The sequence below is a fragment of the Pimephales promelas genome, chromosome 15 (genome assembly GCF_988280905.1).
Source record: "Pimephales promelas chromosome 15, fPimPro1.hap1.1, whole genome shotgun sequence".
Classification (NCBI taxonomy): domain Eukaryota; kingdom Metazoa; phylum Chordata; class Actinopteri; order Cypriniformes; family Leuciscidae; genus Pimephales; species Pimephales promelas.
Window position 1 is genome coordinate 23,226,359 of NC_142783.1, and position 117,949 is coordinate 23,344,307.

General features: G+C 36.1%; 5 protein-coding genes across 12 annotated transcripts; 2 read left to right on the forward strand and 3 right to left on the reverse strand.

Moving 5' to 3' along the window:
• Window positions 1–5,845: 5,845 nt before the first annotated feature.
• Window positions 5,846–24,166, reverse strand: rcan3 (regulator of calcineurin 3). Of its 2 annotated transcripts, XM_039683217.2 has the most exons (5): window positions 23,895–24,166; window positions 16,363–16,536; window positions 12,607–12,778; window positions 10,526–10,564; window positions 5,846–9,007 (listed from the first exon to the last, which is right to left on the reverse strand). In XM_039683217.2, exons 1-5 carry the CDS (start codon window positions 23,979–23,981, stop codon window positions 8,853–8,855), a joined length of 627 nt encoding a protein of 208 aa, XP_039539151.1. In that variant the 5' UTR covers window positions 23,982–24,166; the 3' UTR covers window positions 5,846–8,852. The 2 variants fall into 2 exon arrangements, with proteins under 2 accessions (XP_039539151.1, XP_039539229.1); XM_039683295.2 differs by lacking the exon at window positions 10,526–10,564 and having other exon boundaries at window positions 23,895–24,164.
• Window positions 24,167–32,678: 8,512 nt separating this feature from the next.
• On the reverse strand, window positions 32,679–40,813 carry nipal3 (NIPA like domain containing 3). The gene is made up of 11 exons (XM_039683116.2): window positions 40,582–40,813; window positions 38,606–38,674; window positions 38,219–38,390; window positions 37,650–37,709; window positions 37,295–37,440; window positions 36,962–37,058; window positions 36,661–36,796; window positions 36,493–36,581; window positions 36,339–36,402; window positions 35,231–35,325; window positions 32,679–33,991 (listed from the first exon to the last, which is right to left on the reverse strand). Exons 1-11 carry the CDS (start codon window positions 40,633–40,635, stop codon window positions 33,810–33,812), a joined length of 1,164 nt encoding a protein of 387 aa, XP_039539050.2. The 5' UTR covers window positions 40,636–40,813; the 3' UTR covers window positions 32,679–33,809.
• On the forward strand, window positions 39,181–69,088 carry grhl3 (grainyhead-like transcription factor 3). 2 transcript variants are annotated; one of them, XM_089120390.1, is made up of 15 exons: window positions 39,181–39,400; window positions 60,108–60,267; window positions 60,355–60,419; window positions 61,003–61,219; window positions 61,445–61,524; window positions 61,683–61,833; window positions 62,311–62,422; window positions 62,705–62,799; window positions 63,714–63,872; window positions 64,863–64,944; window positions 65,184–65,317; window positions 65,968–66,094; window positions 66,212–66,297; window positions 66,406–66,470; window positions 68,080–69,088. In XM_089120390.1, the coding sequence occupies exons 1-15, from the start codon at window positions 39,213–39,215 to the stop codon at window positions 68,195–68,197; spliced, it is 1,839 nt and encodes a 612-aa protein (XP_088976516.1). In that variant the 5' UTR covers window positions 39,181–39,212; the 3' UTR covers window positions 68,198–69,088. The 2 variants fall into 2 exon arrangements, with proteins under 2 accessions (XP_088976516.1, XP_039538972.1); XM_039683038.2 differs by lacking the exon at window positions 39,181–39,400 and adding an exon at window positions 58,509–58,643.
• Window positions 69,089–70,680: 1,592 nt separating this feature from the next.
• cldn23l (claudin 23-like) lies at window positions 70,681–75,566 on the forward strand. 4 transcript variants are annotated; one of them, XM_039682828.2, is made up of 2 exons: window positions 70,681–71,207; window positions 72,002–75,566. In XM_039682828.2, the coding sequence occupies exon 2, from the start codon at window positions 72,064–72,066 to the stop codon at window positions 72,736–72,738; it is 675 nt and encodes a 224-aa protein (XP_039538762.1). In that variant the 5' UTR covers window positions 70,681–71,207; window positions 72,002–72,063; the 3' UTR covers window positions 72,739–75,566. The 4 variants fall into 4 exon arrangements, with proteins under 4 accessions (XP_039538762.1, XP_088976518.1, XP_039538721.1 ...); XM_089120392.1 differs by having other exon boundaries at window positions 70,681–70,939; window positions 71,127–75,566; XM_039682787.2 differs by having other exon boundaries at window positions 70,681–70,939.
• Window positions 75,567–75,914: 348 nt separating this feature from the next.
• On the reverse strand, window positions 75,915–105,996 carry cnksr1 (connector enhancer of kinase suppressor of Ras 1). 3 transcript variants are annotated; one of them, XM_039682582.2, is made up of 21 exons: window positions 105,792–105,996; window positions 102,926–103,083; window positions 99,249–99,451; window positions 99,063–99,147; window positions 92,727–92,768; window positions 91,648–91,767; window positions 90,466–90,525; window positions 89,688–89,756; window positions 89,100–89,219; window positions 87,435–87,523; window positions 84,288–84,397; window positions 84,016–84,140; window positions 83,702–83,735; window positions 83,428–83,603; window positions 82,515–82,588; window positions 81,874–81,945; window positions 79,393–79,466; window positions 78,891–78,964; window positions 77,865–77,967; window positions 77,581–77,759; window positions 75,915–77,395 (listed from the first exon to the last, which is right to left on the reverse strand). In XM_039682582.2, the coding sequence occupies exons 1-21, from the start codon at window positions 105,841–105,843 to the stop codon at window positions 77,069–77,071; spliced, it is 2,346 nt and encodes a 781-aa protein (XP_039538516.2). In that variant the 5' UTR covers window positions 105,844–105,996; the 3' UTR covers window positions 75,915–77,068. The 3 variants fall into 3 exon arrangements, with proteins under 3 accessions (XP_039538516.2, XP_039538439.2, XP_088976517.1); XM_039682505.2 differs by having other exon boundaries at window positions 84,288–84,400; window positions 105,792–105,995; XM_089120391.1 differs by lacking the exon at window positions 90,466–90,525 and having other exon boundaries at window positions 84,288–84,400.
• Window positions 105,997–117,949: the final 11,953 nt, after the last annotated feature.

The following is a 117,949-nucleotide window of genomic DNA, read 5'->3' on the forward strand; positions in this document are numbered from 1 at the left end:
TAACAGAAAAGCGTCAATAAAAGAAAGGGGACGTTTGTTCTTTTTGAGGGATTCCTTCCTCTAAGCAGGGATCCCATGACAGAGTTTCACTCATGGGTTTTCCAGACGGCCAGCCCGGGCCATTTGCCACAGTGGGAATCAAGTTACCTGTAAAGAGAAAAAGTATTTTATTTTATTTTTCTTTCTTTCTTTCTTGAGACTTTCACTTTCTGTTATTCCTCTTTTAGATACAGTGTTTAATATGAAAACAGATTTAACATACAGTACATTCACCCATTCTATAAAGTTCTAACTCTTTTGTCTCCGTCCCTCTTCCTCGTCTCTTTTTTGTGAAGTGTAACTAAGCTTCATCGACCCCGATTCAGTTTGTCCCAGTGGGAAAATGTGGTTCTTGTGTTTGGCGGTCTGCACTCTTTTTCTTTTCTCTGTGGTAAACTTTTGTCAGATGGTATCATTATATAACAAGAACACTTTTAAAGGTCCTGCTCAACTTTCACTGAAGGAGAGTGGAGACACAAAAGAGACTCCATTGTCTTTGGCCTCAATCTAGTTAAAAAAACTGAAGGCCTTCGCTACAGGTTCTTACGTATATCATCTGATTTGATTGATTAATTGGTATTTTACAATGGTTTAGTCATGGGATGGGCTGTTCCTCATGCAAAATAAACAATGACTCTGATAGGACTGACTATTTTATAGATGTTGGCTTTTAAAGGAAATTTTAAAAAGCTAATTAAAAAAGTGTGGCAACAGGTAATTTCATCTTTCTCACCCTGTGGTTCTGGAATGCTTAGCCTATAATGCAAACGAATGCTTAGCCTATGAACAATAATTAAAAATTGAGTCTATTAACTTTACTTGTTCCTTAAAGTTACGTGCATACACCATCTTCCCCTTATGTAATGAAAATAAATGGGAATATACTGCAACATATAATGTGATATTACATAGTACATTTCCATAGGGGAAACAACTAGTGCTAATACTTTTCAATATACTGCAATATATGTATTGAGCATGTATGGCTATATTGAAAGCCTACATAAACAAAAATATTAGCATTACACAAAAATAGCATTACATGTAATATTCATCAAGTTTATTGTGCACATGTATTAAACAAACACGTTTCCATAAATGCAGAGTCAACAACATTTACTTTAGTAGCCTACTGTAAGTATACTTTTTGAGTATGTGTACTTTATTTATTTATTTATTTATTTATTTTTTACTATTTGAAAGACAAATTTCATACTTTTTACTCCACAATCTGTCAAGGTGATTGAGTAGAAAGTAATAACGTCAGTCAGGGGATGATTTTGCTCGGACAGATGTTGGATTTTGGTCGGAAATGAAAGTTGGGTTGACATCAGAACCTGACGTTGGATTGAAGTCATAACCTGACAATGGGTTGAAGGTTTTGGAGCACACTAGCTTATAGATATAACCGTATAAGGCTAACATATTCATAAAAGCCCAAAAACTTGAGGGCATTATTTGAGGGAACAGCCATTTGGGTGTCGAAACCATTGTGGACGTTATTGAGTGCAATTAAATCTCACATTCAATCCCACTACTGGAACTGTGTTCTAGAAATAAATTTAATATTCATATGAGGGTAGGTAGGCAGGCAGGGACAGATTCAGAGGCATGGTACTGTTAGTATTACATACAACAATGCAACAATAATGTTGCATTGCACACATTGACTTTTTACTTAGCCTACTTTTACTTAAGGAGAAATCTGTCTACAAAACTTTTACTTGTAACAGAGTAATATTTGACTAGTATCTCTTTCACTCAAGTAAGGAAGTTGTTTACTTTTTCCACCTCTGTATGAATGTCAATGCATGTACACATAGCACACACTGGAATGATTTGCAGCAGATTTCAAGTTCACAGCAAGCGTTGCTTCTATTGAAGGAGAATAAATGTTCAAATTAAATGTTATTTTTTTTGCTCGATATTAATATAAGGGGAGATCTGTAACTTAATGTTCTATTATAAAAGTGTTTATGTCTGAGTTTTTAGGGTTACCATTGTGCCAAGGTATAGCCGGTGGTTAGGTCGACGGTGATTGGCCAGAGGAGTGGTGATGAAGTGCTATTTTATGCATAGTGAGTAGGCTATTTTACACTGTTAAAAAGTTGGATTCCCATGCTAAACATGGACAAAATTTCAAAAATTAAGTTGTAGTTTTGATTGAGTATTTCTGTTCTCAAAACACGCGTATGCGTAGCCTATTTCCTTATACGGTCCTAAGGGCACTTCTCTCGGAAGGGCGCGCGCGCAGTTGCGCTACAAATGTCACCAAAGAAGTGTGTTCGGTTGCCCAAGGCAAGACAACACTGCACCGATTCCCAAAGAATCAAGCGCTAAGGGACCAGTGGATGGACTTTGTTTTTCCAGAACATCAACACAGTTGTGCAAGTGTTCTTGTTTGTTCCATGCATTTCGAGGATGATTTTTTTTTATAAACAAGGCCCAGTTCGAAGCCGGGTTTGCTAATCGTTTAGTTCTCAAGGATGGAGCAGTCCCAACACTAAAGGTTAACGGTCTTGCGTGCGTTGGAACCGCAGGCGGTGAGTAGAACTGCTTCAAATGTCTGTGTGTCTATCGGCGTGAAGCACAGCAAGTAGGCTAAACAACATGATCACGTATAGTTAATGTATCTATGGAGCATGCATGCGATGTATGGTGTGTGTTTGTTTAAATGCATTTGTTTAGGTGGCTACTGTAGGTGTCTGTTTGTTTATTGTCAAACCAAAACTCAAAACTGAGTTCTAAAAACACAGCGCTCAAGTTCCAATCATTTATAATTTTTAAAAACACTCGAGACCTCGCGCGCTCGTGATTATTTAGCTCCGCCCACACGCCACGCCTCCACCCGCTCGGCTTTTCCCGGAAAGACTCGGTACAGCCTATCTTTCTTTTATAAATATAATAAAACTAAAGACTTTTTGGAGATATGATGAATGCAATATTACTCTATAGGTACATCAGAGCTCGAGCTGAAGCTGCTTCATGGAGACCCTCTCCAGTGGACAGCAAGCCAAATAAGTTTAACCTAATATCCTAAAGATTTTATGGGCAAACAAGCTCATTAACTGAGGCGTTATGTTTCTACAGTTAAAGAGAAAATGATTGAGCACTCTTCAACCCATTGTTGATCTCCTATCTAACTAAATAGCAAGCAGACTTGAAGCTTATAAATAGTGTAAGCAGGTGCGCTTGTATGAAACTATGAAAGTATCAAACGCATATAATGTGTGAATACAAAATATGAGAAATGGGTAGCTTATTTTCTGTAATATATTTCTTTGTGAGTGTGTATACTTCATGAGTAAATATATGTTCAATATATTTATACACATGTCATATCTATCACATGTAAAACTAAATGTTATCAAAGTGTTACTGAATATGAAATTACATACATTATGATATATGTAAATATATTTTCACATATTTTCCAATATATGAAAGCGGCAATTCCTTATGTGTTTTATTCAATATATTAGAATATATTTACACAATATGTTATTATGTAATTTTTCTAATACACTGTTACATAATTTAATATATATTAGGAAATATACTTTCTTAGTGTTAGGGTCTTTACATGTACACAAGATAAGAGCTAAAGTCAGGCTGTTTCCATTGGTCATCAGCAAACACATGACGACTGCTGGTACACACTGCACTGTAATCAGTGATTACACATCCGGCCTGAAGATTAGACTGTTTACATTGTTTAAGCTGCCTTCGTTTGTCATATATACCATTGTGGCTACCTTTTTCTTCTCTAATAGACTGACTCTCACGCAAAGCCTTCTCACATATTTGTTTGGAAACTTCAGCCACACTTCAATGATTTACACTGTAGATAATAAAATATAGGCTTTTTATTTAATTTATCAGTATTAGACTAAATTGGATTTGCCCTACATTTACCATCTGATGCTCTCTTGAAAAAAACAAAACAAATCACCATAATTTTAAATATATTTACACATCTATCGGTCATTTTTCATTTATCTATGCAGCCCACCCCGCATGACTTCCAGGAAAATACTAGGCCAAGGCTAAATAGTGCGCACAATTTACTATTTCGTACCCACGATTTGCTATATCATGAGCGCGATTTAGTAAATCGAGGTAATGAATTAGTAAATTTTGCAAGTCAAGTGTGGGGTTACGGTTTCCATTACATGAGAGTAGATGTTAAAACTGCACGCTGATTTGTACTCGGCTTTCGCTAAGATAAGCACAAACTAAGACGTAGCTTTACAGTAGCCGATGCTTCTCCATCCATTTACGCTTCTTTCCATATGGTGATGTGAATCTCCTTCTGTCCAGTGTTAACGGCTGCAGTGTACTTGGCGTGTCAGCACACACATCAGCTGCAACTACAGTATGGATTTTTTTCTCCCCAGTGGATTTTTAATATGAAGCCCTCATTTTGTCCTTCCGATGTTCTGATGTAATCAGATTTAATCTTACTTGACACATTTGAGTCTGGTTCGTTTTAGAGAACTACACAGTACTCAATCTGCTTTGTTGAATGTTACCATTGATATTTTACCCACTCTTGACACTATGTGTTTTAATTCTGCTTGATTTAAGTTCAGAATTTGACACAGTAGATCGCAACATTATTTTACAAATACTTGATCAGTTAACTTGGTTTTAGGGACCTGTGCTGAAGTGGTTTGCCTCTTACCTTAAAGAGAGAATATTTTTTGTTACTGTAGGGAAATGTTTCTCATCTTGTGCTCAAATTTCTTAAGGTGTTCCACATGGTTCCTTTTTGCTTTATGATTCCTATAGGTCATAGTATTCACTTATTATATTGTTTCTATGATGATGACACAGCTTAATCTTCATGTTAAAAATAACAGCTGTTCTGTGTCTAATCTATTTGAATGTCTTTGTGACATCAAAAGCTGGCTGGACAATATTTTTTTTTACAGTTAAATAGGGATAAAACTAAAATAATCGTCTTTGGCCCACCAAGGTACTTGCAAGTTTTCGAAGGTACTTGACACATTTCAGTCTGGTTCGTTTTAGAGAACTATACAGTACTGAATCTACTTTGTTGAAGATTGCAAATGATATTTTACCCACTCTTGACTCTTCATGACATTATTGATCAAGTAGCTGGGTTTCAGGGACCTGTGCTGAAGTGGTTTGCCTCTTACCTTAAAGAGAGAAAGTTTTCTGTTAATGTAGGGAAATATTTCTCATCTTGTATATCAAATCTCTTTCCACATGTGTTCCACATGGTTCCATTTTGGATGGACAATAATATTTTACATTTAAATAACGATACAACTGAAATAATCGTCTTTGGCCCACAAAGTTCTCTAACACATATGTTCCCCACTGTTACATGTGGATGATCAGCTTTATGGATAAATATTTTGCTTAAAAACAAATGCGTGTGCTGCATTTATTTATTTGTCAGTGAGACAATAGGATATTTGACGTTTTAGTGTGGACAAGAAACTTTTGGAACACACTATTGTGGATGGAGAGTGTTTCAAATGTATATAGATTAATGTAGGCATAGTGTCCAAATTGGTATCTTCTTTATGTGATAAGATTTAAAACATGAAAAAGTCTTTAAAATAAATGTTCCAATCTTCAGGATACATGATCAGATCCTCTGTTGTACTTATCAGTGGTTATGAGACGTGATTCACAAGCTCCTTATTTCCCTCAACGAATAATTCCCAAAACGAGGAGTGAGAACATGTATAATTAGTATCTTTGTATCCGTATTTGTATCCCAGGAGATTGGGCTGGGATCTAATCATTGACAGGTAGAAACACAAATCAGGTGTGTCCCATTCGGTGAGATAGAGAGGAACCTCCTTTTATTGTCCGTTAATAATACTGGAAAGTAGGCTAGCTTTGGTTGAAAAAGACAATAAGGAAAACTAAGATTTTTAAAAAGCCTAAAACAATCTGAATTTGAATTTTTTTAAACAAGTAAAAATAGAGACTTTAATTGAGTTGAATTGTTTTACCATACTTGACCACTCCTTCAAGCACAGATTGTCACGATTCAAAAGGAGAGGGAGAACTCAAATGCAGTATAAGTGACACATGGCAGGCATGTGACACAGATGGAATGAGACATTTAAAAAAAAAAAAAAAAAACTGTTGTAAATATATCTTGGTGGGGACTTCCTATTCACTATTAATGTATGTCTATAAAACATTATTCACACACTTTAACGGTATTGAATATTTGATTTGAGATAGCTGACCTAAATATTAGATTTAGGTACCTGACTATTTGTGTGAAATAAACAATACAGCTCTTTTTTTAAAGAATCAGTTATTTATATATATATATATATATATATATATTTATATGCCAATGAGAAACAAATAATCATATTTACACAAACATAAGCAAGCTAAGAGTCAGAGAACACCTCTGCAAAAAAACAAACAAACAAAAACATACCATAGAACATGGACATATAACCATAAATTATTGCTTTGTTCACAGGTTATGAACTACAGTTACAGTACTTGACAATATCTAAATCCAAACAGCAACAGTGATAGAACTGACCATCTGTAGCCTTCCTTAAAAAAAGAAGAAAGAACAAGATCATTTTACTGATACGAAACAACAACAGCGTTAAAGTCAGTAAAAAAAAATCAATACATTATGCTGCCAATGACAGGCTTATCTGTAACAACTCAGTACAAATTTGCTTCATGTGTTCATATACTTTGCTTAACTTCTTCCTTTTGTTTTAAAGTTGAACACACACACACAATACTCAAAGAGTCAAAAACATTTCTATATGCTGGTTATCGATAACTCAAAGAGCTTTGCTCACCCATATTTCTCACCCCTGTAGTGACCGATCACCTGAAAAAAAAAAAAAAAACCAACAACAAAAAAACAGGTAGAAACAGGCAGGAGAAAAGGGCTGCATTCAGAGTGAAATACAAACGGGAAAGACTGTCTGCATCTATGGAAAAGTCACAGCATGCAGAGTTACAAAAAAAGTAAAATTCCATTAGATTTTTATCTTTCTTATTTCTTTGTTATTTGCTAAAGGAGTCCTTCGTCATTGAAGGATTTGTTTTTGGGAGCAAGGGAGCAAAGGCAATTTTAGAAAGTCACATGAATATCACAGTTATTTGTTTGCATGATTTCTTTTTTTATGTGATTTACACCACCATGATTCATTTTTTTAAAAAAAGATTGAATTTCATTCAACATTTAACTGGATTTTCTTCATTTTTTGACTGAAATATGACTTTTAATAAGGCTAATTTGACACCATTATAACATGCCTCTCTGCAATCCTCAATCTGAGTGGTCAATCGCTGGATTCTGCTTCACTGACTGTACATTATTACTACAACGCATATCTTAAAATTACATCATTCATTAATTTGTAACAGTTTTGGTATGAATTGAACAGTGAAGATTTATAAACAGGAAAAAATGATGATTTGCGAGACATAAAAGTCATTAGATAGTTCACCCAAAAATAGAAATGATCTCATGATGTTCCAAAGCTGTACTACTTCATGTCTTCAACATAATAGAATATATTTTGAGAAATGTTTTTTTGATCAAACAATAGAAGTCAATGGGCACCAGAAATGTTGGGTTATCAACGTTCTTCAAAATTAAAATTTCTCAGCATGAATGATGACAGAATTGTATTTTTTGGGTGAACTATACCTTTAAGACTTAATCTGTCAATGCAAAATACTCAACAGTTAACATTGATATGACAGTAGTAAAGCATTCATACAGTGGGTCTGGGGCCAAGTCAGTCGTCACATTGATTTTCACCTTGAAACTTGAGCAGTGTAGATTCAGTAAACATATGCAGAGACACCAAACATTATCAGTGCTAAACAATGCAAATGGTTCTAAAAAAGCTTAAGCATAAATGCGGCAAACAAAGATGGGGTGAAACTAAGACCCATAATAACATGTGCTTTTTCTTGCCCGTGAGTGATCGTTGCGCTATACAAGTACAAAATGCCGAACTTCACACCTGACAACTGTTTCTTCACTTTCCAAGGCCATCCCTCTGAAAGACAGCAGTCAGATATGTTCCAAGTCGTTTTAACAGAGTATAAAATACACCAGTTAGCATGCAAAAATGTGCGGTATCAAATACACAGTAAGAATAATAAACATCTAACTTGGTGAAAGAACATGTTTAACACCCTCTCGTCATCACCGCCATGACTGAAACATTCGACTCCTTCGCTCATATGGTTTCCATCGAACAACTTGTCATCCCATCCTAGCATGGTATGAACAGGCATAATTCTGCACATAGGTCACAATCTCAGCGAGCCGCGGCACCGCTGTAGGTGTCCCAACCTTGACCGATATGGAGATAAACGCGACAGCCATCAAGAGAGAAACAGAGAAAGCAGAATGTGTCCGCTTCCTTTTTTAAAGCATTTTTTTTCTTTGATGATCAATCATTGAGACGAACAGTAACAAAGCTTACATGTAACCTATTTCTACGACTGTTAATTACAATTACTGAGCTTGAATGGTACAGGACAAAGACTCTAAATGAGAGAATGGAAAGTGTTATGATTGTGAGAGGGGGTTCGCAAGCTCATCGCCCCCTGTCTGTCCCGTGAGGCAGCGGTGAGACAGTGTGTTCAGTCCACGAGTCCAGTTCAGAACACCACAAGTCACCTGTGCATTGAGCACCCCTCCCAATCCATCCATGTCTTAGTTTAGCTTTTTTTTTGTTATTGAAATAAAGCGTGCCTTTCCCTGGATGAGAGAAAGAGACACAGAGAGAGAGAGAAAAAACGTGTGCTGTGTGCTGAAGGTTTTAGTTGTAGACTTTTGGGGGACCGTCGGGACGTCTGGTCTGGACTATCTTGGCTTTTGGCCGGGCTTCTTCTTCTTCCTCAGCGTCACTCTCACACACGTGGACCACCACACTAGGAGTGGACTCTGTACCCGCATGCAGCTCGTACTTCTCACCTAGAGAGATAGATAAAAGACAATAAGATACAATTTTCCTTGACCTTTTAAAATAAAGTTTGATGTACTAAAATATGTGTACTGCTGAAGTTGTATGAAGTTTCAGTAGTGTCTAGACTCCCTTACCAGCCCAATCACCCCTCCGCCCCCTTTTCCCTGTCTGAGGGTTGGACAATACATCCGGCATGTTTGCATTGTCTTTTGATCTTAATGTTGACCTCAGGCCAACAAGAACAACTTAACCATGTTGAAATACTTTAGCATGGCTTTAATATGAATGAGCTAAATAAAGCCATAGGAACTTCTTAATCAATAAACTGGTCTTTGATATATAATAATAACAACAATAAATCATTTTAACCTCTAGTTCAACATGTCGATTAATAATAACAATAAATAATTTTCACCTCTAGTCAACATGTTGCGCTTCTATCACTACAATAAATTGTATTTTACCTTTAGTTCAACTCTTCTATGACTATATAATTATATTAATAATAATACCTTATCTATAATTATATCTAATAATTATACTAAATTATTTATCATCTAGTTCAACTCTTCCAAGAAAACTATATATTATTATATCTATTATCAGTGTTGTTGTAATTATCAGTAATACTAATTTGAGTAAAATTTGAGGACAAACTTTGAAGTTGGCTTGAGAAAGTTTTAAAAGCTTAAAGTTTGAAGGTTTTACGATTGAAGTAGATTGAAGTGTAGTGTTACACATTTATTAAAATGTTTAATTTAGGTTCCAGTACAATAATATGTAAACTGAGAAAGTCTAGTAAATTGAATTTAGCATTTGAGGTAGCCTATAAATGAGCAAAAGATTCTGCCAGTCCTGGTCTATCTGTTGTACGCTAAATGAATCAGATTACTGAGACTTGTCTTTATACTTGTCTTTAATGGCTCTGCTCAGGTTGAATAGTTTTGCTGCTTTGATTAGGATAGGTAACCCTCTCAGTCTAAGAGCAGGTTTCTAAACCTGTATACATCACTTACATGCTTTGTTTTAGAGTGTCTCCCCCTCGATGTAACTCCTCCCTATTTAAAATGTATAAACTACAGTCTGGATGGAAAGACTACAGCAACACAACAGCTTGTGTTCTCAATAAAAGAATACGACTTAAGATACAACCCGCCTCTCCTGGTCTTCGCTTCTAAGTTTTCAAACACTTTAGAAGAAAAAAGTTCCCAACAGAAATTAAAAGTTTAAAATGTTTTGAAGGCAATACGGTCTATCAGAAAAACATATATATATATATATATATATATATATATATATATATATATATATATACTGTATATATAGATAGATAGATGATTTAGCATGCTGCTACCATGTTTTAATACGTTGCTAACACAAATTAGCATGTTGTTACCATGTTTTAGCAATGTGCTGAAATGTTTGCTCCTGTTCATTTACTTGCACTATGCATTCCAGAAAAAATAAAATAAAATGTTTTTATAGATTTCTGTAGTCTGTAATGAATTCAGTGTAAGGCCAGCCACCTTCTTGCTCGTTTTCCATATCTCTTTGGCTCCACGCACCTGAAGAAAAATGATTTTTTGTAAATTTAGAGAGCAACAATGTAGTACCACCTTCAATTAACATGTTGCTAGCATGAATTAACACTTTCTAGTGTTTTAACAGGTTAATATGAATTAGCATGTTTACTAATATGAATTAGTCTGTTGATAGCATGTTTTAGCTTGTTGCTACCTTGAATTAACATGTTAACATGTAAGCATCAATTAGCATGCTGCTTGCATTATTTTGCATTTTGCAAACATGTTTTAGCGTGAATGTTGCTAGCACAACTTTACGTCTCTAACATGTTGTTAGCACCTAGCACAAATTAGCATGTTGCTAGCATGAGGTCCAACATGATGCTTATCTAATATTATAAATTATTATTATTAATTTTAATTATATTACATTTTTGCCTAAATGTACAATTACAATTCTACATCATAATTATTAACTATTATTCATAGAGCTGTTCTAAAAAGAGCCATTGGCACAGACTTTTACCTCCTTCGTGATTGGATCCTGTTTATGCTAAATAAACATATGCTACAGAGCATGTTTGATCTTGCACACTTGTTACTATAACTCTAATATGAGTTTTGAAGAGTGGAACAGTCCAAGATAGTCATATCATCTCCAATTAAATCCAGATAACTTGGTAACATTAATCCAGGCGTGTTATGTTAGATGGGTTTGCCTTCTTTTCTGCATCAGGCAGATGTTTTGAGGAGCACAAGCCAGAGAAATGTTTTCTCAATAACAAAAGATGTTAGATTTGACAGCCATTAAAAGATTAGAACCCTAAGTAAACAGATACATTTTACATCCCCAAGATTAAAGGATAGAAGCACCACCATTGAGGCCACACTACACACAAACACTGAGAAACAGAATAAGGGTTGCTATAGTAACAAACCAGACCAATAAGAGGTGATAAGAGGTTTGCAATAGCAGGGAGTCAGTGTTGTTATGATATTCACCAGCAGGGGGCGCACACAGCACACATGATGCTGATCATGGTCCATTTCTATTCACTGCTGCCACATTTAACCTCTTACAGTTCCGTTTTTATCTAAACACATTAGCTGTTCACCAACCATTAACACATTACTAATAACCAAAATACTTTATTGTAGTACAGCATACTTTTAATGTATTTTTAATCTTCTATCATTTAATTTTTTTTATTCAACTTCTTTAAACTTTTTGGTCAGGCTTTTTCAAGCCAACATTATCTAGCTGCTAGCCTATTGCCTTTGATCAGGGGTAATTGTCAAGCTTTTACAACTCAAGAGAACCCTAACAAAAAAGTGCTTAATTTTCTAAGTAACACTGCATATTAGGGTCCAATGCTCACTATTAACTACGACTTTTGCCTCAAACCCCTTTTTACTGCTTTTAAATAATAAGGTAATTGTTAAGTTTAGGTGTTGAGTAGGATTAAGGGATGCAGAATAAGGCATTAATATGCGCTTTATAAGTACTAATAAACAGCCAATATCCAGTAATATGCATACTAATAAGCAACTAGTTAATAGTGAGATTTATACCCTAAGCTAAAGTGTTACCAATTTTTCATGAACAAATTTAGAAACATTACAATGCTTACCTACAATATCACTCAAAGGTGTTTAATACTTTTATTCGGGGTGCATTAAATTGATCAAAAGTCACAGTAAAGGCTTTTACAGTATTAATTTTATTTATATATGCTAAGATAGCTGTAAATTGTAGTAATATGTCACTACTGTTTAACCATAAGAAACATCTTTCAAAAACATTTACAAATTCTTATCGACCCCAAATTTCACAAAACAAGCACAAGAGCACTTTTCAGGCACAAAAAGAAGTTTGGAACATATTAAATTACAGATATAATGTTCATACATTTGATTTATAACAAATATGTTTAGCTCCAAATGCTTTTTGGAATCAACTTATCTATCTGCAGAAGTTTGTAAGTGTGTTTATCCACTGTTGGAGTGAAAATTAGTGCTTAAACCCATGCATGTGTAGGAGCATATGGCATATACTTGTATGATGATTGTATGTGTGTGTATACCTGGTCCCAATTTGGCCACAGCACACAGCAGGTCGTAGTTGATCACAGGCGTGGCATCGCCACTCTGGCTCCATCCCACAGGTGGAGATGCAGGTGGAGAGATGAGGAACTGCTTGACAGGTTGAGGCGGGGCAAGGTATGCCTTGTCCACATCTTCCCCTGAATTCTGCACCTGTGGCCAGATAGAAAAAAAGATGGGGTGACCCAGCTAACAGGGAACTTTCTCAGAACTTTGGCTAACGTTCTGACAAGGCTCTTTCAAGTTATGAAGAAATGTTGGTAACACTTTACAATAAGGTTCATTAGTTAACACTAATGTATTAACTAACATGAACTAACATTGAGCAATACATTTGTTGCTGTATTTGTTCATCGTTTTTAATGTTAGTTAATAAAAATACAGCTGTTTGTTCATGTTAGCTCACAGTGCATTAACTAATGTTAACAAGATTTTAATAAAGTATTAGTAAATGTTGAAATTAACATTAACAAAGATTAATAAATACTGTACAAGTGCAGTTCATTAATAGCTCTAGTTAATAATGTTAACTAACGAACCTTATAGTAAAGTGTTGCCAAAATGTTAATAGAATGTAACTTTTGTTGTGTAAAATGAATCGTTCCATTAACGTTAATGGAATGTCCATTCAAAGTTATCTTGTCTTTCATATTATTCATACAACTTCAGCACGAAAACGTTATGTATACATTGTTCAAGGATTTTTTTAATGAAACGTTTAAGTTTGTCTAATGTTTTAAAAAAAATCATATATTATACTTGTTTCAGAACATTCAAAAGTAACATTCCCATGTTTGTAGATTTATAAAATTGAATCTTTCCCTAATATAACCAAAATATATCATTTTTTGTAATATATCAACATTTTTTAAAAAAAACAGGACGCTTTGAATGGTCCAAGAACATTCAGAAATAACTTTTTCATAACTTAATGTGAACGTTCTCAAAACGTTCTTAGAACATATTTTTGTGAGCTGGAAAAGCACAAAACAAGACTAATCAACAAGAATAAACTACTCGGCACTCATTTTAAATTAAATATATCCTCTAAGCTTAAATTATTATTAATAATTATTAATAAAGCAGAGTTCAGGCCCAGATTGTATTGATTTGAACTTTTGAAGGAATATTCTCACCATCTCTCAAAAGGGAAACAGGCTTTTCTATTACTGTTCAAAGACACACAATGTCCTGGATCATCTCCGCACTCCCACACAGCAGCACACAAATTCACAGCACCATTGTGAGGAGTGTGTCCATTCTTTATGTGTTCAGACTAAAACACAGAGCACATTTACTACATAATGATTCTAGGAATATAATTGTGTCTGTCTATTTCAGATAAATGGCAATAATGATTAGTATTACATGGATGTTGCCACAGTGTGCGTGTTACTGTGCTGAGAACTGAGTGTTCTTTAACTATCCCCTGCTGACAGACCTCTAAGAGAGGAGAAAAGAAAATCTAAACTCCTGTTCTTTCCTCTGGTTAATATTACACTGAGAGTTCAGAGATCTCAGCTCATGTTGCCTTCTATTATTCTTCTATAATTGTCAAAAATAATGTGTTAAATGAATTGAACGTCTTATGCAAATTGCTTGATTCATAATGTGTAGCTACAACCTGTGTGATTACAAATTAATCTTGTGTGATTAACTAATTCGAGGCGAAGGAACATGGTATGTTTATCTGCTAGTCTTTTTTCTTTTTGTTTGATTTGTTTTTATCTTCACTTTGTTTTGTAAAAGACGTTTTCGTTTGTTCACTTGTGTTTTTGGATGTGAAAGTTCGTATCTATGGCACGAATGTCATTTCTCGTGGCATTTATACGGCAAAAACAGTTTTTGCGTGTATATGGCACGCGATTTTCGCGTACATATGATACGCACTTTTTTGCGGATAATACGCACGAACTCCCCACCCCCCTCCCCCCTAAACCTAACCCAGGGTTTTTTAGTGCGTATCCTATACACGAAAAAAACACTTTGGGATAAATGCCACGAGAAATGACACTCGTGGTATAGATGCGCATCTTCATGAGACTGTGTTGGAAATTGAAAGGTGCTCGAAAAAAAAAAAGATACCAAAAAGTCCACTTTTGTTTTCAACAGAAAAACATGTGGGTTATTACAACATACAGCTCCAGGTTTCAGGTGTAAAATGAAAAATTAAAATATGAAAAATGAAGAAATTAATGTGAATGAATAAAGACTTGCACAATCGTTCAAAAGTTCTGGGTCAGTAAGTGTGTTTTATTTTTAAAGATTTTTTTAAGGATGCATTAAATTGCATTTAATAGCAGTAAAGGCATTTATACTGTTACAAAAATGTTTATTTCAAATAAGCATTTTCTTTAACTCTCTATTCATCAAAGAATCCTGAAAAAAAACTATCAAGGCTGCCACAAAAAAATATTAATAAAAAATTATAATAATAATAAATGTTCTGTCATGACAACTCTGAGAGTTTGGCATTGTAATGAGTATGATAACAATGCTAATGTGTCTATGCTACACTGCCGCTGCTGTTGGTTATCACTGCTATGCCAATACATGATATGCTACTATGAGCAAGGAAGACATGCTGCTGCTGTACAAGCATACATGAAACACCCCCGTAGCAGATCTACCATATAAAGGTGGAGCTGGGGTTTCTGAAACCACGCTGCAAACTGCTACAGCAAACAATAGGCAAGAATTTGAATGTTGAGCAGCAAGCTCATTGGCTACCAATACAGCGGGAAGTGGAACCAATCAGCTGTGTCTAATAAGCCCCTTTTACACAGAGATTCCGTAAAATACACGGATAATGTGACCCGGGATTGTGTGATTTCGGTTCGTTCACACTGCCAGTGATTTGCCGGGATCTGTGAGTGCGTTCACAGACAACCCGTAAAGATCCTGGAAAGACACATGACGTCAGGATGAGACGTGTAACATACGCGTCGAAAACATGTATACGTGCATACCGTTCCACAAAGCTGGTGAACGATCTCAGCTTCAGCGCGGATAGTAAGGAGCTCCTGGTCACTGCTTCGTTCCAGTTTGCAGACATTTGTTCGTCATTTCTTTGTTGATGACGAACACAAGCTTTCTTCTAAGAGCAACAGAGTCGCATGATGGCATAAGCATAATCACTGTGACTCACCCCTTACGGCATTGGTCCTGGCTTTTGTTCACACAGCGCGTGTTCCGGGACTGATTCCGGCAATGTTACTAGGTCCCCAACCCGGCATCGATGGCGCTATCAATCCCGGGTCGTGCTTGCGTTCACACAGAAGGCGTTCTGGCAATTTCCCGTGAACAACGCGCTGTGTGAAAGGGGCTTTAGACAATGATGTAATTTCAAGCAGACTGGGTAAGGACTTGTGAGCCTGCGCAATCTACAATTTCGTGACAGAACTTTGTATTTTTTAGAATGATTTCAGAAGGATCAATTGACACTGAAGACTGGAGTAATAATGCTGTTTTTTAATATATATATTACAATAAAAAATAAAATAGAAAACATTTAATTTAAATTGTAATAATACTTCACAATATTACTGTGTTGCAGTATTTTTGATCAAATAAAAAAATCTTACTGACCCCAAACTTTTTAATATTTTGGACAGTTTGAAATTGTAGCATACAGATTTGGAACAGCATGGTGGTGAATGATGGTAAAATAATATTCAATTCTGGATGAACAATCCCTTTACTGCAGAATGAAACATAATAAACATTAACGCACTGACCTGTGCCAAGTACAGTTTTAGTTTAACGCCGTTGAAGTCTGATTCGTGGAGTTCGATGCGTGCGCGTGCAGCAGCCTCCGGAGTGGTGAAGCTGATCCGAACTCTTCTGAAACTCTTGAACATCTGGAAGGACGTCTGATCATCATAGATCCTGAACAGAGCCTCAAACCGCTCCTGATGAGAATTAAGAAAAAAATAAATTCATAATTGCTTGAGGTTTGCATTAAATAACTTTGTCTATTGTAAACGTATTGCAGTGTGCAATATCAATTGTGTCAATAAAACTAGTGTCATGCTTTCCTGGTGGCCTAAAAGCATGGGACAGGACCCAGCATTGCTGATTGGAACAGTTTCAAATAGAAGGAGGTGTGTAAAATGTGTGACCTTCACTGTGCTGATGGAGCAAGTAAAGAGAGAATGGGGACAAGATGAAAATTAAGTTATAAAATAGGATAGACCATACCACATCCATATGCACTATACCAAAGCCCCATGATTAAGCCAATTACATATTGTTGAACAGTGCACGTAAATGTTATATGATATGAATTAATGTCTGGAGCCCCTGCAGCAAAGTGAAAAAAACAACATTAAATTTGATTCCACAAAACATTCATAATACAACTAAATAAACAGCCGCAAAACGGTTTGAGTTACATCATGTATATATTTTTTACCCTCTTCCGTTACGTTCTAAGAATAAAACGTATTAAACTTGTTCAAACTAATCTGAAACTCGCATAGCAATAACTTTAATTTCCTGAATGCAAAATGTTTGTTTGCATTGCATATCGGCGTTTCTGTTCCCACTTCCCACACAAAGCAAGAGTTTGTTTTGAACTCAGACACTGTGTAGCAAGAAGAGATGTGTCAATCACTAATTCATGCGCGGCGTCGAGCATTTCCTGCAAGTGGTGTAGACTTACACACTACCTGGGGGAAAGGAGTGGACATCCGCCTTCATGACACGGCAGTTCTTTGTGTGTGTAAGGGAGAGCGTGTGTGGCATGTAAAATAAACTGCATGTTTACTCTGCTGAAAACACCATGAATTTACAAGTTGGTTGGAGCTGGTATTGCCATACTGAGGATCACAGATGTTTTTATGGTTAAAAGTTGATGATGATATCTAAAGCACGAAGGCTTGTATATAACAAAATATAACAAATAAAGGAGGCATAACTACTTATTACAATAGTTCATGTTTTTCACAGTCAGTAATTCATACTGTAACATTTGTTTGTGCGTTATGTTAAGTTGCTGTTTGTTTGAAATAACAAACCAGTTCAGTCAAGGAACACTCGACAAAGTGCTATTAGAAGACATCCTGTCATAGCTTATCGAATGCAAAATACATTTTCACCGCTAGATGGGAGAAATTCCTACACATTGTCCCTTTAAATATATATATATATATATATATATATGAGTGTAACTGTTTGTGTCTGTATCTGATTGTATCTAGTATGACTATTTACATATTATCCTATTGAGGCCTAGCACCTAAAGGAGACAGCTGAGGTCTTCCCTCACAATTTGTTGTAGGTTGACACTACAGTGAAACTTCCAAGATCACATCCAGTAAACATAAGCTTGTTATTTACCCTGATGCCAACATTTCACGGGAAGGAAAAGGAGCATCACAAGTGTTCAGGACACTGTGTAATGTAAGGCCCATGTAACAATGTTATGTAACAGTGTTTGTGTTGGCTCACTTCTCACCTGTCAATCACATGTATTTTACACACCTTTTACCTAACTGGAAAGCATAAACAGGTGGTGACACATGAGATCACTGTGGTCAGTCTTGATGGAGGGCACAGAGAAACATTTACCACTATACTGATGAAACCTGTAGCTTAGCAGAAACTCACACCTAAACAGTATGATCAGAAAACGTAAGAGTTGTATACTAAAAAAGGTAAATCTTTAGAAATTTTCACTCATAATTGTTTTTTTACCAATAAATTTAAAATCCATCTCAAAAGAGACATTTATTTGTATGGCTTTTTTATGCAGCCAGTGAAAATAACATAAAACTTTCTATTAATTCACAGTAACCTGAAGTCAATTTTTATCAATTCACAGAAAGGGACATAAAGAACTTATAGACAAGTTTTATAGGGACATAAAGACATTTTTTAGATCTTTCTGTTCCAGTGTGGAAAACATGTCTGATAGTGAGGTTAAGCATTAAAATCCTTCAGTCGAGCATTAGTCCTGAATAGCCTGGAATTGACACTCTAAATAGATAAAATAAAATATGCCAGACAACCTCACACACACACACACACACACACACACACACACACACACACATATATATAACATATAACATATTTGTTTGCTCTGTGATTTTCATATCAGAAGAAGCATTATTTCAACCAAACAACCACTGAAGCAAAGTAGTGGATTCAAAAAGTATTGAAAGAAAACCCCTTTAAAATAAGGTTTTCCACACTGTTTTTCCTCAAATGAACAGGAATGAAATTTTATATTTTTTCAAATACGTTTGCCTATGCACCAATAGTACACAACGATAAACAAGAGCAATATTTACCATGTATTTTTAAAGAAACATTTCAATACAATACCACACAAGTTAAGAGACTATACATCCGCAATGCAGAATTATAGTGAATATATCATGAATATTCGATCACTAGCCTTACACTGCAGTCTGCACTGCTCAATCTTGTCCTCACACTACATCCTCTTCAGAAAGTGACTTAAGAACAAGCTCCACACATGGACTCGTTACCCGAAAAGCCATTAGAAAATGAATATGTCCCAAATCTGGGGCATATGGTGCACTGGGACACTGACATGATTTTGGGTTGAGAACAGAAGCATAAATAATTAAGACGATGAATCCGTTAAATGAGTGGGAGATGTTTTTAATTACCCCGCTGATGTTACACAACCCTGAAAAGCTGCCAATCCAATAGCCCTTGGGTAATACATGCGAGCAGGATTCGAAGAAACACTGTATTACAACTATATTTAAATATAGACGAAAACACAATAACTAATCTTGACAAACAAGACATTTTATTACATGCACGCATCTGGTTTCCCATAAGTAATTTTCTCATTGTTTGCCTATCAGTGAATAATAAGTGAACTTTCGCTGCCGTAAATCAAGACTTTGTTCAAAACAGAGCCTGGAAACAGTATGACCAACCCCGAAAACAAAATGTAAATGTTATCATAATGTCACACAGGGGTCATTAAGCCAAGCAGCCGTTCTGTCTGCAAAGTGCCAATTTACGAGGCACAAGCCACTTTTGCACAAAAGAAGCTGATCCCTGAACTTCTGAGAAAGGAAATCTCTGTAAGAGGCAGGAGCGATTCATCACATGTGCTGTAAATGCAGAGGGCACTGTGTTTTCCTTCACTCTTATCAGAACAGAGTTAAACAACAACAAAAGCTGTCACCCTGATTGGCTCTGGTGGAATTGGTGCCATCACTCAGGTCTGTTGTGGTTTTTATACTAGAATCAATGGTAGCGAACAAATCCAATTGACAGGCCTAGTGACAATGCCCCAGGGGATTTTCCAGAGCTCAGAGATGGGCAGTGATATTCATCCCAGAATTCCATGAAGTTATGGGAATTTCTGAGATCTGAAAAACACTGAACAGAGAGATAAACCTATACTTGTTTTTAACAGGCCTAATGAAATATATATATATATATATATATATATATATATATATATATATATATATATATATATTATAAAACCAACTTAGATTATTTTTTAACAAAATAATGTTTTATGACAATTTCATAATCAAAAAAAAAATCGGTTTTAGGATTATTTAGTAATATATAAATATGAAATATATGAAAATATAATATATAAATATTATATACAGTACATGATTGTTTATAAGTGTTGTTTAGTTCAGGACTACACACTAACACACACACACACATATATAATTGAGTGTGTGTGTGTATTTTTGATCAATTATAATATAATGTATATTTATTTATTTGGTTTAAAATACAGCTGTAATAAGACAAAATGATAATATCACTGGCTTTTCAACAAATAAAATCACTCATAAAATATAGTAATATTGTGAAATATTATTACAATTTAAAGTAACTGTTTTCTATTAGAATATATTTAAAAAATAAAATGTAAATTATTCTGGTGATGCAAAGCTATATTTATGACCCAAGTTTCAGCTACACTATGTGCCACCCAGAATGAAGCTTTAATTCTCTGACAACAAAGTTATATAATTCACCGCAGTTGTTCCCACAAAGGGACCGAGAATCTAGGAAGGTTGTTTGAAGTGCTGGGACTAGAATGTGCAGGCTGTGTCAACTGGTAACCTGACCCACAGGAAAAAGGACACAAGTGGGTGGCCAGCAGCCTTTTGTCTAACGTCATCATACCTACGAATGCCTTTAACCTTTCAGAGTGACATCTGAGCTCTACCTATGCTCTTGGGTTACAGATGTATCTAACCTCCCTCCTCCATCCATCCTGCTGTTTCATCCATCTATCAGTCCATTTAAGATGAGTGAAGAGAGAGAGAGAGAGAGAAAGAGTGAGAGAGACACACACACACTTCTAACTTGGCTGTTTGCAGGGCTATCTCAGGCTGCAGGCTTTAGCCTCCCCGCCTGCCAAAAAGCTCAGATCCTGTTACTCACCTGAGTATACCTGATCCAGGAATGCTTCTGTCCTATGCTACCTTCAGTTTTACCTGTCTCTCACTTAGCTATCATGCTGTTTGTTGCAGCATCTACTCTAGACTGAGATACTCGACGGGTCAATTAATCAGCATTTCTTAACTAATTGGAGAACACTATAGCATATGATTTTAGTTTGTGCATGTTTTAAAATGAATTTTGAGCAAATATTGTGAATAAATGGGTTTCATTTTTTCCTACCCCTTGAATAAATACATCTGGGTGTATGCACTGTGATTTACAGTATAAATAAAGGTCAAAACGGCACAGTATGTATGTATGAATAATGTAGTTTAATATATTTTAAAAAAATAAATGAATGAGGCTAAATAAAATGAGCTTCTCTTGTGACACACATTTATTAAACCTCGGCCTGCTCTCTAGATATCAGACAGATATCTCTAGATGTTTACTCATCTGTTGCTTGATTGGAGCAATTATTACAGCTAAAATAACTTTTACATTGAACTTTCGCAGAAAAAGGCTCATCTGCTGAAAGACTGACCTCTGTTAGCTATTACTTGGGTTTTAACAGCATGCTTACTGCAAGAAAAGTGTCATCTTCATTTCCATTGTTACTTCACTTCTGCTTGGGACCATACCCAACTCACTGACCGTCATACAAAACCATCCAATCACATACAGATCAGCTGAAATGTAGTAAAAAAAAAAAAGAAAAAAGAAGAGCATTGAATGGTGGATAGATCTGACAGCTGCTTTGCACACTGACCCTAATAATCATGCCTGATGGACATTCACTACTGTTTATGGAAATTAGTGTGAAGTCAAATACAAACACACATGCGTTAATCATCTCAGCAAACATGCCATCAATGTTTTAACTATTTAGGGGTATGTATGTGTGTGCTTATGCGTGAATGTCGAAAGTCCTGCCCATAACCTTCAGAATGAATGTGCTGATGTCTGAATATTTTCCATAGCACATCATTTTCCATTGAACACGCACGAACACTGTACGCCACACCTGTTCCAGTGAGCAAGCTCAGATCCCAGTTGCTCCACTAACTAGTCTGACAAATGTTGATGAAAGGAGTTAACAGACTCTAACAGATTCAGAATCAAACATTACATGTATCCAATTTTTCATTACTTTATGCTAATGAAACAAGCTAAATCTTTACTGGTTATGAGCTGTCGTGTGTGAGTGCCTATACTTAACTATATTTTGGGGATAAATTTGTACCCGGAAGTGCCCAAAACCTGACAAAATCTCCAAAAACCTCCCTTTAGGGACGTCCTTATTTGTAAATCTGGTATAAAAATAAAGTAATTAAAGTTTTTCTGTGTGTAAAAATGCAAAATGTTTTGTGTGATGGGTTAGGTGAGGGGACAGAATATAGTTTGCACAGTCTAAAAACCATTACATTTACGGAATGTCCCCATTTACTTGTCACCAAGTAAACGTGTGTACCTATTTGTGTGTGACTGGAATAATGGCTTTTTTTTATCCTGCCATCCAATGAGAAAATCAGAGCAGAGAGTAAATGAATAAACCTTAAGCGGAGGATAAAAAACAAAAAGGTTTAAAAAAAACTAAAACAAAAAAACAAGCTGTTGTGCAGAGATCAGTGTAATCAGTGACCGCAAAGAATGTGCAGCATAGATTAGACTGTGTCCTCAAACCGGGCCAATAACCCAGATTAGAACCAATATGCACACATACTGACACACACATTTTTAGACACTCATTTCATAAATCTTAAGTTGTCTTTCTTTATCTCCTGTCGTACCTCGCTTGGGGCAGGACACTGCAGGCAAAGCAGAGCAACTGCAGACTGACTCCCTGCCCCTCTATCTGCAGTTTATGGCACTGAAACACTGACCAAGCATGGAAAACACATAAACTACATTGACACTTTGTCACCACATTCTTACTGTGACTTTTACATGTTTTTCATGAGAGGCAACTGTTTAAGTGTGTAATATAAAAACATAGGCTATTTTCCATTTGGCATTTACAAGAAAATCTTAAATGTGAAATCATTGCACACTGCAGAAAACTGCACTGGCTCATGCTGGAATGCGTGAAAAGTGTGCCTGGGTGTCCTACTTCTGGATAAATTCCAAATGAGGAATTCTAACAAGTCCTCAATACCATCCTTATTTCATTTCAAATAAAGTGCCGTTATCAATTACTAGGTAAACTAAGCTTTAATAGTGATTATCGCAGTCTGATGGGTATGCGTGCACTGTGCAGTCCTATACCTGACATACAGCATTCTAAAAGACATTGGCTGAGTGAATATAGGCTGTGTGCATCTGCAGAACTCAGTACAACTATATGAATCAATTCAGCTTTCTTCAAGGTATTGTGCACACAGAGAAAAAAAATGAAAATGACATTTTGGGCATGCAATAAAAGTTAATGTTGACTGAGGCACTTACTCCACAGAAGAAAGAAATAGTCATACAGGATTTGAAACAACATTAAGAGGAGTAAAGGATTACATAATTGTCATTTATGGGTGAACTATTCCTTTAATCATGTAATTTAAGAGTGCACACCGGCTGCTTCATCCTACAAACGGGTGGCGCAGCCCGTCTGGAGCAGCTCTGCATCGAGGTCGTTCAGAGCATTGACGCCATCGGTGCGCATGCAGCAGAATGTTAATGTGAACTGCGGATTCATTGAGAAAAATTCCAGCGATGAAAAACAATGAACTGGCGGCGTGCAACGTCACACAGACCGCGAGAATGCAGTGAAAACGCTCCTCTCGTAATTACAGACACAGAATGATCATAAACACAGCGTGCATTTATTTTCTTCTTTTTAATTTCTTTATAGATAAACTTGCAGTACCTGCATTTTGTCGGATGTAAACACCTCCGTGTCTACATCACAGGCGATGAGCGTCAACATCTCCAATTTCATGTTTATCGATGGCATTCCCTCTTTTGCGGCTTGTAAACAGATAAATAAAAAATGAGTCTTTTATTCCCTTTTCTCTCTCTTGCTCTCTTTTCCTGTTGTATGTACGGCTCTCTGAGGCTTAAAGTAGCCTATTTTGTGTGTGTTGGTGAGGTACTGACTCAAACTCATCGGCTGTCTGACTGAGATGCTGCTCTGCGAGCGCATGAAGGCTGCTCAGGTTCATCCACACTGACCAATCAGAGCGCTCGGCCGCCACATTGACGTCATCGCCTTATTCATTTGATTCTCTATCTATTCTGATCGATTCTGATGTGCTCGCCGCACGCGCTCCTTAGAAGCGAACGCAGAACAGGACGCCGCACAACGGTTCGGTTTTGCCAACAAACAACGCCGTCATTGTTGTCCTGCTACTTTGATTTAGGCCTACTGACAGTACGGAAATTAGTTCCAGTTGACAACTCTAAGTTGTAGTAGGCTATAGCTACAGGGCAAGACACCTTATAAATTCCTTCTAATCACCTCAGACACTGCCATAGGACCACAAAGACCTATATAAATCAATAACAGGATGTAGGCAAAAGGCAAGTGACACGGTCTAATATATGGCCAGAAATCCCCTAATTAATGTCCAAAACAAAAGGATTTGTCTTGAAAAATTCTAATGAAATATCATTATAGGCCCGCCTAATAGTCTACCCAGCATAAATTAGTAGGCTATACCCCCTCTGAACACTCTGAAGAGATTTTTCTATTTCTTCCCTTACACTTAAAAAAAAAAATAAAAAATGAATGGCTATTGATAAAACAGAGAAAAATGATATCTGTATAATATCTGTAAAATCGGTAAATTAGCCAATTTTGCCTAAATGAAGGGTTGCAGAAATGACACATTTGATTTAACAAAACAAACAAACAAACATATAGTAGGCCTACATGTCCTCCATAACCCTGACCCTGAGTGGCATAGATTGATGAGTGTACAAATTTACAACAATTTTTTTTACATTATCTATTGTTTAACTCATGGATGAGGACCCTGAGTGCTCTTGATGTTTGATCAACTTTAACAAAAGTGTCCAAGAACACGGGAATAAGCAGAAGGGAGCATCCTCTGTTTCAAGATTTTGTATTACATCACTCTGTGGTGTGAATTGACTTCTTTTGCTATAGGAACGTTCCTCCCACCGATAACTAAAAATCTATTTAGTTAAAATTAACCTTGGAAAAGGCCACCTTTCTTTCGCTTCAAGGTGTTCCTGTGTGTACAACAACAATGTATTTCACTTCTGCACATTGTGTCTTACTATGTGAGATGAAACAGTGACTCTTCACACAACTTTTTCCAGATCTAAGACAGTTGCATGGCTTTACTGTTCTTTTCTTAGCAAAAAACAAAACAAAACAACTGTGCCATTGATCAACAAAAACCTGGTATAAAGTCAATGGCAACATATATATATATATATATATATATATATATATATATATATATATATATATATATATATATATATTTTTTTTTTTTTGTTATTTAAAGGGTACATTAGTAATATGCACATATAGGGTGCGCCCTCAGTGCACTGAGCATCATTAGTGATTTTTAGAAGCACTCTTAGTGATTTAATTCTAAACCATGCAGGCCTGATATGGACAAGACATACAACTGAAGTAAATGGGAACTGAAATAAATTGGTTATCAACTTTCTTCAAAACATCTTTGGTGTTCAGCAGAAGAAAGTCAGTCATACATATTTGGAATAACATGAGGGTGAGTAAATGACAAAATTTTCATTTTTTTAATAAATTATATTAGATTATAACTTTAACAGATAATGTCCTGGCAGAAAACTCTCTAATCCCAGCGAAGGAAGATTCTAGAAATAGACGGTGCTTAGAAGTGTCAGTCTCAGCACAAACATAGACACACATGCACACAGCATTGCAGAGACACTGCACCATCATGACTTACAAATGTGTATGTGTAAAGACTGCCAGTCTACCTCGCTCATGTGTTGCAGTACCAGCCCCTGGCACCACTGCATCTATAACAAACTAGGGCAAGCTATTTATATCACAGAGAGGAGAATGAGAGAGAGAGAGAGAGAGAGAGAGATTTAGAGTAAGAGGAGAGAGAGAGTTCAGGTGCAGGAGAGTGCAGGAGGAGTAGAAGGTGATGCAGCAGATATGAGATGCAGGAGAGTCAGAGATTAAAAAAAATAGAAAAACAACAGCAAGTCAGATAGGCTGAGATAGAATATAATATAAAAAAAGACATGTGAAAAATAAAAAAGGCATAAATAACATATTTCCAGTACACTGAGAGGAATAGTGTTGTGTTTCAATCAATCAGGTTAGATCTATTGCAGTTGTTTTTCAATGTTTTTCCCACAAAATGTCACCATGTAAATGAGCCATATCCTAACCTGAATAACAATAGCACAATATTCTCAAATCTTTTTAATCAACGGGTCAGCAGAAGGACCACGACTGCTCACTACAGCAGTAAAATGAGCAATGCTGTATCTATTTATGAACCTTATTATACAATAAATAATGTGCGGATGTGTCATCTATGAAATTGGCTTTGCTTCGGGACCCAGATTTTACATTGGATATCAAGTGGTGACCCAGCAAGACTGTTCACTGTAAATTTTCATAAAATGTTGTTAAAATCCAATGTGAAGTGCAAAGGCCCATCAATATTTAAAACTATGATATAAGAAGAACAAGAAAAACTGGAAACATGGCAAAAGCAGACACGTTGTCGACACAATTTCTGACACATGGCACCTGTCCTCATAATCATAATGGACAAAATACGATTAGCAATACTCTATTAAGAATGAGAAGATTACTTATTTTTCAATCCTAAATATGCTTGTAATTTGCATTAAGTGACCTTTTTGTCTCTGCAAATTTATCAACAAAAGATTTTTCTTATCATATCATCATATAGTAGTGGCCAAAAGTGATGTCCGGTAGGGAATATTAATTTGTTTTTAAATTACACTAAACATGGTTAAGGTATTCATCTGACAAAATTATTTTGGCAAAAAAGCAATCTACAGCTATAGGTTTTATTTTCCAATGCAAAATAAAAATGCATAGAAAAACAAAAAGCAAAGAACAAAGAATCTAAAAAAAAAAAAAATCTAGAAAAAGAATCCAAAAAAAGTATCATGGTTTCCAGCAGCACTGTTTTCAACATTAATAATAATAATTAGATTGGTTTCTTGAGCGACATATCAGAATGATTTCTGAAAGATCATGTGACACTAAAGACTAAACTAGCTGCTGAAAATTCAGCTTTTCCATTACAGGAATAAATACAAATTTAAATTAAATATTTAAATTATAATAATATTTCACAATGTTATGTTTGATCAAATAAATGCAGCCTTGGTGAGCGATGAGCATAGGCCTACTTCTTTCAAAAACCCTTAAAAAATCTTGCAATCCCCAAACTTTGAATAGACCCATTTCCACCTGCAGGGCCTATTAAAATGAGATCTATCCAGATAAGTTATCCGGATAATAAGTGTTCAGACCTGTGCGTTTACACCTTGTATTTTTAATGCGTTCTCGACGTTATCCACATTGAGATCGGATCTTGACCTGCGCATGAGCACTGAGGTGGCGGGAAATCAGCTGTAGTTTGTCAACATGGCAGGTGTAGGATTGTTAGAGATGCTACCGCCTGTTTGTACTTTTTCTCTGTCGCGGTAGGGGTTATTTTCAACGTTTTTCTATTAGGAGCAAACAGAAAAGACGACAGACCCTGTTTGCAGCTGTTGTTTTTGCGGCTACTGTGAATGCTACGACAGTGAACCGATGTCTGTGGATGAGAGAACGGAGTAATGAGTGGTGGGAACGTATTGTCTTGGGGTCTTGTGGCAAAGATGACTGGATGGCAAACTTCAGAATGAACCGACATTTGTTAGACAACATCTGCAAGAAGTTGCGGCCTCTGCTGTCACGGAGAAATACTCTGCTGCGGTCGTCGGTGTCTGTGGAAAAGAGAGTAGGCCATAGCAGCTACGAATGGAGGTAAGAATGCCATTTTTTTCTGGTTCTGATGCCAAAGGTGGTTCCTGTGGTACCTCATCCACTGGGATGTCAGGTGTCAAATTTAAAGACGGGGTTCATGTTCAGTATATATTTATGGTGGTCCTCAATTTCTCTCTCTGCCTCCAATTTGCCCTCATCTATTAAACGCCTTTTTTCCTTGATCCTTTTGGCCAAGTTCATCAATTGACAGGTGTTCTTTTTTGCCACTAAGTTTTCTTCTTTGGCAACTAAAAACAAAAAGAAAAATATACCACTACTACTACTACTACTACTAATTATAATAATAATACTAATAATATAATATTGGCAGATGTTCCTATTAATCACTCAGTTTTCATTTATCAATTAATTATCAATTAAACAATATAAATTATAAAAACAAATGATACTTTTCTCTTCTTTTGACAAGAATCTCTTTTTTTAACAGCATTAGCTTTTATCCTTTCCCAGTAGCATGCTCCTTTTTCCTTATTTGAGAAAGGCATGTCACATCAAAATTATGTAATAATATACTCTGCACATTTCCTATTAATAAAATGTTGTATTTATTTATTTATTCCGGATATGTACAAATATCTACATACATTGTTGTCATTCGGTACAACCAAATTATCGATATTATCGAATGACACTTTTGGCTATACCAAATGACAATATTTTCAAACAATGCTAACAGGATATTAGCTAGCTAGCAAATTAGATGGATAGCTAGCTAGTAAAAAGACAATCAGACATTTTATATTTAGTTTTTAAAATAGTACAACATTTTCCATGTTTTATAGCGGTTGTACCGAATGACCTGATATTTCAGGACATGTATATAAGCAATTGAAAACATGAATTATTCAAATAGTTAAGAATGAGTTACTTTGCTTCACGACCGTGTGGTCCTTTGCAGGTGTCTGAACAATGTCACATCCTGTCACATGATATTGACCGCATGACTTTTTCCAAAATGGTGCCTTTATAGTGGTTACTCCATCAGTGAAATTCATTTTTACGGACATTCTTTCTCATAACAAAGCAGTGACTTCTACACATAATTTTGCACTAAGTTGAAATATAATGTTATAACATCATGCCAGGATAAAAAAATATATACATTTATTACATTTTAAGACATTTTAATCACAAATTAAATGGCTGTATGATGAATGATCTTTTGACACTTCAAAATCTTTAAAATATCTTTATATGTTGTAAAATATAATTAAAACTTTTTGGATTCAATGAAAGAGATCAAGTTGTACTACCTTACATACTTTGGATGTCATATCTTTGTTTTTTATTATTATTAAGGCCTTTGGACAAAAACATCACACATCACGTCACTGACCCTATATAATTTATATAATTTTTCTATATATATATATATATATATATATATATATATATAGCATTGGTATATACCCCAGGATGATGTTGTATAACTACTGTATATTATCCTTTACATATTACACATTTTACTTTATAAAGGGACTATTTATAGACTCTAATTTAAGTATAGCCTACATGGCTCAGATCCACTGTTATGACTCCCATCTGAAGAGGCTGCTGGGGCAGGCAGAGAGGACTTTTTGACCCTGAAACAGCCCAGTGAACAGTGAGGGGAGGGGGGGTCGCGAGTCCATTCGAGGCACGTGCCACCAAAGCAGGTCAACAGTCTTAATGAAACAACAGGCCAGGCTGCCAGACACAACCAAAGACTTATGAAGTGTGTGCTTGTGTGTGCGTGTGTGTGTGGGAAGAGGGGGTGGGTGTCAGTGAGAGCTCTAGTTTCTAAAACAAAAATAAAGGCCAGCTGTTTACCCATAAAGATGCTCCCATCTCTACTGAAGGACACAAATCACACACAAGAGCAGAAAATAAAGAGCATTTCTGGGTTTTTCAGATAAAGTGAGAGTCCTCAATAAATTTCCCCCCTGGGGATTAATAAAGTAAATCAAATCAAAATCAAGAGTGTAAGGTTTTGACAGGAGAAAATTGTGATTTAGAATAGGCGTCTCATGATTAATGTTACAAAGTGATTGTCCATGGTAAAATGGTAAATGAACTGCATTTATATAGCGCTTTCACAGACCCAATGGTCACCAAAGTGCCTCACATTCATCCATTCACTCACTCATTCATACACTGAAAACCATCCAAATACCATTTTGCTGTCACTTGCAGTCACAGCAGTACATTCACGGCTGCTCAATAACGGCGTTCTTTAGTACAAGATCATACAATCACACAATCTACAGGGCAGTACACAAAGTCACAGAGTGAGATGCATTATGGGTGAAATCTAGTTCTCACTGTTTTATCCATCTTTTTTACCCCCAGGATAATGACCCAAATATAGTATTCAAACACACAAATACACAAAACGCACCAATGTTCACAGTCATATAGCACATATACAAAATAACAGAGATGTTAGCCATGCTCTTATGTATGATAGCAAACACACTGTCCAAGCCTCAGCTGTACTCATTACCTGGTTATGAATCCAAAGTGTATAGCAATATTACTTGCCAGCTGAACTTACAAAGCGAAATGAGAAATTGCATTTGAAATCAAAAAACAAAATTAGTTTTGGCGTGCTTTTGTTCGAACTGTCCTTTGATTTTGCTTGAAGTATATGGGGACTTTTACCTTGTGACGTCCCTGAGTCTCCTGATTCTATTGGTCTAGCTCATGGGAGTTCCTGATTGGTTTTTCTCATAATTAGTTTGAGTATATAAGAGTGGTGTGCCTTAGGGGAGGGCACCCTTTCGGGAAACTCTCCTCATGAGTGGTTCTGGTTTTTCTTACACATGTAGCGTCAAGATATTATTGTTTGTTATCTCTTTGTTTTTCCCTTATCCTTAGACTTCTGTTTATTTTTATTATTTTACAATAACAAAGGCGTAGGTTGATGACGCATAATATAAGCTGTCGGCATCTCAAAAACACCACGCCATTATGCTAACATTTAAAGAACGTTTTGTCCTAACATTTACATGACTTTGATGTAAATTAGACAAATGTTCTATTAACGTTACTGGAAGAAAGTTTGTTCGAAGCCTAACCTTGCCAGAACGTTCCCTGAGCTGTGAATCTGCTAAATGGGACTAAAGATTTTAAGATAGTATAAACATTATCATGATTTTCTGTAAAGCTGCTTTGAAACAATGAGTATTGCGAAAAGCATACAAATAACACTCTAAAGGCGTTTCATTAAAATTGTTCTCTCATTTTATGCAAACATTCCAAAACATGTAAAATTATTACTTTAAGATTTTTTTTCTCACACTGTTATGAGAATGTTCAAGTAAAAATAACATTGTGATGACATTCCATGAAACAATGTCAGATGTTGTCCTTGGGGTCTTAAAGTGCTGGCTTCTGAATGTAGGTTAAAATGTACTGCTCACAAGACCTCCATTAGTTTTGAATATGCCTGATTTGGAAAACTAGAGTTTGTTGGAAAAGATAGAGACATTGCAAGCATGCACTCAAAGCCCAAGGACCTGAGTGTGTTGTATGGAACAGAAAGCCTTTTATCCCATAATGCCTCATCCCAAGCACACATAGACCCTTAAAGGAATAGTTCACACAAAAATACAGGTTCCAAACCTGTATATATTCCTTTCTTCTGTGCAGCACAAAACAAGATATTTCGAGATACGTTTTAACAGTTTAACCCTCATCTTTCCCTCGTGGGTCAAAATGACCTAAAGCCCTAAAATTATACTTAAAAATAACAATTTCATGCCTAAACCTTTTAATTCAACCCCAAAACTGCCCGAATCCATTCCCAAAAGGCATGGGGTCTTGGAAACCTCTGATGAACTCTCCAAAAAAAAAAAAAAAGAAAGGGAAAAAAGAATTTCAGGTCAAAATTAATTTCAAAGTTCATTTTTTTAACTTAAAAAAACAGGTATGTCGACTCTCGCTGTGTGCTATAGCGCCATCTTGTGCCCGTTATATGACTAGGCCTACATTGTTGATGAGTGTAATCTTATTATGCGTCTGTCTGTCTCTATAATAGGCTACCGATAAACTAAAATATGTGTTCGCTAACCTGGAAAGGATACAAACAAGCGTGTTGCTGAATACACATAATTCACAGACTTTTTCAGAGAAAAACTGGCACTACATTTAGAAAAAAATTAGATTCATAACTATTTCACACACAATAGATGTAGGATTAGTCCTGTTGTGGCATTACTTAAATTTACAACTGATATATTTGAATTTATTTAACAGATATGTATTTGTTTCAATCATTACATTTAATTAAGAATTAAGTGTACTGTTTAATTTATATTGAAGTCAATTTTAATTGCTTGTCAGTAGAATGAACAGTGCACTTTAACTATATTATAAAAACGCATTATGAAAGTAAATATAAAGTTGTATTAAAGTCCCACTTAAGTTGTTCCAAAAAATCACACTTGTTACATTTTATTGTTACAATTTTATTTCAACTTAATATACGATATACACTTATTGTGCATTCAGTGTGCCAAAAACATTGCATATAATTCACAAATAAGTGTATCCCTTTAAAGTATATTATTTGTGTAATAAGTACACTTTATAAAAGTACACTAACGTGCACTTTTATCGCAATGGCATACGCTAGTGGTAAATAACATATCAGAGAACAAGCGGTCACAGAAAGATGTGTTTTATTGGTTCAACAGGTTTTTTTTTTTTTTTACCACAGTGCTAACTACACAGAATGCTGACTGAAGCTTGGTCTAATTTCATTGTTTAGTTTGGTTAAAGACATGATTGTCATTGTGGAATGGTTGTAATAGTATAAACAATATTAGTTTAAATTCAAATAAAAATTCTCAAATAATGAACTCCATTAAATTTACATGATCTCAACACAGTAATTGCACTTAAACAAAATTCGGTGTATTGATGTGGCTTAGACAGTCAGGTTTCCCATTATCGTTCAATAAAAAGTTTAAGGCAATGGTTCAATAAATACAGTATTAATGACTTGCATCAAAATTAAAAAAAATAAGAGAGAAAAAAAAGTGCCACACACCAAAAACAACAATAAAATATTTGACCACATTAGTCTAAGCAATGGTATTTATGAAAAAATATACACAAGTGTTTCTTAGTTTTACAGAAGGTAAATTCAACCACCAGCAGTGTTCTGATATTCAATCTATTACCCATAAACATGCAGATTTGTACAGAAAGTCTATTTGGTATGCTTAAGACAGACACAGGGAATAAATAATAGGCACAGCACACATAGGCCTGAAAATGGAAAATGAAACTCGTACTCGACTTTTAATTTTAAGCCAGTATCAAACATGTATTTATATATAACCAGTTGGGAATTGTGAAATCCACATTAGTCTTTGGCTAACAAAGCTGGACCAGCAGCAGTATCTCTGGTACAAAGCAGTAGCAGAATCCAAAACATCTTTGGAGGTATATTTAGGCTTTTAGGTTAGTGACATGAGCTTTGTCACTTTGATAAAAGGCCAGGAGTGATTATGTCAGTCAGCATATTTAAAGCATTAGATATGAGTATAAGATAACATGCCAATCTTTCTTAGATAAAAACACCACCAATGAAAGTCATTATTTGCATCCTAACATGTGTTATAGCTTACTTTCCTGGCTCAAGATGAGACTAGAGAAGTATAGAAGATCTAGAAAAATCCAATATTCCAGAACTGGTGTTCTACAAGTGCTGTCAAAATCAATGCTTAAACACAGAGTAGCATTTCTCATCTTATATAAATCTTAATTTCATTTCAGGCACATCTGTGCTCAGTCTTTCTTCAGCTCTGATGGTTGGTACGGGCCAACAGGCCTGGGAGAGACGGACAGCTCTTGGTCCACTGGGAGTGTCACAGGGGCCACACTTTCGTTGTTCTCCAGCGCTCCGTAGGAAAACGAGCCGTTATAATCAGGCTGCACAGCCCAGCCTTTGTTGTGAATGGTTGGAATACCTGTGATGACACATGATTGGTTGTTAGGGTTGACGATAACAATAACAAATTAGCGGTGTTCAAGCAGTTAAGGCCTTTAAGATTTTTAAGCACACAAGCATCAAAAGACATTAAGTTTTATGTAGCAAGCATTTAACCACTGACATCATAGATGGAATAGACCATGTTTTAGCATGATTTACCATGATATACCACATTTTAGTGTTTTTTTTGCTTGATTTACCATGTTCCAGTATGATTCACCATGATTTACCCTTTTCGTGTATGATTTACCACAATTGAACATTCTAATATGATTCTAGCAAAGTTTACCTTGATTTACCATGGTAGATAAGCCAGTATCTTCGTATACGTACATGACACGGACCAAGACGCTGCATACCAATTTTCAAGTGAATCGGTCAGTTGGTCATAGCCCTTTTTTTTTTCATTTAATAGCGCCACCTAAAGTTCAATAGTCACATTTTTTTTACTGGGATCTCAGATTAAACGCATACACATATACACTGAGTTAGGCGAAGCTATCTCATTCTCGAGTTATAGCGACTTAAGTAAAATAGGCTCCTCCCACAATGTTTATTTTACACCCCCTAGCGATCGTGAATCGAAATTTCAACCTTTTTTCGACAATTATTGATTGTCAGACTCCAGAACCAAACCAATGAAAAAATGTTCTCTGATTGGGGAAAAACCTAGGACTAGTTCGCAAAAGTAGTTTTTTGACGAATTTCAAAATGGCCGGAAAATCCAACATGGCAGATATGAAATCGGAGATATACGTTTTTTTTCTTTTTTACCTTTTTAGCTCTCCAATGATATAAGACACTTGAGTCTATGACATACGGTTTAAGAGTTATGAGCAGTTTCGCGCAATTAGTCGTCATAGCGCCGCCAATAGGCCAATCAGGGTCATACTTTGATAACCTCTCCTCCTCCTTTGTACTACCATCTGTCAAAGTTTCAAGGCTCCAGCGCTTACGCGGTTTGGGCTGCACAATGTGTTTTACGGGAGAATAATAATAATAAAAATCAGCACAATTACAATAGGTTTTCAGCACTTTGTGCTTGAACACCTAATAAATCAGACATCTCTAAATAAGATATGACATCAGGTGGCCTTTTTATCTTAAGCCAAATTCCAAGCAAAGCACATGACTGTCTTCCCACCAGCTTCCTTTCCAAATCTTAATGAAGAAAGGTGAAAAAAAATATATATATACAGTATATATACATACATACCTTTCACCATGTCCATAGTAACATATGGCTCAAAGGATTTGACTTTCCTCTTGCTTTTAGTAATCAGGAACACTCCAAGAAAGCATATAGCACATCTGCGTAAATTTCAAAGAACAAAGACACATTTGAGCAAATCCCAGAGAATTTGTAAGTCACTGCTACTGCTGAGAAAACAAATATGTGTGGAATTTCAGATTTCCTCCTGACACAGATGTGTTACAGTGCATCACATAGTAATATAGTGAGTATTTTCCACCTTGTTGAATGAGATACTGAATGTAAAATTTAGGGCTGTCAATGGATATAAATATTTAATATAAATATTAAATTTTTCATAATTAATTCATTAACACATTCAATTCAACTTAAAGGAAATAAAACTAATTAGTAAACTTTTTCTGCGATTATTAAATAGAGTAATTTTGTGAATGGCATGCACTACAGTTAAAAAGACTGGGATCAGTAAAACAAAATTGAAGAAATTAATACTTTTATTCAGCAAGGATGCATTAACCTGATCAAAAGTGAACTTAAGACATTTATAATCGTTACAAAAAAAAAAACATTTAAAATAAATGCTGTTCTTTTGAACTTTCTATTCATCATGAGAATCCTTTAAAATTTAAATTTTCAGTCTCCACAAAAATATTAAAGGGTTAGTTCATCCAAAAATGAAAATTCTGTCAGTATTTACTCACCCTCATGTTGTTCCAAACCTCTATGTGCTTATTTGTTCTGCTGAACACAAAGGAAGATATTTGGAGGAATGTTTTAATCAAACAGATCTCATTCCCCATTGACTACCACAGTAGGAAAAAATACATACTATGGTAGTCAATGGGGAATGAGATCTGTTTGATTAAAACATTCTTCCAAATATCTTCCTTTGTGTTCAGCATAACAAATAAACACAGAGGTTTGGAACAACATGAGGGTGAGTAAATACTGACAGAATTTTCATTTTTGGGTGAACTAACCCTTTAAGCTGTCCAACGGTTTTCAACATTAATAATGAAAAATTACATTTTAATACATATTGAAATAAAAAAAGTAATTTCACAATATTACTGTATGACTAGTAGTACTTAGAATGCATCATAAATCCTACCCCAACAGAAACATGCATATGTGCAGGACGTCTTCATGGTAAAACTCCTGATAAAATATGGCTCCTGTTTCAAAACAAATTGGGATGGGAATGAGAATGAGACCACTAACATGGTGCTGAAATGAAGACAGAGAAAGAAATGTGCAAATCCTACCTGCCACAATTGCAAATGTTGTGGAGAAAATGTAATTCACACAGGCAATTAGGCAGGAATCATACAGATAAGATGCCTGTGCTAAAAATCTAATAAAAGAAAGTCAAGTCATATTACAGAAAAACAGAACATCAACATCAACACAACACAACAAACACCAGAACTTACGATGCTTGAAAGACGACAGTAGCCACCATGCAGACAAACATGACGTAGAATATGGGATATGCCAGCTGTAGAGGACCCGAGATGCTAAGCACAATCATCCCTGAAACCGCCTTCACTGTGATTACAGTCACTGAACCTAAGACGCAAACCTCCATTATTTTGGTCATGGGTCTATTTATGAATTCGTTATCTGTGCATTCCTTCAACTTTGCAAAACACGTACTGCTTGTGGATCAGTTTGAGTAATGTTTCATGGACACAATGGGCTCTAAAGACAGCATATGTTGTGTAATTGTCCTACCAAGAAGTGCCACCAGTAGCAAAATCAGAACAAGGTAGTTTGCATTCCGCTGTTTGTAGAAATACAGCAGCAGACAGAATGTGATGATCCCCAGAAGCTGAAAAAACACAAACCACATTCAATGCTAATCATCAACACTTAAAAAAGATGTGGTGTTTTCACTCATCAACAAAAAATGGTTTAATATTTGCAATAAAATTTAAAAAATAATAATAATTTGGACTGTAACGATTTTAAGCATGAAATTATTCTCAGGCAAAAAAAAACACTTGCATGTTATACTTATTAAAATAGTCACATAATGACTTTCTAAATGATGAGGGTGTGTATTACCAAGTACAAGAGGAAGGGCCAGCCAATAACATGTTTTACTATGTTCTCGGCATTCAGCTTTTCATGGGAGTTAGGCCCAAACGTCACAAATAGGTAAGTGCCGCCCGCTGTCAAGGCACATCCCAGGAAAGTCAAGATGTAGCGCTCTACAGACACAAGAAAATGTGTGAAATCATTTCTGAAATGTCTGAACAATTACACTGCATAGGGACTGCATTTAATTGTTTGAATTTGCATTAATAATACAAATAAGTAGTTACTTGTTGCTTAGTAATGCAAAACCTCAATATTTTGAAAACACAGCATATATATATATACACACACACACACACTGAGAAAGATGAGCAGAACTCACTCAAGAATTCCTGTGCCTTCCACTTTTCCCGCAAAAACAGGAAACCTAAGATGGAGCTTGCTGTTCAGAACAAAACAGAAAACACTGGTCATCTTCAGAGCATGGTTATTTGAGTTAACTAAAACTAAAACCATTAAAAAAACATATTTGTTACTTGAAATAAAATAAAAGTTAACTGAAATCAAATCAATCATCTTTCAGCTAGTAAACAAAATAAACATTTCAAGTTTTCATATAGCTTGATGTAGCCTACTAAAATAACTAAAACTGAAATAAAAATGAATAAAACCTATATATAGACATACAGCCCCCACTCCCCACCAAAAAAAGACAAAACAAAATTGCTACACTAAAATAAATCCAAAATATTAATAAAAACTATAATTGTATCTCAATGAGACTTACATAACACTGCTTTAGAGCAACTGTATATTACACATAAAAATAAATGTTTATGGCAAATAACATCAGTCAAGAAGCACTGTAATATAAACATTTTAATTACAACAAATATAAGAAAACAGTATAAAATATGTAAGTGAATGCAACGTAACAGTAATAATACCTACTTATGACAGACACGGCATTAAGTGGAGCTATGAGAGAGAGTGGAGCAAAAGCATAAGACACAAACAGTGCGCCCTCCCCCACAACCATCAGCATCAGGCCAGACCACCAGGTCTTAGTGTAGAAGTATTGCCTTGGGTCTTTATTTCCTGCCAACGTCACATGACCTTGTTTCTGCGAGAGAAAACATCAGTCATTATGCATGTTTGTCTATTACACCTTTTTAAACAAACTCTCCTAGATACTGCACCAAACAGCAGCAGGGTTATACAACAAGATGTTGGGAAAAAGCAAATAAAACCAGATGACTTTCACAGGGCGTAACCTGAACACACCCTGACCCTGAATTACAATGCAATTATAAATGTAGGCAGCAAATACACACTTACCTGAATGCTGACTGAGATGCTGACCAACAGGTTTCCAAAGATAGCTAACAATGTACCAATGAGGTTTTCCTGTGAATAAATCACAAAGATAAGACATGTTAAAGACCTGTTAAAATGTAATGATATATATATATATATATATATATGCATCTATCTACCTATCTATGCATCTATCTATCTATCTATCTATCTATCTATCTATCTATCTATCTATCTATCTATCTATCTATCTATCTATCTATCTATCTATCTATCTATCTATCTATCTATCTATCTAGAGTTATGTGAAAAAATAAAGTACTCCCTTTTGAATTTTATGGTTTTACATATCAGGACACAACAACAATAACAACATGCCATATTACACCGTGTCATGGTTTATAAACAAAAACTAGGCCATGTGTGAAACACTAAGTACACCCTTACTGCGTCCATAGGAATTAAGAGGGCAAGTAGCAGTCAGGTGCTACTAATCAAGTGTCGTAGATTAACTGATCATCAGCAAGTTATGACAATGATCATGACCAACTCTATAAAAGCAGAAGTTTTGGCAGTTTGCTGGTCTGGTGCATTCAGGTGTGTGATAACACAATGCCGAGGAGGAAAGATGTCAGCAATGATCTTAGAGAAGCAATTGTTTCTGCCCATCAATCTAGGAAGGGTTACAAGTCCATTTCACAACAAATTAAACATTCTCCATCATTCTACAGTGAGGAAGATTATTTACAAGTGGAAAACATTCAAGAAAGTTGTCAGTCTTGCCAGAAGTGGACATCCCAGCAAATTCACCCAAAGGTGAGACCTTGACACCCAAAAATACACCTCAGACTACAGGCCTCAGTTAAGTTAATGCCTTGCACCTCAGTTAATGAACTGAGGTGCAAGGCACCAAACCCCCAATCGCTCCCTGGTTGCCACAGCAAAAATGGCTGCCCACTGCTTTGGCTGTGTTAATGTGTGTGCAGTGCACTAACTTGGATGGGTTAAATGCAGAGGACAAATTCCAAGTATGGGTTACCTTACCATACTTGGCCTTCACATCTCCCTTTTTCATTTTCAATGATACTTATAAAACACTGCTTCAGAAGTTCAGAGCTGTAAAAGTTCATGACAGTACAATTAGAAAAGATGACAAGTATGGCATGTTTGGTAGAGTTGCCAGCAGAAAGCCTCTTCTCTCTAAAAAGAACACAGCATGACTTAGTTTTGCATAGTTGCATCTGAACAAACCTCAAGACTTCTGGAAACTTTGGACAGAGAAGACTTTGTTTTGATTTTGATTCATTTGGCAGCCACATGACCTGAAAACCTTGCAGTGATTGAATCAACCATGAACTCATCCAACCTATTCTAGAGTCAAATGTGAGGCCATCTGTCTGACAGCTAAAGCTTGGCCGATGTCGGGACATGCATTAGGACAATGATCCCAGGCACAACAGCATATCTACAACAGAGTGTCTGAAAAAGAAAAGAATCAAGGTGTTGCACTGGCCCAGTCAAAGTCCCAACCCCTGACAAAAAATGTTGTAAAGAAGAGTGTGCCAAAATTCCCCCAGGAAGATGTGAGAGACTGATAAAGACATATAGAAAATTATTTCAAGTTATTGCTGCTAAAGTTGGTTCTACAAGCCATTAGGCTAAATCAAAGTGTGTGCTTGCTTAGTTTGTCACATTTGGTTTCTCCTCCATTTTTGGCTATATTTTTGTTAATTAATAATGAATGACACGGTGTGATATGCCATGTGTTGTTGTTCATCTGATGTTGTATTTATCTAATTATAAGACCTACTAAAAACCAGGAGGTGTCTTTAGACCACGACTGTATGTTTATGCATTAGTGTGGCATTAAGGTAAATCAGTATTAGGCTAACAGTCAGTTTTAGTATAACATAAAAGCTATTTCAAGATCAGCTGTTGTAAAAACGCTTATTTTCGTTTTGCATACTATTATTGCAAACATTGTAGCACAGACTCACGGTGTAAGAGTCTTCCGTCACATTGTCGTCTCGTGCCATCCTCACGCCGTTCATCCTTACTTCATATGACTTCCTTCCGCTACACACGCATCACCGAGCCCGTCTCACAGCTCAGTCCAGTCGCCACTCGGATGAAATAGGGTTCTACTTTCCTCTGTTTGGGCTGCAGTTTACGTGGATCGCCATTTTCGAAACGCCGTTTCTTCCGGGTACACCTGTCAAGTGACTTGACGTTGTACGCAGGTTCCGTGTGACGTTGGATTCATGAGATGTGACGAAGCACGCATTCTACCAATACATGAATAAATACTACTACTAATAATAAATATTTGTGTCGTTTTAATGGACGGTGTGAATGGTGGAGATATATTTTCACAATACAAATGTTTTTGCTTTGACAACTTTTAGTTTGACGTTGACAGTCGGAGGCTGTAAAGTTGTTTTGACCCTAAATTCAATCTTTTTGTCTAATATAAAACTATCGAGTCTCTTCAGAATAATTGGATTAAACCGCTCAATTCATATAGCTAGATTACGGTCTTTATCAACTTTTTTGAAGCCTCAAAGTGCAGTAGACCTAGTATGCTTACACTGAGGGACAGAATTTTCTCAGATTTCATTAATATCTTCATTTGTCTTCTGAAGATAAACGAATGTCTTAAACGTTTGGAACAACATGAGGGTGAGTATTCATGAGAATTTTGGGGTGAACTATGCCTTTAATTGTCTGCCATCTGTACATTGTTAATGTCTACTAGACAGTTCCAACAAGGATCTGTAAAGCTTATTTGGATTAAAAAAAAGCGATTTTTTTAATAAATAAAAAAATATATGTAAGATGCATCATGTAAAATGGACTTTCTTTCTTTCTTTCTTTCTTTCTTTCTTTCTTTCTTTCTTTCTTTCTTTCTTTCTTTCTTTCTTTCTTTCTTTCTTTCTTTCTTTCTTTCTTTCTTTCTTTCTTTCTTTCTTGCTTTCTTGAAAACACTTAAACATTGACACTTGGAATCTGATTTGGACAGTAGATGGCACCAGTGGACCTTCTTAAAGTAAATACACTTAAATGTCAATATCTGACTGGTCATGGTTTGACTCTGCTGTTGAACCACACAATGATGAAATATATTGTTGGGTACACTGCTATATGTGAGAGTAGTTTTCTCGGAAGTACAGTTGGCGGTATAGATCAGACTTTCCCAAGACCTACACCCAGACCAAAATAATACCACCTCTGGGTCATAACACCACTGATAATATTAGCAATATCAAATGCCATGATCCAGGATTTATATTCTAATGAATTTAAATGCTTACTTTCTAGTACTGTAGCCAAGGAGCAGTTCAAAGCCATTGAGGTCCAGTGAATTCCCTGCAGTGCTGAGGATATTTATTGTGTCAACCTGTGGTTGAGGTAATTATGAATCTATAGTTTGTTAGAAATAGAGTAATGACCCATATACCCCCAACACACAGGATATATGAGCCCAAGACCACAAGATTCTGCCTGAAAGCAGCATCATGAGATGTTCCAAAACTGATATTTAGCAATTTTCCAATATCATATCCCAGAGCTATGAGGCTACATGCTGGTAACAACTGTTATGACACTCATCAATGGCACAACTGAAATGACGCACATTTTAATTTTGTTTTAGGGTTCACTCATTCCTTTAGGCAAAATATGTGTATTCTAACTCCCCCACCTGCTAGTGATAGATAAAACACTGAAGACAACGAATAGATGGGTTGTGGTGTGGCTTACATGAAACGAATCTGTGACCTTTCACCATTTTGCGAAAGGATAAAAGAATCTATAGCTAATAGATTTTTTTGTAGAGAAGAGGTACACCCATGTCATAATAGTTACTGATGTTATGAGAAATGTGTCATCACTCTACGCATGTTCAGATGTCATTGGGTGTGGAAGGCCTGTGGAAAGCAAACCTTTAGATCATCAAGTGTATGCAGGATTATTATTATCTCTTGATCAGTAGCACACCTATGGAAAGTGTCCAACATCATTTTAATCACAAAAACATTTAATTGATTATACAGGTGATTTTTATTGATTATATAATTTGAAACAAACAGGACGACAATAATTTTAATAGAATAAAAGAATACTAAAAAATCTCAATTTTAATCTAAAAATACAAAAAAAACTGTTGTAAAAAAAATAAATAAAAATAAATAGCTGCAAAAATGACCTGTAAAAAAAGCAGTAAGGTATCATATTTCTTCTTGTTCCATGGAATGCAGATATCTAGAATGAATATTTGACTTGAGGCAAGATCTGAAATCACTTTGTTAGTGAGCAAGTTTTATAATAAGCAGAATTATTTTTACAAAACGCTGGAGTAGATTTTTGCTGGAATACAAAATGACACAGTATTGATGCATCAGATGGTTCAGAGCATCAGGCTTCCCTTCCGTGATGTTTTTACACTAATTATGAATAAATAATAATGCTTCTATCTGTGTGGAGAAATACTCCCTTTCACTGACATCACCCTCGGAAGAAAAGGAACATTCTTTCCCTTAAGGTTTGTCCAAGAAGGAAATAAACAGCACCTCTAATAGTGTAACGTAAAGTTTCAGATTAAGATCAAAGATTCATAAATCATTTTTTTAAAAGATTAAATTCACTGAAGCGTTTGCTTGCGGCCCTAATGGGTTTAACAGTTGTAGTTTGACTTTGGTGACAGTTTTTTTTTTTTTTTTTTTGGAGATTTTTTTTTTTGGTCCCATTTTTAAAAGCTTATTTAGTAGTATACTAGGAAATTGCTTATGCCTATCAATATAAAAAAAAATCTATGCTGCAGGAAATAGCCCTTCAAAAAAAAGACTTTAATATATAAAATGTTGAAGTCAGAACTCAGGCTAAAAATGAGAAAGCCTCCCAGGACAATTGTTTGAGGTTTAATCCTTTAATTTTTTTTTGATGGATTTGGGAAATACCAGAAAAATATATTTCTTTTTACTTCCTGAAACTCTGTTATTCTACCTGTAGGCATGTTAATGTAATTTATGACTTAAGCCTTCTATAGTTATTGTTGACTCATGAATTAAAACACTGTGAGACGCACTGCCTGATTAGTGACTGATCACAACTTTTCCACTATCTTCATCTTAATTTGAAATGTATTCATTTGAAAAAGTTTATTCATCTCTTTATTGCATTTACATTTAGTCATATCATACGCTTTTATCCAAAGTGATTGGAGGAGCATCCCAAAAGTATTTTTTTGTACATTGGAAAAGTAAAACACAAACTAAAAATGTCTAGCCATTCAAAACTTTTCTGAAAAAAAGTTTTTCTATCATTTATGAAGAATACATACATATAAATAAACAAGTCAAATAGATGCTGTAACAAAGCTACCTCTTCTGTTGTGGTTGTAACCACTGCTGCCAGTTTTTTCCTGTAAATTTAACAGATTTTTTACAGTGTTATGTTGCAAATGTAGATTCTAAGAAACATGAATTGTTTGAAACATTCCTAAAACTGCTGCATTTTTCTGTTGTTTATTTTTTTATTTTATGAAGCACATTCAGATCACATTTCACAATGAAAACACTACATAAATACGAATAAGACTAATGCTTTCCAAGTAATACAAAGTTAAATTGTATTGTGTGACAGCAGCCACCTGTTTTAAAATGTCTTAGTAGAATACTGAACCTGGAAAAATAACTCTAATAATAATTTGGTGGCTTTATATTTCACAATAATTAACAACTATTAATACAATTTCTGAATGCACTTAAGTGATTACTTGAGTTGGACATTCCAAAAAAAGCCTAAAAATCCAACAGTTAATTTTGTCTAAAATGTACATCAGTTGATCAGAAATTAGTATTTGACTAACTATATTTATATACTATAAACTATTATATTTTTTACTCAACATTTCAATGAAACATTTTGAGAATGGAGAAATTATACTGATCCCCCTTTTCAGAACAACAGCTTATTTCAAATCAATTTAATTCATAAACAACAACATAAGAAATCGAGTAAGTTGAACACAATTAACAATCATGTGCAAAAAGTGGGTAATTAATTTTCCCAGCACGGTTTGATATGGACTGTATAAGGAGAGCAAGTGTTGAAATTAATTGTAATTTTGTTCGCTTTTGCACAATATAGGAGAAGATCTGTTAGTGTTTGAAATTGAAAGTGCTTCTGCTATGTTGGGATTTTGTGACGGTTACCATTGTGGTGCAGGTGAACAGGGTGTTTAGATTGAGTACAGGCCAAGAGACAAAAGACTATTGCAAGTTTTGCTTTATAAAAGCGCAAGAACTATGTGTGCCAGTGCAGTGATAACTTCTTACTTATTCATACTTAAGTTTTGTTGTTGTTTACTCAATTCATAAGGTATATTTCTTTGATTTTGACAACTTTAAAATATACTCAACTTTTTAATTTTCATGCAAAAATTGTTTCACCAAAAATTGAGTCAGTTTGCATCATAATTTTAAAATAACAGGTTTATTTGACAGAGAAAGAACAAACAGTTATGGGTGATTTTCTTCCGACTTAAACTGAACTCAAAACAAGATATAATCTATGAGTGTACAGGTCATTCCTTTCCATGCATTATGCAGTGAAAAAATTTAGTGTAGTTTTAAAGCTTCAAAAAAATATGCAAAAGCACTAAATATGATTAAAGTGGTCTATATGACTTCTGTAGTCCAAGTCTTCTGAAGCTATATGATAGTAATGGCTTAAAGGTCTTCAAAAACAAAACAAAAATCAAACAGTGCAATTCATAATTTCCGTTTTGTGTTTCACAGAAGAAAGAATGTCTTGGGTTTGGAACATAATAAGGGCGAGTATATAATATTCAGTGCAGTTTGTTTTTGACAATGCATCTGATAAAGAAGAAAAAAAAATGTTTCTCTCAAGATTAAATAGATCTCCTGATTTTATTCTTCAAAAAAGATTGCAAATTTCTCTGTGCTCAGATTATTGAAGTCTGAGCTTTCATTATAAACTATTTTCTCACTCAACATTTCCAGGACAGTTTTTATTGTTTATAATGATTATACATTTAGGCTATTTTATTTTTCTGATTTTTTTTTTTCTCCCTAAAAAAAACAATCTGAGAAATTCAGCGTAGAGGCAGTTCTGACAGATCATAAGCTGATCCACGTCTACCTATAGGAATGCGATGCCTTACTGTATACATAAGCTCCTTCTCAGCAGCTAATTACCCTCCTCCATCCCCAGCTCCTCCTGGCGCACTCAGGATTTGTCCTTCTGAGTGCCCTTTGAATTAAAATAAATTCTCGAATTATGTTGTACTTTAAAATCTTGAATCAATGATATCTGCAATACATTCATGTTGGTTCTGTTTAAAGGAGTTATCGCTGCTCTCGCTGCTCTTGTCCATGCTGTAGGCTGGATGCACAGGGAGTTCTTGCCTAGAACAGAACCATACGGCCAATCCTAAATGAATGCTAATTGTCAATCGTATTTCACGATAGTGGTCCTGACAGAAACATCTGTGTTTTATCAGTCACTTGTTTCTTTATCGAAATGTAACTAAAGTTGCTACTACTTGCAATTGCTAATCTTAATAATACTATAGTGTTTTTACCCAATTTAACAATATGGAAACGATTATATTTATTATAAAGACATCTGTTTTTTTCCCCCCTGATTGTTGCTATTGAATTTCTCAAAGACTCAAAAGAGAATTTCCACAGCAAAGATACAGCATCAAGCAGCAAAAACATTGAGCTTGAATTTCACATATGACATTTTTTGAGGGTACAAATTATGATTCTTTTCTTTCTTATGATCCTTCCTAAGCTTTCATGATTCTCTCTCTCACTCACTCTTTGTGTGTGTGTGTGTGTGTGTGTGTGTGTGTGTGTGTGCTCAGGGGGTTATTCTGACTAGCTGACAGACCAGTTGTCTGCATTTCCTCCCTCTAAGTCAGGCGTTTCTACAACTCTACCTTTATTCATGCTACCTGCAGGCTCATACTTTGAAGCCACTAGTCAGCCTTTCGCATTTGAAAGGTTCTTCATGATGCGCTTGCTGATTTGACTCCAATTTCTCCCTCAAGTTTACAAATGAAAAGCTAAAAGGACCTTAAAATTTATGCGATAATTAATCATTTTTTGGGGGGATAATTTTAATTGTTTTTCCTAGAGTAGGAGCTGGAATGCAAGCCATGTGGACTAAATCAGCACACCTTGATTTAGACACCCACACTAAACACAACTTTATACTAAATGATACTTAATCATAGACATTATGGGGCCATGTAAATGACTATCACAGTTGAGTGGATCTATACACACACTCACTTCACACTCTCACCTCTAGACTTAAAATCTGTCTTCTCTTTTAATGTCACTTCTTTGTATTGTGATATGTGGGTGGCTGTTTTTTAAACCCCCTCCAGCACGAAAGCGTTAGCAAATAACTCTGTCCTGTTTCAGTAAGAAAGAATGCATGAACGTTAACGATTGCAGCAGCAATGGCAAAAAAGAAGAAGAAGAAAAAAAAAGTGGGTAGCTACTCCATTTCGCTCTATTTTTGGCCTTCCCATTTTACTCCGGAAGTAGGTTTTTCTGGCGATACCTGATCCCCCCCCCCCACACTTTTGCGATGGAATGAAGGTTCGTTAGAGGGTTGTGGTAAGGCAGGCTTTTCCTAAACTTCCACAGGCTTAGACTTGCCTTGGTACGCACTCAGGTATTTAAACATTGATCCAAAAGACAACAATGACAATGACACCCCAGTCTTCAATGTGAGCGCAGCCATGAGGGAGAAATGAAGCATAACACGGCTGTGACTCGTTTAATCAGAATGACAGCCATTAGAGGATCACAGGGTGTAACCATACCTTCATCATGTGTCATAACATTTGCCTTTGAAAGACTTAATTAAAATGTTCTCAATGCAAGAATGTAAAAAAACAAAAAAACTTATGTCTACAAATAATTACGTGATGGATACACAAATGCAATGTTGAAACTGAGAACAACTGGACTGTGATCCATTCACTCATACAATGCAGCACTTTACAATCAGTTTACAGTTTATTTTGGTACATGTACAGTATGCTGCATGCCAAAGCAAATATCAAATAAAGCGTTTGCTAAAACAAAATGTGCATAGTGATTGATTCCCTTATTGTGTCAATATGGGCCTAAAATGGCAATGGGGCATGTTATTTTGATATATAAAAAATCTCAGCTCTCAGATTCTGTCAATTTTATTACGCAATTCAAACAATAAATACCGTTTTGGCGCTTGTAAATGTTACACGACAGATCCCTAGTGCACGTGAACCGATCATCTATACCAGCTAATGGTAAAAGAACACGAACATTGTTGAAAAATACAGTATGCTACAACTTACCAAAATGTATTCCCCATGTATAATATCGACCAATCATTTTTTGAACTCTTCCCTGAACTGAAATGTAATAGTGGGCTGTACTTTCCATACGATTGACATCAGGTGCAAGTTACTCGTGTATTGCCGAAACTGGTATTATGACACCTGCCGGGCCGGGGCTAGTAATTTAGCATGCAAGTTCAGGTTAATATCTCTGCAGCACTATAACTTGTCATTTGATGACATTGATGATATCATCAACCTTATTTCTTCTCAATCTTTTGATGCGTGTAGCTCATTTTTTGGATATTTTAACTTTAAGCACCTTTAATGTTTAACATTCAATACACATGCATGAAGTTCAAAACAAGAAGGCTATAGCCTTATTAAAAAACGTGAATATTGTGTTTGCTGCGGTTACTTGCAATCCTCTGCAGTTGACTTGTCAGTAGCGTGGTAGGCTACTACAATATTGCAGTTATCGCGACAGACTATGACACGGATAGCAGGGAAGTGGAACAGGTAAGGATTGAGGTAGAGTCTGTGTGTCCATGGAAAGACGAGATCAGACGATGTGAGGTGCAAGTGAATGTTATTTAGGGGCTGTTTACACACTTCATGCCTTTTATCAGATCGGATAGCTATCTGATTTATCAAAACGATTCCATTTACACCTGGTCAGTAAAATGTGTTTTGCAAAACAGATATAAATCCGATCTTCAATTCTTTATGTAATTCATTTATTGGAGAAGGATAACCCCTTGAGATGGAACATCTCATTTTCGAGGGGGTCCTCAAGATAACACCAAACACTTACAGACATACTAAAGCTCTTCCACACAACCAACACCCCAAACTGTCCCAACTCTGTCCAAAGCATATCACATAAACAATATACTATGACATTAGGATAGCCTATATTACAGGAGAAAACCATAATTGACGAAACCACAAAAACAAACAAATATAACCTACATATACATACAAATACAAAAATACATACCTATGTACACATATGCACACAAACATGCATGCATGCATGCACTGCCTACATACATACCACATACATACATACACATGTACACATCCCCGCACACATGCTCTTTTCTTCACATTAGTGAAGGAAAAAACAAAAAACAAACAAAATAAATAAATAAATAAATAAAGCAAATTAAAACACAACTCATATACTAGGAAAACATATACATTGGTCACAAGATTGCAAGTAAGTTAAAAGGGCTGACTTAAAGAGTGGAAAGGAAGAGATGGACCTTAAGGAACAAGGTAAGCTGTTCCAATCAGAAGGGGCTTTGAATTTGAAAGAACGTCTTCCAATTTCTTTAGATATATTTGGGACAGAAAAAAAGAGATGATCAAGGTGTCTCAGACCATAAGTTGACCTATATAGAACTAAATGTTGCTTCAAATAAAAAGGATAATTAAAAAATATACATTTATAAACAAATTGAAACCAGTGTAGCTGACGTCTAGCCTTTGGTGATAAAAGATTCAATTGTTGGTACATATGACAATGATGGGTTTGAAACGGACATCTCAACACAAATCGACAGAGACTGTTATAAACAATATTTATGGGTTTAAGGTGTGATTCTGTTGTACTCATATAGACAAAGTCAGCATAATCAATAATAGGAAATAAAAGCTGAGTTACAATTCTTAATCTAATCAATTGTGTAAAGCAATTAATTGAACGATATAATAATCTTAAATTATAATTTACTCTTTTCACTATAGAATCGATATGAGGCCTAAAGGAGAGGCTGGAGTCAAGCCAGAGGCCCAAGTATTTCAATTCCTCAACATTCTCCATTAATGTACCATCTGAGAATTTAATTGTTAAGTTATTGCCATGGTTATGTCGAGCAGATCTAGTTGAGAATAACATACTATAAGACTTACTTTTATTGCCCGTGCTATATACAGATTTAATGGAGTGCACGTCACCGAAAGCAACAGATATGAGCTGCAAATCAAAGACCTCAATAAGAGAGAGCGGTAACAGCAGTCCTGGTATGACCATTTCATTTCTTTACTTTTAATGAAGATGATTGTGTGCACGTTGGCTCATTTTATATAAGAAAAATAGATATGTCCTATAGATCTCTATAGATAATTGGCAAAATAAAAATTATAAAGGACTATTCTGCATTTAATTTTTTCAGCATCTCATAAAGGACTGAATAAACAAACCAGTTTTAACTTTAACTTGATTTAATCTTTACATAATGATTACATGTCATATATGTAGGCCTTTATGTAAAAGTGTGTTTGTGCGCATGATTTCATGTTCGATTTCACAAATAAATGCTTAAAACAAAGAAATGCAGTATTTAAATATAAACTATAACATGAGATATACTTTATTACATCGATTAAATATTATAACTTTTTAAACGATATAACTTTTTCAAGTTTTCTTTTTGGGGTATAAATTCAGGTCAGAATAGTCTGTAATAGACATCTATGGGATGTCCTAATGTGAGTAGCTAAGCAAACGTGTCTTTGACACGTTGTGAACTGTCACTTGTCTAGGTCAGTGTTAATGCAATAATGGTTTGTTTGTGCAGACTTGTGCTAACCGTCATCTCTGTGTGGTGAAGAGATGGACATATAGACAGGCACACAGGCGCAGGGGAATAGGAGCTTTCCACGATGAGCCCTGACTTTTCAAAAGCCATCAGGTTGCAACAAAAGGCCCCGTTTCATTCTTTCTGTTTGTTTGTCTGTTCCTTCATTTTTTCAGCACCTTGTAATCATAGCCTTTGTTAGCATTCAGTTCAGGTTGAACCTGTTGTGTTACTGTGGGCACTTTTTGCTTCTCTACCTCCTCCGCTTTATGCACGTTTGCCCCTTTCCCTCCTTTGCCCCATTCTTTTAGTTGCCATAATGACATGTAGCATTTGTCTTAGCCGAGTCCCTTCTCTGCTCTTCTGCAGGTGTCTGCTGTTAAAGCGAAGCAGGTGCATTCTGCATTCTTTCACTCCATGACTCAACTTTACTGGTTAATCCACTGATCTTCTCTAGATTCAAATCTTCTTCCTAATCCATTATTCCTTGGGATTAAATACAATAATATACAGAGGAAGTCATTATGATGCATTAACAGGTAAAAAATGCCTAAAGCTTTAAGCGTTCCTAATCTAATTTAGAAATTAGAATGAATATAACGTTTGTGGATTTTGAGAAATGAGAAATATTTAAGATTTTGCGCTATATATATATAGGTCACTGATCAAATAAGTAAATCTGTTACCTTGATCATGTTAAGTCAAAGGAAAAAGAAGAAATACCAAATAATCAAACAATTCAGGTTAAAAAAAATCACATTATGAATCACATGATGATAATTTGAAATAAATTACATATTATAATGATATTTATTTATGTATTTATAAATAAATGAAATGACTCCACTGTGTATAAAAAACTAGGAAATATAAAGGATACAGGGCTTAAATGATCTATTGAACAATATTTAACATAAAATTTGTCCTCATGGGTTATAATTTGAGTTGTTGCCAGCATACATAAGTCATCCAAATCAGCAAATTCTCTTGTTTGATCTATTTTAAATGTGAAAAAAATGTCCTTGTTGACTTGAAATTGCACAAAATGGGACTGACATATGACAGAATTGTAAAAATGTTAACATGCAAACACAAACTATTCTGTTTTGAAAAACAGCATTTGCTTTATGTATTTGTTCAGTATAACTTTAACTTTAACTAACCATTTTAGAATAATATTTCTCCATTATTATTTTTTTAATTTAATTTTTTACATTTTTGAATTGAAATGGGGTGGAGTTGAGGGAATTGTTTATTGTTTATTTATTAACAAAATGAAAACTTGTAAAAAATGTGAACTCACTCTTTGTAGTGTTAGTTTAGTACCAATGAGATGTTTCTTTTAAATTTTTTAAATAACAATTAATCAAAAATAATAATTAAATTTTAAAGTTTTAGTACTTTTGTTGTGTTTTTGTCATTTGTATTAATAGTGTATTGTGTATTTTTTTATCTCTTTGTTTTTTTAATTTTTTTTTTTGTTTTAGTTGTCAAGTTAAACCGAAAAATGAGAGATATTGCTTGGGCAACTATAGCTGAAATAAAATGTTGACCAAAAATAAATAAAATAAATTAAAATGGTTATTTTAATTGTATTAACAAAAAGATTATTAATAGTTAAAATTATTTTATTAATGATTATTTTATTTCATTAACATTTATTTTAGTGACAGACATTGTTTGAAGTTTTATTTCATTTTAATAATAACCCTGCTTTGTACTTGATATTGTAAATTGGTTTAATTTGTAGTAGATAGTAGTGGTAAAATTATATCTTATTTATTTCACTTTATTTTTTTATTTGTCATCTTTACAAGGACATTTAATGTAGCATCTAATGTAAGTTCTGTAGTAATGCGAGCTATTAATTCTGTGTGAATGAGCACACACTCCTCATCTCACTTTCTCTCCGGTGTCTCTCATTCTCTTCAACAAGACAGGACTTGTAGAGTGAAACTGGGTGAGATTTTTTTATTGCACATCTGAGAGGTGTGTGTGCTCTCTAAAGTTAGAACAAAAGTTCTTGCAAATTCTATCTGAGCAGTAGGAAGCGGTGAGGGGGATTATTTTTCAGTGTGGGTAGATTTTAAGAATGCCGTCTGTTTGTGTTTGGAAGAGGGGCACATGTGCGTGTTACAGAGGTGTCTAAGGGTAACGGGGTGATGGTTTGGACATGTTTCCAAGGTTATTTGCAATAAGCATGTGTGCTAGCGTTTGCATGCGGGGTCTTGACATGTTTCGTGTAACGAATCCTGGAAAGCACAGAAACCTCACAATCCCACGGGAACATCTTAACTCATCCAGGGAAAAGTAAAAGAAAGAGAGGCATACGCCTATCATGTAGGGGAACAGTGAACTGCTCTATGCCTCCCTCTTTTAATGGTGTAATGATGGATTGTTTCGCATTCAGTTTTGCTGCCAGTTCCCAGTGAGAATCCTACAGACCATCACAAGAGCTTAGTGACTGTCAGGATTTCTATTACTCCTCACCAGATCTGCTAACAGAAAATCAAACACTGACATAGCACAAACTTTACATGAGGCAAGAATCTGACAGAAGAGCAGCTTGCGTTTGTGGCTGTGTATATCAGTCATGGGAATAAAATGCCCCCACAAAGATGGCCATATCTCAAATCCTTTTTTGTCCCCTTGAGGAAAACAGCTTACTCTACAGTTTGTACAGTATGAAAATCTGTAAGTCTATGGAATATCTCCATAAAACATGACAACCCAACTTAGAATTTAGAAAATGTTTTGTGGAGCAGTTTGGCGTAATAAAGCTGCTTTCTGATTCTGTTAAAAAAAAAATTAATGCCATTTCTGATGTTCTTTTCTATATTTTTTTGGAAAACTGTTTTGTGAATTGTTTTGTAAAATGTCTAGCAGTATTGCGAACAATGATTCTTTGTTTTTTTTAACTTCAGATAGTACACTTAGCCTACATGCAGTTAACTGAATAATAGTTGTAAACTTTTAACCTCCCCTGATGTTAGACGAATAACATCTAAATGAATGGGGAATATTTGGGTAGCCCAAATTAAAAAAAATTCTGGCAGAGTTTAGCATTTCAATATTTAAAAACTTGAAAAACAACAACAACAACAAAAAAACACAATAAAGAGTTAAAGGCTATGATAATATATTATCTAAGAATAATTTAAGAATATATAAGCCAATTTTTTTTCTTTGTTTAAAATCACCGTTAACATTCCCCTAATTGAATAATCACATTATTACTGATTTATTAACACTATTTTCATAATCGTAACCAAACTGATAAACTCATTATTTTACATTAAGGTACGAAGCCGGTTTCCTGATGTGTATTTCATCTTTGTCGGTTCAAGAAACTGCTATTGACACTACGTGTTACATTTCTGGTCTTCTGTTACAATCCCTGCAAGGAGATATGAGACAAATGTATCTGTGCAGGTATGTTTTAAAACTCAGCATCCTTCAAGCACAACAGTCACAGTATAGCCTGAGGAGAAACGTGATAAAGATTGTAGTGTGACTGTAAGAAACTTCCGATTGTGTGATTGTCTATGTGGTCCTGGTAAACCCCATACTTTAGGAGAACAAAATTTCCCAACAAAGATGACAATATCCGTAATCCGTATCCTTGTGTGTGTGTGTGTGTGTGTGTGTGTGTGTGTGTGTGTGTGTGTGTGTGTGTGTGTGTGTGAGAATGAAACTAGATCTGACTGACAGATATTAAAGGCCACACCTCTTTTTTACCATTACAATATGTGTGTGTGTGTCCCCTGATCCCTCATGAATGATGCAGAGTGATCTGAGGTTTTGACCCTGTAAGGGATACATTTTCAGCACCTTTCAGCATCTTGGGCAACGTCTGGCAGTTTCATTGGGTCATAATTGATTTTGTACTAAGAGGAAGTTTAAATGTGCAATCACAATTGAGCTGAATCTTTCAGGTCATAAAGTCATTTCTCCCCTCAAACAAATATAAACTGGCATTTCGTAGTGGTTTTGTTGTACATTTGAGATTAAATAGACAACCTTTTTCACCAAACAAGGAACTTGAGAGCATTTGTAAACAAAATCAGATCAAAGATTTCAGATCACATTTACATTATATGCGTTTACTACGTAATTTACACATGAGAATAGTGCTACGGTACCAAATTTACAAAGAGTAAATGCATTTATAAATATAAACATGAAAAATGTTGGGGGTTTTTTAGGACTGCAATGTTTGTGTGTGCTCTGTGTAATTATTTTGTATATATAAATACACACATGCATGTATATATTTGTATAAGAAAATGTGTTATTCGTATATAAAATATTTATATGTAATATAGATTGTGTTATATATTTTCAGTATTTAGGTGCAAATTATTCTTAAATAAATACATGCATGCATATGTATTTATATATAAAAAATAAACACCGCACACACACATATATTATGTAAACACAAACTTTTATTTTGGATGCGATTAATCGCCATTATTCTTTGCACAGCCCTAGTTTTTCTTTTTCTTTTTTTTCCCTTTTTTTTCTGTTTGGACTACATTCTTCTTCTCATTTAATAGGTAAAACAAGCCATATTAGTTTATATAATGCTAATGCAGATCAGCATGTGAGAGAGACGTAATGCATGAACAGCTGCACATCAGATTTAAACTGATTTCACCCTGTGAATACTCTGCAATACCGTTTGCAAACCACAAACACTGACATTTTGATTTTCACTCTGATTTTTATTATGATTTTTTTGCTTGAACAACAGTTACAAAACTTGAACAAATAAAATTAAATAAATAATAATAATAATAATAATAAAAGGGCCAGGGTTAGGTCTACAAAAATATATAAGATACAAAAAAACGGTATAAACCAAACAGACATTAAAAGGCTTTGACAATTCACAAAATCATAAATGTATTCAATAAATGAATGGTTTTAACAGCTTTTGTGTTTGTACTGTCCTTAATAGAAACCATATAGTGTTCTAATTCTTTCAAAACCACAGCAAAAAGAGGTTTCTGATTGCTAAATTTACACCGATGAATATGGAACTTAAATATAATCACCAAATTAATATGCTTAATTTTCCATACTTTTTTCATATTTGACTAAACCAATTATTACATGTTCATATAACAAAAGGAAGTTGCAATCTATTCTGTCATTACTAAATTTAGAAACTTCCCACCATAACCTCTTTGTTTACTGACAGTGCCAAAAAATATGAGGTACACTTTCTGGTTGCAAAAAAAAAAACAAAAAAAAAAAAAACAATTTACATCTATATCTTTGTTAAATTTGGATATAAAATGTTTAGCGGGGTAAAATTTGTGCAATATCTTAAATGAAATTTCCTTGACTTTATTTGTAATGATATATTTATTAGGCAACAGCCATATCATACTCCAATTCATAGTTCCAATAAACCTTGACCAATAGGAAATGGCATGTGGTTTAAAGTGAATGTATAAACTTATTGTTTTTGCTTATCGAAAAACAAACTTACAAAACGTATCAGCTATATGCAGTACAGGGCAGGCACATTTATATCATCATATAAATTGTACTGGAGAATGTGTATATAATTACAAGTTGCAAAGTAGAAGCATTTTCACTGGTCTCAGACCTTTGAGCCCCACTTTATATTTTATTTCATCAATAGTAAGCTACTCCAGAAATCAGAATACTCAGAGCTATTTTGTGAATAGTGATGGTTCATGTTCATTTATTGATTTGAAAATGGTTTTAAAGCTGTTTCACTTTAGGATTAAGGACAAATGGAGGGATTTCTGTTTTTGTTACACATTGAGTGCACAATAGAAACCATAAAAAGACAAGAGAGTGTGATATTGACTCTCTCGTGGCGTCTTAGGCCCTGTTTACACCTGGTATTAAGATGCAATTTGGTGGATCGGATCACAAGCAGACGAGGGAAACGCATTCCCATTTACGCCTAGTGTTTTAATCCGTCTCTTTTGTCAACTTTCGGCCATCTGTCGATTTCTTCAAGGGTCGAACATGTTTTTTTTTTCTTAGATCTTTCCATTTAATGGACAAAAAAAGCTTGTGCAATTTACGTGAACAACGGAGATTACAGAAAATACTTCTAAGACTACCTTTAAAAGTTCTTAAAAAGCTCAAAACGTTTTAGACCCCATATATACCCTTGTTAAGTGTTGTCCACTTGTGATCCGATCGACCAAAAGACATCTTAATACCAGGTGAAAACAGCTAGGGCCTTAGAATTGAGGATACTTCTTATATTCATTTTTCTTTCACTATCTCCTGCTTTCTTTTACAAATGCCTCAGTGATGGAGCATTTACTCAGGTTTCTGTTTTTTTTTTTGTGTGTGTGTGTGTGTGTGTGTGTTGTTGTTTTTTTTTGGTTGTTGCATGGTTTCTAGGTGTGAAATGATCCCTTTAGAAAAGCTTCTCAGTCTAAGAGCTCTTTCCCTTTACATTGACACTTCCAGCAGAACACAGCGGATCTTATAACGTGGCTGTTCACACCTGTTGCTTTAACTATATAGGAATTATGGCAAAGTTTTTGCTTGAACCTTTAAAAACACAATTCTCAAAACTCAATATTTTATAATGAGATGTATTTTAGTTTAACAGTACAGAATTGAGATAAATACTGTATGTTTCTGACATATGATTCTTGCTATTAGTGAATAAAATGTGCAGTATTTTAATAATAATCTGGTATATGTGATATGCACTGTATTTGCATAGTTCGTTTTCAAATGCAAATGGAAAGTTACTACACCATATAATCACATTTTTTTTACGTATATGAAAATTGCAAATGTGTCCAGGAACTCGCAGTCATTTACTGTAAACTACTAAAGAGTTATCAGCATCCCTGACTTCCTTCTTTACATCTTATAATCTATGTCCTCTGTACATTTTGTTTAACTTCGAGATGCCTGAGGGGTCTGATGTGTGTGCGTGTGTGAAACTGTGTGGGTGTGTGTGAAGGCAGACCGCAGAGCACGCACCTTGTGTGACACAATGCCAGATACCTTCAGGTCTTAACAAAACTAAGATTAACATAAATACAAACATGGCTGCAGTTTATTTATGCATAAAGATAACATGCAAAGATATTGTCCACATCTTATCCTGCTCATTAACCTAAATAAAATTAGTCTAGTGTATAAAATACACCAAAACTATCATTATTCCAATTAAAACAAATGTCAAAAATGATGTCAAAATAAGACAAAACTTCCAAACGCAAAATAAAAATGTTAAAGATTTTAAAAGTTGGGTATGCAGTCCTTTATCGGTTTGCATCAGTTACCGTCTGAGATGCAGATGCATATTTGACATCATTCTGACACGACAGAATTTGTATCTGCAAGTGATGCATTACGACTTGAAGTAAGTAAGTGTTTTGAAGGGAAAAAAAATATTTCCTTTGCAACTAGAAATAAATGATCAAGAATTAAGCATAATACACATAATCATAATATTTTTGGGAAAGTATGGTGTGTAATGGGAGAGCAATTAGGCTCACGTAAATAATTATGACTTCATCATGACTACATTATGGCTATGTGAAAAGAATACAGTAAAATATAAAATAAAGCAAAATAAAACATATTTTCATTTAATTGGAAAAGGTCATAAAAACCATGCAGCCAAAACCTCCCTCTTTCATTCTATTGGATATTGAGAGAATGACACAACCTTTAATTTGCATGTTAAAACCACGTTCTTTCACCTGAGCCTTTGGTTTCACACCTGTGGCTGCAGACTCTCAGTCTTTTATATGAGGTGTTAATGAGTTAGACCCCCACCCCACTCAAAGCACACTTACACACATGCTGAAGTTTCTCTCCAGCGCTGAGAGAATTAAGGGAGGATACACCTGTCCTATCACACACCTGTCTCAGGCTGCCAGCCAATCAGAGCAAAGAAGGCAACCTGTTAGGTGGATAAATGGAGAGATGATGTGGTTACAAATCAAACCACTTCATTTATCAGGACATAAACACATAGACACACGTTCAACTAGACGTGCAAACACATCTGGGAGAAGAGACAATATAACAAACTAAGGATTGTATCACCACTGCCTGTCAGAGGAGTCATGACCAAGGAGATTGAGTAAGTCATTATTTGTTAAATTTATTTCCATTAGATTTTGCAATGTTATTTTTTATTTATTTATTTTTTTTGCTTGGCTGTGTTGAACACATAGCTTTTTTGAAATATAGATTAATAGCTTAATATTGCTTTGCAAAAATCCTATTTGTTTTATTTAGGGTATATATGAAGAGTTCAGATGCAAAAGCCTCTAAGTGCCATTTGAAATTTTCTTCTAGAATGATCATTTTTATCAAGCTTGTATATTTAAGTTCAGTGATTTCACTTAAATGGCAATGATAATTACCTATTAATTGTTATTTAAGTGGAATTACTGAACTTAAATATACAAGTTTGATAAAAATCATCATTAAAGAAGAAAATTTCAAATGGCATTTAGAGGCTTTTGCATCTGAACTCTTCATATATTTTTAACATTTTAAAAAATATATTATATTCGATTTATTATCAGCAACGGTCTAGACATTCTCAAATGAGCTGTTAATGCAGGATTAACAAATGCATGTTGTTCCTTATATGATTCATCTGATTTCTTTGTGGGTTGCGTTATACAGTAGTTTGCAGTTTCACCGCTCTGAGCTGTCTCTTCCTCTTGAGTAATGTCTTTCTCCTCTTCTCCCACTCTCCCTCTGCTCGCATGTAAGCGGGCCCCCACATGAATGAGTACATGAAGATAATTTCTGCTGAAAATTGACACCAGGACCCAAACACACATTCTCTGTCTCTTACATTCACAGACAGCCTGGTGTAACTGTCCAAAAACAGAAACACATCAGTCTTTGTGTTAGAGGTTGGGGTCTATGTCAACATGCAGGTGCCTAGAATTAGTCAATAGGGGTTCTTAACAGGGATTTAAAAATCTATGCAGTTTTTTGTTTTTTCCCGTTTTTTTTTTTTTAAGAAATGAGAAAATGCTCTTTCATTAAGTGTGAGCACAGGTGCCTAAACAGCTCTGTTTGCATTTTAGCTTATCAAAGCAGACCACCTCATTGCTAAGATCAGGGAAGTTCCCAAAACAAATCTAACTGTGTGAGGACTTCTTCAAATCCTTGTCTTTTGTTTGTGGTGCTTGTGTTGAGTTAAAATTAAGTTCCTTCACTTAGGCTTTGCTTGACCGTTGATCCGTTTCAAGAGTTTTTGCCCTTCAGAAGTTAGATGAGAAGAGAAAGTCGGATGTTTGCCACCATTCTTCTTCACATTTAGCCATTTCTTTATTTAGTTTTTGCCTGAAATGATGTGATTAGGGAGGTTTTCCATTTTGGCTTGAAGTCTGAAGGGTTCACTTCATTTATTTTTGTCACTGAGCATCGTATGTGCACCAGAGGCACATTTTTGTGGCCTTTGAAACTGTTATTAAATCATTTTGCCATACATCACACTACTGACATTTGCAAAATCACGTTGCAGTTCTTGGAAAGGCTTGATGTTGTATCTGTGCTAATATCTCATTCGTCTTTCTCATAGGGCTCTCATGGTACAACAGAACGAGAGTTTCAACTACTTGAGGTATTCAGACAATTACGCTATGGACTCTTGGCCTTACGAGGATGAAATCAGCAAGAGTAAACCCAGACTTCAGTCAGATGAAGACCTGGCTATTGATATCTTCTATGACCACTGCAAGGTAATTATTATCTTTTAAAATATACATGTTTTAATCATTATTCAATTTATATATACAAAAGTTAAATTGCGAAAAAAAAAATTTCAGACCCCAAAAGAGCCGATGATGACGTGTACCCGTGGTAGCAGCATGTACAAATCCAGAGAGGAGAGGTAAGTTTGACCATAAAGTTTTATGATTTATGAATCGAAATGCTTACAATACTAAGCATACAGTAAAGAAGTACTGTCCGAAAGTATCAGACAGAAGGCAAGATGAACATAAATTATCCAGATTTAAATGCCACATTTTCTCCATCCTGTACTGTTTTGCTAGGTTGAGTAATTTAGCCAAAGATTATCTGAGGTCAGAGCTGGTTCAGCTGTTAATCCTTTTCTTCAACCCATCCCAAAAACGACTGAGTCACTACACAGCACCCTTTTGTGCAAGTGAAAAATAGCTGCTATAGAGCTTGTTGTTGGTCTCCCCGATGTCAAACCCAGCCGAGAAACTCAAACAGTGAAAAAAAAAAATCAGCGTTAGGTAGCAAACAGCTCCCGCCCAGAGTGTTTGGCTTTGCTTTTCATGAAAAGAAAGCTCCATAAACAATGCAGAGATTTAGCAAAGCTTTTATTGACTTTAACACTTTTTTGTCATCATTGTTTAGATAGATAACAGATGACTTTGTGTAAATAGCATTAAGGATTGAGTACCAACTAGAAGGTTCATAATATGTATTGGCCTTTATCCCCACAGGACACCGAACAGCTCTTCCCCTGAGCTGGCCACACTGGAGAACGCTCAGATCATGAAAATTCTCTCTGACAATATTTCCTTCAGCCACATAAAGCAACCATTAGCGAGCACTGAAAGCTTCCCAGTCAACATCAACAACATCTTGGAGTCCCTCCTCCCCCCACAGTCACAGAAATCATGGCAATCTCACCCAAACTTTCTCGAGGTCACCCCTGAGGTTTGTATAGCACATTTAAAATATAGAGTATATTAATATAATAATATTTTATTTTATTTTAAAATAGTATATATATCATTTTTATTTAAACTATTATCATTTTTGTGGTTGTTTCTGAGCCATTCCAACAACATAAAATGTGCCATGAATGCCTAAAACAGGTGCTTTGTCGTTTATAATTACCATCGATTTATGACGCATGTTTTTGCTTTCTTAAAAAAACAGCCTCTTAGCAACCGCAGTGCTTTTGTGGGACAGGCAAGCCCTGTATACTCCTACCCCAACTCTTCTCCAGAGAGATACAGGTGAGACAGGCTGTCTGAGCCTTTAGAAATCAGTCAAGAGTTTTTCTTTCTCAATCTTTTGCCTCTATAAAAAATAACTGCCATTACAAGCTGTAAAAGACTGAGCAATGCTGTTCCATAGAAATGTTTTAATTTGACAGTTTTTGTTGTTGTTGTAGGAATGACTTCCAATTCGTTCTTGGCTCCCCACAAGCTTCCCAGCACAAAACTACAGAAATACCCATGGTGTACCTCAACAAGGGCCAGTTTTACCCCATCACGCTGCAGGGAGTGGACAGCACTGCTGGGGTGTCATGCAGTAAAGTAAAAGTAAGTTACACGTTCATAAACACACAGTGGGAATTTCTAAAATTGCGTAAGGGTCAGAATTCATGCTCGCCATAAAACATTTTTTTTCCTTAAGTAATCTTCCCCAAAGACAAAGAGTTACTAGATAATTTAGCATCTTTTAAAGTGCCGTATTTTGACATTTTGTGGCTTAGTAACCTTGGCGTGCAACTGCAAAGAAGATTCGGGGCAAGAAATCTTAGGCCAAACTCATATTCTTTTGCATATTGTAAGACTCTGAACTGAGTTGATGGAGAAGAAGGTGTGACAGATTGGCTCTTTTGTTTAAAGCACACACTGCGTGACAAAGGAGAGAGAAAGGAGTACCGTATTAGTGTGGTGACATCGCTTGGTAAACAGCAAAACGCCAAGTATTTGTCCTACAGGGAGTCACCACTCTCTAAAAGCCACAAAAGTAGCAGGTTGTTATAATACTTTCTTTTCCTTTATCTCTTTCAGACGGTGATCATGGCTGTGTTTGAGAATGACAAGAGTCCCGAGATGCAGCTAAAGTACTGGAACCACTGGCACGCTCGACAGCCTACCGTCAAACAAAGAGTCATTGATATCGGTGCGTAATTATCACTCTACCTAAAAAACAATTATTTTGTCAATATCCAGTTAAAATATCTTATACATCCAAAAGGATATATTTATTTAAAGATATGTTGAATTACAATATTTTCATTTATCACATTGGCTACATGGCTCATCATTTTTTATTAATTTTATTGGGGAAAAAAAAGACAATACTGACTTACTAAGTCAGATGTCATTTCAGGTGGAAGGTTTTGATTGATGTGTTTAATTGAAAACAACTTATATGCATACATTCTTCTATATTGACTCTCAGCTGACTACAAGGAAGTTTTCAGTGGAGTGAGCAACTTGGAAGAGGTTGCTTTCAACGCTCTGTCCTTTATCTGGAACACCAATGAAGAAGCAAAGGTAAAAACCACAAACACGCACAGATCCACCTGTCACTTGTTTTTGTGAAATGATGGGTTGAAAGGAGGATCATTTAGAGGAGTGTCAGAGAGCAGTGGTATCTTCGGTATGCAGCCTCCTTAGGCACCTGTCATTATAGGGAATAAAATAGAAAGAGGGAGGGAAGCGAGCAGGAAAGAAGAGAAAAAGAAAGAGAAATAGGGCACATTTCAGCATGCCCCTAGGGTAGTAATGGGTGGGACAACGAAACTCACAGCAGGTGGAGCAGAGACGTAAAGAAAGAATACAATCACTGCAACGCACTTTTATTGACTTAATAAAATCGCAACTCCAGCACTATGACGAAAGCCATTTTAAGATTTATAGCTTGGAACTAAATAAATAATTCTTCTGTCAAATATCATAATCCATTAGTCTAATGTTAGAATGTTTATAGTTGCCAAGCAATATGGCAACAGCCCTTTTTTTCTAATCAGAATTTGAATTCAAATATATTAGATTTTTCTGGGACATCGGCACCTGTTCATTCATTTTTTTATTCCTTCAGTTTATGCATCATCATAATATTTAGATGATTATTTTTTATTGTTTTGTCTCCAGTTCTAACATGTTGGATCTCGCCATGTTGTTCTCCATATGGACACTCCTTTTCTTTTGAAATGAATTGGAATTATTGAACAACCAATCACGCCATATTTGCATATGACGCATCTAATGTGTCTTATCCCTGACCCTTCCTTTTGTCAAAGCATAGGTTTGTTTTTAACAGGCCTGCGCATGAACTAAACAATGCATGTTCTTTTACTCTGCATTTTTATTTTTCTATTTAAACTGTCATGTTGTTCAATAACAAATCCAGCTTCCTATTTAAACAATACTTCCTTGAGATTTCATGTATCTGATGTGTTTCACAGGTGCACATTGGCATCAACTCTCTGAGCACTGACTTCTCCTCACAGAAGGGGGTCAAAGGTCTTCCTCTGAATCTTCAGATCGACACGTATGATTTCAGCTCAGGGAACAACCGTCTTATTCACAGAGCTGTTTGTCAGGTCAAGATCTTCTGCGATAAGGTGAGCCAGTGCCCAATTATGTGTAACCTTTATTTTTAGAAAAAAACGTAAAACAAAATATTTAACTTTTATGAAATATATTTAGATTTTTAATAATATATTTATAAAAAATACAATCATATTATTCAATTAAAAATATAATCTTGAATCTTGTAACAGTGTGAATAGATGCACGCATACAATTCAAGTCTTGATCAGAAACATTAAGTTTCATTATCAGGGTGTGCGTTGGATTTCTGTAGCTTGTTTGGCTCATCTTAGACTGCGTCATAAACTCTAAAACAAAACAACGTCCTGACTCATGACCTACTAAGTCATAAAGCGGCGTGACCTCTGATTTGGTTACGCGATAACTGTTTTCACTGAAGCAGAAAAAAAAGACACTGAATAACTGAGCATTTTTCTTTTGACTCTTTCGATGTCTCTCACCCTTACTCTGTCTGGTACCTCTAACTGATTCCTATTGATCTCTTTTGTTGAGCTGATCAGATAAACGTCAGCACACTGCGCTATCTCCCTCATCTCTTTAAAGGTCGTTTGAGTGTTTCAAGTCGGCCTTAGTTATTAGCTGATTGACTGTGTGGGGGTTAATTCATGATGGGAAGGTCAGATTTAACACACGTCTGACTGGTTTAGCAGCAGAAGGTGAACAGAGTGCATTGCATTTGCTGCATAGCTGTGGTTTCTCTAGCTGGATCAAATGCATATTTTCTACACAGCTGACATTTAAACTAGACATGAACTCGGAGTTTTTGAAGGGTTGTATATATACTTCACAATAAATATTATTAAGAAGTATGGAAGAAGAGTTAAAAAAATGAAGGTTATTTCTTACTGGTAATACCCTTTGCTATGTCATTAAAAAGCATCTGGGCAGTTCGTGTTTTAAGAGTTGAAATTATTCATTAATTGTTATGAATTATTGGATATGCCAGAGAAATTTTGATTTGCTCAGATTCTAAATGTTTTATTGCTCTTAAATGCTTGCAGGGTGCTGAGAGGAAGATGAGAGACGAGGAGAGGAAGAGAAGCAAGAGGAGGACCAAAAATGTTGCAGACTCCAGCAACAATGGTGAGTGCCGTCAGTCACATAATTACAGCCTGAGACTCTCAGGGAACACCCATTAGCAAAATCATAAAAGAGAATACAGAGCAAATGTTCCCCGTTTGGTGTCCATGTTGTGACTAATGATGTGTAAAAGAGGGCTCACAAGCTTAAATTACCTGCGGGCTACTAGCCAAGCGGTGTTTTCCACAAGGATCTAATTGTCGTTAATTTTGCCTTTATGAAACGTTTTTTCTTCTCCTCAGGTTGCAAACAGTCCCTAGTCTCAAGCTCTGTTGGAAAGGACTCTACCTACTTTAAAACTCTTGATGATCACGTCACACAACCTGTTTTATTCATCCCAGAGATGCACTTCAGCACCATGCAGCGCTGTGGCCTGGTACGTCTGTCTTTCACACATATACACACGCACACACACACGTGCTCTTCCCTACATCCTTATGCGGCTTACCGCAGCATTGTTGAGTCATGTTCACCACCCCCCCGAGCTGTGAGAGTATGGGAGCGAGAGAGGGAAAAGTGTGGGAAAAAATGTGGTGGGAAAGAAGTGGGCTTGGAAAAGAGAGAAAGTGATCTCGAGATCAGACATGCTAACTGGTGCGCTCCAGAGTTTACATGACAGCGAGCGAAACTCACCTGAGATGGGGACGGCCATGCTGACTGACACAGGGATTAACCCGTGGGAGCTCAAACACACGCACGCACACACACTTCTTCTGAGGGTGTTGAAGAGATGCTTTTCAGCTGTGTTTACACGGGCTGAGAGAGGAGGGATGGAGACTGTTCCGACAGGCCTTTATCCCACAGTCCAGATTTCAACATCATTTCATAGCACCAGTTGGCCTTTTTACACGAAGCCAAAGCCCATGTTAACGTATTTAGCATATTAGCAAAAGATTAGGAAATCATGAGACCACCCTACATTTTGTTCGGCATTGTTGCAGCATTCAAGATGTCACTGTGATAATATTGCTGTCATTATCATCAGCATGTGACATTTTAACAACTAATCTCTTTGTTATTGTCCAGGTGCCCCCTGTTAGCCTGGAAGAAATGGACAAGACATCACGGAAACGTGTCAGCAGCTACGCAGACGTTGGTGACCAGAGCAGCTCACCTCCAAGCAAACAAGCCCGCCAAGACGAGCAACAGAGAGGTACAGAAGACTCAGGATCATTTTAACATAACAAAACAATCTCAGTCTCACTTTGTTTCACGATAAAAATCGCAGTCCCACAGTGTTTTGATAGTGGATTCTTTATTTTATCTTCAGTTTTACTCTATGTCAGACGAGAGACCGAGGAAGTATTTGATGCCCTCATGCTGAACACGCCAACCCTCAAGGGCCTGAGAGAAGCGGTGAGTTTTTTTTTTAACCTCTCTTTCCTTTACGCATTTTAGCAAAGATCTCACTTCAAACCTTGAGAGGAATTGGACCTAAGACATGACTCATTTATTCCTTCTCAGATTTCAGAAAAGTACGGTATGCAAGAAGACACCATTGGGAAAATCTTCAAGAAGTGCAAAAGAGGGTGAGTGAGATTAAGCTAAACTTCACTGGGCGACAACGTTTGGGGACTGTTGCAAGCTGTGACTAAGTCACAGATACAGATAGAGGGATGTCGAAACGCTCTTACATAGAGACGAACGACTGTTAAACCCATTTCTTATAATCTGAGCTCCATCTCGACAAGCTGCCAGGAAGCAAAGTCGACAGACCGGGTTGACAGGAGATCTATAGTGTTTGGAATGTGATGATTGCTGCTCCCCTTTAAAGACAGTGAATTAAAAGCAAAAGAAAAGGAGGAAGACAAGATGATTTCAACATAGGTAGTCATATGACTGCGCTGTATGTTTTTTTTGTTTGGGGTTTATGAAGCTCCGAGAGAAACAGTAGAGATGAGGGCTCTGATAGGAAGGTGGCGCTGGTGTCTGGTTGTGTAAGAGACCTCTGAGAACAGCATTTATCTCTTTGGTTGGTGATCACCCATGACACCATGTAGATATTTGCGTTTACCTGTTCACTCATCCATTGAAGAACATGTGTGGGAATAACTCACTTCAGTGCATCATAAAGTAGAAGGCATTAAAATAAAGCATATAATTATATGGCTGTATTCCACGTCCCTGCTGAAGCGTTCAAGGAGTGTTCGACCTAGATAGGTCAAAGAAACATGTCCAGGACTTTTAAAAAAAAGCTTTTGTCTTAATCAACCTAGCCTAGAGCTGTGTAACTTGGAGCTCAACTTTCCTCAGGCCGTTAGCTGATGATATGGCTGAGGGATAGGGACAGGTCGAGCCACATTCTTGCTCGTTCTTTCGCCCCAATCTTCAATCAGACTCCTTCCACCCTCAGGGCTGGAAGAGCTGGCACAGCCTCACTTTGTCTGTCATACATCCGAACATCGTATACACGCTGGCCGGTGGAGACGACTGTTTTGCCAAAAAATGGATTGCGTAAGTCGTGAGATAAGGATTTGTGTTTCTAAGGATCTAAATCAGGGTTTGCCCTTAGAGAAGGAATGATGAATGCTTTAGAGGGTTGAACATGAATGCTTAAGGTTTCGTTCAGCAGTCGGTAGGGCACAGTTCATCTGAACGTCGGTCAGTGTCTCTCAACAGCTCAACACACACAATCATAATGTTTAAAATAAGTAATGTGGAGTGATGTGCAAATGTCAATGACCGGGTGTCAGAATTAAAGCGTTGTGGCTTTTGTGCCGACGAGAAACTACTATTTATCTAAAATATCATCTTAAAAATGTATCAGTTGACTTAACTCAAAAAAAGTGAGCTAACCTGTTGCCTTAATCTTTCAATACGCATGAAGCTTTATTTAATTTTAAGTTGTGTGGAAAAAGTTTTAAGGCAGCGTGTGTCCTTGCTTTAAGTCAACTGATCACTTTTTACAGTGATGTAGTTTGTGTGTGTTTGGTTCTAAAAATACACAATGGTACCAACATATATCACCTTTCACTCTTATTATAGTTTTTTAATGTTTTTACATTGAAATTACTTTGTTGTCATATTACACTCTCTTATGTGTATTCATTAAAAACTGTGTATTCAAAAAAAATGTTTGAACCTACAGCAGAATTTCTACAACTTATTTTCTCTCTCTTTCTTACTATCTATCCACAGGATCTTTGTGAACATGGACGACAACATTATTGAGCATTACAGCAACCACTCTGCCTTCCTCATCGAGATCACTGAAATTATGATCAGCCACTTCCAGATCACACTAATGGAGTTATAAATGACATCATCCCCTTGCCACACCACACCTGGTTCTGCTGGCAGCTTCTCTCGATCGAAAAGCACGACTGTGAGCCAGATTCTGCGGTGCCAGAACTGTCGCTATGGAAACAGACAAGCTCACCTGCCGGTTAAATCATAATCAGTTTCTACAGACATGTCAATATTGACCCTTGTAAATACCAGTTACCTCTTTTGTACCTTTTGTATTTTATCTACAACTATTTTATAACATGAGCAATTATGATCAACAAGGTACATTGTAAATATTAATTGTAAATAGACATAATTATCATAATATTGTGTGTTGACATGATTTTTAAAAAGTTATATGTTATTATTTCAACGACAAACTTGCCTTTTTAATGCTGCCTCTTTGCTGCTTATGATAGGCCTATCATTTCTTGGACAGGACGTGAGGTGTTTGTATCACTTTATGGTTCGCATGTTTATGAATCTTTCCGTGTGTTACTTAAGCATACTTCCAGTCAGGGTGCTGTAACTATCAGTCTTAGTTTCACATCTGAAACGCGCTACAAACACACACAAGCGTCTTAGACTTTTAAGTCGAACATTTCTCCCCCTAAAGAGCTGTGTATCTGTCAGTGTTTCGATCATCACATTTTGAAAACTGGCTGTAAGGGTTGTCAGGACAACCGGCCATTTGTCCTCCGACATTTAAACAAGTTCGGACGAACCACTGCAATATCGAACTTGCCCAAACATCAGATAACGCTGACTTCATTTTGTGGCGTTTGCTTCACAAAACTTTTAATTTCAAATTACATTTCAAATGCATTGTGTTTCTGTCAAACAATATTGATATACTAAAGCTGTGTTTCCTTTTTTTACTGCCTTTGCTTTTGTAAGGAAAATAAAATCAAAATCAAAAATCCATAACATGTTTTGTCATTGAATTTCCTTGCATTTAGGCTAAATCGTCAATTCATTAAGTCGCGCAAACTGTGATTGATGGTGAAGTCAGAAATGTGAGTAAAACATAGCGTAAGAACTCAAACTAAAGTTCACAGGTTTCCACAATTTGGATTTATTTCACAGCTGTCAGATCACTGCAATGTTTCCCGCCTTGCTTTTCAGCAGCGCTACTTGCGCAATGCACGGTGAGCAGTGGGCTGCAACATTCGTGCATCTCGCAACCGAACCGCTAGACGACATTAAAATCTACACACTGCACCTTTAACTCAGAGTCAGTCAACTCAGAGTTGATTGAACTAACTCAATTCAGCTGTTCTGTAACCGAAAACTCAGAGTTTCCCATCTCAGGGTAAGTCAACTCAGAAGTTTAGTTGGTTGAACCTCCTTATTGAAACGTGCCCCAGCTATTGCTTTCACTTTATTTTTCAACACGGAAGATGTTTTCCGTGAATGTGCGAGACTTCCGATTTGTTCGCCGGTAAAATATATCAAAGAAATAGGCCTACCAGTTTGCAATATTAAGCAGCATAACACACTGTTGTAGAGCTAAAAATAACGCAAATGACACCTGAAATATTACTTCAAACTTTTGAAGTTGCTTATTGTCGTAACAGAAATCATGGAGGAAACCATTATTATTGCATAGGCTATAGCCTACTTGGAAATCTTATTAAAGCCAAAATTATATTTAGCGTCCCATGATTAACATTAAAATTCACTGTGCTATCGAGTTAACTTATTCAAGGATTTCAGTCTAATACTGGCTATGTTCACTGTGTATGAAACAACTCTACGCTTCAAATGATAAGGCTACTCATATGCAACAAGGCGATGAGCACCACAGCAGCCTCTCCCCGGCCCGTCCAACTCGCGAACTTGTACCAAAATGATCTTTGAGCTTACCAGTGGCAAATACGACTTGCATTTGAGAGGGTGTTCATGTCCAAACTTTTACTAGGAAAATCGTATTTATGATAATTACGATAGCAAGGTAGAATGATTCAGAAATAGATACGCATGACTCACCGATCTGCAAGTTCTATGCAATGCGTCTTAAACAGACCTAAGAAAGCAAATATGGGCCAAGTCAATATTCTATGTTTTTATGCAGGGTAAGATGGGAAAATATGTCCACCTCAAATTGTATTTATTTTTTGTACAAGACTGCACAAAATCCCAATATTTTAATGATATGGCTAGCTTATTTTGTGTCTCTGGAAAACAGTGATCTGTGTCACATATGTATATTGTATATCTGTGATGTATATTGTAGACATATTATGCTGTATATCAAAAATTTTTTGTGTCTATTTTTTAATGAGGGAATTTTGGACACAAATATTTTTAGATTTGACGGGTAAAGTGCAAAGGTAAAATTAGACCCTTGTGGTAAGATGTATTATTAACAGATATGATAAGAGACTGGATTTTAAATTAATATTTGTTTTCCATATTTCCATGTCTCTTATTCTTTCATCAGATCATCTGGTTTAACAGGCAGTCTGCATTTTGCAGTCAGCACACGTCAGACTTGCTGTTTTTTTTCTGTTCTTGTGTGTGTGTGTGTGTGTGTGTGTTTGAAAAAAGGATGGGGGTGTATGGAAAGCCTCATACAAAACTAGAGAGAATCTGAGAGTGAGGGAGAAAAAATGACAGAAAGCAGAAGGATTCATCTCAGAATGAACAAAAAGAGCAGCTGAATGATCATTCATTCTTCTCCAGAGAGGTAAGTGGATAACATCTCTGCTACTTGTGACTCCAACAGAGAAGCAGATGACCGTAACATCTCCGGCAAACGCAAATTCAGGTAAGGATATAAGGTCAATGCACTTATCTTGCATCTTTGCTTTCTATTTATAGTGTCTGCTGTGAGTCGTTTGCAAAAGCCTGATCATCCTTGTCATGATGATGGACTGAGTTAACAATTTTTTTCTCCATAAAAAACAAAGCTCGACTACTGTGTCTCTGGTCACACTGTCATGTTGTTTTTCCAGATATTTAATAACTAGTGCGGTTTGAAGACAGACGCCAAAGGTGGCAGGTGCTTTCACAATGCGAGTTGCCTCATTTTGTTGGTAGGGCAGATTCTGTTGTTATTTCATTACGTATGGATGCCAGTGCACCATTTGAAATGTTTGTTTTTGGGTTGCCATGCAACAAAGGCGACTGAAACAAATTAATCAAATTAATGTGATGATAGATAGTACTGTACTCTAAGAGCATGAAGTGATTGACCAAACTGTTAAAACGTACATCCACACCCCTTCCACAGACACCTTTGAAGGTGATATTGTCAAGACGTCGGTTAACAGCCGATTAGATGATGAAAATACACCGCTGTTGTCAAACTATATTGGGTGTCTGTCTACAGGTTCATGTATTAAAAATAACATCAAGTCAATTGCAGGTTCCCTTTTGTCCTTGTCTTTTATGAATGTGTGTGTGGAACAGACATCAGCATGCTCTCTCAGCTCCCAGATGTCTGGCTTCCTGTCTTGTGTGTCTGTAACACACTCTGTCCAGTTCACAATATCAACACTGATGACAACACAACCACTTACGTCAGAAGACACTAGCACCTGTGGCTGTGTACAGAACTGTTTCAGACATACCGTAGGATCGCCCGGGTTACTGTCTCTTAGCAACAGCAGGCCATTCACCTCCACTGTGCTGGTTGCCAGGAGTGACGATGTTTCTTAGAGCTCAAAGGAGAGTCAAGGCGTGCATATACGCACTCTTTCTCTTTTAGATCTAACAGACGGCAAAACCAGGAGTGTATTTCTGGCGATGGGCATCAGATTTAAATGAAAGCGTCTTCTAGAATCTGCGAGTAGAATGACTGTAATTGAAATGTGATTCTTTTCATCAGGTCTTTGCCGGTGGTTTCACGCTTAGCATCGTCCTGAAGAGCTGAACATCAACAAAGACACGATGCAAACTCCAGCGTCCATGCTGATGGGAGTGGTGTTCGCACCCTTGGGCCTTGTGCTGATGTTCACCGCAGCGATCACCCCGCAGTGGAGGGAGGGTCATGCGCGGCTTGGTGCGGCAGGGCGGGGCGGAGCAACGGAGCTCCTCCTACTCCGCTCAGACGGCCTATGGGAGAGCTGCCTGCAGGTAGTGCACTCGGAGGTCAAAGAGTGCTGGCCTGTGTCGGGGTCCTACCAGCGGGATGCTCGGGTTCGAATGGTCCAGGGGATGGTGCTGTCGTCTCTCTTCCTGTGCGGTGCGGGGATCGTGCTCGCCAGCGTGGGGGTCCGCTGCTGGACCGATATCCCGCTCAGGAGTGTGGCGGCAGCCGGTGGCCTGCTGGTTGTGCTGGCAGGCGTGCTCAGTTTGGCTGCGTTAGGGGTGTATACTCGGCATCTTTCGAAGCTGGGGATCGAGGTAGATTCAACTGTATCGGAGACGCAAGGACTCAACGTACACAAGCCACCCCGGCTAACGCTACACCCGGCCGGGTCGCTCTACTTCGGCTGGGTGGGAGCTTGGGTACAGGTGCTGGGAGGGGCCGCACTACTTTTTGGGTTCAAAAGCATGAGGTGTTCATTCCGCCATAATCAGAGACTCAAAGACAGTACTGAGATGTATGAGGTGAACTGTTAGATGGGCCGATCATTTATGAGAGATGAAGAGACTCTTATGGTGTTCAAACACATTGAGATTGGCTATGTTCAGACTGCAAGCGAATGTGGCCCAAATCCATTTTTTTTTTTTTTTTTGCTTTGCTTATTTGTGACTCACATCTCTTTTTTTCATGGTAGTGTGAACAGCACAAACCACATTCAATCTGAGTCCGATTTGTGCCACTTCCACGTGTGGTACTAAATCCGTTACAGGCAGATGTTTTGCAATGCGACCTCACTGAACAGTCAAATTGGAATTCATGGAACTTTTGCATCGCTGAGGTGACCAAACTCGGTCCTGGAGGGCCACTGCTGCAGAGTTTAGCTCCAACTCCGTTTAGCCTTAAAATACCTTCCTAGAAGCCTTTAGTTTTGCTCAGACCTTTATTAGCTGGTTCAGTTGTGGTTCTTTGGGGAAAGAGCTAAACTCTGCTGGACAGTAGGCCTCCAGGAGCAGGATTGGACAGCTTTGTTGCATAAAATAATGTCATGAAATTGATTTAAATCAATTCGTCTCTAGAGCAACATTCGTCTCAATTCTGCACTCACACAGAGGTGTAGTGGTAAAAAAGAGGTGGGTAAACTATAAATTCTGGTGGACCACGACGTGGTCACCAGGTAAGGTGGGCCACTGCCCACCGGTGTCCGGATGACATTGCTATAGGGAGGGCTTGACATTAAGCCTTTTCATACTTAAATTCTCTTGTCCGAGTAAAAAAGTCGCTCGTCCGGAATTTTTATTTTTATTTTGTGTGTGTTCATTTATTTTGAAATAATATTCTCATCTTTATTCAATCAGCTTTGATATTTAAATCACCATATTGTAATATCTGCAGCTTTAAAGGGCATCCCCTCCCCCAATATCATTTAATGTATGCTTCATCTTTCATTTTAAATTCCTAAATTTGATCAATAAATTCAATTATTTCGAATAATAAGACACTATGGGGATAAAATTAAATCATTTACACTGAAAAATTACAATTGCATAAAATAATGTTGTGAAATTGATTTAAATTTACATTTAAACGTTGGAAAGAAAGATACTAAACATTTAACACTAAACCGCCAATAGGTGGCGGCAGGCGACCGTCTTAATGAGTGAGTCATTGATTAATTCATTCAAACGATTCGTTCAAACGGCTGATTCATTCAAGAATGAGACAGATGTTTATGAATGGGTCATTGAATCTTTGACTCAACCGATTCGTTCGAAATGCTGAATCATTCAGTAATGAAAACAGGTTGAGTGTTCCGGTGACATGTGCCGTGGTTCTGCTTTTGTTTGGAACTTTTTTCGCTGCTGAAACAGAACAAAAACATCCAATATTGCATCTAAAGTGTAAGTGATTTAATTTTAACTGTTTATTGAACTGTTGAAGGAAATCAATGTCACATTTTCAATCGTGATGGTGTTCAGGAAAAATAAATGAAGTTGCTTAACATATGTTAAAAATATGAAAACTCCATATTTAGATTTTTATAGGCAGTATGTTGTTAACTGTGTGTGTGTTGCGCTCATTTGTGTAGATTTCTGCCGTCAGTCAACAACACTGAGAGAAATGCTGCGTAATATGAAAGCGTTCGTCTTAGGTTTACAATCTATGAAACTATGAACAATATGAAACTAAAACGACATAAGCTTAATTTAAAATGTCTTAGGAACTACAAGATATTTAGAGGTGGATAAACGCACTTTGGAGGTGCGTAAACGGCGTTTAGCCTACTTGCGAGCCTCCACATCCCTTCCGTGGTCACGACCCAAAGTTACAAGACAGTTGCGAAAGGTAAGCAGTAATGGACAATGATGTGTCCAAAATCTTAAGTAGGCTATTACACAGTGACAGCTATTTGTGATACAACTACAAATACAGATGATACCGATTTGTGATACAAACAAAACACAACACATGTTTGCAGCGTGCTGCGTGACGTCTTTTATTGTTCTTTTGCGCATGGTCAATTCAGGACCATGCGCACCAAGGCAAACAAAGCACCAAGGCTTTCATTGTGAATTTAGTTTAAGAAATGTGAAATGCGTTTTTGCATTACTACACTATTTAATTGTTAATTGTTTAAAATTGTTAATTTAATTGTTTAAGCATTTTGCTGCTTTTTTCCGCTTTTTGCACATGGGCTCCGTCCTTTTAAAATGTTTTGTTAACTTCTTGTCAGTATCTCAAGACTTTTTTCCAATCTGCTGCGAATGCGATATGTCTTGCATTTGTTCCTTAGCTGCTGAATGCGTGTCTCTCTGTATGTGTCTTATTCCGAAGGCTGCGCCCTCTGGAGGTCGCATTTGTCAGCCACATATGCCAGTGAGGCTGCCTCAGAAAATTACATTCAGAAGTAAAACAGAAATTACAATCATTTACGCCTTTTTATGTCATTTTTTAATTGGTTACTTTTCTGAAATGAAACATCCCCTATGACAGTTGGCAAATGTGACAGAGGGCACAGTCTTCAAAATTATAACTTTTATTTTGTGGCAGATTTTAGTGTTCATCATGACAGTATTGTATTGTTCTTTCCAAAGCTGTCCTGAAATGTAAGAATTAGGCTTTTAGTGCCACAAGGCTGTAGGCAATTTGGACCTTTCCCACTTATGCGTGAGACATGTGTTGTGTCAATTCGTAAGCCTTATGACTGATACACATTTTTAATATTTGGACAAACAGTATTCATCTGTGATATATAGATCTGTGTTACTAATTATTAACTGTACTTGTAAATAGTTTTGTTTCAAATTATGTGTGATTGACAGTAATGCCTATGTGTAAGGGTACTTATTAAATGTATCAAAGCATTTTTTCCTGCTTCTCATGTTGTGTGAAAAGTCAGACTGCTTGAAATATTTCAATCACATCTGCCCCTGTTGGTTTGTCTTAACTTATCTTAACTTATGATTTTACACTAAACAGCTTGTTTTGGTATGTTCATAGTCTGACCAGTACATTCCCACATAACAAGAGTTCACAAGAGTCAGAGGTCACGTTTAAATGAGAAAAAACAAATACTTAAAAAAAAAAAACTTGAGTTTTTTTTTTTAAACATGTGGATATGTTTTAGATTGAAACAATTAAACATTTTACTGATTTATAATATTTGATCAAATGTTACAATAAAACAAAAATTAAGGCACATTGCAAGGCATAATTTATGCATTAAACATAAATTTATAATGCATTATATATAAAGGCTTTAAGTAATGTGTTACAGAATTAGTTATTTTTTGCCCAAAAAAATATTTAATGAGCATTTAAACCAATTTAAGAGGAACAGATGCAGTGAGGTTTGCTCAAAATAAACACAGTAATAGTACATTTTAACATAAGGCAAATGACAAAGCTCAAATTTCTATTTCTTTTTACATTTTTGATCTGTCTATACATACGTCTATGAACAAAAAAATTAAACAGCAACGTGAAATAAATTATTATAACATTTTGCGTTTCCCGTTTGTCAACAAGAGTTTGACACACAAGTCATTTAACACTCTGTCCTTTGATCAACTGAAAAAAAAAAAAATCAAGCTATTTGGCCGGTGATATTTTAGAGTAAAATAAAAAGACTAAGAGAGAAGCTTCAGATAAAACGACATATATACACATGCATATACAGTGTTGGAATAAAAACACTGAAAGACTGAACAGGTGGCATATGCTACACCTCGTGAACAAAACAGAGTGCGCCACTGTGTGGCGATTCTGGGGAAATGACCAACGCTGGGCATTTAATACAAACGCATTGCGAGGTTGAGGTAATCATTTTTTTTTTCCTCAGGAAATATATTTTTCTGAGCCTGATAAACTTGTTTTCAGGATCTGTAATGTCAGAAATTATCTACAAAATAAAAAGGATAAATTCATATAAAAGAAATACTTTCTTTTCTATCGTGTCTGAACATACCGAAAACATTCATAAAACATTTTTTTTACATATTTACGCAAACCTTACACACACACCTAGAGTAAAAACAAATATGCATAATAATATAATGAATCTAAAATATACTTTTAAAATTACATATATCAATATAATCAAAGTTCTTTAGCAAGTGCCTAAAAGTTAAATTTGTTCTTTTGCCAGCATGTTGTAGTTCATCATACATTCAGTGACAGTTTATAGTGAATGTACAGTAGTACTGAAGAAGCTGAAAAGCTCCAGATAACAGATCTTTCTTCCTGTGAAACGGCCATCGCTCTGTGCCATCTGGCTGCAATTCGGCTCCACACATTTGTCCCAGTGTTGCACTTTTATTTCTCGATTTGTCTTAATCCAGCACAGATGGATAAGTGGCTGTACACGTGTCATATGTAAAAGAAGCTCTCTGTAGGTGTTTCACCCATAACTGTGGTCTGCGTTTGCATCAGCACCTGTGCATCTGTAGGAGTGAAGCATCCGTCGTCAGGTGTCTCTGCATCTACCAACTGTTCTCCATCGCTCAGGGACAGTCCGCTTGCCTCGTCGTTGGTCCTGGACTTGGTGTCTATGCTTGGCGACTCTGCCTGTTTGTGCTGTTTCTCAATGTCCAGCAGCAGCTCTTCATTGCACTGCTTCCACTGACGGAACTTCTGCGACGAGAACTCAGAATCATCTAGGATCTTGTTAATCAGGTGAAGCTCCGCCTCCTTCGCCTAAGAAACACAGGCAGCCAATGACAAATGTTCAGACCTTTGTGTGCCTGACCACCTCAACCTGGCTAATTATGTAGTACTGCATACTATCCATCTATTATTGGTGATGCGAGTAGAAAATAATCCAAACAACAGTTCATGTTTGGTTGTGGTAGTGTGTGTGTGTATGTCAGTGCATGTCTGACCTTGAGTGTGCTCTGGAGGGCACGGAGTGTGTGTATCTTCTCATTGATAACAGGGTTTTTGTTGCGTTTAATGAAGGATTTACGAAGCTGGTCGTGAGTCGTTGGCTGACTCTGACCAATCAGAGACACTCCTCCTTTCTTCAGGCTATGGAACATTTCATCCATCTCATCTAATTTTCCTTGAGACATAAGAGAGAATTTGTTTGTTTATCTTGACAAAGTTTCCAAAGGATTTAAATATATAAGATATTAAGAAGGTGATAGAGTTTATGCTAATCTTTTACCTGGAATTTTACTGCCCCCTGCTTGTGAAATAGTTAATGGCTCTGACATCCTGTTCTGCTTACCCTTCGTTCGAGGAAGAGTGTTTGATTGAGTTTGGGTTTTCTGTTACAAAATAAAGAGGAAAATCAGTAAACCATTTTAATTTAATTACAGCACAACGTATTTTTCTAGTCTGGATAATGGAAAATTTTCCACATTGATAATAACAAGAAATGTTTCCATCTCCGATCCAGCATATGATTGTAATAAGAAATGTTTCTGATCCCAAAATGATTTCTGAAGGATCACAATGACACTGAAAGAGTAATGGCTGCCGAAAATTCAGCTTTCCCCTAAATTACATTTTGAAATATATTTAAACCAGACTGATCTCATGAAATAGTGTATGTATGACACGCCAATTCTTATTTCCATTTTTGGCGTGCTATCAAGACGCATAATCGCTTTTCAGCGTGTTTATGAACGCCGTTGACTTAACGTTATTACTGTATATATAAATATATGACTTACCTCAACCCCATCCCTAAACCTAAGCGTCACTGGGGTTAATGGCATTTATGACTGTTCCCTTACCATCCTAGGAAAAAAAAGATCGCTCCCCAGATGTAGATCTATATTTTGCTTCGTTTTGCGCGGACATTTGACGGCGTGTACAGACACGCGGAATCACTCGGGCGTTAATGGTGTAGACATACACGCGGATGCACGCGAATAGCTCAAAATGCGTAGAGATAACACGCCACTTGACTCGAAAGTGGCGTGTATGTTTACACAAAAGTCATGATGTCATGTTGATTTAAACAGAAAAGTTGTAATAATATTTCACAATATTATAATTTTTTCTGTATTTTTTCCACACAAAAAATGAAATCATGCCTGTTTTGGACCACATGAGGTTGAGTAAATGGAAAATTCCTTTAATTTTAGCTTTTATTTTATTCTTATTTGCTTTGTGCATGTATGTGAGGGCTGCATTTACATGTCGATCTGTATTTGTGAGTGGGTGTGTCTGCGTTTATTCTCACCGTATTGAGTTTCTTCCGATGAGAAAGTGGTGAACGTGATGATTCCTCCTCAGATTCGGTTTCACTGTAACAGTCTGACAACAGAAACATCATTCATGAATCCAGCACTGACAGATTTTTTTACAATAGAATACAACACAACAGAGAAAGGTTACAAAAACAGTTGCCAGTACACTTGAGGAATAAGGAAACAAAGATAATATTCAGAAGAAGAAATAAATAAATATATATAGAAATAATAAGTTACATAAGGTGACTGATATTATCGCTGGTATTACATGGTATATATTAGTTTACTGAAATGCAATGGGGAATCAGGCAACTATGTATTGGATGAAAGGAGACCAAAGGCCTCCTCAAGTTTTGCATCAAGTTTGGTCTTTACTAATTCTATGCAAGAATTAAATCAAAATCCTCAATGACTTTATATTGAAAATGTTGCATAGAAACATAAGTATTGGCATATATAAAATGAAAAATGCGTTAACACATAATTTCCTACCTTCTTCGCTGTCTGGCTGACTTTGGACATATTTCTTGTGTTTCTGAATGGCTGCAATTAGGCAATTAATCCATCTTTTTAGAGAGAGAGAGAGAACAAAAGCAGTCAAAAATACTGATTTATCAGTGATAAATTATCACCAATCCACGTGTCTCACCATCACCAGTTTCCAATTTGCACTAGAAGTGATTGTATTGTGTTGTATTGAACAGTAGGGGGCATGGGTGACGTGTGAGAGATCCTGTATGCGTAAAAACGAATGATTATGTGTGTGTGCTGTAGAAAAGAGCAATAATAGGCCGTTAAACATGAGGTGGGAGTGTTTAATAGGTTAAAGGAGTTGACATTCACATTGTCTCCAGAGCCGCAGAGCGAGACTGTTGCTCTCTGTATCTGACTCACTGCTTTACTGCAGCTCCTTAAGTGCTGCTCGAGAGGTCAAAGTCATAAGATCAACCACTGCAACTTGGCAACAGAATATCTGAACAATCGTGCCCCGTGAATAATGGACATAAATGGCATAAATCTATTCAGATGAGACCAAGTCACCTGATTGGTCTAATATTATCCTCTGGCAAATGAGTGGGGGAGTGATACATGATAGTTAATATAACATCATATCATTGGCTCTATTATTAGAGGTATGAAGCACCTGAGCTTGACTGGTCATTGGACAAATCATGCAGTGTGAAAGAGAGCACCAATCTGTAGTGCTATTACATAAGATTCTCAGGCCTGAATCACTGCAGAGGTGCAATGCAGTGGCTGTTGAATTATTTGATCAACGCTATAAAAGTAAACTAAAAGGTTCTTTACACAAACTATGTTTTTAAAGAACAAATAGAAGCTTTTTCCGCTTAATCACTGTATTATATTCAATTATATTAATGGTGAAATGTGGAATTTCAGGTTTTCAAATATGTTTCCCAAAAAATCGTACTGTCCCCTTCGCCCTGTTTAAAACGTATAATTCTATCATTTTTTATTTATTTATTATCTAGTAGACTAAGTTGTTTGCTTGTAAGCCATATTTTTTTTTTTGAATTCCCCACTCAGTGGTTACACTTTTGTTAAGTCAATCTCTGAATTACTTATTACACTTGGCTATGAGTGTTAAACCTTAAATGATTTTCACATGACAGAAGTAACAATCCCACATTTAAAAATATAGTGTCATTGCATCTAACGCCTCTAAACTGAACAAAATATAAACGCTTTTATTTTTGCCCCCATTTTTCATGAGCTGAACTCAAAGATCGAAGACTTTTTCTATGCACACAAAAGGCCTATTTCTCTCAAATATTGTTCACAAATCTGTCTAAATCTGTGTTAAGGCGGGCATACACTGTGCAATGTCTGTGCAATTTCAGCACGGTACCCACTGAACGAGTAAATCGCATGCGATGCAAAGCCAAAGTTTGGGATTTTTGTGCTCACACAATACGGTCCAATCATCGAGCTGCGACCTCACTGCTCACACTATACGTGTGAAATATCTGCGATAACCCCCTGGATTGCACCTATAGATGATATGTATCCAGAGATATTGTCAAAACAAACATCAGCTATCAATATCAAGATGATTTAGCATTTCCAATTTATGCATTAAATTATTATTAGCGTTACTGTATTATCATTAATAAGGGAGGCCTAGGCTAATTTTATTATTAAATTGATCCGCTATTATAATTAATTTACCACGCAATAATTTCACAGCACATAACCAACGTGCTGTGAGGAAAATAAAATATTACATAAAAGCTTACTCCTCATTGAAAATTGTCTAAAACATTTTGGTCGATTACAATGAATTATAGGCATATAGATAACTATTAACAGTTTATAATATGTCCGAAAATTATTGCAATGATTAATCATCAATGAAAATTTTTTAAGTTTAAGAAATTAATAAAAGAGGCGTTACATTGCAGTTGGCTTGGAAGACTTGGGTAATATATGGTTAATTCATTTTGCAACACAAACTGGAGGGAAGCAAAAGTAATTTGTTGCTAGTTTGAACTACAGAACTTAAAGATCTCCCTCTTTTCGTTTTTATTTTATTAAAATTTTACATTTTATTGTGGCCAGCCTAAGCCCTGCACAATAAACATACTGTCTAATTAGCATGTTGATATGTCACACCTATGAGTTGGATGGATTATCTCGGCAAAGCACTCACAGATTTAGACAGATTTGTGAACAATATTTGAGAGAAATTGGCCTTTTGTGTACATAGAAAAAGTCTTAGATCTTTGCGTTCAGCTCATGAAAAATGGGGGCAAAAACAAAAGTGTTGCGTTTATAATTTTGTTCAGTGTATTTCAATTCAAAGATGCACAGTCATTTGCACATGAATATAAACTGCTGGTGCACAGCAAGATCTAATCATTGTGACATTTCGCTACTCGACTTGTACAAAATGCTCTTCAAGGCAAAACTGTTGTTTAGACAAAATGCTTGTTTATATGCAGCCAGACTCACTTGCTCATGTCGTTTACATTATCAGCAGCGAAGAAAAAATTCTGGAAGCGCTGGTGGCGCATTTGAAATACGCTAGGAGAAAAAGAGAAAGAGATCAGATGACAATAACCATTCATCTAAGGGCAGAAGCTTTAGCAGCTTAATGAAAACTCATTTGTCATCATGGTAGCAGGCTGTGCTGTACAGTCTATGTGGACTGCGGGGGAAGATCTGAGGAATGTAAAGTGTAATTTTGTTATTCACACATCTCCAGCTAACTGCCCTCCTGTGCCAGATACTCTCACTCTCACAGCCAACCACAAACACAGAGTCCGAGGAGCCGGACGACTTCTGTTTCTTTATGGTAGTGAGAACACAAACAATAATGCTGAACAGGGTTTAATTTTGTTAAAGGAGAACTCTGGTGCAAAATGAACCTTTGGTCTAATAACACATTGGTACCTAGCGTTAAAACGTTTTTAGAGATAAAACTCTTTACATTCGATTATCATGAAAACAAATCTCAGAGAACGGTTGATTAGGTACAGATGTGTTATTAGACCAAATGTTCATTTTGTCAATAGATATGCTTTGATTGAGCAGCAAATAATGAATGAGTAAACCAATGCCAGCATGTTTTGTATAGTGCAGAAGATACTCACTACTTCCTCTTGTGTTCTCCTGCGCTCTCTATATTGTAGCTGCCGATCTTGATTAAGCCCTCCGCCTTCTCCTCCTGCACAAAGAAAAGGGTTTAATAATTATTTGGTTAGGTACATCTAAATTAACTGATTTTGTACAAAATAGAGGTACAAAGATATTAAAATTCTGAAACTGATAACTAGTGTAATTTAGTTAGCGATATTAAAGTTCTACAGCCTTTTGTCACAGCAAATTAAAAGTGATAAATAGTTCCACAAAAATGAAAATTCTGTCTTAATTTACTCACTCCCATCAAACTCCTTACAAACCTGTATGCTTTTTTTTCTTCTACATAACATATAAGTAGATATTTTGAAGAATGCTGGTAAACAGTTGTGGTTCCAAGTGACTTCCATTGTGTGTGTGTGTGTGTGTGTGTTTGGGGGGGGGGGGGGGGGGGAGTGATACAATGGAAGTCAATAGGAACCTAAACAGTTTTTTATGCCAATATTCTTCAAATGATCTTCTTTCATGTTCCATAGAAGAACGAACGTCAAAGTTTTAGAATGACATGAGAGTTAGTAAACGACAGCCTTTTCATTTTTCCCTTCAAAAACAAAACTGTTGAAAATAAAGAAAAAAATGTAAATGCAACAAGTTAATGTTGGCATCACAACATTATAATGTACAGTAGGAAGAATGAATATTCAGATTATATTTAACACTGTTATTAAAGAGTGTTACAATATCCAATATTGGCTAAATAAAAAAAAAAATCTAATATCACCCAATATTCTAAAGATAAAGGAGAGTTTAGTTTTAGAAAAACTTTTTTAATATAATACGTTACTTGTGTTTATAACGTGCCAATTTGTGTTTCCACTTATAAGTTTAATTGTAATTCAACCACTTTACAAGTAAACTCATACTAACCTGTTGGCTGGTATACCAATACAGCGTAGGACCTTTCAGGACAAACCAAAATCTCTGCCATTTTTGAGTCATGAAGACATTTGCTTCTTTTCTCTTTTTCCAGAGCCAACCGTCACAGTCTGGCCGGCCAAGTTCACGACAGGACACCCTCCTGCGGCTCATCGCTGTCCGTGTTCCTTATGTATGCACACGAATCAGGTTAGATTTATTATTTTGTAATAGATGAAATTAAAAAAATATATATAAATAGTGAATGTACAAGTCCTTGCCTGACCTTTAGTAGAGACCTTCTTGTTCTCCTTTTCCTCCTGTGGTTAGAAGAAATGTAGCATTACTCTGAGATCACATGGTTAAAAGAACATCAACTTCTGCTGATGTCATCCCAGTTGCCGCATTAAAACACTTTATTGTGAGATGCCACAGCAGATGCTTCTCAATGACTCACGATGCACTCGAGTGTACCATGCTCAAGGGCGACAAATCATTATAGTATCTCTCCAAAATACATCTTGCTCTTTAACAAGGAGAAAGAACAAAGTGCACTGAATTGGATGTCACACCAACTGAATGTATCTTTAGTGTTCTTACTCTTAGTCCTGCCATGTCAGGACAGGAGCTGGTGCTGGCTCGTTTGAGCTCCTGGTCTTGTGGGGACGGACTTCTTTCTGCAGATGAACTGACTTCCAAACTGTTTCGACTCACACGCTGAGAGTCTATAGGTGTGAAGACAGAATTACATTTATCTTATAGAGCTTATAAGCTGCAGATGCAGCTTCAAATGTATAGTCTTTAATAAGGAACAATTATGTTTAAAAAATGTAATGGGGGCTGATGTCTTCAGTGTTTTTGTTCAATTTTACCTGGCCCTGGCCGGTGGTGTTTTAAGGTGATTGACTGATGTTCATCAGAGCTTTGATTACTAGAGAGCGCTGATTTTTCCCGTTTGAAATGTGTGCTGTCTGATGCTGATCTACTGTATGGTACATAAACACACACACACACACATTATATATGATTGCATATGACACTAAAAAAAAAAAATCGAAAAACATTAATCTAAGTGGCCCTTTGCAATGCTATTATACAGATGCAGCTTTAATTCTATGAAAGCTGACCCAAACGCACACATACTAGTTTAGCCATGCTGTACACAGACACACACACACACACACACACACACACACACACACACACACACACACACACACACACACACACACACACACACACACACACACAGAGAGAGAGAGAGACCTGAGATAGCGGAGTGCTCGTATGTCCTCACAGTAGCTTACAGAAAAGAGTTATGAAACAAGAATTTAGTTTATGAAACACACAGGCAGAGGAATGGAGACTTTCACTTCTTATACAATTAACTGAATACATGACATGAACTAACCACACCTGTATTATCTTATAGCTGTATATTACTGCTGTATGGAAATTACAGAATGAATTATCAGAAACTGATAACAGAAAACCTCTTAAAATTGTAACACTGAAACAAGCATTTTCTGTAAAGCTGTTTTAGAAACAATACCCCAATTTCACAGACGAGGCTTAAGTCTAGTCCCAAACTAAAAGGCATTTTTGAGCTGTTTTAACTGAAAGAAACTCGCAATAACATATCTTAAAATATGTCAATGTCATTGTTTTGTCTCAAGATGCACACCAGTTATGTTGTGAACTAAGGCCTAATCCTGGCTTAATCTAAACCCTGTCTGTGAAACCAGGCCAATATATATATATATATATATATATATATATATATATATATATATATAGTGAAAAGTGCTTTACAAATAAACTTGAATTGAATTGAATTAAATTGATTACACAGTAAGTTTGCTAAAAAATAGAAAAATTATGGAAAACACAGAATCCATAGAAAGCATCATGGATTATCTGAGAGAAGCAGACAAAACTATGTCCTACCACATTGTAAAACCTATAGCTACTATAATTTATTTTCCTCAATATTTGAACAACAAGTTATGGGAGACTTGAAATGGTTCTATAGACCCTGTAATCATGCAAATTTAGTATCAGAAACGGCAGCATATAGTGATTATAGAAGCGTCAGAGGAAATTCAGCATCAGAAACGGCAGTATGTAGTGATTATAGAAGCGTCAGAGGAAATTCAGCATCAGAAACGGCAGTATGTAGTGATTATAGAAGCGTTAGAGGAAATTCAGCATCAGAAACGGCAGTATGTAGTGAGTGATTATAGAAGCGTCAGAGGAAATTTAGCATCAGAAACAGCAGCACATAGTGATTATACTGTAGGTGCGTCAGAGGAAATTCAGCATCAGAAACAGCAGCATATACTGATTATAGAAGCGTCAGAGGAAATTCAGCATTAGAAACAGCAGCATACAGTGATTATAGGAGTGTCAGAGGAAATTCAGCATCAGAAACAGCAGCATATAGTGATTATAGAAGCGTCAGAGGAAATTCAGCATCAGAAACAGAAGCATACAGTGATTATAGAAGCGTCAGAGGAAATTCAGCATCAGAAACAGCAGCATATAGTGATTAGAAGCGTCAGAGGAAATTCAGCATCAGAAACAGAAGCATATAGTGATTGTAGAAGTGTCAGAGGAAATTCAGCATCAGAAACAGCAGCATATAGTGATTATAGAAGCGTTAGAGGAAATTCAGCATCAGAAACAGCAGCATATAGTGATTATAGAAGCGTCAGAGGAAATTCAGCATCAGAAACAGAAGCATATAGTGATTATAGAAGCGTCAGAGGAAATTCAGCAGCAGAAACAGAAGCATACAGTGATTATAGAAGCGTCAGAGGAAATTCAGCATCAGAAACAGCAGCATATAGTGATTATAGAAGCGTTAGAGGAAATTCAGCATCAGAAACAGCAGCATATAGTGATTATAGAAGCGTCAGAGGAAATTCAGCAGCAGAAACAGAAGCATACAGTGATTATAGAAGCGTCAGAGGAAATTCAGCAGCAGAAACAGCAGCATATAGTGATTATAGAAGCGTCAGAGGAAATTCAGCAGCAGAAACAGAAGCATATACTGATTATAGAAGCGTCAGAGGAAATTCAGCATTAGAAACAGCAGCATACAGTGATTATAGGAGTGTCAGAGGAAATTCAGCATCAGAAACAGCAGCATATAGTGATTATAGAAGCGTCAGAGGAAATTCAGCATCAGAAACAGAAGCATACAGTGATTATAGAAGCGTCAGAGGAAATTCAGCATCAGAAACAGAAGCATATAGTGATTGTAGAAGCGTCAGAGGAAATTCAGCATCAGAAACAGCAGCATATAGTGATTATAGAAGCGTTAGAGGAAATTCAGCATCAGAAACAGCAGCATATAGTGATTATAGAAGCGTCAGAGGAAATTCAGCATCAGAAACAGAAGCATACAGTGATTATAGAAGCGTCAAAGGAAATTCAGCAGCAGAAACAGCAGCATATAGTGATTATAGAAGCGTCAGAGGAAATTCAGCATCAGAAACAGCAGCATATAGTGATTATAGAAGCGTTAGAGGAAATTCAGCATCAGAAACAGCAGCATATAGTGATTATAGAAGCGTCAGAGGAAATTCAGCAGCAGAAACAGAAGCATACAGTGATTATAGAAGCGTCAGAGGAAATTCAGCAGCAGAAACAGCAGCATATAGTGATTATAGAAGCGTCAGAGGAAATTCAGCAGCAGAAACAGAAGCATATAGTGATTATAGAAGCGTTAGAGGAAATTCAGCATCAGAAACAGCAGCATATAGTGATTATAGAAGCGTCAGAGGAAATTCAGCATCAGAAACAGCAGCATATAGTGATTATAGAAGCGTTAGAGGAAATTCAGCATCAGAAACAGCAGCATATAGTGATTATAGAAGCGTCAGAGGAAATTCAGCATCAGAAACAGAAGCATATAGTGATTATAGAAGTGTCAGAGGAAATTCAGCATCAGAAACAGAAGCATATAGTGATTATAGAAGCGTCAGAGGAAATTCAGCTAAGACAGTCAAACTCACCTGAAGGACAGAGTTCGGACTGAAGCTGCCACCCTCCCAAAAAGAGAATGTCTGTTTTTCTCTTCCTCTTCTTCCTCTTCCTCCTCTCTCTGAAAGTAAAGAATCGATGAGATTTACATTTGGAAAAACCCAATGTCACCTCAGATAGTGACTCCTCTCATGTGGCAAGTTTTTTTTTTTTATTGTGGCGAGACATGTAGATGTGTGACAATGAGTTCATGTGTACGTTCATGTCTTGTGAATGATCATGATCATGGTTAGTTTGTGGCAGGCATTAGTACATTTATGTGTCCATTTCCAGTTAGACTGTGCAAGTGCCTTTGTTTGTGTGTGGGTTTATAAAGAAATACACTGAGGACAAAATTGTTTATAGAAATCATTATTATTATTTTAAGCTTATTATTTAGCTTTAGACTTCATAACAACAATAGATGGATGTCTATGTGTCCTTATTTAAAAGTCTAAGTGTTGGGGTTATTATTGTTAACTAGAACAAAAAGTAAAACCATAAAAAAGTATTACTTGAAATAAAATAAATATTAACCGAAATAAAATCAATTATATAGAAAAATGTTGTCAAGGCAACATTTCTATTTTCTTAAGTTGAAATTCTAAAATAACGTTTAGTACATTTAGTACGCATATTTTTAAGTTGAAATACTAAAGTAAAAATTGTTTTACTCAAAACATTCTTAAAATGAAAACAGAAATAAAAATAAAATGTAATAAAATTAAAACTATTATAGTATACAAATAATAATAAATTAACACTGGAATGTGTTTGATAGCTCATAAAGTGATTGTGTCCGAATTTATCAGTAAGAAATGGGTCTTGATGCAATTTACATTTTTCATTTGCATCAAACTTTGAGCATTCTTTGAAATCAAAATCTTCCAAATCTGTGTGTGTGTGTGTAATATCAGGAGGGTAGGGAGAGGGAAGGAACTAGGAAGTCACTGCTGTCATGACGATGCACTCAATAAACAAGTTCAAATGAAAATCTGATGGTTTATTTCATTTGAAAACATTTATTGTAAGTGTGTATGTGTGAGAGAATGTGCATTCATGTCACAAAGAGGAAATGTGCTCATCGAACAAACACAACCACGTGTGAACATGTGATGTCAATAAATATGTTGCAAAGCAACCACTAAAAGAGTCAACAGTGTAAAACGCTGGCAGCTCCTCATATGAGACTCATGTGTTTATTTCAAGCTTATTATTAACAAACATATTCAGTTTTTGTTTAGACAAACAGCCATACCTAATAAATGCAATACAAAAAACCCACAAAAAATGTTTATAAACCCGATCCAAATCGCAATTGGTCTGAAATCTGTTCGTTTTTTAAAAATGTTTGTCATTAAAACTACCTGAATGCCAGGTAGTTTATCTCATCATTTCACTTTTTATGTCATAACAATGTTTTTTTTTTTTTTGTCAAAAATTCAACTTTTTATGTCATAATTATGATTTGGGTTCAGTCCTAAAGATCGGATTTGGTAACCAAATAAAATATGAGTCCCAGTGTAAACAAAGCTGAAACAACCCTAAAGCATTTTTAAAAAAACGTATTCGAGAGTCATTGAGCAAAATTGCCCGTTTAAAATTTTTATTTTAATGTATGCATTTATAGTAAAAGGATGGATGAGTCTCTGTAGTACCTCAGACTTTGCTTGGCTCTCTTTGCGTTTCAGGAAACCCGGAAGCCTCCTCAAAACCAGAGTTACTCCATTTGGATTCTCCTCCAGTTTTTTAACAAGGTTTGCCCTGCTCCAGCCAACCTGGAATTAAATTGATCATTTAAATTGCGTTAAATAAACGTACATCCAAAATGGAGGTTCTTTTGCACCTAATGCTTGATGCGGCACCTTTCTATGGGTTATTTTCAGAAAACTGCTAGATTTATTTATTCATTTCATTTGAAAAAGTTAAACCTTTTTCAAAACATTTTGCCAACCCTGTTACATTCAGAATGTTTCAGTGTTTAATATCAAGAAGCATCAATGTTTGTCTTTCTTCTAGTGTGCCTATCAGTGATAATAGGGCATTGGGCCACAAAATAAAGATAATCCAATTTATTGGCAAATCCAGCGGGGAGGTCATCAAATGGACGGATGAGTCTCACTTTGCTAACCCAGAGTTCAGCCCCTCACATAAAACTCTGTCAAATTTCCTTCCTTACTTCATGTAAATAACATTTTACTATTATTTAGTACAGTTATCATTAGCATTGAACAGTTCCTACTTACTACTATCTGTCCGTTGACCTGAATGACCTCATCTCCCGCTAAAATCTTCTCGCAGATCTCTGTAGGAGACTGTAACACAGAATTTATGATTATGTACAACAACAGACGATGTACAACAGAATATATCGGTGCCAAAAACTGAAATGCGTTGAAGGAACCACCCACAAACAGAAGCTTTTGAAACAAAGTGCATTTAGTATGTAAAAAAACATCTTTAAGGTCGGATGACTAATTATTTTAAATAATAGTCTAGGTTAAAAAACTGTTTAACTGTTTAAAGTTGAGTGAGTGAGTGATTAAATGTGCCTCTTTTCTGAATCCAATAAATTTAAAATGAAACTAAAGGAAATTACATAACCTCCCTCTTTCCCCATTTCTGTCCATAAGGCAGTTTAATTTGAAGCATAGATTTCTCTTATTATATATGAAAGAAGAAATATATATATATATATATATATATATATATATATATATATATATATATCACTCAAGATACTTATTTTAAGACAACTGTTAAACTAGCCCACTATTTTACAGGAAGAAAGTTTCAGTCACACTGTTCTGAGAATCAAGTTTGACTGACATACTGTATATGTCGATTAATTTACGGGATCATTGACAGCAAACTTCAAAAACACCCTCACGTATCTCCCAGCAGACAATTTAAGCGGGATATTAGCTAGAAAAACACGAATTGTCTACCAAAACAAATTAAAAATGCTACTTTTTCCATCTTCTAAAATATATGAAGCGCTGGGGTATCATCAACCTGTCCTACCTCAGCTGCTGTTCCAGTGACAAAATGATTTCTGGATCCTGTGGTGGTGATTTCAATTCCCTATGTGAAAGAAATAATGTGCATATCAAGCCAAGATTATCTTAGACCTCAGCTAAACTACAAATAAATGGCTTATATAAAAGAGATGAAAATCCGGGCTGCTAATTGGTCTGTGAACCCTGCAGATCCGCTATAATATTTAGCCTTCCTGAGAGTCTCCAGCTTAAGAGACAATATACCAAGTGTTTGGGGGTTTGGTGGCAACCTCTATTATCTGTCAGATCAATAATAATCAGTTATTACATTATGTCCAACTATTATATTCTCAGACTCTTGAAGCATGCAGGCCAAATATATTAAAATATGGACCTAATGAGTCTTCCAACAATATTGCTCCTGGAAACAGCAGAGGCAGGTTTTCTTGGCAAGAATCACAGACATGCCTTTGATATTAAAGTACAATGTACTAAGCAGTGTAAAAAACAAAAAGTGTTATTTGATTTCCTCAAATGGTTTGTGGATGACTGCCAATGTAATCATGCATGTTGCATTGTGTGTTTATGTCTGATATGAAGACACACACACACAATATAAATGCCCAAAATCAAATTTAAATATGTCAAACATGACAAAAGACTACGTGAGCCTTTATTAGTAATCAAGTTTCTCAGAGTATGGGTGTTCTTAATTGAACTGTGGTAAATGTAAACCAATTATATGATTTTTAATTGCACAATCTATCAGACGCCTCACAGAAAAGCTTCTCTTTTGTGGAGCTGCTTAGTGTAGTTAAGGTACAGAAAGGAAGAGCTTTACATAATCAAACAACATTTTAGCAACATATTAGCTGAATATAATACAAAGTGCAAGGAATGTCTGGGTAGAAATGATTGATTAACACGGTTTAATGAAAGTGATAAAACAGACACAGCGCAGAAAGAAGATGCGATTGGTTTAAACTCCATCTGTACCTCTATACTGGTTAGTTCTTTAACATTTGCCAAACTAAGAAATAAATTTAACAGCAGCAAAGTTTCTAAATAAATTATGAACCTAGAAAATTACTTTTATTGCTGGAAGCCAGAGTAAAACAGGGAAGCGAACTGGACAACATAGAGGATGAAACGGAGAATAAATGTATTACTGTAAATAATTTGAGTTATAAATGATGCGATGCATTACCACGTGATCTCCAGGTGAGGCAGGGACCAGTTCAACACTCTCCAGCTGTGCAGTATGGGTAAGAAGAGTAAATGGACTAACAGTCAAAATCTCATCACACACTGATACCAACTGACGACACTAGACGGAAAGACAGAAAAAGAAAAACACGTCAGTTTAACAGAAGATGGATCATTTCTTCTAAAGTAATGAATATAATCCTACATAGAATTGGACTTCAGAGAGTTATATTTTCATGTCACAAAGTACACTACTGTCTAAAATTTGGGGTCAGCAAGAACACATTAAATTGATCAACAGTGACAGGCATTTGTAATGTTTCAAAAGATTTCTATTTCAAATCAATGCTGTTTCATTTAAACCTTTTACAGTATTCAAAGGATCCTAAAATAATTTCCTTGGTGAGAAGTGAAAAGAAAGAGACTTTCAAAAACATAAAAATACATCGCGACCCCAAACTTTTGAACAACAGTGTTGTTAATATAATATAATAAGGAATGTCCCAGGCTCAATACAAGTTAAGCCTTATCAACAGCATCTGTGACTTTTGTTTAGAACAGTAAATAACTATACCACATTTTTAAAAGTGCTATAACAAAAATTCAATATGCGCATTTGCTCTTTCATTGTAATCTCATTACACTAAACTATTTTTGTGAGTAAAAATTACTTTCTGTGGTAAATGAAAGCATACCACAGAATCTGAAGTGTGTAATTTCTGTGCCACTACTATTCACATGATCACTATGATAAGCATTACATTTGTAAACAAACAAAAATATAAAGATATATTTATTAAAATATTTAAAGTAGGGCTGTCAAAATGATTAATCGCATATAACATAAAAGTTGTGTTTACACACACGTATATGTATGTATGTATGTGTATATATATATATATATATATATATATATACACACACACATACAGTATATTACATAAACAAACCTTTATGTTAGATGCGATTAATCGATTTGACAGCATTAAAATAAAGATAAAGAAAACCTTCATATTAATTCAAAGGGTCAAGAGACATGCGGAAAGTAAGAGTGAATTCAGAAGACCCATGATCTCTTACTATGGAGATGATGTCCTTCTCCTTTTCAAACACAGCGGTTTCCTACAGGGAAGAGAGAGAGAAAATAGAGAACATTTACTAAAAATGCAAGTGCTTCCTCCCACTGAGAAGTTTGATGCACAATCTAGAGATCTACAAACAGAGTTCATCTAACCCACTCACTCCTTGGCCGATTCATCTCGTTCAGCCCTCTCAATATAACACTTCCTTAAACAGAGTAACGCACCACACAGCCAACAACCCTCAGACCATTGAATCCACAAGCAGAACTAAGAACAAGATTACATACACACTCTCATGCGTAATACCTGGAACATGTAGATCATAGTCTACTTAAAGGATTATGGTGGCCGCTTAGGATCGGTGGCAAGCAGACACACTGATGCGGCAAATCTTATATAACATCCCTAAAGATAAACATTGAATCCCAGACCACTAACAGATTCACTTCAGACAATATACAACTCACTCAATAAGGGCTCGCTATATCCAACCTCAGATCTGATTGAATTGGCTGAATGTTTTCAGTTAGTCCATCTGAGGCATAAAAGTATACAGTATACTTACTGGACTCAGGTGTGTGAGAGAGAGGATATGACAAGGCACGCAGCTGAATAAATTTGACGTTGTCACATAACGACGTGACAATGATCACTCACTTCTCGTTATATTAAACAAGTGTGTCACTTCCTCTCCTGACAGAGCGACAAAGTCATAATGTAAAATAACATCAGGTGGATACAGATTCAGAGAAGTAAAAAAAGATGGATGGATGGATGGAAAATTAATGGTCATGTAATTTAGTATAATATCTTCAATATTCACACCCTGCCAAAGAAAACTACCAAAGTGTCTTTTTACAGGTCATTATGGTAAAGTTCAAGCACAGGTCAGTATACAGAAGTGCAGAGAAGACCAACGGCCAAGTTCAAGAATTTCATTAAATACTACATTAAATTTCAGTTTGTTTTTCAATAAATCCATATATCCCCAGAACACTTGGAATATCCGGCTTGGGTCTCATGGGATTATTCTGTGATGCCTTTAACATCTTTTTTTTTTTTTTTTTTTAAAAAGCTTGATGCTGGTTGCCATTTACTGGTAGTATATGGACTAAGTCCTTTTCTGGTCCATAAAATAAATAAGGGCCTAAGGAATTAGAACAACACCAGGGTCATATAATGGTACATGCACTTTTACAAGTTGATTGTACTGAAATGTGTGTTGGCAGTGCCTGTACACAACCATCATATAATGATAAAAATCCATCCAGTGTTTTTGTTTTAATCTCCTCATATGTTTTATGAACCGCTGAAGACGCAGTGGCTGAGATTTGTTTTCGAAGGGAATATTCCCCACGAGCAACATCACTGCTTTTATGTTTGCGCGAATCCTTTTTCGCCAGACTGCTTTATAGACGAGGGTCAGTAAAAAGCTGGTTTTGCTAAGAAGCTGCTCCTAAAAAAAGAATCGGTAGCAACAATTTGTGTCCTCACTGCACCTCCAGAAGAAGTGAGTGTAAAGTTTTATTAACCTTTATATTAATCTTTGCAAATCACGAAAAAAGTTTTTCATGACCATTAGTTGTAATGTCAATCTGTCAATGAACTAACGTATACATCAGTAAACACATAGCTGTTTTTTGACCAGGTAAAAATCTGTTTTATTAAAATACTAATGAGAATTTTTAATTACAAAGTTTTCATTTAGACCCTTAATATTCATATTAACTTGTACAAAAATCACATTATATGACCCCTTTAAGGTGAACTATTCCTCTAAACCCTTTTGTATAATCAACTGCAAGCTCACATTTAGATCTGCCTCCATTTTTGAGTGCAACGTCCACAATTCAAAAACCAATAGTAGTACCCGCCCTTCATTTTTTTCCTGATAATACATTTCACCTATACATCACAATATGGAAGACGAGCTGTTGCTACTTCTGTTTCTGAATCGCTACTTTAATTGAGATGAAGAGAGATTACGTCTCTACTTGCCCTTGCTTAATTTAATTTCTTTTCCCCTTTCTCTAAATTTAATTTTATTGATTTATTCATATTTCTTTTTTAAATCACTCTAGATATTTTGGCTTTTGATATTTTCTGAGCAAATGTAATACTGAAAACTAAATTTGAAAACTCAGAAAAGGAGTGAAAATGAGAGACATCTGAGACACACCTGATATTCATTGTCTCCCCAGAGTTTTCCTTGTCTTTTAGCTCTATTGAGGCTGACATCCTCACACAAAGGAGCTTCATTCAGCTCAAAAGCTTTTACCTTGTTTTCTTCTAGTTCTCAACAAAGCTCCTCATTTCACATTGATAATGATCATTAACTCTATTTTAACACTGAAGAAAGAGAAAGTGAACTTCCTTCAGTGATAAAACACAGGTCAGCTGTTGTCTCCCCTTTCTATATCTTCCTCTCCCTCTCCTTTTCTATGTTTTACTGCAGCTGCATCAACAATGACAAAAATGGAGCAGACCAAACTATATAAATGCTTCCGTCTCTAGGCAGAGACAAACCGCTAAATCAAATGTTCTAGTAAGGGGTCACAGTCTCCAGGCCAGCAGACCTAGAGATACTAAAAAAAGATCTGCCTCACATCCTGCATGGATTCATTTACACCTCTCCAAGGCATAAACAACACACATGCTTGATTTCCCATCATGGTGGGAACTTTCCATTGAGCTGATGAGATTCTATGCCCCTATAACTAAAACCTAACTCTTAGAGAAACCTTTATACATTTTAATATTGTCAATAAGGCATTTTAGAATGTTTCTTAAGCTTACATTCCATACTGTATGTAAGCATTCCATTACTGTACTCTGCTTCGCGTCGTGCCAAACAACACCCTTCAGCCGTTACTTATTGCTCAAGTATTGCTTTTATAAAACAGTTACCACACAATAAAAATATTAAAGTAAAAAAAAAATGTATTAGTGCAACTTTTATGAAGTAAAATCGCTAAAACCCTTCCATCCGCTAGAAAGAAAATGTGTTCCTGACCGTGAACAGCAACAACATTCCATTGTGTAATATGTATGAAAGCGCAAATAAAAACAACATGCAGTGATAAATAGAACCGTTGGGTGAAGCGGTCATAGCCGTGTTTTATCATGAATAAAGCACAGCTATTGACCAATAAGAATCAAGGATTGGAACTAACCGTTTTACAATACCTTCTAAAACTCTATGACACTTAAAATTCAATGACACAGACTGTTTATTAAATAAAACAACCATTTCCTCTAAGCACAAACCAGCAAATATTATACTTCAGACGTGAATGTTCAGGGAAAAAGTATTCAGGGTAAAAAAGATAAAAGAAGCACACACAATATCTAATCGATGTGACCTTTTCTTCTTAATCCACTGATGTGTTATTTCAGTGTGTGTGTGTGAATCTCATTTTAAACCCCCTGCCTTCCCCCCGCCTCTTATCTCTCTTTTAATTAATCTGTCTTTCACTCCTTCACCTCTCCTTATTTTTAAGTTCATTACTCCTCTCTCTCTATCTCGATAAAGTCATCAGCTGACTGCCAATTAGTCCACTCCCAGGGGTAAACGCACCAAAACTTGCATAGATGCAACTATATCTCTGACTAAAAGAGCTTCTCTTCATATCTGGGTTATCCCTGGAGTCACAGAATATTTGTTCATCTGTTCATCAAAAAACACCACTCAACACCAGTGAGCAAGACACAGTCATCCATGTATGACACACATTAGTATTACCAGACAGTTTTGCTTGACATGGTGAAACTTTGGCTTCAGGTGACGTGGTTTCTATGAAGATTAGAAGCCCACCTGTCCCCAAACACCTGTTCTTACACTCACCTTCATGGTTTAAATGTCACAGACTTATTAAAATGTAAGTGAACACTCCATTCCCAGAAACCTTTAGACTTAAAATCCCACTGTAATTATTAATAGAGACTGGAGTGGTCTGGCCTCAGTCAGATGTGATCTGTTTTGATTTAAGAGTCCATATGTCATTATTTAATATATAACCTACACAAAAAGTTTATCCTTATGCAATGAAACATATATGGGGTCATGTATGTATATTGCACTTTCTAATTGAACACTTACATTACATATATAATATAATATATGAAAGTATTATTTATATATGCACTACTGTTCAAAAGTTTGGAATCAATAAGATTTTTTTTTTTAAAGAAATGAATAGTTTTATTCAACAAGAATGCATTAAACTTATCAAAACTCTAAGCATTTATAATGGTGCAAGATTATATTTCAAAGAAATGTATTTTCAATTAGTAATCAAAGTAAAATAATAATAAACATAAATAAACATATCTTGATTTCCACAAAACTATTAGGCAGCACAAATGATTTCAACATTGCTAATAATAGGAAATGTTTCTTGAGCACCAAATCAGCATATTAGAAGGATTTCTGTTACATTTTTTATCAAATACATGCAGTGTTGTTGACCAAAAACATTAAAAAGTATAGTATCAGTATATCAAATTTGTATTTTCACAGTTTGTCTCAGAATGTTGGACCCCACTGTATGTGAGAATGATCATGTAAGGATTAGTGACCCAGAGAACAGCCCTCAGTTTGTACATTAACTCTTCTTTTACTGCTACCATCCTTACATTAAGAAGTTACTCATTGCTGCCCAAGAAAGCATTTGCGCATATAATAAACACAGAATATGGTTTGTAGTGTAAACAGGAAGTATACAAACAATGCACTTAAATTAGAAAAGATACCATCAGCTTTAGGAAAACGAACTCAGCGACAAAACTTCACGAGAGAGAAAACAACTAGGCCTACTTAGTGATTTACAATGTGTGTGTGTGTGTTTGTTACAGCTGACAGAATGGAGATGATAGCATCAAGTGTCAACATACTTAGTGTGCACATTGCACATTGTTTCTCCATACACACACACACACACACACACACACACACACACACACACACACACACACACACTTAGCTTCTTTCTCATTTCCACACTTTCCTTCCCCTCCTTAGCAATGCTGTTTGCTTTCAGAGTAGAAGACTGAGTCACATCATCAACGATTCAAAACCTTTTAGTTACACAAACAGCACCAAAAAGTCCTTGAAACTTTAAAAAGAACAAGAACGCTGCAAGAAACATGGAGCAAATGGTTCAGATGCCTTTCGAATGACAAAGCAAACACAAATCTTGAAATAGATGCTATCTGATTTCCAACGACACTGATATGTTTTACCATTAGTATATCTGTTCGTGTGGCACTGTATGCACCCAAGTAAACTGTAAGGCTGTTAAACTTGTGAAACTTTCCAGGTAAAAGTATATGAGAAATGAGAATAAAATAAGCAATCAAAACCTATTGAAGTATAAAATTGTCAATAGACAACAAACCTAATATTCCAAATCCAGATGAAAGACTCTTCTGGTGGAGTGAATATCATGTGACCTCTTCTTCTGTACGCTCACCACAGGTGAATAACACACGACCAAAAGATCTTTCAGTTCTCTTTTAATGCTCCTCCCCTCTCCCCCTCCCCCTCCTTCTGTCTCTCTCTCGCTCTCTCTCTCTCTCTCTCTCTCTCAGAATTCTTGAGGCTATACACTGTAAAAAATATTTTCAAGATTTGTAATCACAACATTTTTTTCTTTTGTCAAATCAATTTAAATAATTTATTTAGTTCAGATAACTTATTATTTTGAGTTTCTGATGATTAAATCTCCTTGATTGTATTAACTCACTTTTTCCAGTTCAACTTAAAATTTTAAGGCAACCAGGTTACTTAATTTTTTTAAGTTAAATCAACAATATTTTTTAAAGTGTAGTGAATACACATAATGAAAAAATTTGTTTGTCAGTTTTTTTCTGAATATCAGTCATGAAGCAAACAAGCAAAGCAATTATTGGACATGCATCTCCAAAAATATGAGGGTTAGCACGCTGCACAAATAGTACCACAAATAGGTGGTATGGACAGACTTAAAAATGACCAGAACCTCTAATTTACTTTGATCACTTCAGACTGATTTTTTAAGTCACTATTGCCTGAGTGCACATTTCATTAAATATTTCTACATTATATTTTATGTTTTCTCTCAATATTGTAAATTAATATTTTCAATTAATAATCTAAATTTCAGTATGTTACTTGCAAAAAGGTATTGAATGTTTTCACTACCCCATTCACTAACATAGCATGGAAAAAGCAATGTCTCAAAGAAGAGGGAATGTCATATATGTTTGTAAAAAAATTAAGGGGGAGAAACCAATGACACAATTTTCATTTTGGGGTGAAGGCTTTTAAAGTATGTAATTTAATGATCACACTCACCTTATGCACTGTGGTATCCAGATCTTTACACAAAGTGGTGACTTTCTCATTAGCCGTGTATCCAGTCTGCTGTGCAAACTGATACCTGTAGAAGACATACACATTATGACTGAGAATGAACAAAATATCACAACACTACGGTAAACACGGTAAACATCGCTCTGCAGTTCATACTGTGTTTCTCACCTGCTGAGCATAGATGCAAGTCCATTGGATGCTGTGATCACGTCCACCACCGCTTGCAGTACCTGTTGTGGGAGCTTGGTAGCGCTCTGTCCGTCAATGGCATTGACACGCCAGCGACCCTGTATGCTCATCTGCAGAGTGTGAGCCACTGCACGCAGCTTCTCCGTCAAACTGCGCAGACTGTCACCCCCAACACTGTATGTCTGTGCAGACATGGGAAACATGTTAGGTGCCATTCACAACATCATCTTCAGAAAGTGTTTTTTTTTAAGTGAAATAAAAAAAAAACCAAGGTCTTAAGACCCGTTTTTAAAAGCTGAACCTTTTTTAATATCATTCTTATGGTGCGTTTCATTCCTCCTAAAAAGTTCGTATTTACAATTTGGGAAGTTGTAATTATGACGCCAGATTCAAGTTACTTAGAGCAATTTACTTAGTTAGAGCAATGAATCTTTTTAAATTTTACTTCAAGAATAGGATGAATAAAGAATTGCACATTCTTTACATTCATTCTACCTTACATTCATTCTATTCTCAGGTGTGTTTTTAGTTTTTTTTTATGTTTTATATTCTACTTATGATGGTGCTATGTTAAATATTCCAGTGGTTTTCAATCCTGGTCCTGGGGACCCAGCTGAACCACGCTGCTCTGCACATTTTTTATGGCCGCGTCCAAATCACATTCTCTCTATTCTCTCTGTATATACTCATTTTAAATAAGTACTTGCATTGGAAGCACTAAAAATGTTCTACACTTGTGGTCAGAATTGTTGGCACCCCTGGTAAATATGATGAAAGATAGCTATAAAAATAAATCTGCATTGTTTATCCTTTTGATCTTTAATTTAAAAAACTGAAGTAAAATAATTGAAAGTGTGTGTGTGTGTGTTGGGGGAGGTCACAATCACATTGTAAAATAAATGTTTGGGTTTTTTTTCTCCAAAAACATGTTGGCCACAATTATTGGCACCCTTTTATTAAATACGTTTTGCAACCTCCTTTTGCCCAGATAACAGCTCTGAGTCTTCTCATATAATGAGTTTGGAGAACACCTGAGATAAGACCTAATGAGATCAGAGACCATTCCTCCATACAGAATCTCTCCAGATCCTTCCGATTCCCAGATCCATGTTGGTGCTTCTCTTCAGTCCACTCCACTCATTTTTTATAGGGTTCAGGTCAGAGAACTGGCTTCCATTACAGTAACTTCTTTTTGTGTTCAGTCAGACATTTTTGTGTTGTTTTAGATCGTTGTCATGATGGAAGATCCAACAACAGCCCATTATAAGATTTCTAGCAGAAGGGGTCAGGTTTAGATTTTTTATCTGTTGGGATTTTTTCTAATCCATGATACCATAAATAGTCTGGAGGCCAGGAGCTCTAGCAAAAAATAGGTCCACAACATTAAAGATCCAGCTGTATAATTAACTGTGGGCATGGGGTACTTTTTTCCCTTTTAGCACAAAACCCATCTTATGGGTTTGCTGCCAAAAATCTCTCTTTTTTTAGTTTCATCTGACTAAAGAACACAGATCCAGTATTGTCTGACAACTGAATATGCTGGAGTTTGTTTTTGGATGAGAGAGGAGGATTTAGTGTGGGTTGTTTATTTATATATATATATATTTTTTAGGCTTTCTGACCCCAAGACCCAACTAATCTCTGCAATTTACCATCTGTGATCCTTGGAGATTCTTCGGCCACTCAAACTTTCCTCCTCATTGTGCGTTAAGACGATATAGACACTCGTCCCCTTCCTGGCAGGTTCGTAATATCTTTACTTGATTGGAACTTCTTAATTATTGCCCTGATGATGGAAATGAGAATCTTCAAAGCTTTATCTATTTTCTTACAGCCACTTTATCTTTTGTGAAGCTCAACAATCTTTTTCTGCACAGAACTGGTTTTACTCATTGTGATGGCTGATTAAGGGAATTTGGCCTTTGCGTTTCCTCATATTTATATTCCTGTGAAACAAGAAGTCATAGCTAGACTATTTCATGCTCCCAGTCACCCTGGTGTGCTAAAAAATTTTAATATTAATGGGAATATTCTGTAGAGATATTTTATTCATAAAATATTCTAGGGGTGTTTCATGATGTTTTGCCTTCTCTTTTATGAGTACTGCGAATTCGGACGTACTACTCTTCATTTCAACAAATTTACCATCAACACAGACACTGCATCTATTGCATCTGCCATATTTTCTCACTGATGCCCCGACTCAAAAACTCAACAGCACTTGAAAGTTCAAAGTTTCTCACATGTAATTACAACTTTGTTCAAGTCATAAATACAATCTTTCCGACATAACTTGAACACACTATTAAAATAAGGCAAAAAAACACAGGCACAACGGTCTGTCTCACACACACACAGATTTATATGGAAAAACAATTAAGGCCTATTTAGCATGTTTATAAATGCATGTGTTCTGAATTTTAACAAGAATAGTAATCACAACTCTGCATTAAAATCATCTGATGTCCTTAATTAACATATACACCTTGTTTATAACATTTATATCTCATTTTAACACTCCCTATTTACCTTTTATTACACTCTAAAATGTCTGACATGTTTCCATATAATTTATCTCTCCCTCTTTCTCTCTATCTCTCTTACACACATACACACCCACCCACACTCAACATAATGTCCACCACACATTTCCAAGTCTACAGAGATTCCTGAGATTTGAGGTTTCCTAAAATACAGGTCTTGTAATTCTCCTGCTATTCACTCTATAGCAAAGCAGGAGCAGTTAAGCCTGACGTTTACTGTTACGACACACGCAGGGAGTCCTGGCACCATCAGGTTCACATTAATCCTCTCAGCAGGCAAAACATTTACAGCACAAGGACCATATCCACTGTCAGCTCACTGGAAGCTTCAGTCAGCGAGCTAGCAATAAACATATTTGTGACCCTGGACCACAAAACCAGGTCACAAGTCGCATGGGTATATTTGTGGCAATAGCCAACAAAAAGTCAAAATTATCTATCGTGCCAAAAATCATTAGGATGTTATCATGTTCCATTAAGATATTTTGTAAATTTTGTACCGTAAATATTTAACAAATGTATTTTTGTGAGTGCATGCATGTAGCAAAATCACAAACATAAATGGAAAAATGGACAAAAGGCAATTTTTTCAATATTTCAATTTTTTTGCAGCATCAGATTTTAGGTTTTCAGTTAGCTGTATCTCGGCCAAATATCGTCCTATCCTAACCATTAATCAATAAAATGCATATTTAATCAGCTTTCGGATTATGTATAACTCTAAATTTCACATTTTTCTGACAGGGTTTGTGGTCCACTGTCACATTTTTGCTCTAAAAATGAATGTCCTCCGAGACCCTGCTAAAGTCAGCAGGGTGAGCAACTCAGTTCAGTCTCAGACTATAATGTTATAATAACTGTTTAAAAAATGAAAGTGACTCATTGAAGTGCTACAGCATTCTTCCCCTCCATAACAAAGGCTCTAAATTGGACGGCAGACGCTAACACATACACTACCAAAAAATCATTCAGAAATACTTAACATAGGATGAAATAATAGAAGGATTATTACAATACAATTACACCCTGTATTCACAAACCATACAGTCAAATCCAAATACTCCATTCATATACTACATCCATTCGCTCACTCACACATACACACAATCCTACCAAAGCACAGAGTTTTTCCACAGCCTCTAGTATAAGCTCCTGATGTCCGATTTTATGCACTCCGAGTTTCTCCAGTCTGGAAGAGGAAAGTTGCAGCAGATCTGAGCCAGAGAGCTGCCACTCAGAAAATAAGTACTGCTGCAGAGGAGCATCCAGACCTAACAGACACACAGACATATAACAATAAGTTAGGAGGACACAGAGACATTCAAGTTCAGTGATAGTTAAAGTTCGTCAGTACCAAATGTTACTGGATACAAATGTAATAAAGTAATACTGTATACAACCATTACAAAGCCAATTTTTTAAATACATTTTATATACTTTAAATACATACTTATATACTAGCAAGGATGTATTAAATTGATCAGTGACCGTAAAGACTTTTATAAAGACTTTTATATTGTTACAAATGTTTCCATTTCATATAAACGCTGAAAAAAATGCACAATTTTCACAAAAATATTAAGCCGCAAAACTTAAAACAAAAATTAACATAGATAATAATAAGAAGAAACTTTATTTACAAGTAACAAAACAGCATATTACAATAATTTCTGAAGGATCATGTGACACTTAAGACTGGATAAAGACAGCTTTGTCATTTAAGGATTAAATTACATTTTTTTATATATTAAAATAGAAAAGTTATTTTAAATTGTATTCATATTTCACAATATCACTGTTTTGTTTTATCAAATAAATGCAGCCATGGTGAGCATAAGCATACTCACCCTCAAGCGTAAAAATCTTACCAACCCCAAATATCTGAATGCATCTAAAAATTCTAAATAATCTTCAAAAAAATGAAAAAAATATATATATATATATATAATCTCAAAAAAGATATAAAGTTAAAAAGAAAATACAATCGTCACTATTATAAAGGAGAAACGAAAATGTTACCCAAATAAAAATATTGAAAGAGTAGAAAGAGTGAGATGCCAACACATTATGAATGAAAGGAAATGGCAACATCATGAGGTACCACCCACTGAACAATACACATATCAAAACAATTCCATATATCTGTTATAATTGAAGGAAATGAGGATGAAGAATACCCAGCTGTGCAGCCAGCTGTGCCTGTCATGTTAAAAACACACCTGCTATGTGTTTACATCATTTTAGGAAAAAGCATTTTAGGAAATTCTCATCTGAAAGCAATTTCTATTGTTCACTAGTTTGGAATGATCAAAACCAGCACCAGATGCACATACTTCACTGTAAACTCATACACATGTGTGACCCTCAAAACATTCAGAGTTTAAGCTTTTTTTCTCTAAGCTGGTGAAACACAAAGATTTTAGACCCTGAAGGAAATTCCTTTGCGTAAGATTTTTACGCAACTACATCCACAGCCAAGAGATTTTATAACCATTTGAGACTATTCCCTAGATTCACAACACATGTAAAGTATTTTACCATTAGCCTATTAAATCAAATGAAATGCAGTATAAAATGCAATCTAGCCCACAGTGAATATAAGGCTTTGTTATCACATTTGGTTTGATATAATATTTATTCAGCCTTTAGAGATCTCATAGCTCCAAAACAGGATTTAAATGATCACAAGATACAACCTAATGTCCAATTGTCAAACACTTAGACAAACAAACAAAAAAGAGAAGGGACTCTATGCTTCTGTTACAGTCGAATAGGTTATATGGGCTTCAATCTATACAAACACACAACTAGACAACATTAGTAAAGTACATATAATACTTGTATTTTGCAGTAGTTTTACTATTGTTTCTTTAAACTCAAAAGGCCGGGGTTAAATTAAGTTACGATTTGTTTACAACATTTAATTTTAGGAAAAAAGCAAGGAAAATTGATATCATGTGTGAAACAACTGTGAATTACAAACATAGGATGACGCTCTTATTTGAAGTTAAGATACAGATTTAAGAAACCAAGTTAGGTGGAACTGTTGCAAGCATAATAGAAGAGATAAGGCCTGGTTAGGAAGTCAAATGGCTTTTACATCTCAGTTTTATATGCTGCTTTAATAGCCCGTTTTATGCCTAGACTTATTGTGACAAACTTTGGCATCATTTGTGATCAACATCTTTTCTTCTGCAATATTGGTCGAACTTTTCAGTTGCCAAAGACTTTAAAGGTATATGTGCCTACAATTGAATTTCAGAAACATTCATTGAAGTATTAAGTAAACTGTTCTCCTAATTCATATTAGGCTACTAAGCCACTGTAAATACAATAACTCAATGGAATTATAAAGCAAAAACGAAGTAGCCAACATAAAGAGCAAAAGGCCAGCAGTGCATGTAATCAATGTTATACTTTACATTTCAGTTGGATAAAGACATGCAAGTACAAGCAACTGCTCCACAAAATAACCATAATGGTTCATAGTAGCCTATTACGCAATAGCTACTAAAGTATAGTAGGTCTACACTATAATACCAATATAAATATTTTAAACCCACAGCGACACAAACACGATTGTGAAGTATAAACAACTTTGTAGAGAGTTCGAGTGTTAAAGTGAAACCACAGATCATCAGAACTGAGCGAGAGCAGCTAACAGAGACATGGGCCAGTCTGGACTCGCACAGAGAATGACAACAGCAGATTGTATCGCTATGCATATGATGAACGACGTATCAGTACTATTGCATATTGTTTTTTTAAAGTTTGTTAAAACGCCCTGCTGTTAGTTACGCGCGATCGTTTATCAACAAACTAAAAAGCGCTTCCTCATTCCACCAACACCTTCCATTCCTTAGGGATTTGTGTCGTTCCTGTTTTATTCGGCCAAATCTTTCTGTCGACCTACATGAAACCAACTGTCGGTCTCTAAAAACACAAAGACACAGACATAAACAAAAACACAACCGGTTACCTTTGAGCCACTCGGTGACTCTCTCGGTGCTCCAAGACGCTACGGGATCCATGATCTTAAGGGCATGAATTCAAATCCCCGAAGTGGATCAGAGCAAAGAACAATTCATCCTGCTGTCTGTCTGGTTGGCACACCTTCCCACAGGTAAAGCTGCGCTCTCAGCCAATAGTGTTGTGCGCACACTGCGCCTGTCTCCGTTTGCTGAGCTGGGCGGGTTCATGAAACTGTCATAGAGGCTGTTCAATGCGCCGAGAACAAATCTGTTTTCTGTTTTTTTGTTTGTTTTTTCGGTTTGCCAAGTTGCCAGACTACCTCCTTGCAAACTTGAAAATGTTTTCATCACCTTTCTGCTAGCATTAGTAAAACTATTTTAAATCCAATTTCCCCCCTTAAAGAGAGAGTTCACCCAAAAATGAAAATTCTGTCATCATAACTCACCCAACCTGTATGCATTTCTTTGTTCTGCTGAACACAAAATAAGATTGCCTATTCTAAAGAATGCTGGTAATAAAATTTAAAATAAGAATTACAAATGTTTAAAAATATCTTATTTTGTGTTCAACATAACAAATACATACAGGTTTAAAACATGAAGGTGAGTAAATTATGACTAAATTTTCATTTTTGGGTGAACTATCCCTTTAAGTTGAAATTTACATAAATTTTTGGAAACATTGTTTCTTGTTGACCAGTAGAGGGTATTCTTTTGAAAATACAGTTTGGGGAAACCTGGGATTTAATAAGTTAAAGGTAAAGGTTTGCAATAGCTATAAGCTTTGAAAGCATGAGATCCCATACTCATGAACACACACACACACACACACACACACACACACACACACACACACACACACACACACACACACACACACACACACAGCAGAGTCTGCAAATCGTCACGAGACAGTGTTAAAGGAGTAGGCCTAGTTCACTTTAAAAAAAATTGCTGATAATTTACTCACCCCCATGTCATCCAAGATGTCCATGTCTTTCTTTCTTCAGTTGAAAATAAATTAAGGTTTTTGATGAAAACATTCCAGGATTTTCTCCATATAATGGGCTTCATTGGGAACCAAACGGTTCAAGGTCCAAATGAGAGTTTCAGTGCAGCTTCAAAGGGCTTTAAACGACACCAGACGATGAATAAGTGTCTTATCTAGGACCCTTCGAGTCATGACTCAAAAAAAGATTTGTTCATTTTGATGAACGAGTTTGAACAGGAGAGTCACGGACGCTCATCACAGAACAGAGCAAGGCGAGCATTTGTGCTTATAAAACTTAAATATTTGTATTTATTTTTGAAATGACTGATGGTTTCGCTAGATAAGACCCTTTTTCATCGTCTGGTGTCGTTTAAAGCCTATAAAAAAGCATAAAAAACGCTATTTGTAGCCTATTTATGTGTCATGGGAATATATGTGGTTTTAATTATATTTTTACAAGAACATTTTTAAACATAAACATTCAGAAGAGAGGAAAAACAACTAAGACCTGCTCGGTTGCCACATATAATAATATTCTCAACGAATGTAGCTATTTGGCTAAAGATGATTGCCACGATATAAATTTAGCCCATCATAAAAGCAGTTCTTCTAAATGTTTCAACAAGTAAATCCGAGGGAGATTATCCCATATCGTCTGTTAATTTTCGTTTTCGCTAACTTGTCTCACTAACTGTGATTAGATAATAAACGTATTACTTGAAAAGCGCTAAACAAATAAAATTATTACTTGATGGCAACAAACTCCTTTTATCAAGTTATCGGGAGAACATTTAGATCAGGCATACTATAATTGATTTGCTTTTGGTGCACTGTGGAGTGGGTAAAACTGTTTTTAATGGCATGCGAAAAGTTTCTGTTGACTCGCGCTAGCCTAGCACCGGCGAACTATGCAACTGGGACGACTGGATGACATTTTATTAAAACTGTCTCCACTGATAAATAAAACTAACGCTCACTTGGAAATTGGCCCGATGTCAAATTCCGAACCACCCCTTTAAGTGTTTTTTTGTTTTGTTTTTTGTTTTTTTCATCAGGGCACTGTACTGTACTCTAGCGCCTCCTACTGTCTGTGTAATAGATGCAGTGTTTAGGTGATGTGTGTGTGAATGCAGAAAATATATTTTAAAATATTTGACAATAAGAGACATGTTTCAAAAGCACCATGTCTTGGCTCCATAATTCATTTCTCCCATTCAGATCCAACATGTTGTAAACAGAGTGCATCTCTTAATGCATGTGCAATAAGGCAATGACGCAGAGACAATATGATTCAGAACATATGGCTATGGAGTATAGATGATAGCGCTACATAAAAGAGAATTTGCTTCAAAAGCAAAGCAAGTGCATTATTTGATTTGCATTCTATTGTAGAGCATAGAGGCGGCCGAGCAGTGAGTGCCCTTATGAAATCTATCCTTGAAGCTCTTGATCTCCTGCTAATAATTATTGTACTGAGTTATGGCGGCATTGTGTCCACAGAGATGACCTGACCTGGTACATCATTCAAAATCCTTTGTTCTCGACTCTATAAGATTCACGACCAACACAATATTACAAAGGTCTAAACTTGCATTTTGTTGCAATCTATGCATAGAAGTTCATTTAGCCAGCGCTATGGAAATGGGTGAATAATATACATTTTTATTCCAATGAAATGATTTGGCTGTATATATCATGTTTGAATTTAACTTTTATTTTGTATCACATTCATTTGAAATTGACCCTTGACCTACAACCCCAAATCAGAAAAAGTTGGGACATTTTGTAAAATGCAATAAAATCAAGAATCTCTGACTTTTTCTTCATTCTATTTAACATTTTAATAGCTGACAAAAGAACAAAGAAACGTTTACCAATGTTTTCACTGACCAACATAATTGTATATCAACACATTTTGATTTTGATGGCTGCAACACACCCCAAAAAAGTTGGGACAGAGACCAAATAAAAGTGAAAAGATTATCCATTATCCAACTATTGAAACAGACCACAATGAGCAGGAGAATTGGTAATAGAGGGTATCATGTTTAGGTGTAAAAGTTCTTCTTAGTCTTTGTGCAAAGATTGGTCATGACGCATCACTTTGTGCCAAATATCTTGAGAGAATTGGCAAACAATTAAAAAAAAATCATATTTCTCAATGCAAGATTGCAAAGCATTTATGCCTTTACTCCCATACATAATATTTTCACAAGATTCGTGGAATTCAGAGAAATATCAGTCTGTGTTGGGTAAGGCAGGAGACCTTTGTTGAATGTGCGTGACCTTTGAGTCCTCAGATGGCACAAGATACCATCATGCTACACTCTTAGAAGAAAAAGTTCTATATAGAACCATAAAAGGTTCTATGCAGCACAGAACCCCTTTTAAGGGTTCAATAATAAGAACCCTTTAGGAAACTTTTTGGGTTCATTCATTTTTACAAAATGTCCAAGCTTTTCCTGATTTGAGGTTGTAGTTTCATTAAAAAACGGTGTATTGATTCTCAAATCTCGGTTTAACTGCATGGATATGACAGAGAGTCCCTGAGGCTATCGTCCTCCTACAAGAAATTAGCCAAATACCATTCAGTCTTTTGCATGTCTGAACACATCATGTTCTTCATATTGACAATGTAAAATGTAAGAAATGAGAATTGCTGTTTTGCCAGCACACTTGCCAAATTTAGATCCAGATCCAGTCTCAGAACGTCAAGAATTCTACATCACTTTCCCAATAAAACAAACAACAAAATGACAATTACAGGCCTTTTCTGGAGTTAAATAAATGTATTTGTTTTAATCAACTGCCTTTGGGACATTGAATCAGTGCTGGTTTGTAACTAAAAATTAAAAATTAGATATTTGATTTTTCGAACGAACCCCCTGCAGTTCCATCACACACCCCAGTCTGTTAAACTCAGATTTATGGCAACATTTAATGCACTTCATGTTGCTGATAACAAAGGATTGAATATATTTTCTTCCCCTTTTCTATATCAATGTTACAAGATTATCCTATTCAAATCAATGTGATTAACGAGTTAGGTCAAAAGTAATCTAAAAAGTATTCAAAAAGTAGTCCGAATAAATGACCTAAAATGAGTTCTCTAGATTACGTATGACTACAATATTTGTCATACAGTTTGGAATTTGGAAAATGTCTGATTATAATTAAACAGTTTTATTACGATCCTCTGGAACACTTCCTCGTCGGCTCTATTTCTCTTAAGTAAACAACTTTACAGATGCATGCGTTCATTTGGATGTTGACATCTAACAGGGAATGATCCAATCTGTTTTTTTGTTTGTTTGATTTTCATACTATTTGTTTGCTGGTTATTTTTCTCAAGATGCCTGCTAAGAAAAGACCTATGAATGAATTCACACCTGGCAGACAGACAGAATGAGGACACTTACTGATGCCACAAGAAATGCATATTTGCGCTAACATACTCTCTAAGAGAAACTGTGCTGTTTCATTTTAATCTACTTTAATGTATTCAAATGGGCTGTAAAGGTACTTAGTTTTGCATAACATTTAAAGGCAGTTGTATTGTGTGTTTTGCATACGAAATTTATTTAATGCACAAGATGGCTCAAAATGTTGGAGGATATTTTTGATTTAGGAGATTCAGTAGTTTTCCTAACCTACCCTCTGCCCCAACTAAGGCCTCTCTGGTTGGAACAACATATTCAGAAAGGCATGTTATGTTTGAAGGGGTGGTATGCAGCAGTTTTATACTGTGCAGAACACTGTATGTGCATGGGTGTCCAACTTTATCTGAAGCAAACCCACCATGCACTGAATACTTGTTGAGGTAGCTTGAGGTTACAGTTCCAGATTGATAAATGAACTGGAAACTCACGATTACATAATAGTGAGCACAGTGTCTCCTAAAGAAATCTTTTTTTCAACAGGGCAGCCTAGTACACAAAATCAAACTGACATCACTGAAAGGGAACTTTTGGCAACAGCTGGAGTGCTCGCCATCAGATTCTGTTTTTTAACCACATTTTAGCCTATTATTTAGCACTAAAATTGTTGCATTGTTATTGCTAAATTTCTTATGCCAATAAAGAATAAATAGTTGAAATTGAATAGGAAAACACATGCGTGCACACACACACACACACACACACACACACACACACACACACACACACACACAAGGTTCGAAGAATCAAATATATTTGTTCTCATTTTACATACTTATCACAATCACCAAAGTCCTTCAAAGATTCACATCTATCCTTTGATTAGTGTGCTGTATTTGTTGCTTTTGCATGTATTCCCTCAGGAACAAATGAACAGAAAGAGTGTTACCATTGTAATTTGGAACTTGGTTGTGTTATCCCATCACAATCAATTCAGATTGAAAGCTCACAAATTGAGTAAAGTGCTCTAACGCATTCTCATCCCAAGGCGTAATTTTTCACGACACTTTTGCCAAAGCGTAGATATCCAACGCACATGGCACCCTTTATCTTCAAATGAGACGCAGATATATATGGGGCAGAAGGTGCCTCCTAGTGGTCTAACCCTAACCCTACCCCATACCTAAACCTACCATAACCGAAGCGTCTCATTTGACGCCAAAGGGTGCCATGTGTGTTGGATGTCTACGCTTTGGCAAAAGTGTCTTTAGCAAAAGAGAACTTCTGGGAAGGGAGAGAAAGAGGTGTGCTTCTGCAGAATCATTTTTGTTAACTTTAACATCTGCCTTATTTTCTGGTCAATAACGAGAGAAGTATTAAAAATGTATTCTCACAACATTTTATAAAGTAAATTAATCTGATTATGGGTCCATTATGGGAGGTTCAATGGTTACTTATTTTTTAGATTTAACCCAACCATGTTCATGACTTGTTATCTGATTGGATTTTTTCCGCAAGATTGAATCCAAAATGCAAAATAGTCACATTTGTTTCAGGATTGATAGTGCTTACTTGAATAAAAATACAACAGTTAAAAAAATGATATAATATATTTTATACTGCCTATATTGCCTACTACACCCATTATGGATGAATTTGTCAGTTGGCACTTTACACTTTCCTTTACAACTTGAGGAGTGCCTCAGTACACAAGGAACGCTCACAATGGCGATAGCTCATAAATCTGCAGTGTTTGAACCCTATGCTGCATATTAAACTATACAGCATGCTGCCTGCTACAACAAACAAGAGACCCACTGCATTGTGAGAAAGACTATGCTAGCTAATGAACTATATGTTGGCTATTTATTTAAATATTATCAATTCTACTAACATACTAAATACAACATACAACATGCAAAATTTTTTCAAAGGAAGCAGTGTACAACTGTCATTAAGATTTTCCTGCAGTCCAGTGGTTATTCTGCCCAAAGCAGCTCCGTGGCTCCTGCAGTCTGCTGCTTGATTCACACCCACACATATACCTCCTACTGATTGTCCAACAATTCACATGCACACATGGGTGTGTGTGATGTAGTGTGGGTGGGAGGCGGGCGGACATCCTCTTGAATAGTCTCTGTGTGTGAGAAGATTGGGAGGGAGGCACATTGACAGTTACTCAAGAAATAATAAAGTGAGCATATAAGACTATTGCATATTTGTGCATGTATACAGGTGCAAGGTTTTAATTGTGGCATTTCTTAAAGGGTTAGTTCACCCAAAAAGGAAAATTATGTCATTAATGACTCACCCTAATGTCATTCATCTTCGGAATACAGAATATTTTAGATTTAGTATGAGAGCTTTCTGAATGCGTATCTGTTGTTAATACGCGTTCAGTGACGCTGCTGACGTGTATCTGGTGCGTCCGAGCTTCGTTTACAGTCTGAGGGAGACGCATGCTGTAAACAAAACAATCTTCCCAAACATTTCTAAGGTTTTCAACATTTCTAAGGTTTTTCAAGACTTGCATTTTTGCCCAGCCATATTTATTTGAACCCGAATACACGGACAGCAGCGTCGTACATCATTACGTCAATACAATGCTGAAAGTAGTTTTTGTTATTTTTGGACCTAAGTTTATTTTTGATGCTTCAAAACATTGTAACTAACCCACTGATGTCACATGGACTACTTTGATGATGTCTGATATTCTCTTCACAAGGATAGTATATACATTTTCAAGGAAGGGACAGAAAGCTCTCGGACTAAATCTAAAATATCTTAAACTGTGTTCCGAAGATGAACGGAGGTCTTACGGGCTTTGACATGAGGGTGAATCATTAATGACATAATTTTCATTTTTGGGTGAACTCACCCTTTAATGTGCATCTCTGCAATGTAATGTGTTAGTATGAGTCATCTTCCCATGATGCTTGAGCGTGATCCAGACAGGGACTCCCTGGGGTCTTTGAGGGTGAAGTGATTCAGCTCTTCAGCTTGAAATCAGATCACAGCACCAAGCACACACACAATTACTCACTGAGGAAGTGCAGGTTATTCCTAAGCAGGCTTTTTAAGTTCAAATAAATGCTATACATAACAGTAGTGCAGGACGTATCACACCTATATATATATATATATATATATACATATATGCATGATCCTTACGGTTCACTTATAATCTTGATAAAGTTTTTAAAATATAAAATAAATACTCTCTATTACACGTAAGTATTTTAAAAAATACTTGAAAAACCTGAAAACCCTTTTGTTCTTGAAGGTGCTGTATGTATTTTTTTAGTGGCCTCTATCTGTGATGTTTCAGATTGCAACCAATTTTTACAAGAGTGTTCGTGATCTTGTGCGTGCTCGAACACAAGAGTGAGCCCTCATGGACTGTACACAGCCACACTGAGACTTTCAACACGATCCGGTATCCAGATGTATAACGATTGTGACATTAATTTAATTATAGATGGTAGAGCTATTCAAAGAGTGGACGCAATCAAATTTCTTGGATTACATATAGATCAATTCATAAACTTCAAGGAACATATTAATGAATTGGTTAAAAAACTATCTAAAATTGTCGGTCTGTTCTTCAAAATAAGACATATGCTCCCATTGGATGTACTCTTGTCTTTATATAGGACTTTGTTTGAGCCTCACTTGATTTATTGTAATATTATTTGGAATAATACTTGCCCTACTTATACTGTGAAACTCCTCATATTACAAAAGAAAGCCATTAGAGCTATTACATGGTCTACATACAACTCACATACGAATGCTCTCTTCCATAGATATGGCCTACTAAAGCTTCCTGAACGTAACTATTATCATAATGCATGCATAATGTACAATGTTGTCAACAGGTTAAATACTGGATAATGTGAGCTCATCCCACTATTTACATCTTCACACAAACATAACACTAGACATAAGCTGCTCTTGAAAGGTAAATGCAGGAACCTAACAAGGGCTAGGTTTAGTGTATGTTACAGGGGCCCACAATTATGGAATGAGCTGGACCCTAATTTAAAACAATCTGCCTCTTTAGCAATATTCAAAAAGAACTTAAAGCAACAATTACTGGAGAGATATAATTGAGGGTATTGAGGGAACCCCTCTCAATTGGTATGAGGATAAATTTAATTTAAAGTACAAAGGTACAATGACTGTCTATTTTTATCTGATGAAAGTAACTGTATTCCAAATACTCATAATTTAAAGTTTATTTGTTAATGGCATCTAAGTCGGTCCGCTCTGGTTACCAATGTTAGGTGGGTGGGGAGGTGTTGGTGGTGGGATGGACCCCTATTTATAAGCTATTGCTTCTTGGGGATCCATTTTCACAATAGAATATATCTGTTTTCCTGATCAGTTGTTGGGAAAGTTACATTGAATTATGGTTTACTAAAGTAGTAGTTGCAATTGTAATGTGTGATGTACTGCATAATTTATACTGCTTCTGTCTATACTATTTATACCCCAACAACTGCTTTTGTTGAAGTAAAATGTATGAGTTATTGTGAAATAAACTAAACTAAACTAAACTAAACTAAACTAAACACATTGGAGAAAGCATCATACAACATGCTGGAAACTCATGTAAACACCCACTGCAACGTTACAATAATAGGCTACTTTTATCAGCTTGACGTTGAACTAATGCTCCATGCTCGAACCATGATAACATTACATTTGTGGTGTTATCTAGCATAATGCATTTCACTAACGATTTGCGTATCTTTCACAAGAATCAACGTCAACATAGGTGAATGTATAATATGATAACGAAAAGTTAGTGAACTAGACAATTTCAGTGTAACAGTAAGATTGTAGGAAGTAACATTACTGAACGTGTCTGGAAATGTGTTTAAACAATAATGACGTTAGATCTACATAAAATAAAAGTTATAAAACACCTTGTTTTTGTTCTCCTGCAGTCTTTTGTGTTTATTTCATGTCTCATGAATGTTGTAGTTTACCTTGCTATTTCATTACAGTTTATCATTATTTATTTCATCATATCTGCACTGTAAAAAAAGTATTTTCAAGATTTGCAATCGCAACATTTTGTCTTTTGACAAATCAACTTAAATAATTTATTTAGTTCAGATAACTTATTATTTTGAGTTTCTGATGATTAAATCAATCTCCTTCATTGTATTAACTCACTTTTTCCAGTTCAATCAGCTTAAAATTTGAAGGCAACCAGGTTACTTAATTTTTTTAAGTTAAACCAACAATATTTTTTTTTACAGTGTGAAAACTTGTAATTTATCACAATAAAAATAGCGGAGGACTCTCCATAATTCAAATGGTCTGCCGATATTGATACGTGTATTCGTCCTAGTTGATCCGATACACATTTGGCCTGACGAGCTTAAGCAGATACATTTTTGTTTTGTTTTTTATATGTATGTGTTGGAGTGTGTGTTGTGCTGGAGGCAAGTTGTTTTTTGGTGTTATCAGACTCCATGTCGTTCGTCGTTCCAGTGCCATTGCATAGACTGTATATAAAAAGGAGAGAGGCTCGGGAGCACGCATGCACGTCACATTCGATCGATTTCACAGAAAATCCGACCTGAGACTTCACATAGAAATAGCAATACTGGCCTTCAGAAATAACCTGACAAGTGGATCATTGTAATATGTGATTACAACCCCTTCACACATAGGGAATAAAAAAAGATTAATTTTAGAAGAAAGGTTACATATAGCACCTTTAATGTTCATTGTTCATACAAAGTTATGATTTTCTTTCCCAATATGAACATTTTGTATGTTTATATAAATTTTATGTAATGTACTGCATTTTATGTAAGTCTATTATAAAAAGAACTCTACCTCACTCTGAATTGATTCAGCTCTTACTGTCTGTATGCGTCTAGTGTTTCAGTAATGCTCAGAATTTATTTCAATCTTTCTTTTCTGCACTTCATTCTGTTTTCAAGGTCAAACATGCAGATTTTAATAGACTTGATGTTGTAAAACACTGGTAGTCTCTCCGCTTTGGTAGGGAACTTGGAATCTCAAATCAACCAAATATGAAATACATCCTGCATTACCAATGTCACAGATTAGCCTGATAGAGTCCTACATTATCATTAGTGTATTTGAGTGCCATTAAAAAGATTTTGTGCTTTGTGCCATGATTTGACTCAATGAAACATGGTCCTCTGCCATGCACACTCCACCCACTACCATCTCATAAAGACAACCATTCATACTCTGTTTTAGTCTGGCAACAGATTCACGGCACGCTGGCAGATGGTCTGTGGTTGCCAGTGGTAACCACTCTCAGTGAGAAGCAACAGTTGCTCTTCTCTGCTCCCTTTGAGAGAATAAAAAGTCAAGAGGTATTGGCATATCACCGCCTTGCCACAAAATGGGCAAGCCTACAAGATAATTACAACTAACAACACGGAACAGCAATCCTGGCATGATGGGAAAGGAAATTGTGCCTGGGGAATACTTTGTTACATCGATCTCTACTTTTGTTGATTGTATTTTAGTATAAAAAAAAAGCTTAATATGAACTACTGTGATTATTTGTTTGTGCAACTAAAATGCACAAACACAGAACAGATGTGTTGTGTCAGTGTTGGACAGTAGAGGTTGGTACAGCAAAGCTCCTGGTTTGACTCTGTTCCCATGGCTGGAGTGCCGCCGATTGTGGCACGTAGAGCAAACAAAGGGAGGAAGTCGGAAGAGTTGATGGTTGGCGTTGCGATGGACTTCTCCTGCATTGAAGACGTTGTTCCACCCTCCTGATGTTGTCCTTTGATTCTGTTCTGGTTGAGAGAGTCCTCTCTCTCCTGAATAAGCACATGGGTTGTGGGTCAAGGCCTGCTGCCCTGGGTATGCGAACGTAATATGCGAACTATGCGAACGTACCGAGGAGGCCAAGAGAGGGAAGAGTTTGTGTAGAGGCTATTTAAAGTCTGAGAAAGGTCCCACCTCACAGGGTTCAACGCATTCTCACCCCAAGGCGTCACCTTTGACCATGCTTCAATATTTGACGTTTTAGGCGCCCTTTAGCGTCACATACATGACGCGATCCTACGGCGTCATCTAACTGACGCTAAAGGAAAGCGTCAGTTAGAGGACGCGGTTAGGTTTAGGTGTGGGGTGGGGGTAGGGTACACGCGATCCTAGGGCGTCATCTAACTGACGCTAAAGGGCGCCTAAAGCGTCAGATATTGAAGCATGTCCAAATGCTTCCCAAGGCGTCAGTTAAGTGACGCCTTGGGGGTGAGAATGGGCTGCAGGGTTTGGCTCGACCAATAAGAAAGGGGGAATTTCCAAGCCGAAAATGTATGGCTCTGTCTCAAGTGTGGTTCGACATAGGCCTTGCTGTTTGTGTTCATTTACACTCAGATAGATATAAAAAGCACACACTGCATTCTACTGTATGAGAAGGAGGTGTACACTAAAGTGTGAGTCATTAAATGAGGATTACTTAGAGACACGATACAGGTGAGGTTACATTGACCGTTGGTTCTATCATAAAATATATAGTGTCAAAAGACACTACACAAGACTGGGGTGCATGTTCATTGACATTTACAGATCAGTTCGTCCAAAAATTAATGCAGGAAAGTCTGTTTTAAGGGCTGTGGGTCTTATGGCCTCTGCTTTTTCCACGTGACCACAATTTTAACAGCAATAAAGGTAACCAAGACCCTTCTTGCTTTTGTTGAGGGGATGGGACCATAGTGAGTTTTAAAGATTATTTGTTAAATATATCAAATAATTGTGTCTGATTTGTACTTAGTCGTTACACAAA

Coding starts and splice junctions, on each gene's coding strand:
- rcan3 (XM_039683217.2), bottom strand. CDS start 23,981: ATGCCATCGATAAACATGAAATTGGAGATGTTGACGCTCATCGCCTGT. Junction 12,779..16,362: donor TAAAACTGTACTTGGCACAG/GTCAGTGCGTTA, acceptor ATCTGGCCACAG/GTGCAGAATTCAGGGGAAGA. Junction 9,008..10,525: donor TATGGAAAACGAGCAAGAAG/GTGGCTGGCCTT, acceptor CTATCTCTCTAG/GTGAGAAGTACGAGCTGCAT.
- grhl3 (XM_089120390.1), top strand. CDS start 39,213: ATGTCAGCAATGATCTTAGAGAAGCAATTGTTTCTGCCCATCAATCTA. Junction 39,401..60,107: donor CCCAGCAAATTCACCCAAAG/GTGAGACCTTGA, acceptor TCTTTCTCATAG/GGCTCTCATGGTACAACAGA. Junction 61,834..62,310: donor TGTCATGCAGTAAAGTAAAA/GTAAGTTACACG, acceptor TATCTCTTTCAG/ACGGTGATCATGGCTGTGTT.
- nipal3 (XM_039683116.2), bottom strand. CDS start 40,635: ATGAACGGCGTGAGGATGGCACGAGACGACAATGTGACGGAAGACTCT. Junction 38,675..40,581: donor TGACGGAAGACTCTTACACC/GTGAGTCTGTGC, acceptor ATTTATTCACAG/GAAAACCTCATTGGTACATT. Junction 36,582..36,660: donor ACTGTCGTCTTTCAAGCATC/GTAAGTTCTGGT, acceptor TTCTTTTATTAG/ATTTTTAGCACAGGCATCTT.
- cldn23l (XM_039682828.2), top strand. CDS start 72,064: ATGCAAACTCCAGCGTCCATGCTGATGGGAGTGGTGTTCGCACCCTTG.
- cnksr1 (XM_039682505.2), bottom strand. CDS start 105,843: ATGGATCCCGTAGCGTCTTGGAGCACCGAGAGAGTCACCGAGTGGCTC. Junction 84,141..84,287: donor ACACCACCGGCCAGGGCCAG/GTAAAATTGAAC, acceptor TCACACCTATAG/ACTCTCAGCGTGTGAGTCGA. Junction 77,968..78,890: donor ATCGGAAGAAACTCAATACG/GTGAGAATAAAC, acceptor ATTTTGTAACAG/AAAACCCAAACTCAATCAAA.